General features: G+C 37.3%; 3 long non-coding RNA genes across 4 annotated transcripts; all 3 read left to right on the top strand.

Annotated features, from left to right (window-relative positions):
- The first annotated feature begins 41431 nt into the window (after positions 1–41431).
- LOC140506686 (uncharacterized) lies at positions 41432–89201 on the top strand. 2 transcript variants are annotated; one of them, XR_011968032.1, is made up of 4 exons: positions 41432–44038; positions 44554–51782; positions 62361–62844; positions 80248–89201. It is a non-coding gene; the product is annotated as an uncharacterized lncRNA (long non-coding RNA). The 2 variants fall into 2 exon arrangements; XR_011968031.1 differs by lacking the exon at positions 80248–89201 and having other exon boundaries at positions 62361–64608.
- Positions 89202–89370: 169 nt separating this feature from the next.
- On the top strand, positions 89371–109746 carry LOC140506685 (uncharacterized). Its single transcript, XR_011968030.1, has 3 exons — positions 89371–98384; positions 100276–102747; positions 104090–109746. It is a non-coding gene; the product is annotated as an uncharacterized lncRNA (long non-coding RNA).
- A 3583-nt stretch (positions 109747–113329) lies between these two features.
- On the top strand, positions 113330–129004 carry LOC140509277 (uncharacterized). Its single transcript, XR_011968623.1, has 3 exons — positions 113330–113514; positions 127621–127696; positions 127978–129004. It is a non-coding gene; the product is annotated as an uncharacterized lncRNA (long non-coding RNA).
- The last annotated feature ends 15175 nt before the right edge of the window (positions 129005–144179 follow it).

Below are 144179 nucleotides of genomic sequence, written 5' to 3'. Positions count from 1 at the left end.
ATGGTTGTTATAATGTCATAGATCAAGTCCTGACTGCCACTTATTGACTTTGTGACCTTGAGAAAGTTCTTTCTCCTCCCTGAGACAAAAATAATTTTAATTAGTTGTCTGCCTCTGTCTGTCTCAGTTTTCTCAACTGTAAAATGGAGACACCTCCCAGGGTTGTTGTGAGAATGAAATGAGAAAATTGTTATAAAAGGCTTAGCATAGTTCCTGGAACATAGAGGGTACCTAATAAATGCTTATGTCTCCTCTCTTGATTCTATATTTCCATTAATATCAATTTTCATGCTTCATTAAACTAATACAATCTATGGGTATACTTTTATTTGTTTAAAATAAAGGTTTTTAAACTTTAATTTTGCTTTTTTGTTGTTATTTAATTGATGCTCTTTTACTTTGTTTGTATCATTGTCATTTGCCAGTGACTTCCTTTCCAAAACATAGAGGTTGATCAAGTCTGAAAATGTATGAGAGTTCTAAAATCTGTCAGTATAGTTTTCTTTTACATAACTGTGGTCACTATGTACACTGGGCTTCTGATTTTGCTTACTTTGCTCTGCATCAAACTCATACAAATGAGTTTCTCTCATTTCTTCTTTCATGAAACAATAATACTGCACTATACTCATATACCACAATTTATTAAGCCATTCTTAACTGATGGGCACCTATTTTTCTTCTAATTCTTTGCTGCTAAAAAAATACTGTGATGTAAATATAGACATAGATATAGATCTATGTTACATAGAGTAGCTAGGTGGTACAGTGGATAGCGTGTGAGTCCTGGAGCTATCATCTTTCTGAGTTCAAATCTGGTCTCAGACACATACTAGCTATGTGATCCTGGGGGAGTGAACTGGAGAAGGAAATGGAAAATCAGTATCTTTACCAAGAAAACCCTAAATAGAATCTCAAAGAGATGGACATGAGTGAAAAAATGACTAAACACCTGAACAAATGTAATGTATATAATATGTGTGTATATGTGTATATATGTATATGTATATATATGTATATGTGTGTATATGTATATTACTCTATGGGACACTTACCTCTTTTACATTTTAACACTGGATTTAAATACATTTTACTAGCTTTTTAATCTTTTAATTATTTCCAATAAAAGCATGATTTTATTAAAGACACTACTTTAGTATGATATGAATTTAAATAATTATAAGATTAATAATAATAATGCAGTAAGCTTCCTGGCAGTTCTCTAAAACTTCAGACTAATCACTCAGACTAAGAAATTAAGATGATGTGTATGTCAGTTGCTTGTAATAATGATGCACAAGTACTCCAATAAAAGGCAGGGTATTTATTTCATGTCAAAATCATAGACTTTATTGACATTCCCTTTTATTTTCAAGGGAAATGTTTCTGAAGGAAAAAATTTTTAAAGAGTTTTTAAAAAATTAAGTCACTACAAATATTGGAAATTTGTAGTCAACTTTTTCATTTTTAAGGGAAGTATTTTTAAATACTTAATGGAATTTTGGTTTTTTCTTATTTATTTTTCAAGAAAGATAGCGAAGTAAAATGATCTCTTGGGACATCAAGCTCCTAAAAATTTAAACCTATTGGTGGGATGTTGTTTAAACTTTGTTACTTCTGAAAATTATTTATTTGGCTGATGACAGGCTTATGCATAGAATTTATATTTCTTCTTCTAACAGTAACATTCCAAACCACCTCTGGCAAGATTGTTAAAGGGGCATTGTTGATGTTTAGTACCTTGTGTCTTCACCGAGATATCTACATCTTCCTATCATAAAAGAGAGGTACTCTCTATGATCCAGTGCTATCATGCTCCTAACTTCTACATCCCAGTTAAATCCTGCCACAACAAAAATTTAGCTCCATTATTCTATTCTGAGTCATAACTAGTGTTTCTTGTATAAGGGCAAATATATTTGGGAAAGTGGGAAAAGAGAAGGCAGCAGTAGTATGAGTGGCTAAGTAAAAGTGTTGGTCCCTCCCCCAGAAATTCTGATCCTCATCCCAACTGGGTTTGGGTGAGAGAGGTGGACTCATTATCTTATAGATAGGAACCTACCTAATAGCTAGTTGATTCAGGTGATAGAGCACTGGACCTGGAGTCAGGATAGACCTGAGTTCAAATCCAGCCTCAGACCCTCACTAGCTCTGTGAACCTGGGCAAGTCACTTATTCTCCATTTGCCTTAATCCACTGGATAAGGAAATGGCAAACGACTCCCATTTCTTTTCAAAACAACTAAACAAACAAATCCTGGCCATCCCAAATAGTCAAACAGGACTGAACAACGACAGATAAGAGGCCAGGTGTGGGAACCCATAGGTTATTGGGCCACTGGGCAATACAGTCTCCTGCAGGGCCACAGAACAATGTATGAGAATGACAGTCACTACTGGGAGGAAACACAAACATAAATATACATAACTAGAAGGAAAACAGGCCCCTCCAAAGGTTGGGTTCAATTAACCTTCAATTAACCACAGCCCTGCTTATCCTTATATTCCAAACACTCCCAATTCACCTTTTGGAAATATCTTCAAGCTGTTTCTCATCATGGAAGCCACAATAAAAACTAACCAATCTGATAAACTATTCCATAGTAATGTGTTAACATTTGGCTTTATGAAAAAAATTCCTGCATTTTCAAATAGCTATTTGACCTTAGGTAAGTCACATATTCTAAGGTCTTTTCTAGCTCTTAAATTCCTTTTATTTTTTAATTTTATAAGCTACAATACTGATTTTCATCCACAGAATCATGGATATAGAACTAAAAGGGATCTTAAAAATCATTAAGTCCAACCTCACATTTTATAAATGAGGAGACCAAGGCCTAGTGACTAAGTGAAGAGTATTTTCACTGAAGTGAAACTGAGGAATGAGGAATTATCCTTTCCTCTTCATTCTTCCATTAAGAGAGCTTTACTGGAGCAGAGCCAATATAACCAAGAAAAGCCAGGAACTCACCTGAGCTCTCCCAACTATCCTTTCAAATACCTTTAAAATAATACCTCAAAATAAATTCTGGAGCAGAAGAGATCACAAAAAGATGAAGTGAAACAATTTATCAGCCTGAGACAACTTAGAAAGTCAGCAAGAAAGGCCTCTTTCCATCTTTTATCATTTTTGTCACAATTCAATAGAGAGTAAGGTCATGCCTGACTTGCTTTAAGTTGAATTTATTGAATCATTATTAACTTTGAACACTTTTGCTGTGGATTGTTGATGGTTTGTGCTTCTTATTTCAAAAACTTTTTCATTCTTTGATGATTAATCTTTTTGGGATAGTCTCCGAATTCAGCCTAAAAATTTATTTTCTACTATGTACCAGGCACTTACTAAGTACTGAGGATACAAAAACAAGGAAGAAATGCAGTCCTTGTCTTCAAGGATCTTCCAGTCTAATGAGGGAAGATGATACACAGTGGGAAACTGAAAGGGAAGAGGAGGCCAGCATGGAGGCAAGATGGAGAGAGACAAAGAAGTGCAACCAGGTAGGAAAGGAAGAGATAGCATGCCTGGGTCCCACTCCTAAAATGGAGGTTTAGAAAAAAAGAGCTCTTCACTCCACCTTCCAATTAGAGAGGCAAAGGGAACTGTTAGATCAAAAATAAAAAAATCTTGCAGATTATTGTCAAGATTTTTTTCTATACTATATTTTTATTAGAGATAAATGAAAACTTTCCTAGTCATATATATCTCCTTATTCTAGATGAATTTGATTTTCCTTATGGAAAAGCTTTTCATTTTTATATAAAAACAAAATACCTTATTATCAATATCACTTTTAATATCACAGTTGGTTAAGAATCAGAGAATCTCAAAATGAAAAGGCATTTCAAAGGTCATTTAGCTTGACCCACACCTGAACAAGAATAAAATTTATAACATGGCCAAGTTATCATCAAGTCTTTGTTAGAAGACCTCCAAAGCAAGGAAAAATCATGTACCTCTAAAGATAACCCATTCCACTTTTGATCAGCTTTCCTTAACAATGGGTATGAAACATACAGGTCTCTACTATCCACTAATATTTTGTGGTGTAATGTGTTGCATTTAGGTTGTTTTTCCATTTAGGATACATTATGGTATATGATATAAAATCTTAGTCTGAACCTATTTTCCACCAAACAGTATACCAAGCAATTTTGTTGGAAAAGAATTTCTTTCCTGAGTAGTCTGTGTTTTTGTCATGCTGACAAATCTTTATTGGGAAGATTTTATGATATAGTTTGAGGGAACAAGATAAGTATACATCAAAACACAAAATAATTTAGGGTATCATTCAATTCAATGTAGTTGTTAACAGAGGGAGAATTGAGCATGGACAGATTGTCTCTAGATGGAAGGCCAAGAAAGAAATTTAAACTTTTTCTGAGCAAAATACAGTACAAATATAGACTCAGGGTATAGCAGAAAGAGAACTGGATTGGAAGTAGGAAGACCTGAATTCAAATTTCATTTCTGTTATTTACTACTGGCTGTTTGATCTTGAATAAATCATTAAAATATTATAACCATGGCTTTCTCATCTGTAAAATGAGGAATGGAGAGGCTAGACAAGCTGATTTTCAAGTTCCCTTTCAGCTCTAAATCTAAGATCCTATAATTATTTTTATCATTATTAGTTATATCCTGTCCAGACTGTGATATCCAGTTAGGTCAGTTCATACAGTTGGTCCATTAGTAATATATTTTAGACATACCACAGAGATGAACAATGAAGTGGGCATAGCATTGAATAGATGAGCAGAGTAGTGCTTCTTAATGACCCTACACTTCTTTTTGATACAAAAATCCATCTTTTGAACACTAGTATTCATTCATTGATGCTCTAAGGCTATGAATCATAGACTACCACAATTACTAAAAAATTATAGTTACAGGTCACCCAAAGGGCAATGGAGAAAATACATGATAGAAAACAATGACGACCTGGACAGGAGAGACAGTATAAAGGGTATTATCAAAGAAATGTATAATCAGAAAGAGAAGTAGGATGACTGTGTAAAGAGCCCAGCATGTGGACTGCACACAGTGTCCAAAGATGTAAAGAAAGGCTCCCAGGACATTGAGTAGACCCCATTGGGAAACATACATAAAGACATGAATAAGGAGACACAGAATGAGAAGGTGTGCGTGAGTTATGAGATGCATCATCAATAGGAATATCCACATTGATGATAACATCAGTCAACTAAAGTAAAATTATTATTTTTAAATGGAATGGCTCTATCAGCATTTCTGCTATTATTAGTAAAATGAACCAAGAGAAGGGATATAGTTGAGGTAATGAAACCTCAGAGTAGAGGGGATCAGGATGAAAACAAGGAGAGAAGAATGGCAGAAATGTATATCCCTATGATTAAACCCACCCACATTGTCTTAGCCATGATTAGCCAATCAGGGACAGAAATGAGAGGGGAGGCATGATAGTTTCCATAGATGTCTGCTCTGAGTGGTTTTGGATAGTAACTGTACAGTTGTCACATTCAAAGTTCATCAAATTAGTACTATAAACTTTTCATTTGAAAAAAACAACAAGAACAAAGTCATAAGAACATCATTTCTGTGGATTCTGGAAAATGAAGTTGGGGATGCTGCGATTTATTTCTTTTGCACCTGAATGGCTTGCCACATGGCTTTTCCATAAGCCCCAGAGATATCACAATTAAAGTACACCAGAATGGACTGGGGCTAAGATCTTCAGTGGAAATTAGGTTAAGGAAGAAGAACATGGAGTACAGGTCCATTGACTTCCTGGATCTACAGATATACAAGTCATTAAACTATTTAATGTTAGCAGACTCAATTTCCTAATGTAAAATAATAATAATAACCTCTTCCCCCCCAAAAAAGAAAACACTTTCTACCACTAAATATCTTTTTATTACTGTATGAAAACATTTCTGAGATCAGTGTTGAATATAATGGGACCTATTTAATATCAGAGAATGAATCTGTTTAATAGGAATGTGTCAGTTTTCATCCTTTTGTTCCCCAAATGAAAATTTTTGTCTAATGAACAAATAAAGACAATACAGGAACAACTGAGCTACATCCAGAGAGTCATTCTTTCTAGGTATAAAACTAAAGAAGAAAGGATAAAGAAGGTTCGGGAACAGTTCACAGCCTCTCCTCAGTGAGGGGAATAAAAACTTTCAATGCCCTAACTAAACCTATATCCTAAAGAGAACAAAGAAAAAAGAAAAAGAATCATATGCACAACAATATTCCAAACAGCTCTTTCTGTAGTAGCAAAGAATTAGGAAAAAAGGAGGTGCCCTTCAATTGGCTAAACAAATTACGGTACAAGAATGTAGAAGAATACTACCATTCAGGAAGATATTATTAAAGTGATGCTTTATTCTGAGTCTTGGGTCTATGACCTCTCTGCTGGGAGGTAGGTAGCATGCTTTCTAATCCATCCTCTGGAATCTTGGTTGACCAATGCATTGATTAGAGTTCTGAAGTCTTTCACAATGGTTTGTTTTTACAACATTGTTTTTGTATATAAAATATTCTCCTGGTTCTGTTCATTTCATGCTACATCAGTACACACAAGTTTTCCAGTCTTCTCTAAACCATCACTTTAATACATATACACATGTATAATATAGATACAAGTATTTATTAAGTATGTACTGTGTAGGAAGCTCTGTGCTAGAGTACTTGCTAAGGCTGCAGAGACAAAAGCAAACAGCACTTCTCCAAAAGGAGTTTATACAACACAGAAGGACAGTGTGGTCTAAAACAAAAAGGTCAAACATCAAGCCAAGGGAGAGTAGTACCATATTAAAATTAGTTGGCAAATATGTAACAAAAGAAACAAAAAACAATAGAACACTGATAGTGTTAAGATGTGGTTTCTAAGGCAACATGTAGCCTCAGAGATCCTTATGTAAGATTTGGTGACCCCCCCATTTTCACCTGACTTTGACACCACTGGTCTGGGGGATACTGATCTAGAGCCAGCAGCTCTGGGGTAAAATGCAACCTCTTATACTTACTAGCAAGTCATGCAATCTCTCTGAGTGTCATTTTATCATCTATGAAATGAAGGTGTTGGCATTGATTCCATGAAACTTGAAAAGGGGAGATGGGTAATAAACGTGTGTGTGTATGTGTGTATATGTTTCAGGGCATAGAGTACTTGACCTGCCCTGGACTCAGGAAAACCTGAGTTCAAATGTGGCCTTAGATACTGGGCTATGTGACCCTGGGCAAGTCACTTAATATATCTGTTCTTCAGCTTCCTCAACTGTAAAATAGGGTTCACAATAGCATCTACCTTCTAGGGTTATTGTGAGAATCAAATGAGATAGTTGGAAAGTGTTTTGCAAACTTTAAAGTGCTTTATAAATAAATGCTACCTATACAAGGAGTGTCCTAAACATCTTAGCTTTAAGAATTTAAAACAGTTTTAAAAACAATTTAATGGCTTTAAAAGCTCTTAAAGCTTAAAACTGAACTAAGACTTTTGGGACGTATAAATGCTAGCTAAATTGATGTATGATTATTGATATAGATATATATATATTTATATGTGTATATATATATATAAAATAGATACAAGGTAATTGTGGGGAAGGAAGTACTAAAGAGCTGGGTGAATCAAAGGTTTGAAGAGGGTATGTATGTGTGTATATACACATGGAATTCATGCTTTTATACATTATTAGGTACATATAAACACAAATGTAGATATAAATTCACATAAAATATGCATTAATGGAAAACAATTATTTCTCTGCATGAGCTCTCCAACTTGAGGCAATGAGATACAGTAAAGTAGTGACTCTGGAGCAAAGACCTTCAGATACTAGCTGCAGTGGTCACAGCTGTCACTTAAACACTCAGTGTCAGCTTATCTCTAAAATGCGGGCAGTAATAGCTCCCGACTTCACAGAGCTGTTACGGAGCTCGAGTGAGATGTTTGTAAAGTGCCCTGGGAAACCTTGGAGTGCCATGATCTTAGCAAGTGCTCTTACGGTTTCACCATAAAAGCCGACAAGGGCTAGGCTCGCAGGGGCACAGAGGCGGCCCTCTTTCTCATGCCCGCTCAGCCCGAAGGCAATGCCGCCGCGGGGAGGGTGGATTCCTCTGCGCCGGGGAAAGCTTGCGCAGAGCCAGCAGCTGCCAGGTGTGGTCGGAAAGCTCCAGGGCCCTCCACTTTCAGAGCTAGTTATTCAGCAGGTGAGTTGCTACACACCATGCCCCACATTCTGACTTCCTTGGCCGAGGTCCTTCCATCTGTATGGACCGCCCGACACCCGCTTCAGGGATCTGATTAGCGCCAGCACCGCGGGCTCTGCGTAAAGCCCACCCAGCGCTGCGTTCGCTGGCTCTGCTCAAAAGCGGCCCACTGGACACTAGCACTCCTGGTCGGGAAGCGAGCTTTGTTCAAAGTTTGAGAATCAGTTGAAATCCTTTTGGGCCCACGACGTCTAACAATTAGCTGTACTCCATAAAACTGCTTAGCAGCGAGTGGGTGCTAGTGGAGAATGGGGTGCCAAGGGAGAGCGGGAGACTGCAGGGCTGAGAGATACAGGGCAGCAAGAGAAATGGGGATTTACATTGCCGTCTGGGAGCCAAGAACTGATGAGGGAAGGGGAAGTTTTGGGGGGAGGCATACTCCCCCGCACCTCCCTTCCTGCAATACCCGCCACACCCCTCAGTCAACAGTCCTTGGCACTACAGGCTGGCAGCGAACTGAACTGGGCCATCCGGGAACCGCCAGGAGCTCCTCCTCCTCCCTTTCCTTTCACTTAGCAATAGCACCAGCTAGCCTAAAGGAAACTTCAGAGGGAACTCGGAACTATTAAGTGCTCGATGTCTCTGTCCTGTATACCCAGCTGGGACAAGGAGCATGCGAGTCAGGACCATTTGAAAACTCCATCAAGAGCTGCCTAGGGGGAAAAAAGAGTTACCTAGTGCTTTGTCCTGCCCAGGCTTGGGGGCCTCCTAGTGTGGCGTGGGGGATAAACGTTAGAGTGGGGAACATCTGGGTTTAAAGACTTCCGCAGACGAATGTCTGGGGAACCAGCTAGCTGTGTGATGCTGGGCAAGTCCCTTAACGATGTTTCAGCCTCAGTTTCTGGTCTGAGTGAGGAGGGAGGGGGAGAATGAACTCAAAGATCATAGCCCAGATCTGTGACTTATTTAGTGCTTTGCATTTTCAGGTGCATTATTTTATTGGACCCTCATAAAATCCTATGGCATAGTACAGGTATTATCATCATACTCTTTATATAAAGGAAAAATAGTGGTTAAGAAAATATTCATTAAAACATGTAACATAGACTTTGAAGGTGAAAGTGACCTTAGAGATAACCGAGTCCAACCCCTGCCCTCATTTTACACACCCAGATAGGTGGAGGTCATGTAAGTGGCAAGGATTTAAACCCAGGACCACTGGTTCCAAATGCTACATGTTATCCACTATGCCAGGCTTGCTTTCATCCATTTATTAATTACCTTTCTCAAAACAGTATTTATTTCTATTCAGATACATTCAGTATGTGTGTATGTGTGCCAGAACAAATACAAGTCTAGCTAAATAGCTGAAGTCTTTTATTAGAAAGGATAAATGATAAATTAATTCAGAAATACACAATCTTAGTGCTTTCTGTATAGGATTCAAAGAAATTTAAGCATTTCTGGGGTTTTCACAATGTGAATTTTTTATATTAATTGTGTTTTCAGTGTTCTACAATCACTACCATATAACTTAGATTATTTTTCCCCTCCCTTCCCCCTTACTCCCCCCCTCCCTCCCTGAGATAGCATACAATTTTATATAGGTTCTATACATACATTCCTATTAAATATGTTTTCACTATAGTCATGTTGTGTAGAAGAATTAAAATGAATGGGAGAAATCATATAACATAATACAAAAGAAAATGATCTGCTACATTCTGCGATTGAATTCCAAAGTTCTTTCTCTAGGTATGGAAGGCATTTTCCCTTAAAAGACCATTGGGAATTTTTTTAAGTCCTTGCATTGCAATGAAGTTCCAAGTCTACCAGAAAAAAACTCTCGTACTGTAGTTGTGGCTGTGCACACTGTTCTCCTGGTTCCGCTCCTTTTGCTAAGCATCAGATCATATAAGTCTTTCTAGGCCTCTCTGAAGTCTTCCTGTTCATCATAGCACAACAGTATTCCATTACATTCATATACAATAATTTATTCAGCCATTCCCCAATTAATGAGCATCCTGTCGATTTCCAGATTTTGGCCACCACAAAGAGAGCTGCTATAAGTATTTTTGTACATGTGGGACCCTTTCCCATTTTTATGATCTCTTGGGGATTGAGTCCTAGAAGCACTATTGCTGGGTCAAAGGTTATGCATATTTTTGTAGCCCTTTGGGCGTAGTTCCAAATCACTCTCCAGAATGGTTGGATCAGCTCACAGCTCCACCAACAGTGAATTAGTGTTCCAACTCTCCCATATCTTCTCCAGCATTTATCATCTAACTGTTCTGTCATGTTAGCCAATCTGATAGGTGTGATGTGGTATCAGGGTTGTTTTGATTTGTATCTCTCTAATCAATTGTGATTTAGAGCATTTTTTCATATGATTATAGATATCTTTAATTTCTTCCTCTGAAAAGTGCCTGTTCATATCCTTTGACCATTTATCAATTGGGGAATGACTTGTATTCTTGTACATTTGACTTAGTTATCTATATGTTTTAGAAATGAGGTCTTTATCACAGACACTAGTAGCAAAAATTCTTTCCCAATTTTCTGCTTCCTTCCTAATCTTGGTTGCATTGGATTTGGTTGTGCAAAAACTTTTCAGTTTAATGTAATCAAAATTACCCCTTTTGCACTTCATAATGTTTTCTATCTCTTCTTTAGTTAAAAATTCTTCCCTTCTCCATAAATCTGATAAATACACTAATCCTTTCCCCACTAATTTGTTTATAGTATCAATCTTTATATGTAGATCATGTACCCATTTAGACTTTATTCTTATCTACAGTGTCAGGCATTGGTCTATGCCTAATTTCTGCCACATTTTTATCCAGTTTTCCCAGCAATATTTGTCAAACAGTGAGTTCTTATCCCAGAAGCTGAGGTCCTTGGGTTTATCAAATAATAGATTGCTGTATTCTTTGACTACTATGTCTTGAGTACCTAGTATATTCCACTTGTCTACACTTCTGTTTCTTAGCCAGTACCAAGTGGTTTTGATAATTGCTGCTTTATAATAAAATTTGAGATCTGGTAGGGGTAGGCCACCTTCCCTATCATTTCTTTTCATTAGTTCCCTTCCTATTCTGGGTCTTTTGTTCTTCCAGATGAATTTTGATATTTTTTCCAGCTCTTTCTAGCTCTTTCTAATTATTAGGTAATTTGATTGGTATGACACTAAATTAATTAATTAATTTAGGGAGAATTGTCATTTTTATTATATTAGCTCAGCCTACCTTTGAGCAGCTGATGTTTTTCCACTTACTTAGATCTGACTTCATTTGTGCGAAAAGTGCCTTGTAATTATGTTCATATAGGCCCTGGATTTGTTTTGGCAGGTATACTCCCAAATATTTTATTGTGTCTACCCTAGCTTTCAATGGGATTTCTCTTTCTATCTCTTGCTGTTGGGCTTTGTTAGTAATATATAGAAACACAGAAGATTTATGTGGGTTTATTTTGTACCCTGCAACTTTGCCAAAGTTGTTTATTATTTCAAGTAGTTTTTTACTTGAATCTCTGGGATTCTCTAAATATGTCATCATATATCTGCAAAGAGTGATAACTTAGTTTCTCCTTTGCCTATTCTAATTCCTTCAGTTTCCTTATCTTCTGTAATTGCTACAGCTAGCATTTCTAGTACCATATTGAATAATAGTGGTGATAATGGACATCTTTGTTTCACCCCTGATCTTATTGGAAATGCATCTAGCTTATCTCCATTGCATAGAATCCTTGCTGAGGGTTTTAGGTAGATACTGCTTATTATTTTATGGAAAGTTCCCTTTATTCCCATGCTTTCCAGTGTTTTTAATAGGAATGTGTATTGTATTTTGTCAAAAACTTTTTCTGCATCTATTGAGATAATCATGATGTGGTTTCTGTTAGTTTTGTTGATATGATCAATAATGCTAATAATTTTCCTAATATTGAACCAGCCCTGCCTTCCTGGTATGAATCCTACCTGATCATAATGTATTATTCTCATGAAAATTTGCTGTATTCTTTTTGCTAAAGTCCTATTTAAAATTTTAACATCTACATTTATTAGAGAAATTGGTCTATAATTTTCTTTCCCTGTTTTGTCTCTCCCTGGTTTAGGTATCAAAACCATATTTGTATCATAAAAGGAATTTGGGAGGACTCCTTTTCCAATTCTCCCAAATAATCTATATAGTATTGGAATTAACTGTTTTTTTAATGTTTGATAGAATTCACTTGTAAATCCATCTGGCCCAGGAGATTTATTTCCTAGGGAGTTCATTTTCTGAGATGGGATTGTTTAAGTATTCAACTTCCTCTTCTGTTAATCTGGGCAATTCATATTTTTTTAAAATAAACATCCATCTCATTTAGATTGTCAAATTTATGGGCGTAAAGTTAGGCAAAGTAATTTCTAATTATTGTTTTAATTTCCTCCTCCTTGGAGTTGAATTCACTCCTTTCATTTTTGATATTGGTAATTTGGTTTTCTTCTTTCTTTTTTTTAATCATATTGACCAGTGGTTTATCAATTTTATTGGTTTTTTCATAAAACTTACTTTTATTTATTAGTTCAATGGTTTTCTTAATTTCAATTTTATTAATCTCTCCTTTGGTTTTCAGTATTTCTAATTTGGTGTTTACTTGGGGATTTTCAATTTGTTCTTTTTCTGGCTTTTTCTGGCTTATTCAGCTGCATGCCCAATTGATCTCTTCTTTCTCTATTGTATTTATGTAGGCATTCAAAGATATAAAACTTCCCCTAAGAACTGCTTTTGCAGTATCCCATAAGATTTGGTAGGTTGTCTCATTATTGTCATTCTCTTGAATGAAGTTGTTGATTGTTTCTATGATTTCTTCTTCTACCCACTCCTTCTTTAGGATTAGATTATTTAGTTTCCAAATTGATTTTTGGTCTATCTTTCCATGGTCTTTTATTACATATGATTTTTGTTGCATTATTATCTGAGAAGGATGCATTGACTATCTCTGCCTTTCTGCACTGGATTGTGAGGTTTTTATGCCCTAGAACATGGTCAGATTTTATACATGTGCCATGTACCACTGAGGAAAAGGTATATTCCTTTCCATTCCCATTCAATTTTCTCCAGAGATCTACCATATCTATCTTATCCAGAGTTTTATTCACCTCCTTAACTTCTTTCTTGTTTATTTTGAGGTTAGATTTATCAAGTTCAGAGAGGGGGAGGTTGAAGTCCCCACTAGTATAGTTGTGCTGTCTATTTTTTTCTGTAACTCTCTTAACTTCTCCTCTAAGAATTTGGATGCTGTACCACTTGGAGCATATTTGTTTAGTAGTGATATTGCTTTATTTTCTGTGGTTCCTTATAGCAGGATATCGTTTCCTTCCTTATCTCTTTTGATTAGATCTATTTCTGCTTTTGCTTTGTCTGAGATTAGGATTGCTACCTCTGCTTTTCTGACATCAGCTGAAGCACAATATTTTCTGCTCCTACCTTTTACCTTTACCCTGTGTGTATCCCCCCATTTCAAATATGTTTCTCGTCAACAACATATTGTTGGATTATGGTTTTTAATTCATTCTGTTATCTGTCTCCGTTTTACAGGAGAATTCATCCCATTCACAATCACATTTATGATTACTATCTGTGTCTTTCCCTCCATCCTCTTTCCCACCATTTGTGCTTTTAGTTCTTCCTTCTCCCTTGCCCTCCACAATAGAGTTTTAATTTTTTACCAACACCTCTTGCCGTCTTCCCTTCCTTCTTTCAGCCCCCCTCCCTTTCCTGCCCTTTACCCTTACTACTTCTTCCCTCCCATTTAGCCTCCCCTCCTCTTTCTTTTCCCCTTCCCCTCCTACTGCCTATGGAGCTAGTTAGATTTATACACTTAATTAAGTTTGTTTTTCTCTCCTTGAACCAAATCAGATGAGAGTACCTCTCAAACAATGATCATCTCCCTCCTCTCTTTCCCGCTACTGTAATATAATTTTGTACTTCTTCCTGTGATGTAATTTACCATTTTCTGCTTCCTCCTTTTCACATCTCTTGTTATAATCCCTTCACATGCTTAAATCACATTTTTATCATCACACAATTTACTTTACACCCATTCCCTCTATCTGTGAATATCCCTTTTATGTTTCATATTACATATACAATTCTCTAGATTAACAAGTACCATCTTCCCTTTTAGGGAGGTGAACAGTTTGCCCAAATTGAGTAACAGTTTTTCTTTTCCCCTGTTTATCTTTTTATGCCTCTCTTGAGACCTCTGCTTGAAGATTGAATTTTCTATTGAGCTCTGGCCTTTTTATCAGGAAGGTCTGGAAATCCTTATTTCACTGAATGTACATCTCCTTGCCTGAAATGTTATGCTGAACTTAACTGGGTAATTGATCCTTGGTTGTAGTCCCAGGTCCTTTGCCTTGCAAAATATCATATTCCAATTCCTTCAGTCTTTTAATGTAGAAGCTGCAAGGTCCTGTGTGATTCTGACTGTAGCTTCTCGATATTTGAATAGTTTCTTTGTAGCTGCCTGTAGTGTTTTCTCCTTCACTTGATAGTTCTGGAATTTGGCAACAATATTTCTTGGTGTTTTTAGTTGGGGTCCTTTTTGGGAGGTGAACTGTGGATTCTTTTGATGACTATTTTGCCCTCTGGATCTAGCACTTCTGGACAGTTTTCCTTGATGATTTCTTAGAAGATATTTTTCAGACTTTTTTTTTCACCATGGCTTTCTGGTAGGCCAATAATTTTTAAATTTTCTCTCCTGGATCTATTTTCCAGGTCAGTTGTTTTTCCAATTAGATATTTTACATTTTCTTCTATCTTTTCATTCCTTAGATTTTGTTTGACTGATTCTTGATGTCTCATAGAGTCATTAGCTTCTACTTGTCCTATTCTAATTTTCATCAAATTGTTTTCTTTAGTTAACTTTTGCATCTTCTTTTCCATCTGTCCAATTATTCCTTTTAAGGAATTATTTTCTCCAGTTAGTTTTTGTACTTACTCTTCTATTTGTCCAATTTTCCCCATTAGGTTTTGTGCTTCCTTTTCCATTTGTCCAATTTTCCCAGTTGGGTTTTGTGCTTCCTTTTCCATTTGTTCAATTTTCCTTTTTAAAGAGCTGTTCTCTTAAGTGAATTCTTTCTTCATACCTTTAAAATCATTGACCATTTTTTCCTTTATTTCCTTCTTCAGCTGTTCCAGGAGTGCTCTCTGTGTATGCCAGCAATTCATAGTCTCTTCTGAAGTTTCAGATGGGAGTATAGTCTCAATATTGACCTCTTTGGTATTCATGTTTTGGTCCTTGTCCCCATAGAAAGATTCTAAGGTCTTTTCCTTCCTCCTTTGCTTCTTTCTCATAATGGTGGGGCTTTGTGTGTTGTAGCTTCTGATTCTATCAGCTAGACTCTAAAGAACTGGGTGCTGAACTGACTGGCGTCAGAAAGCAAAGGCAGGTGAAATCTTTTTGTGTTTCCCCGGATTAGCCCTGGAGCTAACTTGTGAAGTGTGGGGGAGGGGTGGTCTATTCACAGGAGATCTCCTCAGCTGAGCTAGAGCAAAGGCAAGCTCAGTGTTTGGTGATCCTGGCTGTCTTCCCATTTCCCCTAGAGCACTTAGGCACACCCGGGTCCTAGTGTGAGGCTCCACCCTTCTGGAGCTCTGGGTGTCTGGGACAGTTCTGTTCCTCAGCCACAGTAAGGGGAATATTCCTTTGCTATTTTCCTAGTCCCGCGTGCTATGAGACTGTTTGCACCTTCTGCTGATCCCACTGATCCAGGATTTTTCTGGGGAAATATTTTATGGTTCTTTCAAGGTCAACAAGGGAAGGGGGAGAAAGTATTTACTGATCACTCCACCATTTTGGCTCCTGAAAGTTCAAGTAGGTGACTTATAGACATTTAATCTGCAGCCTGAAAATCTCCACGCAGCTGCTGCAGATACCTGGGCCTCCTTCCACAGCTCTCACTTGTTTGGCTCCACTTGACTCTTGCCCTGAGCTGCTATCCTGCTGTGCTGCTGCTTCCCCAGACTGCTGGCTTTCATGTTTAGCCATGCCACAGCAGGGATCCTGTGCTTTGTGCTGTATGCTCCTCCACCCTCATGGAATAGATTCTTCCCGTTGATCTTCCAGTCTGTCCTGGACTATGAAGCTGCCACAGTCTGTCTCCTATTGGTTTCTGCATCTCCAAAATTTGGTCAGATTATCTTTTTAGAGGCATCTGAGGGAGTTTGTCTAAGAGCTTAGATGAGTAGTTGATCTCACTCCACCATCTTCTTGGCACTATGAATTTATTTTTATACAACTCTCCTACATATAGTTCTTAAAACAGAACAATAATAATGTGTGTTCATAAATATGTATTTGCATTCATCAAGAATATTCTGAGACAGAATAAGCCTATTAACATAAAAAACCCTAAGTACAAGCCAAATTTTTGAGCCTAAAGGTGATAGTTTTCAGGTGAATTACAGAAAATAATTCTCACTGTTAGATTCATTTTTGAAGTACTGAATCTGTTTTATTTTCTTGTGTAACCATCACAAAGATTTCATATTTCTTGGTATATTTTTTCATTTATCCTTCCCACTTAATTATATCAACACTTACTTATGTCTGTATACATACATGAATACATATATGTATTGTACATATAGATATATGTAATAGGAGATCAACCACTTAATTCAGTCCCTGTGAGCATAATCAGAGTGTCACTGATTCAGAACAGAGAAGAAACTGGGGAGCCTGCTCCTAGGAGAGTTGTGATACCCACCTAATGAGACTTTGGAGCACATGCAGGCATTCTATACATGGTTCTGGTGTGCTAATCATGTGGTAGACAGCAGCCTCTTTAACAGTAGTTGTGAAATCAGAAGGGAATAATGGGGTGACTTCAAAACGCATAAGTTGTCAACCCTTTTCTCTCTTGTTGGACCTCATCTCTTGGCTTGACTGCTTCTCTGGATGGCATCTTGTCAGAGACAATGCCATCCTCCCTTCCAAGGTCAATATATGGTCCCCAAATACAGTCCTTGGTTCTCTGCCTTGATGTTTGTCACTTTGTTTTAGGTGAAGTTGGAGGCTACTAACTTTTTTCTTTCTTATTGTTTATTATTTTTATTTTTCAAGTAACAAGAATTTTTGTTAATTTGTTCTTCCAAAAGAAACTGACATCAAATTCTCAACATATACTTTTTTGGCTGGCAAAACAAATCCCCACATTAGCTGTGTCTGAAAATGTATATCTCTTTCTTCATTTTAAGTTCATTACCCTATCAGAAGGTGAGTGGTATGTTTCACCTTCATTCTTTTGGCCTCATAATTTATATTATTGTTATTGATCAAAGTTCTGTCTTTCAAACTTGTTTTTCTCTAGAATGTTGTTACCATTATATAAATTGTTCCCCATGGTCTGCTCATTTTTCATTCTGCATTAATTCTTAGAGGTACTCCTAGTTTCCTCTGAAATTATCCCTAAATTCTTGGAATAAGCCCAACTTTGTCATAGCAAATAAACTTTTTAAAATATTGTGGTAGCCTATTGCTAATATTTTATTCAACTTTTCTTTCATTGATGTTCACTGGGGATATTGGTCTGTGGTTTTCTTTACCTGCTTTATCTCTCCTTGGTTAAAATTTCAAGACTATAGTTGTATCATAAAATTAATTTGTCTTTGAATTTTTGATACAATTAATGTGGGAATCCATCTAGTCCTGAAATTTTATTTTTTTCTTCTTTTAATTTAGGAGTTCATTTATGGATTGTTCAATTGCTTTTTTCTGATATTTTGTTATTTAGATACTTCTCTTGTTAGTCTAGGCATTTTATATTTTTTGTAATAGTCATCTATTTCTTCTAAGTTATCATTTTGTTAGCATATAATTGAACAATATAGTTTCTAAGAATTTTCTTTATTTCCTTAGCAATTAATATAAGTTCTCCTTTTTTACTTCTAATACAATTTGGTTTTATACTCCTTTTAAAATTTGATTATCTGTTTAATCAAATTTATTAATTTTTTTCTTTCTGAAAAATCAGTTCGAGCTATTTATCAATTCAATGGTCTTGTTGATTTAAATTTTGTTAATCTCTCCTTTTTCAAAGTTTCTATTTTATTGCTTAATATTTATTTTTATTTGTTGTTGATCAAGTTTTTTTTAATGTACACCCAGTTCATTGATTTGTTCTTTCTCTCTTTTGTTGATAAAGCATCTAGAGGTATATACTTTCCCCCAGAAATGATTTAGTATATTGTCTCATTATAGTTATTTTCTTTGATAAAATGTCCTATTGTTTCTCTAATTTGTTTTTTGACACCCCAGTACTTTAGAATTATGTTATTTGGTCTCCAATTATTTTCTAATTCTTACTTTAAAGGAATTTTATTGAAAATAATTTTATTGCACTATGATCATCAAATGATATATTTATAATATCTGCTTTTATACGTTTTTGGTTAGGTTATTATGCCTCAGTACATGGTCAATTTTCATAAGTGCCATAGAGAACTAAAAAAACATATTTTCTATTCCCAATCAATAATTGCCAGAGAACTGTCATCTCTAATTTTTCTTAAGTTCTAATTAGATTCTTAACTCATTTCTTGTTGTCTTTGGATTAAAAGTATTTAGGTCTGAAATGGTTGCATTAAGTAATCCCTACTATTAGGGTGTTATAATCCTAGCACCAGATTTCTTGCTTGGGGTCCTCCCTTCAGGGGAAAGGAAGTAATACAATTCCTTCAACTTCTCAATCTGTCTCTTCACTGCCTTTAAGGTCCACAATGAGACCAAAGCTCTAGGGAAGTTGGTAACCAATCTGAAATCATTCCTCAGTGATGAACAAACTCCTACCTGGTCACAGCTTCCCCATCCCAATGATTTTGAACCCCTAGCTGCCATCATTCAAACATTGTTCTCTGTCCCCACTATCTGATCCCTTATTACCACTCCCCTAAAAAGAATTTCTCTCACTGAGCCTACCAACCCCTTCCACTATGCTCTCTGGAATGTCTGCTCCATAGGTAACAAAAGCATTTATCTTACATCCTTTCCTTTCCCACTCCTTCCATATTCAGACTCTTATGGAGGCCTGGCTTAGTTTTGATGACACAGCTTCCTTAGCCTCCTTTTCCAGCACTGTTTGCACTTTGACTCAGTCCTCCCTACTCTCTTGTGAAGGTAGGGGAGATGATATATTCATTGTTCCCCATTGCCACTTCCAGGCTCTCTTTCTATTACTACTACTCAGTAACCTTTCCTTCTTTGAGATTCATGCAATTCATATCTGCTACACAATCAAAATTCTGGGAGTTGCTATCTACCAACCTCTATGAAGCTTCTCTGCCTTCCTCAATAAGGCCAGTGTCCAGCTTATAGTCTTTCCTCCCCAACTTCTGCCCTCTTCATCCTAGAGGGCTTCAACATACATCTTGAAACTTTCTTAAATACCCTAATCTCACAGTTCTTTAACTTACTCATGTCATACATGACTGCTCCATCCCATCTTAGCTACATACAAAATGGTCATATCCTTGCTCTTGCCATTACCCACAAATGGTCCTGAACTCTGAAATTCCCTTATCTGATCAGAAGCTTCACAAAACTATGCTGACTGGATCCACTTCAGATTTATGTTAAATAATCTCAACTGATCTCTCATTGTGTCAAAGCATTTTTTTCTTTGTCCCTTTGTCCCTAATTAACTCACAAAGGCCCAATCTTTTTATCCCTACTCAAACCTCCCATAGCAATTCCTCCCCCTAACCTTTCTTTTCAGTTGAAAACCAACTCTCTCTTCTTTACTCTTTCTCATCTTGCATCATTAAGATGTCTTCTGTCACTATCTCTTCCTTCATCCCTGTCTTACATTAAGAGGTGGGTCTTCTTACATGAGCAAACCCCCTACATGTACAACTGTAACATCAAGGACCTTGGCATACACAGGAGGGCCTGCTATACAGGTTCTTAGATCTGCTTTTATAAAAGGAAAGCGGGAGTGAAAGCAACGACTCACCTAAGCTCCTGGAAAAACTCCTCTGGATATATCTGGGGGGAGAGTCTGACCAGACTTTGGAGGTGTAGAATCCAGTGGGAGACAGACTTTGACAGATTCGGAGCCCAGGCTGGACTGGAAGGTCCACGGGAGGGATCTGTTCCGCGGGGGTAAGACCCCGGCGCACAGCACAGCGTGGTCGGCGCGGCAGGGCGGAGGCGACCCGAGGGGCCCGAGAGTGGCGGGCGAGACCAGCGGAGCAGGAGATAAGCCAGGCCGAGCCAACGATATCAGCGCAACAGCCTTTGAAATCTTCAGCCTAAAGACGGGACTTCAGTGGGTCACTACTTGAACATCCAGGAGCTGGGATGCCGGAGTGATCAGTAAGTGCTCTCCCCTCCCCCCCGATGACCGTGAGGGAACCATAAAATTCTTCCCCAGATTGATCCTGGATCAGTGGGAGCAGCAGAAGGGGGAGGGTGGTCTCATAACACCAGAGGCTGGAGAGGTGGCAAAGGGGGATTCTTCCTACCGTGGTGGAGGCTATCTGGAGGGACAGACGACCCAGGGCAGAGAAAAATTCGCACTGAGACCCAAGCAAGCCGCAGCAGCCCGGGAGACGAGCCCCAGGAGGGGCGGGAACACGCATTAGCCTCTAGGCGTGCCCCAGCCCTCCAGGGGAAAAGGGAAGACAATAGGGAAGCTGGGATCACCATCCCCCGGACCTTGCCTTTGCCTCAGGCCAGCTGAGGAGATATCCTGAGACCAGACCACACCTCCCACACACCTATCAAGCTAAACCCAGGGTTGATCTGGGAAACAACAACAAAAAAAAGCCTGCTTTTAGCCTAGACAAACATCAACTCAACTTAAAAGATCTGTATCTTCTGACTGAAAGAACCAAAAGCTACAACACTCAGCCAACATCATGAATCGGAAAAAGCAGACGAAAAGTGAAAAAACCATAGAATCTTTCTATGGGGATAAGGACCAAAACACAAACACCAAAGAGGTCAGAGCTGAGACTGTACTTCCATCTGAAACCTCAGATGGGACTATGAATTTCTCGCAAGCACAACTAGATTACCTGGAACGTCTGAAGAAGGATATAAAAGAAAAACTGGCCAATGATTTTAAAACCATAAAAAAAGAATTCACTGATGAGAACATCAATCTGAAAAAGAAAATTGAAGAAATGGAAAAGGAAGTTCAAAAATTAACTGGAGAGAATAATTCCCTAAAAGGAAGAGTTAATCAAACGGAAAAGGAAACTCAAAACCTAATAGGGAAAATTGATCAGATGGAAAAGGAAACCCAAAACCTAACTGGGAAAATTGGTCGAATGGAAAAAGAAGTACAAAAATTAAATGGAGAAAATAGCTCCTTAAAGGGAAAAATTGGCCAGATGGAAAAGGAGATGTGAAAGCTAACTGAAGAAAACAATACGATCAAGATTAGAATTGGGCAAGTAGAAACTAATGACTCAATGAGGCAACAAGAATCAGTCAAACAAAATCTAAAGAATGAAAAGATAGAAGAAAATCTAAAATATTTAATTGGAAAAACAACTGACCTGGAAAATAGATCCAGGAGAGAAAATCTAAGAATTATTGGCCTGCCAGAAACCCATGATGAAGAAAAGAGTCTGGACAATATCTTCCAGGAAATCATCAAGGAAAACTGCCCAGAAGTACTAGACTCAGAGGGCAAAATAGTCATCGAAAGAATCCACCGTTCCCCACCGGAAAGGGATCCCAAACTCAAAACCCCAAGAAATATAGTTGCCAAATTCCAGAGCTATCAAGTGAAGGAGAAAATACTACAAGCAGCCAGAAAGAAACAATTTAAATATCAAGGTCACACAGTCAGGATCACACAGGACCTTGCAGCTTCTACATTAAAAGATCGCAAGAATTGGAACCCAATATTCCGTAAGGCAAAGGAGTTGGGACTCCAACCGAGGATCAACTACCCAGCAAAGTTCAGCATAACATTTCAGGCAAGGAGAAAGTCATTCAACGAAATAAGGGATTTCCAGAGCTTCCTGACCAAAACACCAGAACTCAATAGACAATTTATCTTCAAATGCAGGTCTCCAGAGAATCATAAAAAGGTAAACAGAGGGGAAAAAACAAAAACAAAAACTTGCTACTCAATTAGGGCAAACTGTTTACCTCCCTATAAGGGAAGATGATACCTGTTAATCTTGAGAACTGTGCAGCTGTTATGATAAAAGGGATATATGTAGAGGGAACAGGCATAAAGTAAATGATGTCATGTCAAAAATATGATTTAAGTATGAGAAGGGAATGTAATAGGAGGTGTGGAAAGGGGGAAGCAGAAAATGGCAAATTATATCACAGGAAGAAGTACAAAACCATAGTAGAGGGAAGGAGGGGAGGGAGATGAGCATTGTTTGAGAGGTACTCTCACCTGATTTGTTCAAAGGAGGGAACAATAACCTTAAGCAGATAATCCTAACTAGCTCTATAGGTAGTAGGAGGGGAAGGGGGAAGAAAGGGGAGGGTGGCTAAAAGGGAGGAAAGAAGCAATAAGAGTAAAGGGGACTAAAAGGGAGGGGGGCTAAAAGAAGGAGGGGAAGGCTGCAGGAGGAGGGGGAGAAAAGTGAATACTATTGAGGAGGGGAAGGGAGACGGGAGAGTTAAAAGCACAAATGGTGGGAAAGAGGGTGGAGGGAAATACACAGATTGTAATCATAACTGTGAATGTGAATGGGATGAACTCTCCCATAAAACGGAGACGGATAGCAGAATGGATTAAAAGCCATAATCCAACAATATGCTGCTTACAAGAAACACATTTGAAATGGGGGGATACACATAGGATAAAGGTCAAAGGATGGAGCAGAATATATTGTGCTTCAGCTCATGTAAGAAAGGCAGGAGTAGCAATCCTAATCTCAGACAAAGCAAAAGCAGAAATAGATCTAATCAAAAGGGATAAGGATGGAAACTATATCCTACTAAAAGGCACCATAGACAATGAAGCAATATCATTACTAAACATGTATGCTCCAAGTGGTATAGCATCCAGATTCTTAGAGGAGAGGTTGGGGGAGTTGAAGGAAGAAATTGATAGCAAAACTATACTAGTGGGGGACCTCAACCTCCCCCTCTCTGAACTCGATAAATCCAACCTTAAAATAAACAAGAAAGAGGTTAAGGAGGTAAATAAAACTCTGGATAAGGTAGATATGATAGATCTTTGGAGAAAATTAAATGGGAATAGAAAGGAATATACCTTTTTCTCAGCGGTACATGGAACATTTACAAAAATTGACCATGTACTAGGACATAAAAATCTCACAATCCAGTGCAGAAAGGTAGAGATAATCAATGCATCCTTTTCAGATCATAATGCATTAAAAATTACATGTAATAAAAGGCCATGGAAAGAGAAACCAAAAATCAATTGGAAACTAAATAATCTAATTCTAAAGAAGGATTGGGTTAAAGAAGAAATCATAGAAACAATCAACAACTTCATTCAAGAGAATGACAATAGTGAGACAACGTACCAAAACTTATGGGACACTGCAAAAGCAGTTATTAGGGGAAGTTTTATATCTCTGAATGCTTACATAAATAAAATAGAGAAAGAGGAGATCAATGACTTAGGCTTGCAGTTGAAAAAGCTAGAAAAAGAACAAATTGAAAATCCCCAAGTAAATACCAAATTAGAAATACTGAAAACCAAAGGAGAGATTAATAAAATTGAAATAAAGAAAACTATTGAATTAATAAATAAAACCAATAGTTGGTTTTATGAAAAAACTAATAAAATTGATAAACCTTTGGTTAATCTGATCAAAAAAAAGAAAGAAGAAAACCAAATTACTAACATTAAAAATGAAAGGGGTGAACTCACCTCCAATGAGGAGGAAATTAAAACAATAATTAGAAACTACTTTGCCAAACTTTATGCCCACAAATTCGACAATCTAAACGAGATGGATGAATATTTTAAAAAATACAAATTGCCCAGATTAACAGAAGAGGAAGTTGAATACTTAAACAACCCCATCTCAGAAAAAGAAATTGAACAAGCCATCAATGAACTCCCTAGGAAAAAATCTCCAGGGCCAGATGGATTCACAAGTGAATTCTATCAAACATTTAAAGAACAGTTAATTCCAATACTACATACACTATTCTTGAAAATTGGGGAAGAAGGAGTCCTCCCAAATTCTTTCTATGATACAAATATGGTTTTGATACCCAAACCAGGAAGAGACAAAACAGAGAAAGAAAATTATAGACCAATTTCCCTAATGAATATAGATGCAAAAATTTTAAATAAGATTTTAGCAAAACGAATACAGCATCTTATCACGAGATTAATACATTATGATCAGGTAGGATTCATACCAGGACTACAGGGCTGGTTCAATATTAGCAAAACTATTAGCATTATCGACCACATCAACAACAAAGCTAACAAAAACCACATGATTATCTCAATAGATGCAGAAAAAGCTTTTGACAAAATACAACATCCATTCCTACTAAAAACATTGGAGAATGTAGGAATAAAGGGAACTTTCCATAAAATAATAAGCAGTATCTATCTAAAACCTTCAGCAAGCATTATATGCAATGGGGATAAGTTAGATGCATTCCCAATAAGATCAGGGGTGAAACAAGGTTGTCCATTATCACCACTATTATTCAATATGGTACTAGAAATGTTAGCTGTAGCAATTAGACAAGATAAAGATATTCAAGGAATTAGAATAGCCAAAGAAGAAACTAAGTTATCACTCTTTGCAGATGATATGATGATTTACCTAGAGAATCCCAGAGATTCAAGTAAAAAATTACTTGAATTAATAAACAACTTTGGCAAAGTTGCAGGGTACAAAATAAACCCACACAAATCCTCTGCATTCCTATATATTAGCAACAAAGTTCAACAGCAAGAGATAGAAAGAGAAATCCCATTTAAAGTTAGGGTAGACAGTATAAAATACTTAGGAGTCTACCTGCCAAAACAAACCCAGGGACTATATGAACACAATTACAAGACACTTTTTGCACAAATAAACTCAGATTTAAGTAAGTGGAAAAACATTAGTTGCTCATGGGTAGGCCGTGCTAATATAATAAAAATGACAATTCTACCCAAATTAATATACTTATTTAGTGCCATACCAATTAAACTATCAGACAATTACTTTCTAGAGCTGGATAAAATAATATCAAAATTCATTTGGAAAAACAAAAGGTCCAGAATATCAAAGGGACTAATGAAAAGAAATGCTTGGGAAGGTGGCCTAGCGCTACCAGACCTTAAACTGTACTATAAAGCAGCAATTATCAAAACCACTTGGTATTGGCTAAGAAACAGAGAGGTAGACAAGTGGAATAGACTTGGCACTCAAGATGCAGTAGGCAAGGAATATAGCAACCTTCTGTTTGATAAACCCAAGGACCCCAGCTTCTGGGATAAGAACCCATTGTTTGACAAAAATTGCTGGGAAAACTGGATAACAATGTGGCGGAAATTAGGCATAGACCCATACCTGACACCGTACACAAGAATAAAGTCCAAATGGGTACATGATTTAGGTATAAAGATTGATACCATGAACAAACTGGAGAAGCAAGGAATAGTGTATTTATCAGATCTATGGAGAAGGGAAGAATTCTTTACTAAAGGAGAGATAGAATGCATTATGAAATGCAAAATGGATAACTTTGAGTACATTAAACTGAGAAGTTTTTGCACAACCAAACCCAATGCAACCAAAATCCGGAGGGATGTAGTAAATTGGGAAAAAATTTTTACAGCTAAGCTCTGGGATAAAGGCCTCATTTCTAGAATATATAGAGAACTGACCCAAATGTATAATCATACAAGTCATTCCCCAATTGATAAATGGTCAAAGGATATGAACAGGCAATTTTCAGAGGAAGAAATTAAAGCTATCTATAATCATATGAAAAAATGCTCTAAATCACTATTGGTTAGAGAGATGCAAATCAAAACAACTCTGAGGTACCACATCACACCTATAAGATTGGCAAACATGACAGAACAAGAAAATGATAAATGCTGGAGAGGATGTGGGAGAGTTGGAACACTAATTCATTGTTGGTGGAGATGCGAGCGCATCCAACCATTCTGGAGAGCAATTTGGAACTATGCCCAAAGGGCTACAAAAATGTGCATACCCTTTGACCCAGCAATATCACTACTAGGACTATATCCCCAAGAGATCATAAAAATAGGAAAGGGTCCCACATGTACAAAAATATTTATAGCAGCACTCTATGTAGTTGCCAAAAACTGGAAGTCAAGGGGATGTCCATCAATTGGGGAATGGCTGAATAAATTATGGTATATGAATGTAATGGAGTACTATTGTGCCATAAGAAATGATGAACAAGAAGACTTCAGAGAGGCCTGGAAGGACTTATATGACCTGATGCTGAGTGAAAGGAGCAGAACCAGGAGAACTTTATGCACAGCAACAACCACAGTGTGTGAGAGTTTTTTCTGGTAGACTTAGATTTTTGTAATAACACAAGAACTTCTGAAAAAAAAAAAAATCCCAATGGTGGACCTCAAGGCAAAATGCCTTCCACACTCAGAGAGAGAAATATGGAAGTCACTCACATAATGTAGCAGATCATGTTTGTGTATGTGTATCTGTTTGTGTATCATGTTCTGATTTGTTATACGGATTCTTTCATTTATCTTAGTCTGACTACATAGCATGACTATAGTGAAAATATACTCAATAGGAAAGTATATGTAGAATCTATACAGAATTGTATGCAGTCGTGGGGAGGGAGGGAGGTAGTGGGGGGTGGGTGGGGAGGGATAAAATCGCAATTGTATGGCAGTGATTGTTAAACATTAAAAAAATAAAAAAATTAATAAAAAAAAAAAAAAAGGAAAGCAACTTTTGAGGGGTCAACAATCTACTTTAATCAATCACATATATCATTCACTTAGTTCAGGGGGAAAAGTCAGAATTCTGAACTTCAAGGAAAACACAAACAGAAGTTACAAACAGAAAGACCAATAGACAGCACTTCTAGCTGTCTGACCATAAGCAATACATACATCACAGATCAATACACAGATCCAACTGTCTGACTATAAGTACATAGTTACCAGAAAGAGAAAGACCAACATGTGGGTTTTCAAAGCCCGAGGGCTCCTTAGTAGCTACTCAGTCTCATCTGGCCAAACACTTATTTCCAATGAGAAAGCCCCAAAACAAAACCTTACCTCAGAGAATATATACACTTTTCACAGCCAGAGGGTGTCACAACAGTGCCTCATTAGAAATTAACAAAAAGTGTGGGCCTTTCTACAAAACAAATCTCCCTTAATCAACCTTCCCTTAATGGGCAGGCCCATTAATGAGTGGGGAAGATCTTTAACTCTCTAATTAACATTATAGCAGCTTATTATATTCTGAGATATGTACATGACTAACAATGTTAGGAAAAAAGTCTTCTCAACAGCCATACTTAGCCACTTTCCATTTAGTGACTGTGTTGTTGGAAATACAATATTGGTCTTGGACTCAGTAAAATTTGGATTTCAGTACTACCTCAGACACTTCCTAGCTGCGTGACCTTGGACAAATCACCTATTTTCTCTTGGCCTCAGTTTCCTCATCTGTAATGTTCTCTTTCTGAAATGATGGCTGTGTTATTGGTATGTCCCTTAACTTCCTAGTCAAGTCAACAAGCATTTGTTTATTTATGTGCCAGGCACTATGCTAAATACTAAGGATACAAAAATGGGAAAAACTGACTTTAAGGAACTACAACAGTAAGTACCTACAGTTCCTTTCCTCTCACTCCCTTCTTAATTCTGTATTGTAGCTTCTGTCCTCATCATTCAATGGAAACCATTCTCTCCAAAGGTACTTTTGACCTCATAATTGTCAAATTCAATGGCCATTTTTTCAGTCGTTATCCTTCATGACCTCTCTGCTGCTTTTGGCACCATTGATCACCTGATTCTTTTAAGGAGTTGTTTTTCTCAGTTAGCTTTTGTACTTCCTTTTTCATGTGGCCAAGTCTAACGTTTAAGCAGTTGTTTTCTTTTTCCAAGTTGTTGACTCCTTTTTCATAATTCTCTTTATCACTCTCATTTGTCCCCCAATTTTTCTTATAACTATCTTATATGATTTTTAAGCTCCATTTTAATCTCATCCTGACTTCTTTCTGGGCTTCAGATCACTTCCTGTTTCATTTTGGGGCTTTGCTCATAGGTATTTTAACATTGTTGTCCTCTTCTAAGTTTGTATGTTGATCTTCCCTGTCACCATAATTTTCTATGGTCAGATTCTTTTTTGTTTTTTACTTTTTTTTGCCTTTTTTCCTTTCTTTTAGCTTTGAGCTCTCTTCCTGGGGTGGAAGGTGCCCTGTCTCAAACTTCTTGTGCCAGAGGCTAAAGGCTCTGGCTATTTGCCTGGTGCTGCACTTATGTTGCCATGAGGCCCACAGGAGACCCATGTTTCTGGTGCTGTGCTGAGGGGATATATTAGCAACCACACTAGCACACAGGGTGGGCTGCTAACATGGGTTCTTTGACCAACTTTTCTTAAGGAAAAATAACTTTAAATGGGTCAATAATCTTATTTTAATTACAGATAACTAGAAAAAAGTGAGTATGGAAAATACAAGCAGAGATATTAGCACAGAGATTCAATAGACAGGGCTGTAATTGTCTGAACAAAGTAATACAACTGCCTACATACACCATTAGACAGGGAGAGCACCAATATCTGAGTAGTCAGTAGACTTTCAGTAAGCAGCTACTCAGAGTCCCTTCCAGGGAATCAAAAGATCCTTCTCATGAGTAAGCCCCCAAAGCAAAATGTCAACCTCCCAGAATATAGAACAAAGACATGGCCCCTGATTAACTCAGAGCCAGAAGGCATGAAAACCTATGTGACTCAGCACAGCTGTGAATTTTCAGGGTTCAAAGGAGATTAATCCTTTAGATGTTTATAATTTAGCCTGAGTCTGTGAAACTGAACTCCAAAAAGAAAACAAAAATATCACCTTGCTTATGTTTACAGGGGGTGAGGTGGAGAGGGACTAGGATTGCTGGAGGCAATAGGCAGCTTACCTGGTGCTGAGCCAGGATCCTAGTGCTGGTATCTGGTGTGTGCTGACGAAGATGAGATGTTTCTGCATTTCCCCAGGGCTACACTGAAGCATATGGAGATCTGGCTGCTTGAGGTTGCCTGTTTTCCAAGGGCTATGATGAAGCACATAGAGCTTCTCAGAGCTGGAATTCACCTATTCCCCTGGCTATGCTGAAGCATGTGGGGGGTCCTGGTGTTGGCATCTGCCTGTTCCACTGTACTAGGGCTCAGGATTTCTCACTGGTTTGCTGAAGTAGAGTTTGTTGGGATGCTTCCTGTCCTGGACTGTGCTCTGCTTTTAACTAAGTGAGAAAGACCTTTCCTGCCAATCTTCCGAATTTCTTGGGCTAAAAGATTGTTTTACCCCATTTTTTTTGCTGGTTTTGCTATTCCAGGATTTGTTTTAGAGTGATATTTTGTTTATTTGTTTGGAGGTGAATATAGGAGAGTTATGGAGATATACTGCTTACTCCACCATCTTGGCTCCTGAAAGTCTCAAGTCCTGTCAGTTTTACCATACAAACAATTCTCATATATGTCCCCTTGCCCTTCTCTGAAACTGTCATCACCTTCTTGCAGGACCCCATCACCTCATACCCTGACTACTGCCATAGCCTTTTGGTTGTTCATTGTGCCTCAAGTCTCTTAGCACTCCAGTCCATCTCAGCTGCCAAAGCAATCTTTCAAAACACAGGTCTGACACCCCTCCTCTCAATAAATTCTAACCATTCCTTATTACCTTCAGAATCAAATATGAACTTATCTGTTTTGTTTTCAAAGCCCTTGATAATCTCTTCTCTCCACTTTTCCAATCTTCTAGCACCTTATAGTGCCCCTTCCACCCCTACATATTCTGTGATCCAGTGACTCTGACCTCCTTTTTCTTTTTCATGTAAGACATTCTGTTTCCTAATATATGGTAGTTTCACTGACTGTCCCTCATACGTGGAGCGCCTTCCCTTCTTTCTTCACCTACTGCCTTCTCTGACTTCCTTCAAGTTCCAACTAAAATTCTACCTTCCATAGGAACCATTTCTCTATCCCCCTTAATTCCAGTGCCTTCTGTCTCTCTCTGTTCTTTATCTTCCAACTTATATGAAGCTTGTTTGTATGTCATATTCTCCATTCAGCTATGAGCTCCCTGGAAACAGGGGCTTTTCCCCTTTCTTTTTATCTCTAGTGCTGGGGATTTAGCACACAGCAAGCACTTAATAATTACTTTTTAATTGATTGATCCATTTATCCCTCTAATTAATTAATTTTTCCTCAATTTATATATCGTGTCATTAACTACTATCTTATTATCAAGTACTGACATTGTCTATAGTACCTTTGAACATAGTGTAATTTCCCTATTTATCTTTTTTTAATTATCTATATTCATTGTGGCTTTATCTGAAATTATGATTAGTACCCTTATTTTTTTTTAGTTCAGCTGAAGAATAATATAGTTCCTCATTTTAACTTTTTGTGAATTTTTTGTTTCACATTTCTTTTAAACAATATAGTCCAATTTTGCTTTCAAATTCATTCTGCTACCCTCTCCCTTTTTATGGGCAAATTCATTCCATTAATAATTCCATTTGTGGTTATTAATTGCGTATTCCTCTCCATCTTGACCTCTTGTACTTTTTCCTTTCTTTATAAATGAAAAGATAGAAGAGAGGAAATTTGCCTGATACTTATGATCTAACAGGTGAAAAACCTGCTTCCTCTTTGTTAAAGCTATTTTATTCTCCTAACTCTTCTCTCTATTATTCCAAGTTTTTGGTATTTGTTTATTTCTTTTAATCACCCTTTCATATTCCTCCTTTCAACATTTGAGTTTCTTTTACTTATGATTATTTCTTTACCTATTTTATCCTCTTACTTAGGCTCCTCTCTATTTATTTCTACTGGTTCCCTCTTATTTTCCTTTTGAGTTTAATGTATTTCTATACTGAAATCAGTGTGTGTGTGTGTGTGTGTGTGTGTGTGTGTGTGTGTAACTGTATTCAATCTTCCTTTATCCAATTCAGATGACAGAGAGATTCATGGCATGGCCTTTACCCCTCTGTCCATGGCTATATTCTCTTCATCTTACGCACCTCTGTTGTGCAATACTGATTTCCCTCCCTTTTTTCCTTCTTTCCTCCCCAGGATAGTTTCTTGTCTCTCCTATGTTTATTTTCTCCTAAAACAATTTTAAAAATCTTCTATTGCTTTAACATTTTCTATGAGCCTTAAAAGTGTTAGGTTCAATCTAAGTAAAATAAATGAATATTTACCAAAATATAAATTGCCCAAATTAACAGAAGAGGGAAAAGAATATTTAAATAACTCTATCTTCGAAAAAGAAATTAAAAAAGCCACAAATGAGCTCACTAAAAAAAATTCCCAAATGGATTTATAAGTGAGTTCTACCAAACATTTAAGAAACAATTAATTCCAGTACTATGTAAACTATTTTCAAAAAGGTAAAGAAGGAGTTGTAACAAATTCCTTTTATGATGCAAATATGATTTTGGTACTTAAACTAGAGAGAGAAAACCAGAGAAAGAAGACTATAGACCAGTTTCTCTAATGAATATTGATGTAAATTATATAAAATACTAGCAAGGAGATTACAGCAATATATCACAAAGATCATACACAGTCAGGCTGGATTTTTATCAGGAATGTAGTGCTAGGAAAACTAAAAGCATAATTGACCATATCAATAACAAAAAACAACAAAAATTAAATAATTATATCAATGGATTCAGAAAAAAAAAAAACTTTTGGCAAAATACAATTCCCATTCCTACTAAAACACCAGAAGGCATAGGAATAAATGGAGCTTTTCTTAAAATGAAAAGTAGTATATACATATCTTTCTGTATGGAGATAAATTAGAAATCTTCCCAATAAGATTGAGGTGAAGCATGAGCATCCATTATCACCACTATTATTCAATACTGTATTAGAAATGCTAGCTATAGCAATAAGACCAGAAAATGAAATTGAGGGAATGAGAACGGGTAACAAGGGAATAAAACTATAACTTTTTTCAAATAATGTGATGGTATAATTCGAGAATCCTAGAGAATCAACTAAAAAACTGGTTGAAACAATTATCAACTTTAGAAAAATTGCAGGATATAAAGTAAACCCACATCAATCATCACCATTTTTGTATGTTGCCAACAAAACCCAGCAGAAAGATAGAGAAATAGAAATTTTATTTAAAATAACGAGAGAAAGCATAAAATACTTGGGAATCTACCTGCCAAGACAGACCCAAGAACTGTATGAACAAAATTACAAAACACTCCACACAAATAGGAAAAATATTAATTGGTCATGAATAGGTTTGGTCAATATAATAAAAATGACATTCTATCTAGATTAATTTAGATATTTAGCACCATACCAATCAACTTACCAAAGAATTATTTTATAGAGCTGGAAAAAATAATAACAAAATTCATCTGAAAGAACAAAGTCAAGAATATCATGGAAATAGATGTTACAAAAGGGTGAAGGAAGGTGATTTCAAAATATATTATAAAGCAGTAATCATCAAAACAGTCTGTTACTAGCTAAAAAATGAGAGTGATGAATCAATGGAATAGATTGGGTACACAATATAAATAGAAAATGAGCACAATAATCTAGTGTTTGATAAACCTGAAAATCCAAGCTTTGGGGGCAAGAACTAACTATTAGACAAAAACTTGGAAAATTGGAAAGCAATCTGTCTGAAACTAGGCATAGACCAACATCTCAAACCATATACCAAGATAAGATCAAAATAGGTGCATAATTTAAACATAAAAGGTAATATCATAAGCCATTTGAGAGAGCATAGAAACATTTACCTATTAGATCTGCAAATAATAGGAGTTTATGACCAGACAAAAGATAGAAAAAAGCGCAGGAGGTAAAATGGATAATTTTAATTGTATGAAATTAATTTTTCTTTTGTACAAACAAAACCAGTGCAGCCAAAATCAGAAGGAAAGCTGGAAACTAGAAACAAAATTTATAAAAATTTCTCTTCTAAAGGCCTCAGTTCTCCAATGTGTGAAGAACTGAATCAAATTTTAAAAATAAGAGCCATGAACAGGAAGTTTTCAGAAGAAGAAATCAAAATTATCAATAATTATATGAAAAATATTCCAAATAAATAATAATTAGAGAAATTCAAATTTAAAAAAACTTTGAAATACCAACTCTTTCCTATCTGACTGCTAACATGACAGAAAAGGAAAATGACAAGAACTGGAGCAGGTGTGGAAAAATAGGGACACTATTTGGAGCCAAGATGGAGGTGTAGAAACAGGGACCTGCTTGAGCTTCTCAAAAACTCCTCAGAACAACTGTAAAAAATGACTCTAAACAAATTCTAGAGCAGAAAAAGCCACAAAAGGACAGACTGAAGCAAATTTCCAGCCCAAGACAATGTAGAGATTGACAGTAAAGGTCTATCTCACTAGGAGTAGAGTGCAGTTCGGCATGGGCCATGAAAGTATAGACAGAACAGGAACAGGCCTTAGGGAACTGAGTCACTGGTGGCTGCTATGGTTTCCAGGCTTCTCAACCCACAAACATCAAAGACAACATCAAAGGTCAGTGGTAAGGGCCTCTCACCTGGCTGAGAGAGGAGCATGGTCTGGCCTTAGCCCCAGCCCCAGCCTCAGCCTTGGCCCCAGCCCCAGTGTGGATGCAGCCGCTGTTGAAGTAGAGACTGATTCTGGAGCCTTCCACTTAAAAATGCTACAAAGTCAAGTAATTGTCTGGGAAAATGAGCAAATTGAGGGAAAAGAAACAGACTATACAGTTTTATTTTCTTGGTGAAGAGGTATTTTCTTACATAATTGGTGATGAGGACGATCAAAACATATAGCCAGAAGAAGACAACAAAGACAAAGCTCCTGCATCCAAATCCTCCAAGAAAAGTATAAATTGGTCTCAGGCCATGGAAGAGCTCAAAAAGGATTTAGAAAATTGAGTAAGAGAAGTAGAGGAAAAATTGAGAAGAGAAATGAGAGTGATGCAAGAAAATCATGAAAATGAGCCAATAGCTTGCTAAAGGAAGCACAAAAAGATGCTGAAGAAAATATCAGCTTTAAAATTAGACTAACCCAAATGTCAAAAGAGGTCCAAAAAGCCAATGAGAAGAAGAATGCCTTAAAAACTAAAATGGGCCAAATGGAAAAAGATGTCCAAAAGCTCACTGAAGAAAATAATTCCTTAAAAATTAGAATGGAGCAAATAGAAGCCAATGCCTTCATGAGAAATCAAGAAATTATAAAACAAAATCAAAAGAATGAAAAAATAGAAGACAATGTGAAGTATCTCATTGGGAAAACAACTTACCTGGAAAATAGCTCCAGGAGAAAAAATTTAAAAATTATTGGACTACCTGAAAGTCATGATATAAAACCAAAAGAGCCTAGACATCATCTTCCAAAAAATTATCCAGGAAAATTGCCCAGGTATTCCAGAACAGAGGGTAAAACTCCTGAAAGAGGAATAGTGTAGCCAAATTCTAGAGTTTCTAGATCAAGGTAAAAATATTACAAGCAGCCAGAAAGAAACAATTCAAGTATTGTGGAAACACAGTCAGGATAACACAAGATTTAGCAGCTTCTACACTAAGGGATCAGAGGGCTTGGTAATATGATATTCCAAAGATCAAAGGAGATAGGATTAAAATCAAGAATCTAATTAAAACCTACCCAGCAAAACCAAGCAAAATATTTCAGGGGAAACAAACGGAACTTCAGTGAAATAGAGGATTTCTAAGTATTCTTGTTGAAAAGACCCAAGCTGAACACAAACTTTGACTTTCAAATATAAGAATCAAGAGAAGCATGAAAAGTGAGGCAGATTACAATCTGTCTGTAACTGTCCATCAAGTGCAAGTTTCAACCAATTCTCATCAATTCACCATTGGGAGTACAAAAATCAAAGACCTTCTGCCTCTTACTTGAGGGAAGGAGCAAATGTTACACAGATAAGTTAGAGATGGGGACTGGATCTGTGATTTCATTGGTAAATATACTTCTGGATGGGGAAACTACCTTTACCAATCCAGATTGGCACCTTCTATGCAATTTAAGAGTGTTAGACTTGAACAGATCATTACTGGGGGTCTGTAATGCTAATGAGATTAAAGATCTTCCCTACTCATTAATAACCCTGCCTATTAAAGGGAGTTTGATTAGGGGAGATATATAGGAAGACTCACACCTTTTGTTAACGAGGCATGGGTTCTCAAGGGTTATTATGCCCTCTGGTTCTGAAAAGTGTATAAATACTCCGAGATGAGGTTGTACTTTGGGGCTTACTCATTGGAAGTGTTTGCTTGGCCAGATGAGACTCTCAGCTTTGAAAACTCAGATGTTGATGCTTCTCCTTCTGGTAACTATGTATATGTGTAATGGTCAGATAGTTGGATCTGTTTGTTGATCTGTGATATGTGTTCTCATGCTTATGGTCAGGCAACTGGAAGCCCTGTCTGTTGGTCTTTATTTCTCTGTATTGTCTCTGAAGTTCAGGGTGCTAACATTTTCCCCTGAACTAAATAAATGATATATATGCTTGATTAAAGTAATTGTTTATAAATATATAAAGTAATAAAGTCAGCAGTTGCTTTCATTTTAGAAAAGCAGGTCAAAGAATCTGTGGTAACAGGCCCTCCTATGTATTTCAGAGTTCTTGCTTTTACAGGGGGTTATACACATTGCTTCTTAAATTGTGGGTTGTGACCCTATAAATTTGGCAACAGTAAAAGGTTTCTGAAAGCATAACAACCAAAAATTAATTCAAAATCAAATGCATAATGAATCTGAGATGTTTCTGGTAGTCCTTGCCTGTGTTGCATCATGCAGTTGTCACTGTGCAATGCCAGCAAACACTGCCAAAATGCAAAGAGGTGTCAGGAGTGGAAAAAGTTTGAGAAGACATGTACAAGGGTAAGAATCAAAAAAAAAGAGGACAGTTACGAGAAATGTTATCTAGGAAGGGTCAGTGATTCTTGGGAATGGAATGAATATTTGAAACAATGGAGAAAAAAATTAAAAACAACAGCTAGGTGTTCAATTATGGGACCCTAGGGGGAGTACTGAAGTCAATAACCAACAACTACAGAACAGCACAAGCAGATTAAATCTACTTTTAGCGTATAATGTAGCCAATATGTCTGTAAATCACATTTCTCATGCAAAGCATTTTGTTCCTATTCTTAAAAGGTCACATAAACTGAAAAACTGTTCTATGTGACTTGTTTTTGGGAAAAAATCATAATATGTGATAATTACTTCTTGTTTTTAGCTATATATTTATGTGACTGACAAAAGTTGTTGAATATCCAAATGGCTGACACTTTTTTTTTTAAAGAGAAATACTACTGAAAAGGAATCTTCTATTAGATTTCTAAAATTATCCTGGATTACTCCTGTAATTGGTGTACCATGGAATTTTCAGTTAATCAACAAGCATTTGGTAAATTCTTCATTATGTCAGATACAATACTAAATGATGGGAATACAAATTAAAAGTGAAAATAGTAAACAAAAAATAAAGGGACATTGATGCATTGTTGGTGGAATTGTGAACTGGCCCAACCATTCTGGAGAACAATTTGGAACTATGCCCAAAAAACTATAAAACTGTGCATACCCTTTGACCCAGTAATACCACTACCAGATCTGGATCCCAAAGGGAATCAAAGAAAACAGTACAAACATATTTATAGCAGCTCTTGTTGTGATGTCAATGAATTGGAATTGAAGTGAATGCCCATCATTCGGCCATGGCTGAACAAGTTGTGGTCTATGATTATGATGGAATACTGTTGTGCTATAAGAAATGATGTGGGGGATGGTTCTGAAAAACCTGGGAATGCTTATATGAACTGAACTAATGCAAAGAAAAAATTTAAAAATTATTGGACTACCTGAAAGTCATGATATAAAACCAAAAGAGCCTAGACATCATCTTCCAAAAAATTATCCAGGAAAATTGCCCAGGTATTCCAGAACAGAGGGTAAAACTCCTGAAAGAGGAATAGTGTAGCCAAATTCTAGAGTTTCTAGATCAAGGTGAAAATATTACAAGAAGTAAAAAAATTTTTTTATTGTGAGCAGAACTGGGAGATATAGTAGGATAACCAACTGTGAAAGACTTAGCTACTTTGATGAATACATGATCCAAGACAATTCCAAAGGACTCGGTGAAAAATGCTATTCATCTTCAGGGAGAAAACTGATTAACCCTAAGTACAGATTAAGTCATATTGTTTTCATTTTCTTTCTTTCTTTTTTTTTTTTTTTTTGCAACATGGTTAACATAGAAATAGATTTTGCATGACTTTACATGTATAATTGATATCCTGCTGCTTATTGTCTGAAAGGGTAGAGGAGGAGCTGAAAGAAGAGAATTTGGAACTCAAAATTTTTAAATATGAAGTTAAAAATAAATGAATAAAATAAAAATTATTAGTGTTCTGAAGAGACATTTGTTTTTCATTTTAACCCATTCCTACATATTCCTTTTTAATTATGCAACTATGTTTACATTTCCATTTTTCTCTTGATGCCTTCTTTTCTATGTCCAAATGTCTACTTAGTGCTGATATTTTTCACAGGAATACTTGCAAATCCACTGTTCCATTAAAGATTCCTTTTGTTTTTCTCCCATAGGATTATATATACTTTTTGCCAGACAGGTTATCATGTAATATATTCCAGTTTCCTCTCTATTTTGGTAGCAGCTGCTAAGTTTTGTTCAATCTTTAGTGTGACTTCTGAACTCTAGTTATTTGGAATATTTCTTCTGGATTTTGACTATGATATTCTTGAGAGTTTCTATTGGGAAGGGGGCGGTCTTTATAGAGATGACTAGTGTATTCTTCCTATTTTGAATATGCCTCTTGGTTCTGAGAATTCTGGGCAGTTTTAATTTATCAATCACTACAATACAGTAGATAAACTTTTTCTGATAGTAATTTTCAGATATGCTGATAATTCTTAAATTATCTCTCCTTGACCTGTTTCCACACTTGTTATTTATAATATATTACTTAAATTTTCTTCTCTTTATAAACATTATTTGGCTCTTTGATACTTCTTTCATTAATTTTTGTATTTGGTTTGAATTTTTTATTTGAATTTGATTAATATTTGTATTTGGTTGAATCTGGTTGTGATGTCATTTTTCTGTCTGTTCCATTCTAATTTTCAAGACCTTTAGTTCTTGAGTAAGGTTTTCCATTGTCTGCTTGAAGGTGTCATTTTTCCTTGCAATTCTTTCCTCCCTAACTTTCCCATTCATTCTCTCTCAGTATTACTTCTGTTTCTCTGGCTAAGAAACTTCTCTTTTCTGAGGCTTTATCTGGACTTGTTATATGATTACTAACTTCATCTGGGTTTCTTTCTTGAGTATCTCTCAAACCACAGTATCTCCTTATAATCTTCAAAGTTTTCCTTGGTTTCCTTATGGAAGGAGAAGGATAGAGGGTAGTACTTGTGCTTGGGTCAGGGCTTTCCTGGTTCTGAGTATAGTGGTCCAGACTAAGCCCCTTCTTCAAGGAACTTCATGATGACTCTAGTGCTGGGTTTGGATTAAAGGATTCCTCTTGTTATAGGACTCTGGGACCTCTCCCAGCTGTAGGATCTGCCTGAGGTCATTCCTCTCGGCCATCTGGTCTTAGTGGTTATTACTGGGCTGGGCTACCACCATGGGCTTCAGGAACTGCTTGGGCTTGGTTTTTTCCCTAGGGTTTTTCTCCCACAGCATGACTCAGGCCACTGATAGCACCTTGGAATCCGCTTGGCATGCCTAGAAGTCCATGATGCAGCTAGGTTATGTACAATGGATAGGGTACTAGACCGAAAGTCAGGAAGGGTTGAATTCAAATATAGCCACTGACACTAGCCAAGAGGCAAATCACTTAAAATTCTATTTTCCTCAGTTTCCTCATCTATAATAGAGATAAATAATAGTATTTACCTCCTTGGGTTGTTTTGAGGACTATATGAGATGTGCTTAGCAGAGCACATGGCATATCATTGGTACTTTATAAATGCTTGTTTTCTGCTAAATTAAAGCTGAATTCAGATTATTGGAATTGGACCAGCCTTAGGCTCACTTTGCAGGACCACTTTCTGAACCTACTGGGAATGCCCTGAGGCTGCTCTCTCAAGTTTAGGCGGCCCAACAGCTATTTGGAAAGACTCACACTGGGTTCTGGTGCTGCCTGGATGGGACAGGGAATGTCAAATGCTGGACCCACTCAGAACTCTCCAAATCTCTGTCCTGTGACCCCAATCTCAGGGAAGACTCAAGCTAGGCTTAACATGGTCACTGTGAAGCTGAGGGAGTCTTAGAACTGCCCTGAAGCCTTTACCATTCCCACACCCCTACTAGACCTGTCCTGGTGGCTTAACAGGACTTCAGCAGTCCCTCTGTGGATTCCTGGGTTGGATGGGAATTTTTTTTTTCTGTTGCTAAATGAAGTGCTGCATCTGTAAGGCTTGATGGAGTGTTTGGGGGAACACTGTGATCCTCTGGGCCCTATCATGGTATCTTCTTTCCACCAACCATATGAGTTTCAAAAAATCAGGAAAATGAACCATTTTGGGAGACCAGGAATGAAGTCCCTGTCAGATGTTGCAGTATCACTTCTGCATTTGAATGTAAACTTGATGGAACCAAATGGAAACTGTGCTGAGTGCTACGTCTAAGCTCACCCTCCCCTGGGACCAAGGTGGTAGAGGGAGGAATGTATCCCTAAGGCAGCGAGGGAGGGAGGTTTGTATTTTTATTCCTGCTGTACTTTTGAAGTAAATGACCCTTTGTAAAACCCAATTTATATTAAATGTTAAAATAAAATTAGGTCACTAATCACCAGCAACTAACAAAATGAGGGGTTGAAAACAATAGCATTAGAGAAGAAACACCCTAACCCCTTAGAGAGGACCCAAAAACCCTGAGAGGACAATGAACCAACATGATTTGTTGCTAATTGACCCAGTGAATACTCACTATATGTGTGTGGGGGGGTGTGGGGGCTCTGTGTGTCTGTATACTGAGACTGAACCTTTGATTTCATTTTTATAGAGAAATACCAAGTGAGGAAACTCTTTACCCCTTCCAGGTCTACATTTTACATATGTGTGATGTGTATTTGTATGTATGCATATATGTATGTACAATATATGTATTTGTGTATATATGTACTTGTATGTGTTGTGTTCTCATGTTTGTTTCTTCCAGATACTCCTGCTATCTAGGACACATGTTTTGTGGTTTATATAAATGTGGATACATATATTGTGTAGATGTTATATACATATGCTTGTATACACACATGTGTGAATAAATCGATGTTGTAGAGAAGGTGTCAGCCTGGATTGGTAGGAAGAGTTTCATCACCTGGGATTTCCCTATACCATTGCAATCAAAGGCTCAGTCCCTATGTATCTACCTATCTATCTACACTTGTGTATGTATGCATATACATGTATCTGTTGTGTTTATACATATATATATATACACATAATACACATCATAGACATACATACATTGGGGAACTTTCTGAATAGTCATGGGATTTACTTCACTCCTTAAATCTAATTAAAACCAAATCTCCCAGTATACCTGAATCAATGGCTGATTTATTACTCTTATAAAAGGACATTTATATAAAAGTACACAAACTTATATGGTATTTTCCTTGATCTTGGAAAAGTCCATCTTGTGACTAAATTAATAACCAATATGAAACATTTATTTATAATTTCTTAAGAAGAGGCAAATAGGTCAAATATGTCATTGGACTGAAAAAAGTCCATTACTGTCTCACAGTAAAATTTATTCCCTTTCCTATTAGTGGAATTTAATGGTAAAAAATTATATATTTATTGCACTTCTCTGTACCAGTCAAGAAAATATGTCTCAGAACCTTCTCTTTATAATTGCTAGAAGAGGGGTGGGGGTGAGAGTAGGGGTTTGGGGGGTCAAGAAGTGCAGAGATAAAAAATAAAGTAAGAAGATCAGATGAAGCCAAGCCTAAGAACAGCTTTATTACCATGAAGAAATATGATAAAACTCATTGTAAAGTTATGTTTTAAGATATTTAAGGAAAATAACACACTATTCATGTAGGATCCTTAAACAGAACAGCATCAGCTGGAACTCTTTCTGTGGGATTTGCTTCTAGCTGGGCAGTTAATTTTTTGACTTGTCATTTGAGAAGCATGCAGCTACCAATCCTACAGTTCTTTGTGCCTGAACAGGGGGGTAGCCAAAGCACAAGGTGACTAAGGACCTTCCAGAAGAGACTTTGGAAACTGCAGGCTGTTTCTACAGGAGGATTTGTAATATGATGAATTAGTCACAGGGGGAAAAAAGGCTGTAACACAACAGGAGAAAGATTAGAAGGAGCTAAGTGGTGCTGTAGAATTCAGGGCTTCTTAAACTTTTTTCCATTCAGGGCCCTTTCTCTGTGCTTTGGCAGTGTTCGTTGGCATTTATGGCCTGAGAGCATGCACAGTGCAAAGTGTTCCCAACCAAGGTTTCAGTGAAGTTATATGATGCCATGGGGGCAAGCACTGCCAGAAACACCTTGCATTCATTATGCTTTTGATTTTTAATTAATTTTTTGGTCATTGTGTGATCAGAAATGTTTTGCTGTTGCCAAATTTTTCATGACCTCACATGGGGTTGAGACCCACAGTTTAAGAAGTGCTGCATGTAGATAGAGCTCTGGACCTGGAATCAAGCAGAACTGAGTTCAAATTCAACCTCCAACATTTAATAGCTGTGCTACGCTGGTATGTCATTTAACATCTGTCTGCGTTAGATTCCTCATCTGCAGAATGGGTGTGTGTGTTACTAGCACATACTTCCCCAAGGTTGTTGTGAGGATAAAAAATATTATTTGTAAAATGTTTTGCATAGTGCCTGGCACATAGTAAATACTTAATAAATGTTTGTTTCCTTCAGAAAGGGACTAATTGATGTATGACATGAATCCATCCACACATCATTTTTTTGTTTGACTATAAGTAAAAATAACATAGAGACAGTGTGACATAATGAATAGAAAACTGGCTTCAGAGTTAGAAAATCTTGGGGTTGAGTCTCACTTTTGACTTATGCTGTCTGTGTGACCTTGGGTAAGTCACTTATCCTCTCAGCACCCTAGGCCACTCTCTATAAATATCTGGGAAAGAAAATGATAGGAGGATTCGGGGATGGAGTGGAGTGGTAGAATTAGGTTTCCAAAAATTGTAAAGGAGTAAACAAATGGAACTAAAAGAAGCAAAAAAGACAACAGGTTGAATGGACACAAAGAGTACAAACATGGAGGGTGGTCTCTAAGCAACTATGTAAGGAATCTGTCCTTCCCTAATCCTATGGTGGTTAATACCTCAATCAATGATTTAGATGAAGGCATAGGAAACAATACACAGATGAATCAAATCTGGAAGGGCTAATACATTGGATCATAGAGTCAGAATCCCAAAGTATCTCAGCTGGTACCATGGGCAATAATAACAAGTAATAAAAGAGCATTTAATATGGATGCCTTTAAGAAACAGAAACCACAATCATTTTGAGACAGCTTGATGAACTAACAATGTAGAAATCCCTAAACACCTAGTGGCCTAATGGTGTAAAATCCCCAGCCCCCCAAGGAGGAATAAAATATAACAAACCATGCAAGGACTTCATAAAAAGAGATGGTTCCGTGCACTGTTGTAAGAACTATTTGTTGTCCTTGGATAAGAGACACCAGAAGTATTATCTAAAGTATTTTGTCACCTTCTCTTGTCTCATGCCCTTGAACAAGGCATATTTTCTCATTCTAGTAACAAACCCTACCAGCTGCCCCAGAAACTTACACCACATAAACACACACACACACACACACACAGAGGCACCGGCTGATTCTCCCTTCTACCCTTTCCTCTCCTGTAAAACACTACTTCTCTGTTCTAAGTTGCTGCAGAATACTGCTGAATGGTTATATGCTTTAAGCAGATCTGCAAAGGTATGAAAAAACCAAGATCTTTACCGTAAGTAGCTAAAACTGTTATCAGTGAGCAGTCTTCCATAGCATGCTAATAAATTTCTGTCCTCTTAGTTTGTTCTATTTTGACCTGCAGTCATCATCGGACGCCCTATGGCAGGGGGTCTACCTTGCCTAAGAGATCCTGTTCCTCTCTGGTTGAGTGATTTCCCCAGCATCCTACATTGGGGTTAAAAAGTTAGTTAATGAGCATGGGGGGAAGCAGGGCTCTGCATTAGTTCATGTGTGAAAAAGATCTGAGGTTTTTTTGTGGGTTGTAAGCTCAGTATGCCCCCAAAACAGATTTGATCTTTAAAAAAATAAACAAGAAGATCTGTGTTTAGGGAGCAATCAGTAAGGAATTTCCTCTACCACTTCAGCTGAGGACCTGTTCTACTAGTTTTCTAAATCTTAGAGAGTTGGGGGAGGACACTAAAAGATTAAATGAGTTGTCCAGTTACACAGGCAGAAGACATTGGGAGGCAGCTCTCCATTCACTTTGCTGTGCCTTCCAATGTGATCTTAAGTAAACATTGATAGAGACAAAGTGTTCTGAAATACGCAAGTGAGAGTCGCACTGTTCTCTGTCCTGGCCAGACTGTAATGTGCAGTCGTAATGCCACATTTTAGGAAAGGATTTGACAAACCAGAATACATGGAGAGAAGTGCACCTAGAATGGTAAGGGGACTGTAGTCCTTGTCCTATGAGGATCAGTTGAAGGAACTGGAATCCTTTAATCCAAAGGAAAAAAAAATGAAGTCAGGGTAGTGGAAGGGGGAATTAGCCACAGGAAGAAGGGAAAGGGAGTTCAGGGATAATACTTGCTATGTAGGGTAGAATTTGTTATTGGAAGGAGAAAATATTCTTTTTTTTTTGAAGAGCAAATTTTATTAAATTACTCCTACAGAAAATATTTTCAGTAGATATACTGGTACAGAAACAAAAAATGGATTCACAAGCTTTTGGAGTTTTAAGAACTTTTTAAAAATGATAATGATGAATATTGCAAATTTTCATTGTTGGGATCACTTCTATAGTCTCTAGAATTTTACCACCTGGGAGGTGATTCCTAGAAAAAGACCTAGGATAGGGGACCACGAACTTGTTTTTTAATATTTGGATGACCACATTTCAATATAATTAATTTCCTTTGTAATACTGTTTTGTTTTGTTTTATTTTATGCATTTCAAAGCATTATTCCCAGAAGAAGTCTGCAGGTTTCACCAGACTGTGAAAGGAGTCCATGACACACACAAAAATTTAAGGACCCCCACTTACTTAGGGAGTACGTGATAGCTGTCTTGAAGAACCTCTGACTTAGGGAGTGCATGTGAATTATATCTGAAGTATAGCCAAGTGGAAGAAAGCCTGGCCTGTCTACATGGCCACAAAGTGCAGAACTAGCAGCAATGGATGCAAGTTAAAAGCAAAGCAGGTTTAGCATTGATGCGAAGAAAAATCTTTCTAGCAATTAGAGTTATCCGGAAATGGAGTGGTCTGCTTCAGCAGGTCATGGCTTCCCCATCACTAGATATTTTCTAACAGTGTCTCAGCATGCAGTTGAGGAGATTCTTGGTCAAGTATAAATATGAACTGATGGCCTCTTCCAACTCTGGGATTCTGAGAATCAAACCATAGTTTTTGAGATCACACAAGGCCCTGTCAACTGATGATGAAAAAAGCTGCTTGTAGATTCATCACGTGCTGCCAAAGTCAATGATCTAAGGCACCGTTTGCAAAAGGATGTTTAACAATCAAGAGAGATTCCTGCTAGTACTGCTCTAGCTGATTCAAGCTTTTGTAATGACCCTGGACTGTCGGCTAAACTAAATGGAGCCAAGTCATCAAAAAATAGTTCTACCTGGTGTCCTCACTTTTGAAGAAATGGAGAAGCTTGCATCATTGTTAAACTACAAAAGTCCTCATGATGGCTAATACTTAAAACTGGTTGTCTTTCCTCCTAAATGCACCAAACTTTCCAGAACTTGACCTATGATCTCTCCAGGCTCCATGAATCTGCACAGGTTACTTATTCCTCATGCCTGAAATTCGATTTTTGGGGGAGGGTCTAATTTTCAAAATCTTTTTCTTCCCTTTCATAGTACCTCCCTGTCCAGCTCAAAATTCAGTTCTCTCTCTCTCTGTCTCTCTCTGTCTCTCTGTCTCTCTCTCTGTTTCTCCCCCCTCTCTCCACCTCCCCAGGTGTGTTACCTGATTTCTTCTTTGTCCCAATCACACATTACTTTACATTATATTACATGTAACATCCTCTTGCCCTCTACACCTTCACCCATATTGTAAAATGTGAACTTCTTGGGGAGGCAGGCCATATTGTTTTTGTAGCCTCCATACCTAGTACAATGCTTTGCTTTGCACATAGAAATTTGTTCCTACACTAGTCCCTGCAAAGTAGGCGGTACAAGTATTACTCCCATTTTTCAGACTGGGAAACTGAGACTCAGACCTGAGCCCAAAGTCTTACAGCTTATACTTGAGCCCTGCTTTGGCCCCAGGTCCCTTATTCCAAGTCCAACTTGCTTTCTCCTGTACTACAATACCTCTCACTGTTCCTCTCTGTCTAGGTACAGAGAAGGAAGTGTTGTAGAGGTAGAAGGATAATCAGGAGATGGATATGCCAAGTGAATTAACATATCTCTCAAAAGTATTCCACAGACATTTAATCTTATCTTCTTTTGTCCATTCACCCAAGACCCCATGGGACAAAATGAGAGCCAATGACAGGCCCCCAAAAAAGATTTCCTAGTGTTTAATTCTTTCTTCCCCTTTGACTCATTAAAGCTAGGTCCCATTTAGTGTAAATAATGAACTCATAAAGTGGTCAAATGTGTTTGAATTCTCTTTGAAGATAAAATTTGGTAAGATTATGTATAATGTGGTCATTAATTCCAGCCCAAGAGAAATATGCGTTTGAATTGACCATAGGATTCATTGTTTGCATTCCTCCGTACCTATTTTCTTCCTTGTTCTTCTTCTTCTTCTTCATCACCATCCTGGAATTTTATCATCCAGAAATTGGGAGTTGAGGTGTTGTTGGGTTTTTTTTTTGAATTGTGTTCCCAAGACTATATTTTAGGAACTTATGATCCTTCTCCATAAGGATCCACCAGAGTTATCTCTTTATAAGGCCCAAACTATTTCACTCCTGTAGAAGCTATGTCACTAAAGTCTCCATTATATTATGAAAATTAAGAATTTATAAATGTCCTTGGTCTAAACTTCTAAGTGTCCCTAGAATCAAAGATTTAATCAGTCTCTCTGAAATTGAAGGCTTAATCACTTTAGGGAGTGATCCTAATTCTCCAGAGATAAATAGATAACTAGATCAATGGACAGTGTTTTCCATGAACATGTTTCTTCATTTACCATCAGCTGCTCTGCTTAATTTCAACACCAAGATCATCCCAGATTATCCCAGGATAAGCTCTTCGTCACCTGATATCTCATCATCTTGGAGACTGATTAAGCTCAGTACATCTCAGCACCCTCAGTTGCCTCTCCCTTTTGATTGGAGAGCTGGAGAGTAGAGCAATGACCTTCCCAAGGCCTCCTTTTATGGAAGACTCATTACTTTTCCAGCTAACTTCATTTACCATCATTTGCTTTGGGTACCTAGCTTCCCTCCTTTCCCCTCACCTCTCTCTTTCCCTTTTCAGAATCCTTTTGTGCTTTGTTTCCCCCCATTAGATTGTAAGGTCAAGGAGGTTGTGGACTGTCTTTTCCCCCCTTTATTTGTATCCCCAGGGGATATAAGCAAAGCACCTAGTATGTGCTTAATAAATTGTTAAGACTTTGACCAGAGTGTGGTCATTGTGCATGTGACAGATTCTTGAAGTCACAGGTGAGAGTTGGGTGAAGGTGGACACCAAAAGTGGATAAGCAGCCACCCCCAAAAGGCTCAGTAAACCCTCATTCCAGAGGCACTAGTCTTCTCTGGATATCCCATGTACACCCCTGTCTCAGCAGATGGGCTAAACTAGGTTGAGGCAACAGACCTCAAACCTGTCAGGTAAGGGGGTGTTTACCCCAAGCATATGAAGACTTCCTCCAGCAGTATGGGTGGATGGGAACAATTTGTTCCAGCAGCCATGAAGGCAGCTGAAACAGGTCCTAATTTGGAGCTTGGTCAGACACAGAAGATGTCAAGGCCATCTGCTGTATCCTGGGCCATTGCCAGTCATCTTGACTTTTGTCCTGCCACTAGACTTTGATGAATCTGGAAGAGAGAATGAGGTGGATGACTTTGTGCATCTCTGCCTCACTCAAGAAGACATCACCCTATGATGTTATTGGTCATCTTTGAAAAGGAAGGACAAACAACCATTGACTATTTACTTTTCCATGGATAAGTCAAGAGGGGGGATGTCCTTTTGTTAACCAAATCAAGAGAAGTGCACCTTAGTTTACCTGGGGCCTAAATTGGGAAGAAATGTCCACACTATTATTATTTTATTTGGTAAATCATACACCCCTAATCTTAAAATTATGTATCTTTATTTTATGTTGCTGTTGAATTTTAGCTTCTCATTCCTAATTGCTATAACATGTGAGTTGGAAACTGCCTGAGGAAGGAAGGATTTTCTCATTTAGCAGAAGAAATAAAGTCAGATAGCTCTCCAAGTAGAATTCCTGAACAGTAATAAAAATGTGTCTCTAGTAGATTTGGCTAAAACTGGGGTCAATTCAGCAAAGAATTATTAAATTCCTACATCATTCTGGGTGCTAAAAATACATTGACAAAACATAGCAGCTCCTGCTGTCAGAAAGTTGATATTCTACTCAAAGTCACTCAAACTGTGAACTCTAAAAAATAAATGAAGTCTTTGTATCAAATTTCCCTTTTTCCTAGATACCCAGGCTCTTCCCCACTTCCCTTATTTGCCTATACTCTTGAAACCTCTTAATGTATTTTTCAACTAATTATCCATAATTTTCCACAACCTGCTTTTGTCATCTCAAATTGCCATTTTCTGAAGGACCAGGTTTCTTTTTCTTTTACAAGCTTTGAGCTTCTTCTTCTTCATCCTTTTTCTTCTTTGTCATCGTCGTCATCATCATCATTATTGTGGAAGCTTACCATCCAGAGTTTCTACCAGGGATGGGAAACCTGCAGTCTCAAGACCACATAAAGACCTCTTGGGTATAGCCTTTTGACTGAGTCCAAATTTTACAGAGCAAATCCTTTTATTAAAAGGATTTGTTCTGTGAAGCTTGGACTCAGTCAAAGGGCCACACCCAAGCACCTAGAGGTCCATGTATGGTTTTGACACCACAGGCTCTCCATCCCTGTTGCTAACCATCCCTTCTTTCTGGGTCTCAAACTTCCCTTCAGAGAGTCAGTCACTAATCAGAGTACATTATTTTTAAAGGCCTCACTTAGTTCCTGTGAATGTCCTAGTATTATTTTCTTGTTGATAGCACTGGACTATCCAAACACTTATTGTGCAGTCCTAGTACAGTCCTAGGTAGTCTAAGGACTCCACATATGTGTAGAGGAGGGGGTTTTGGTTTTCTTTTTTGTTATAAACCTCAAGGTATTCATTATTATAATCCTTATATCTTTTACAGATGGGAAAATTGATGGGGAAAACTGATGGGGAGCAGAGACCTTAAGTGCATAAATTACTCAACTAGTTGTAAAGGGAGTGAGGATTAGCACAGAGGTGCTTATACTCACCACTCATTGCTCTAACCAATTGACTATATTACCTCCTGTCCTTAATAGACTTATGCACAAAAAAGTGTATTATATTACCCATGATTATTCAATAAAACCCTGAGCCTAAAAGGCTTAGAACCAATGTGGAAAAAAAAACATCTTAGCTTTTGCCTGCTTGCCTCAATTACAATCGTTAACAGAGTGTGGGAAAATGGAAATTTCTCTAAGATAGAAATTACATTTAAAGGAGTCAACCCTCCTTTCAGAATTACACAAACTTCTAAAACATTAGAGACAGAAGGAACGCTAGAGAGTATCTACCACCATACAAATTAGAATTTGATAGATGAAAAAGAAAGAAGAAAGAACATAGTCAATTGGGATAAAACATAGCATACCAATTACACAGAAAGCTACTCTGGATTTTATGAGAATGTTTTTGTCCCACCTAAGGGCAGAGTGCATTGTGCTCCTTCCTTTTGCCCTGGCATTGTTTTTTCTTTTTTTTTAATTAATAAGTAAATTTCTCAAACCAAAATTTAGCATCAAACTGTCTCTTTGGAAAGATGAAGTTGATATTGAAGAAAGACTAACAAAGGAAGCACATACACCAAGGAATATATTGATATACACTCTAACCAACAAAGTAATCAATAAGAGGGATTAGTAGCAATTGTTGTCCTAACACTTGTACCAAACCATCTATGATATCCCTTAAATCATGTCTTACCCACAGGGAACACATAGTCTTGCGACCATTGTCATTTTAAAAGAGGAATCAGTAAGTCATGTACTCTTCTAACAGTGTGTCAACCCACAAAGACAAAATCACCTAAATTACAGATCCTTGGAGTATTGAGGTCTTCCTTCTATAAAGAATAAATCCCTTATTTAGGTCACATAGATAAGCAAAGATCTCTCCTCTTCCTCCCATCATATTCTCAGTACCTATAGCCAAGGGATGAGATTTAGGTTCCCCAGTTCTCTCCAGTCTACCTTTACACAGCTGAATTTACTTTAATTCATTAATTAATTTAATTTAACTTCATTGAAGAGGGATGGGAGGTAAAGGAGAGACCAAAGCTGCTCCCAGGGAGGAGGGAAGAGAAAATGAGAAATCATTTGAATCACTTAATGTGTGTGCAGGTTCTTTCTACTTCATTTCCTCAATTTGCTTCTAAGAAAAGGGATTATTTTTCTGAACGGCCACAAGAGGGCATACGATGACTTCTGTACCATTGTTCATTTTTGCCACTGAACAGAAACTACAGCCGAGCTTCTCTGGAAACAGAAAGCCAGGTTATCAAAGAAAGCGAGAGGTCCCTTCCATTAATCCAAAAGCTTACCTATGTGTCTTCATAGAGTTACAGCAAGAAACATGACATTTCTGCTTTTCATGTCAGGATTTCATTTAATTCTGATTAATTAGAGAGAACACAGTACTTATAAGGTTGGATGCTCTGGCTAGTTTTTGGAATTGTGCTCATCACGTTGGATTCTGAGAAAGGGTTTGCTTTTTCCAGTTATGTTTAGCTCATACAGAAAACACCTGGGTTCAAATCCTGTCTTGAACAAGTCACTCCACCTACATGGCCTTAAGTTTTCCCTCATTTGTTAAGAGAAGATGCTGAATCAGATCATGGGTTCTTAACTGTTTTTGCATCATGGACCCCTCTGACAGTCCAGCAAAGCTTATGGATCCCTTCTCAGAGTATTGTGCAGTTTTATTTTGCTTTTTGTTTTTTTAATCACAGTTGAAGAAAATGCTACATTTCAGTTAGATATTAGGAAAAAATACAGATGCGGGTTTTTTTCCCATTCAAGTTCACAGACCCACTGGAGGTCTGTGGAACCTAAGTTAGGAACCCCTAAACTAGATGAACTCAAATCCCTTCCATCTCTAGTTCAAAGTCAGCAAGGCTCAATTATTACTGATTTGGTGAAGAAAGTCATCATGTCTTCCGTCTATGTATCTAAGAACTAAAACACTATTCTACTTAGTCTTTATGTGTCTGTGTTGCAGGAACTAAAAACCATGTGTTAGGGCAGACAGATATAAGTGGAAATGATGTGATCCCTCTCCAACTCCCAGCCCAGTTGATATAGTCACAGAAGGCCCAAAATATATTCAAGATGTATTTATGAGGTGTAAAACTAACACTAAAGTTGGGTCTGTCCTGTTCCCTTTGCAAATTGTGAATACTTCTCTGAGTCAAGGAGGAAGCAACACCATTGACTAAATAAACAAATTATCCACACTTGTAGGGGTTTTGGATGGCCATTGTTGTTTATCCTTCATTTTTGAAGAGAACTGATGACATCATGGGGCCTGTCTTAACTTGTGGGTGAACTAGATGTAACTGAAGCAGAATTGCACAGAGTCATCATTCTTACTCTCTCTTCCAGTCATGAAAGTCCAGTGGCAAGACAAAAGTCAAGGCAACTGGTGATGTCCCAGGATGCAGTGAATGATCTTGGTGTCTGATGTCTGACTATACTCTCAGCACTCCAGAGCACCTGCTTCAGCCTCCTTCATGGCTGTTGAACAAATTGTTCTCATGCCCCCATTCTGCCAAGGGAAGCCTTCATATGTTTGAGCTAGACTGCTCCCTTTTTAGATCGCTAAGCTATAGATGAATTTCAGAGTTTGAGACTGGGAGACTGTTCCATACCAATGGGACCTTCATGAAGACTTTATGAAGAAAGGAAAAGTTACCAAGCACCTCAGTTCCAGGAGTTCAGAGGTATCATAGTCACTTAGTTGTTTCTTATCACCATTGTACTCCAAGTTTGATCTCACTCTTCCCATAGATACTGTGTATATTTGTGGGGAAGTATGCCCCAGGTTTATGGGGAAAATGTTTTATAACTACTGTTTTTGCTATGCCATCTGAGTAAATACTTAAGAATTAGACTGGCTGACTGATTCCACATTTGTGGGGTGCTCATGAAAACAACCATAGTTAATATTTATATAGCCTTACTATATGCCAGGCGCTATGCGACGCTCTGAAATTGTTACATCCTTTGAATCTCCAAACAGCCCTAGAAGGTAGGTGCAATTATCATTCCCTCTTTACAGATGAGGAAACTGAAGCAGCTTAATTGACTTGCCCAGGGTCACTCAGCTAGTAAATGTCTGAGGCTGGATTTTAACTCAGGTCTTCATTACTCCAGACTTGTTTTTCTACCCACTATGCTACCTAGCTCTCTCTCTATGAATTGTAGTAGTGCAGTAGGCACCAACAAGGTTACCCCTAATGTGAGGTAGTATGTCATCCAACGGGGACCCAGTCTTCTTATGGGTGTACAAGTTTTAAGAATAACACAAACCAGCAGACAATAGTGTCCTGCCTTATAAAAGAGTAAAATAGAACCTACAGGATGATTTGACACTTGTCTAAGGTCACATAACGACAAAGATGCAAAATGTAATCTAAGCTCCTCAATGATTATGAAACAATATAGTAAAAATATCATTATTATTACTGAGACAACATGGCATCCTGAATAGTGAGTTGCCCTTAATTCAATGAAACATGAGTCATAGATACATCAGTTGATAAGCTTTCCTTCAGTGACAAAACTATTTAGTGAATGTTATATATACACATATATATGTACATACATATGTATGTGTGTATTTATATGCATATAGGTGTATACACACACATATATGTGTATATATATACACACACATATTTGTACTGTATTTAGTGTATATGCTATTTGAAACCTGCGTTATATTAAAATGATATATAAATAAGTGCATAAAATTAAATACAAGTTAAATTTTTATGGGGAGTAGATTCTAGTAGTTGAGGAAATCTGGAAAGACTTCATGGAGAAAATGATATTTGAACTGAGTTGTAAATGAAAGAAAGGATTCTGAAAGTCAGAGCTGATGAGGAAAGGCATTCCATGGAAGGAAGTACAGCCACTGCAAAGGTAGGGAGATGGGCGATGGGAGGAGGGTCACGTGTGAGGAGCAGCAGGAAGGCTAATTTAACTGGATTGCAGGGCATGAGGACACGCAATGAGATTGAGACCAGATTGTAAACTTTAAAAGCCAAAATAGCGGATCTTATGTTTGATGCCAGGGGCCAAAGAGTCACTGGATTTCGTTGAGTAGAGGAATAGTATGCTCACACCGGGGCTTTAGGAAAATCACTTTGACAGCTATGTAGAGGATTAATCCAAGCAGTCAGAGGTCCAAAGCAGGAGACCAATTAGAAGACTGTTGCTTTATGAGAGGTAATTGGGCATAGTATTAAGATGGTGGCCATGCAATTAGTGAGAAAAGGATGGAAGATGCAAAGAAGGAAAAAAGCCTTTATTAATCACTCATTATATGTTAGACACTGCATTAAGCACTGAGGATACAGGTACAAGCAAAAAGAAAGACAGTCCTGGAACTCCAGGAACATACATTCTAAAGGAGGAAGAGGACAAACAAAAGGTAGCTGAAAAACAAGGGTCAGGAGGGGAGGAAGGGGAATAGAGGTACCAGATATGATTTTGATTTTGAAGTTCAGAAAGTCACGAAAAGGGCAAGCAAGAGAATTAAGACAGGCTGGCTTGAGCTCCTTCACAAAATGGAGGCTAGAGAAGGAACCCACCAACGGTAGAAGAAGAGAAGGAGCTAGCAGATGGATATTCCACTTGGAGCAGGTCACAACGATGATGAAATGTGTTAGGACCCTGACCTTAAGAGAAGCTTCAGGATGAGACAGAAGTAGAGGCATGATTTTGAAGTTCAGAAGGTCAAGGAGAGAACCAGGAGGGCAAAAAAAACGTAGAGATAAAAATGGCAATTTTAGCAACCAATTTGATGTCAAGGAGAGTTGAGGTGTCAAGGCTTCTTTGTAGTTAAGGAAAAATGCAGTTTATTGGAAACATTTATGCAACAAAACAAAGACAGAAGATTATATTATTGTATCTATGAAGAGACAAGGATTGGGAGGGGAAGTTGGAGAAAAATTCAATCTTTTTGTGGGACTTCTGTCAGCTAAGATCCTCCTTTCCAAATTTCCATAGAGCCAAGAACTCCCCCTGATATCTTCCTTCTCTGTCATAGCTCAGTCCTCTGTTTGCTCCAGGCTTGCTCCAACCTCTCAACTTCACAGGCTCAGAAACTTCCTAATTCTGAGTTTGCTTCTCCCTTTTATACAACTTACTCGGGGCATGACAAAAGTCTTTCACAAAATAGCGTTTATTGATTCAAGGAAGTGTAAAGATTCAATCCAAAAAGTGTTTGTAGCTAGTCCTGGCACCAGAGAAAAATGGACCACCTTGAGTGAATAAACCTTTTATTTAAGAAGAAAACATACATATGTATGTTTGTACTGTGAGAGGGTAAGGAGTTATCCTATTGGCTGCAGAGCCAGAAGAGCTTATGACTAAAAAGATATTCAAAAGGTTGTGCACCTCACATATCTCTTCCTTTCCAGCTCTGAATCATGAAGGACTATTTTGAGCTGAATCCCTAAACTGAGATAGGAGAGCAGCCCCTACCCCCATTACCTCACCCTGTCCTCCATGAAGCTGTGAATGTAGAACTTCTGAAGTATGTGTCCTGTACTGAAGTAAACCTGAATCTGGGTTTGGGTCTCCTCCTTTAGTTTCTCATCTTTCCTGATCATAAGCTAATGAGTGTCCTGTGGGTTATGTCTCCACACTTGAGGTGATGTTGTGAGTTTCTGAGGGAAAGAAAGGGAATTAACATTTATATAGTACCTGCTATGTGCCAGGCTAATGTAATATTTGTAACATTTTTATGGTTATTATTCTCATTTGATCTTCACAACTGTGAGGTGGCTACTATTATCTTCACTTTACAGTTGAGGCAAATAGAGGTTAAGTGACTTGTCTGAGTATCTGAATACAGGTTTTAATTTGGGTTCTCCTGATTCCATAACCAGTGCTCTATCAACTATACCACCAACTACCAGAGGTTAGGTTGTACTGGATTCAATGGAAAAAGTTGTGGAGGCCCTAGGACTTTAAGGGAGGCAAAAAAAAGTTCTGCATCAGAGCAAAGGAGAAAATGGCCATTAATAAGAGGATGAGCCCAAGGCTTGGGCTTTTGAGAACAGGCACGCACTGGGAATTGTTTGGACTGTGCCAAGCCAAACTGAAATGTAAAATGCCCGATTTTCAGAAGTCCTGCAAACTATATTCTGATGAAATGAGGATTTGATGGAGATCTCAGCAGCTCATGACAGCTGCTATAAGTTGTAACTGAAGTCTGTTTTAAGATTGTTTGGGGTTTTGTAGGGAGTTTTTGTTGTTGTTTCTTGTCAAATACATGCTTTTAAGTGTCCTTTTTCACATTCCTTTTGTATGTAGGAATAAATTACCTGCCCCATATGCGACTCGTATTAATATTGAGTACTTTTTTTACTCTCTTTTGTGGGGAAAAAGCTAAGACATATGCTCAGTATGACTAAATTTGTCTTCTGGGCAGTGAGGTGGGGCACTTACTGAACTAAAGAGTGTGAGAACAGAAAAACTAACCCTTTTCACTTGAATGGGGAGAGGGGAGGAAATAGTTCTTAACTTGAAGTCCACAGACCCACAAGGGATCCATTATTAGACTTCAGGAGGTCTATGAGCCTGGATGGGAAAAAGATAGGTAGACAGATAGAGAGACAGACAGACAGACAGACAGACAGACAGACAGACAGACAGACAGACAGACAGACAGACAGACAGATAGATAGATAGATAGATAGATAGATAGATAGATAGATAGATAGATAGATAGATAGATAGATAGAAATAGTATGAAAGATAGATATAGATAGATATCTTTATTTTCACTAACCACCAACTGGAATTTATTACTCCCTTCAAGTATTTTAAAACATTTTGAAAAATTGTCCACAGGCTCTACCAAACTGCCAAAGGAATCCATAATACAAAAAATGTTGAGAACTTTTGCATTAGAGGGAGACTGAACCTATTCCAAATCACATGTGTAGGGAAGGGAACACAGTAACCCCAACCCCACTGGTAACCTAGTGGCACTTCCTCAAGATTAAAGGAGTAATTTAAGATTTCATCTGGCAAGGTGTAAGTATGGATAGGCTAGCAGACACAAGGAAATTGAGAGCAGAGAACAGTGTATAGTTGAATTAGTTATCTTGACTTTATGGTGAAGATTTTAAAGCAAGGGTGATGACTTGTGAGAGTATTGAGGGATAGAAGAATTGGAAGTTCCAATGAGGACAAAGAATAAGTTTAGGAAGGAAAAACACATAGGGAAAGGTAGAATAATAGGAAGTTATGATCTGATGATGGGATTTCTGAACTTTTTATCTTTGAAGTGGAGCACTTTTGGGTGATGGAGAGATCTAGGATGAGATACATTTCTGTATATGATGGAGTTGTTTTTCCCATATGTGGCAAAGGTAGCTGGGTGGTACAATGGACAGAACATTGAACCTGGGGTCAGGAAGACCTGAGTTCAAATGTGATTTCAGACACTAATTGTATGACATTGAGCAAATGTGACATTATCACATTTACTGAAACTGAGAGAGAGGAAAACTCATTCAGCTGACCTTTAACTTTCTGGATAGAGCAGTGTGATGATAATCATTGCTAACATTCATACAGAGCTTTAAAGTTGGTGAAGCACTTTCCACATATTGTCTCATTTGACCTTCCCAATAGCCTTGCGAAGGGCACCCATTCTGTTTATCTCCATTTTACAGACAAAGAAACTGAAGCAGAAAGAGATTAAGTCATTTTTCCAGCATCACACAGCTAGTAACTATCTGAGTCAGCATTATAACTCAGGCCTTCTTGATTCCAAGTTCAGTATTCTAACTACTCTGTCATCTAGCTGTCTCTACACTCCCATTTATCCAAAAAAAATCAAATAACTGAAAAGTCCTGCTTTGTTATTATGATAAAACAACAGATGGCAAGTAAACAAGCTGACACTACCAAGGATTTTTCTTTAAAGCAAGTTCTAGAATATGACAGAAAGGTGAGTACAAATTCAGTCCAATCTGTTCCAACTTCTACATTTAGAGTATTGTCCAATTCAATAAGGATTGATTACGCAACTGCTTTATAGCACTTTCAGGCTGATAAGGTACTTTCCTCAGAACAGTTCATGCTATTGATATCTTGAAGATCTTCAAATTCCTCTTGAATCATCCGAGAAAGTTTTAAATTGTAGTATATTGAATCCTCTGAAATATGGTGGTCGATATGGCAATGGTCAATTCAGTAGAATATTCAGAATACTTCATTTCCCTTAACCATTTTGCATAAGCAATAGTTTACAGTATTCATTTTTAAAGTAAGAAAAAAATGGGAAATGAAATCATAAGATAATAAACACTATTTCTTTTTTTGTTCTTTATTCCTGATTAAGCTGAATGATCAAAGTACAACCACATCTTTCCATCCATCAGCTAGGTGGTACAATGAATCGAGTGCTGGTCCTGGATAATCAGGAAGACCTGAGTTCATCCCTAGACATTTAACTAGCTGTATGTCTTTGGGGAACTCACTTCACCTACGTCTGACTCAGTTTCCTCATAGGTTAAATAGGAATATTAATAGGACCTACATCCCAGGGTTGTTGTGAGGATTGGGTGAAATAACACAGTATCTGGCTCATTAGTAGGTACTATATAAATACCAGCTATTATTGTTGTTGTTATCTCTACTGCTCTCTCCTACATGCCACAATTCCTCTTCTAATCTAGAGCTTTCAGAGTATAGTTTGTAATAATGTGCCCCACTTCTCTGTGCCAGTGCAGAAGCTTCTTTTCCTGACCCCCATCACTAAATATCCAAAATCTGAGATCCCGTGAGAGCCTGGTCAGTTTAAATGCTACCCATATTCCTTTTCTATCCAAGCCCCATTAAGCCCTCAGCCATACCAGGCAAATCAAAGTCATCCCCAAAACCCATGCAATCTTTAAGAAACTAGTTTGCAAAAACACATATAAATCAAATCAATTCAACTATATCCCTGAGCCCTAGATTAATATTTAATACTTGGCTCTTAATTGATGGAGAGAATCAAAGTTATGTCCAAAGAAAGCTGGGCTTCCTGGAAAAATCAGAAGCACAAACTAAGTTGATGCTGATTCTTGAAAAGTATGAGTTCATTTCTTTGCTATCATAGAATTCTTTAATTCAGCCTAAGACTTTTCCATCTTTATCACCCAACCTGGACCTTCGTTGCCACTGATACATTGCCCAATACACAGAGAAATCAGCTAATTTGAGGCGTGGTTGAATTCCTATTTTAAAGGATCCACAAACTTGAACCAGAGCAAAGTTGTACAAAGTAGATGAGATAGTTCTTCTTTACCTTTTCTTGCCTATAGTGACTTTCTATGTCTGTCCTGGTAAGGGAAAATGCCATATATATTGCCAGGTACTGTGCTAAGCACTTTGCAAATATCATCTCCCCTGATTCTCCCAACAACCATTCAGAGTAAGTGCTATTATTATCCCAATTGTCTAGTTCTGAGACAAGCAGCATTTAAGTGACTTGTCCAAGGTCACGTGGCTAGTAAGTACTTGATGTAATATTTGAACTCGAGTCTTCCTGACTCCAGACCCAGAATTCTACCCACTCTGCCACCTCACTGCCTAGTAAGGTTTCTCGTCATGAGTCACCATAATAGATCAAGATTTAGCCACATGGGAATATCAAACTCTTGCAGGTGCTCTGAGGGTTTCCTGTCCTTTGGAATTCGAAATAAGTCTAACAAGTGGATTCACAGAATCATACCCCCTTACTGCCAAAAGAACTAAACTCAATTAAATCATAGAGTATTTAGCCTAGTCCCTTCCTCCTTTGACAGATAAAGATGAGATTCCCAGCTACTTGAGGACAAGGACTATTTTTGATTTTATGTTTGTATCTTCAATACCTCAACACAGTACCTAGCATACAGTAGGTGATTAATAAATGTTACTTAATGAATAAAGAAGTCTCAGGGTAAAATGACTTACCCAAAGTCACACAGAAAGTTAAGGGCAAAGCTGTGATGAGAACCTTGGCCTCTTAACTCCTAATCTCTCAGCAAAATGTCTAACATACAGTAGGAGCTTCATAAATGCCTATTGATTGATGATTGCTAGATATTCCATGGAATTAACATCATCTATGTTCTGCTGACCTACATTTTGACATCTTATCTCTTAGTCACTGAAAAAAGTCTCAGGAATTGAGACTGAATAATCCTGTCATCTCTTGATGATGATGGAAGGGAATGATGTGAGTGAAGACTATGCCAGCACTACCAGGGTTACTCATAATCAGTGGCCTAATCAGAAACATGAGTCTTTAACATCGCCAATCTCATATCTTCCACAAGCACTAGAAATTGGGTAATTCAAAAGGCCAGGAATAAGTCACACATGCTTTGTTCAGCTGCTGTTAAGGATTTTTTAAAGGTTGTTATTACCGTTTAAAAACAAAGTACCTAATGTTTCAAAAAATGATTCTGGATGATTTGGGAAAGGTAATGCTCATCTTATATTATGTGCTGCCCACGTGCACTTCTTAGACTGATTCATTTGAACAGTGTTTTAGAGTGAAAGAACATTTTATTCTAGAATGGAAAAAAAAAATGCTGAGAATGCCCTCCAGCACTGTGGGTTTGCCATTGCTAAGGAATGACAGACAGCTTAATCGAAACCAAAATAAACTCTGTCATAATCTTACAGTATATCAAAGCTGCTGAGTGAATTCTCATGTACAGTATTTTGGTTTACATGACCATCATTTCCAGTGAAGTCACATGATGATGAGTCATGTTGCCGGGGCTCTCTGGTAACCAAGATGTGTGTGTGTGTGTGTGTGTGTGTGTGTGTGTGTGTGTGTGTGTGTGTGTGTGTGTGAAAAGACATTAGACTTGGCTTTACTTTTCTCTTGGAAGGAAGCCCTGCTTACTGTCTTCATGTTCACTGCCTGTTGCTGCTGCTGCCAGAAACTGTAACCTTGGTATATTACTTGGCTTTCAAAATTATAAGAGGAAGGCTTGAAACTTTGAGGGAGGAGAGTTAGGAAGGTCCAGATCTGTGATTTTCATTGGTGTGGATAAATCTTGGTATGGTAATTCCACCCTCCAAAACACATCAGCAGTTTGTCTGTAACAGGGTTTCTTAAACTACGCTCCACAAACTTTTTAATTTTGTTTTGGTAACTCTTAATTTCAATATAATTGACTTCCTTAGTAGTCTAATTTCTTCTATTTTATGATTTTAAAAATATTATTCTGAGAAGGAGTCCATGGGCTTCACTCTATAGTCAGGGGTCCATGACACAAAGAAAGGTGAAAAATCTCTGATCTGTAATTTAAAACTCTTTGAGAATTGTCTGGAGGCTGGTGAGAGGTAAAGGAACTTGCCCAGTCAGTGTGTCTCAGTAGTAGGACTTGAACCAAGGTCTATCTGACTCCAAGTCTGGGTCTTTATCTTCCAACACAGGTTGCCTCTAAACATAAATTAGAGTGTTAAATGTAAAATCAGTTAACAAATAATTGATTAAAAAGCAAGATGAATCTAAAAGAAAGACTTCTTAGCAGGAGAAACAATGCTTTTGTGTCTTCCTTATCCTGGGGAGATGCAACATCAAATAGTATTTATTCCTTGTCCTTGACAGCAACTCTTACGTTGGACTGAGAAAAGAATAGGAACAGTTTCATCCCTTCCCAAGTTGTCCTAGGGTTTTACCTCAACCAGTCAGTGGGGACAGATCCAGCTAAAAAAAAATCATAGCTATAATTGGTTACAGAACATGGAGTCCTAGAAATTTAGAGTTAGAAGGAGAGTTAGAATTTATCTAATACACAGGTTCTTAGTTGAAGGTCCATGGACAGATTTCAGAGGGTGTGTGAATTTGCAAGGGGAATAAAATCACATCTTTATCTTATTATTATTGATTTTCTTTGTCATTTCCTATTTTGTTTTATGCATTTATGAACAAACTACTCTATCCACAGATTTCACCAGAGTGCCAAAGAGGTCAATGACTCAAAAAAGCTGAAGAATTCCAGCATAATATAATCCTTTCATCTCATAGTTAAGTAAATTGGCTCAGAGATGCTCAAGGTGATACAATGAGTTAGTGGTAGAGGTGGGACAGTTCCCTATTACATGCATGTTAATAATTTAAAAGAGAGTGAATCTACCCTAATACAGTTCATATTCTGAGAAAAGACAGTGTAAAGAAGCACAGCAGATGGTATTAACCTCATCACAGTACCTATGATATTAAAGATAATCTGATCCAAAATCTTAGCAAAAAGCAGGCATCCCTCTCTATAACTTCTAGGATAAAACCCCCCCATTCTTCCTTGAGAATGATACTCCACCACTGAAGCTACCTGGGCTTTGACAGGTTACTTTGGGCCGTATATTGTTCCATTCCAGACCTTTGCCCATACTTCCTGAACATCATACATTAAATTATGCATTTGGATAGAAACTTGGCAAGACCAGTGCTGTGCAGGAATTGAGCTAAATCTGATCTCATTCTCCCCAGAGACTAAGATGAGATAGGGAAGAATATGCCTCAAAATGTGGGGAGAAAATATTTGTACTTCTACTCTTCTATATCTTCCAAGTAAATGTGCCTTTAAAAATTTTTTATTGACATTTTCTATTTCTTACATCTCCATAGTATCTCATGTATCACTCCTTTCCCCTCCAGAGAGCTTCTCTAATGATGCATATACGTTCCTTTCCTTTTCACCTCCCTTTTCAGATTCAAGTGAGTTGTGTTCCTCCATTAGAACGTGTGTAAGCTCTGCTATGAATTGGTCTAACCATTCTGGAAAACAATTTGGAACGATGCACCCCAAAGCAGTAAACTGTATATATCCTTTGATGGAAGGATAGCCCTACAAGTCATATACCCCAAAGAGATCAAAGAGGAAAAGGACCCACGTGTACAAAAATATTTAGAGTTACTAGAAACTAAGAAGAAGAGAAACTAGAAACTAAGAGGATACCTAGCTATTGGAGAATGACTAGCAAATTATGGTGTAAATATAGTGGAATATTATTGTACCATAAGAAATGATCAAATGGACAGTTTCCAAGGAAACTGGCAAGCCCTCAGTTACAAGCTTATGCAGAGTACATCAGGGAGCTCAGCTGGTGCAAATTTCCCATGTAGAAGAGCCTGGTAAATTGTAGGAAAGAATTGTAATGACTTAAAGAAATGTAAATATTCTGTGGTTCTGGTTGGCTAACTGTGGTGAATAGAAGGCTGATTGGCTTCCAAGGCATTCAGAAAGGACTAGCTGACCCAAAGCCTTGTTTATTTTTCTCTTCAGCTTTTCACCTTTGGTTTGGTTCCTTCCCTGATGACATCCAGTGAGAGACATTGCTGTAAAGGAAGAGGCATTGGGCTGAGGCTGACAATTGGCCCCATAAAAACAAGGTCCAGTTCTTTTGCTTTCCTTCCCATTTCTTCTTTTCACTCTGAGTAAAGGAGATTGAAAACTAAGACCTGGTGAGTTTCAAAAGGTCAGGAGTCCTGGTGTCTCATCATCCCTGTGTCCTGTCATCCTAAATGTACTAGCACCCAAGTTTTGTAGTCAGTCCATCATTGACACCCCAAGGGGCAAGAAGTCATCTTCAAGAATAACCTTTAAGACCTATCTTAGCAATAGGTGAAATGAGGACTCATAAACATTTAATTCTACATTTGGATATAAACTTCGGAGGACTATTGAGCTAAATGTGAGACCATTCTCCCAAGAGACAAAGGCAGGATAGTAAAGAGCATGTCCCAAGGTATTCTTCTATATCTTCAAAGTAAATATGCCTTAAAATACCTTCCACATCCAGAGAAAGAACTTTGGAAGTGGATCACAGAATGAAACAGAGATCATTTTCTCTTGTGTTATGTTTTGTTTTGTGGTTTCTCCCATTCATTTTAACTCTTCTATGCAGCATGACTAAGGTGAAAATGTATTTAATAAGAATGTGTAGAACCTATGTAAGATTGCATGACATCTCGGGGAGGGGGTGGGGAGAGCAAGGGGGAGGAGGGAGAGGAAGGGAAAAAAATCTAAGATATATGGAAGTGTTTGAGAAAGCTTAAAACAAATAAAATAATTTTAAAAAGAAAATTAAAAGAAAATCTGGAAAGACTTACATGAACTAATGCTGAGTGAAGTGAGCAGGACCAGGAAAACATTGTACACAGTAACAGTGCCTTTGTTGTTCAATGATCAACTATGATGGACTTAGCTCTTCTCAACAATGCAAGGATCTAAGACAACTCCAAAAGACTCATAATGGAAAATGTTATCCACATGTAGAGTAAGAACTATAGAATGCAGATCAAAGCATACTATTTTCACATTTTTTTCTTTTTTGTGGTTTTTCCCTTTTGTTCTGATTCTTCTTTCACAATGTGACTAATATGGAAATATGATTGATACGATTATACACATATAACCCATATCAGACTGCTTGTTGTCCTGAGGAAGGAGGAGAGGAAAGAATGAGAAAAATTTGAAACTCAAAGTCTTATAAAAGTGATTGTTGAAAACAATTTTTATATGCAATTGAAAAAACACAGTACTATTAAGCGGAAAAGGAAAAAAAATCATAATGTTTTTCTGGTGTTGCTACTTTCAAAGTAGGATTCTATGTCAAACTTACTGAAGTATTATAGGAAATCTGATCTCCCAAAGAAGGTCAAATATTTATTAAGCACCTACTATGTATATAACATCTAAAACTAACTTCATATATATTTTGCCTTCCATAAAAACTAATCAACAATACTTTTCCTACTTTTCTGAAAAATAAATATGCATCTCATTTTTCTACCAAAAAAGTAAATATGCTTCTTAAAGATGTTTTTATTGATATTTTCTGTTTCATACATCTTCACAGTACCCCACATATCCCTCCTTCCCCATCCCATAGAGCCATCGCATATGACAAAAAGTATTTTTTTTTTTTTGTAGAGGGAAAAGGGAGGGGGGAAAGGTCAGCACAACAGATCAGTTCCTTGAAAAAGTTAAAAAATATGTGAAATGTGTAACACCTATAACTTCTCATCACCATGAAGAGTAAGTTGGGGGTTTTTCTGTCTCTTCATTTAAGTCCCACTTATCTTTATAATTTTCAGATGTTTACTTTTGATTTTTTGGTGTGTTGCTGTTCTTTCCATTTATTGTTGTAGTTATTGTGTGTATCTTTTCTTGTCTCTGCTATGTCATTCTACATTAGTTAATATAGATTTTCTCAGGCTTCTCTATTTTTATCACACCCATTACAAAAATATTCCATTGCATTCAATTTGTTTAACCATTCCCCCAAATGATGGGCATCTACTTTGTTTCTAATTTTTAGCTATCACAAAAACTGCTGTTATAAATGTTTTGTAGTACATATGGATTTTTCCTTATCCGATGGATTCTTTGGGGTATAAATTCAGTTATAGAGTTCCCTAGTTCAAAGAGTATGGGCATTTTCATCACTTAATATGTGTAATTCCAAATTGCTTTCCAAAATCAGCTTTACCATTTCACAGTTCCCTTCCACAATCCCTCCAGCATTGAGTGTGACCATTTTTTGTCACCTTTGCCAATTTGCAGAGTGTAATGTGAAGCCTCCAGGTTATTTTGGGGTTTGTTTATTGGTTAAATATATAAAGTAAAGCAACTGAAGAAGCTCTGTATGTGTGTGTATCTGCTATCTATATCTATGTCTATATCTACATCTATATCTATATGTCTTTGATACCAAGAGAAATTTGATACAGGTTTTGTTTTTGTTTTTTTTTTACCATTTGACCAATTCCTTTCTTTTCCTAGATGCGTTAATGTTATTTGAGATGCATTAATTATATTTGTGCAGAAACTTTTCAGTTTCAAGTTCCCACTTCTGTTATAACACAGTTTTATATTCCTTCAGTTGTTTTATTTTATTCATTTTTTAAGGAGGCACTGTTCCCCTTGGCTTTTTTCCCCTCACCCCTGATTCCTTCTTCTTGGTTGATAATCCCTTTTCCTCTCTTCCTTTCAATTAGTCCTGTTCCTCAGTCTCTAAATTTCACTTTATTTTTTGCTCTTTCCAAAAAAAGATTTTCTTCACTATCTTCATTATACCTCTTCTTCCTGTTTATTCTAGACCTGCAATATCTGATTCATGATCCCTATAGTTATTTGATCTCTGTCTTTTCTCTGTATTCCTCATACTATCAAAACTTCCAAGGTATCTACTCTAGGGTCTTGTCTCTAGGTATGGCTCACCCTATGGATTCTTCCTTTCCATTATGCCTCATTTATAGAGCAATGCCAAATAATAATAATAACAATCATAGTTATTATTTATATAATGCTTACCATGTGCCAGCACTCAGAATTATTATCTCACTTGATCCTTACAACAGCCTTAAGAGGTAGGTGTTAGCATTATCTCCATTCTACAGATAAGGAAACTGAGGCAAACAGGTAAATTGACTTACCCAAGCTCTCACAGCTAGTAAATATCTGAGGCCAGATTTGAACTCAGGTCTTCTTTACTCTAGACCTGGTGCTCTATCCACTGTACCACCTAGAACTGCCCTAGGGTAAGACCCCTTGCCCACTAAATCCCTGGTTATGTAGCCCACAAACGGTCTATATCCTCTCTTGTTGACCTTTTTCCCTCCTACATTTGCTAAAAATGTCTTTCCTGTGCCTATGCTTTCCCACTCCTCTAAGTGCCAATTGGTGCCAGGGACTCCAACGCCCTCCCCCAGAACAAGTAAACTTTTGAAACAAACAATACTCCAGAACTCATCTAGTTTAAGGTTTTCATCTCCCTTCACTTCCCATCTCTCTTCACTCTTAGGAACTTTCATCAATGGAACCTCTTCCTACCTCTAAAGTAAGGCCTCCTTCCTTTCCTCCTCCTTTTCAATCTTTCCCCTTTCCTCATTCATACCCCTCTAGACTCTTCTCTTTCTGAGACTACAAAAGTCAACTTCTCTTCATTGCTAGCCCTTGATTTGTCCCTGGTACATCACTCTTCTCTGTTCCCCTACTCCTGTCCCCTTTTTTATATGCCCTTCCATATTGTAATGTACTTCCACAAAAGATATATTCACTTGTAGGTAGGATATTGCCTGGTTCTGTCCATAATACTTCCTGTATAACTTCACTGTTAGTGCTACCAGATTCTCACTCACTCCTGCCTCTGGGTATACATTTAGAAAGAAGTCTCTTACTGATCTTTACTGTCACTGTCCTTGCCTACTGTATTTATTATCTCCTCCTTTATGTCTATTGTTTGGGGTGTTCAAGAGGTAAATAATCTCTTCAGTTCTGGTTTTCTTTCTGAAATATTTCAAATTCTTCTTTATTATTGAATATCCATCTTGTGTTGGATGTGGTCAAGCTTAGATTTGCAGGATAGGTTACCCTGGGCTGCATTCTGAGCTCCAGTACACTTTGGAACATATTCCATTCCTGGTTCTTTTTCTAATAGGTGAATACTGTTACATTATTATTCAAAGGTATTTTCTTTGTATTTGAAGATTTTTCTCCTGATGACTTTTAAAACTTATTATTTCTGAATTTACTTGGTCAATTTAACCACTATGTGTTTTGGAATTTGCAGCCTTGGATTTTTTTTTCTGGAAATGATCTGTGGATTCTTTCTATTGGAGTTTCATTTTCTATCTTCAGAAGTTCTGGACAGATCTTTTCTATTATTTCCTTCATTGTGGTATTAAGATCTTTTTTTGTCCTGAAACATTCTGAGAGAATTAGAACTGCAAATGGTAGTGGAAAGTGAGTGAACCACACTGACTCTGCCTTGTGACTCTATTCTGAATCTAGCTCAGTTCTCATTCTGTTCAATTATGGTTCTAGTCCAATTTGTCTTGTGAGAAAATTTTATTCAGTTGTGGGATTGAGAAAACCATATTGCCTTGTTTGAATCTAACCTTGCGAGGCTGGAAAACTGGACCACCTTTACCTGCTACTTAGAGACTCTTAAGTATGGGTCTCAATTTAGGACCTGGATCCTAAAGTTAACTTAGGACTTAACTAAAAATCTAGGTTTTGCTGACCAGAAACTCAATCTGATTGATTGCAATCAATTGATGCTAGGAGTTTTCCTAAAATTCTACACCTCAAGCAACTCATACGTCTTATCTAAAAACTGAAACAATCAGTTATTATTTCCATATTCTTTTAACTGAATACAGATGCTTTGAGGGATTGGGAAACCTTTTTTTAATTTCAGGAAATTGTACCCTTTTACTCTTCTTCCAACTTGGAAAGTTCCTAATCTTTCCTTCAATTAGAAAACATATTTCCTAATTTTGTATCCTAGTTAATTGTTTTCTTTTAATTAATTGGTTTTGATTGTTTTTATTTTTTAAAGTCTTTTAAAAATTTGAATCATTTATTTATTTATTTTAAGTTCTCTACATTCATTTCCACAAAATTTTGAGTTCAAATTTTCTCCCCATCTCTCCCCTCTCTCCACCCCAAAACACCTTACATTCTGATTGGCCCTTCCACCAATGTGCCCTCCCTACTAACATCCCTCCCTTCCCTTATCCTCATCTTCTCTCTTGTCCTGTAGGACAAGATACATTTCTACACCCCATTACCTGCATTTATTTCCAAGTTATACGCAAAAAAACAATTTTCAACATTTGTTCCTAAAACTTTGAGTTCCAACTTCTCTTCCTTCCTCCCTCCTCACCTATCCCCACTGAGAAGGCAAGCAATTCAATATAAGCTATATATGTGTAGTTTTGCAAATGATTTCCATAATAGTCATGTTATGTAAGACTAACTACATTGTCTTCTATCCCATCCTGACCCTTATTTCTTCTATTCTCTCTTTTGACCTTGTCCCTCCCCAAGAGTGTTTACTTCTAATTGCCCCCCCTCCCATTTGCCCTCTCTTCCATCATCACCCCCTCCCTGCTTATCTCCTTCTCCCCTACTTTCCTGTAGTATAAGATAGGTTTCATACCAAATTGAGTGTGCATGTTATTCCTTCCTTGAGCCAAATGTGATGAAAGTAAGCCTTATTTTTCCCTCTCTCCTCCCCCTTTCTCCCCCCATTGGAAAGCTTTTTCTTGCCTCTTCTGAGAGATAGTTTGACCCATTCCATTTCTCCCTTTATCCTCCCAATATATTCCTCTCTCACCCCTTAATTTTATTTTTTTAGATATGATCCCTTCCTATTCAACTCACCCTCTGCTCTCTGTCTGTGTCTGTGTGTGTGTGTGTGCGTGTGTGTGTGTAATCCCTCCAACTACCCAGATACTGAGAAAAGTTTCAAGAATTACAAATATTATATTTCCGTGTAGGAATGTAAACAGTTCAACTTTAGTAAGTCCCTTGTGATTTCTCTTTCCTGTTTACTTTTTCATGTTTCTCTTCATTCTTGTGTTTAAAAGTCAGATTTTCTTTTCAGTTCAGGTCTTTTCATCAAAAATGCTTGAAAGTCCTCTATTTCATTGAATGATCATTTTTCCCCTGAAGTATTATACTCAGTTTTGCTGGGTAGGTGATTCTTGGTTTTAATTCTAGTTCCTTTGACTTCTGGAATATCATATTCCACCCCCTTCAATCCCTTAATGTAGAAGGTGCTAGATCTTGTGTTATCCTGATTGTATTTCTACAATACTTGAATTGCTTCTTTCTAGCTGCTTGCAATATTTTCTCCTTGACCTGGGAACTTTGGAATTTGGCTACAATATTCCTAGGAGTTTCTCTTTACAGATCTCATTCAGGAGGTAATCTGTGGATTCTTTCAGTATTTATTTTGCCCTCTGGTTCTAGAATCTCAGGGCAGTTTTCCTTGATAATTTCATGAAATATGATGTCTAGGCTCTTTTTTTGATCATGGCTTTCAGGTAGTCCCATAATTTTTAAATTGTCTCTCCTAGATCTATTTTCCAGGTCAGTTGTTTTTCCAATGAGATATTTCACATTATCTTCCATTTTTTCATTCTTTTCATTTTGTTTTGTAATTTCCTGTTTTCTCATAAAGTCATTAGCTTCCATCTGTTCCATTCTAATTTTTAAAGAACTATTTTCTTCAGTGAGCTTTTGAACCTCCTTTTCCATTTGGCTAATTCTGCTTTTTAAAACATTCTTCTCCTCATTGACTTTTTGGACCTCTTTTGCCAATTGAATTAGCCTACTTTTGAAGGTGTTATTTTCTTCAGCATTTTTTTGGGTCTCCTTTAGCAAGCTCTTCATGATTTTCTTGCATTGCTTTCATTTGTCTTCCCAATTTTTCCTCCACCTCTCCTACTTGATTTTAAATGTCCTTTTTGAGCTTGTCCATGGCCTGGGACCATTGCATATCTATTTTGGAGGTTTTGGATGCAGAAGCCTTGACTTTTATGTCTTCCCCAATGGTAAACATTGTTATTCATCATCTGAAAGGATGGGAGAGAATACCTGTTCACCAAGAAAGTAACCTTCTGTAGTCTTATTTTTTTTTCCCTTTTTTGGGTATTTTCCCAACCAGTTACTTGACTTTGGGGTCCTTTGTCAAGGCTAGGGTATACTCTGGGAACCTGTAAGTTCTCAGTTCCTCCAAGGTGGCACAATTCAGGGAAAGGAGTTTACTCCCCGGCCTGGCTCATGGCTGAGATTCACATCAGCTGCTCAATTACCCCAGGGGCTTTAGGAGGGGACAGGGCCACCACTCAGGGTTGAGGTTCAGATCAGTTGCTTAATTCTCCCAAGGGTTTTAAGCTGAGCCACTCCAACAGTGGACCCTGGCTGCTGCCACTACCACAGCTGCCCACCACCTGCTGCTGCTGCCATCTCTGCCACCTGAGGCCATGGCTGGGGAGGACCCTGCTCCCTTCTCACTCTGGTTGAAAAAGCTATCTCACTGACCTTTGGTGCCTGTTGGTTAAAGGATCTGTGAACCACCACTGCTGAAGGAGATTCTGTCCCTGAAGCCTGCTCCCACCCTGCTCTTTCCACACAGCCAAGGCTGGGCTGCATTCTGCTCTGCATCCAGAGCAACAGACCTTTCCTGTCAGCCTTCCAGGTCACCCTGGGCTGGAAATCTCCTCCACTCTGTTGTTCTGTGGCTTCTGCTGTTCTAGAATTTGTTGAGAGCCTTTGGGGGAAGAGCTAGAGTATGTGTACCTTTCTACTTTGCCATCTTGGCTCTGCCTCCCATGGTCTTGATTGTTTTTAATGTGTAAACATCTGTCTCCCCGAGTATTCAGGGTCCAGTGACTAAGCTGAGGGCACCTGGTCTTGATTTGTTAAGCAACTGGAATGTACTGCTTAATAAACTGATATGCTTGGAAACTTGAATCTTTCTTTCCTCAGTCATTTCATCTTTTACCAGCAATAATTCTTCCGGGAGTCCTGTGATTCTTAGGTTATCTCTGCACATCCTGTCTTTGAGATCTATATGTTTTGCTTGCAGAGTGTGTGTATTTTCTTTAAATGTTATTGTTTTTTGCTTCTCTCCTTCCAAGTTGTCTTTCATTTCTTTATATTTGCATTCCGAATCTATTGTTGTCTCTTTTATTTGTCTGGTGAAACTTGCCTTTGTAGATTCAACTTTTTCTATTCTGCTCATTATTTTTGATATTCAGGACATAAATTCTACACTCAAATTCTCATTTCTTTTTTAAATCACTCAGGGACAGCATGCTGTAGTTCCATGTTCTCTTCAAATTCCAGAGTCCTCTATCTAATTAAGTGTTGGATCATTTTTTCTTTATTTTAAAGTATTTAATCATAGATGCCAAAATTCATTTACTAGATCTAGACATGCTCTTTTTATCTGTTACTACCATTTTTCTTGTTTATCTATTTATGTTCAAGGTTTTTGAGTTTTCTTCTTCCTGAAATCTTTGGTACTTTCCACCTTCCCCTCCTCCACCCTCTTATTTTCTTTTATCTCTTACTCCTTGACTCTCTGCCTTCTGATTGTGGTTTTCTTGAGGATTGCATCTCGACATGTCTCAGCCCCCTTCCACACTGGGCAACTCACATATATCAGCCTAGGTCTCTGTCCCAATTGATTTGTCAGTGGTCAGAACTAGTCCCAACTGGATGCTGTGCTTTTTTCCTCAGGCTTGGTACAGCCTTCCAGGTGCATATTGTCCTGTCCTGGGGACTTGTCCCATTCCTCTGTGTTCCTCTGACTTCTGTCCCAACATTGATTTCTGTAGTACCTGCTTCTGTGGTACCAATAGAGCCAGCATTCACAGGCTTTTGCTCCTAACAGGCTATAGCCAAGCTGGCTGTGAAGGCTAGAAAATTTTAGCAAACTAGAGCCCAGGTTTCTATAGCCTTGGAAAAATAAATGGGTGTAAGGGCAGGTTTTGATGTAAGCCTGGATTGTGTCCTTGGGCCTGCTATTTCTACTTCCCCGCCAGTACAGTGGGAGGGGTGCTAAGTAAACTCAGAGTCAGTGAGCATCAACTCTAGGACTTGAAGGGATTTTTGTTAACCTTCTTTTGGATTCTGACAGTCCTAGACCTTGGAGATGGCAGAAGTAACTTTATCTTTGGTGCAAACTTTCTGGAGGTTTTAGAGGTTGTAGTCATAGGGGAAGAGTCACCCCTGCTTCATAATATGCCTTTTAAAAAGAAAGTTGATGTTAAATGTGCAAAAGTCATCCTGGTGCTCTCCATTGATACCTAATATTGAGAGGAGCACTTCACCTAGTGGAGAGGGGCTTTGGCAAGATGTGGTAGAGTTACCTCAAATCTTGTAGAATCCTGAGCAGGGAAATATATCAGCCTTGCTCTAGAGTAATAAGCCAAAATATTACTTGCTGTACCTCTATGAAATGATGCAAAATAAAGCAAGAAGAACTGGGAAAATTATTTCTACAATGACAACTTCATAAACAAAATCAACTTTGAAAGACTCTAGAACTCTGATCAATACAATGATAAACCACAGTTTCAGAGACCAAAGATGTAGTAAGCTACATATTTCCAATGAGACAAGTAAGGAACTTAAAATATAGAATGAGATAATCATTTTTTGATATGCCCAGGGTGGAATTTTGGTTTGCTTTACTATATATATTTATTATGAGTGTTTTTTCACCTTCCTTTTTTTGATATTTGTCTATTAGTAAAATAAATTAAATAAGTACTTTCTAATTGGAAAAATGAAAGTTTAAAACAAAACAAAAAGAATGCAAATTTCTTTTTTAAGAAATCAACTTTATTTTATTTTCAGGTCCACATTGTCTCCTTCCCGTTCCCTATGCTTCTCCTCAACACTGAATTTCTGAGGTCTAGCTTTCATCAAACCTATTGCAGTGTGGCACAGTTGAAAGGGTATTTGTCCTCAATTCAGAAAACCTGAACTTGAGTACTATCTCAAATGACCAGATCCTCAATTTCATTATTTACAAAATGTAAAAATACATGCAGTACCTACTTCATGGGTCACTGTGAGAAAGTATCTTTGGAACACTATTATAAATGTGAGTTAGTATTTATTTTTCCTAAGAATCCCTAATCTATGTGATTTCCTATTCCCATAAGTAATTTTCCCCACCCTCATCCAGTGTCCTTAAAAACTATGCCTTTCAGAAAGTATTGATAGTAATTAACTTACATACAGTTTATCTCCCAAGGCTAATGGTGCTATAGGGCTTCCCTGTAATTATGAAATGAAAGAGATTGTCCTCTGTTTAAAGATATTTTCAATATGGTTTGGGGTAATCTGAGGTGAAGTCAAATGACAGCCTTTCTTTAGACTCCTGAGATCAGGTCATGGAGGCAAGCCTTTATATGTGTTTAAAATAGGGCTTACTATTTATCCCAAATTTTTTTTTAACATATGTAACACTATCCCTTTACTTATAAAATTCATGTTGGATAATATGAAAAGACTGTCTTACATTTTAAAGATATCACAACTTTATTGGTTAGAACCCTATGCAAAGTCTGGGGAAGCATTTCCATGGGACAATCTCAAGCTAACTCCGTTACTCAAAAGCACCCTGGTCAAAAAAATAATTTTTGTAATCACAAAATGTTAGAACTGGATAAAACCATACAGATCAGGTCACCAATAAGCACATATTCTTGTAAAGTTTTATTGATGCATATTGTTTTTATACTGGTTCTTTCCAGGTGAATCCCTCCTCACTGACAACTTGTAACATTGAAAGACAGGCAATTAAAACAAATAACCCACAAATGGTGTCTGTCTGTGAAAAGACATTAATTAAGTGCCTTTCTATGTGCCAGACACTGTGCAAAGTACTAAAGATAGGAATATGAAAAATAAAGTCAATCCTTGTCCTCAAGAAGCTTATACTCTAACAGAGAAAGACAACACACAAAAGGAAGATGAAAGCAGGCAAGTATAGTGAAATATTTCTTTCCTCATTAACCATTTCCATTTTTTGTCTTCTTTGCTACTTTGTTAAGCATTAGGTAAAAATTCAATTGTTTTAATTTGTATTTCTCTCACTATTAATAATTTGGAACAATAGTTCCTTTGGTTATTAGTAGTTTACAATTCTTTTGAAAACTGCTCATATTATTTAACCATTTATCTACCAAGTAATGGTTCTCAGTTATATATTTTCTTACTGTAATTTATTATGTATCCTGGATTTCAGACTTGTATCAAAACTAAGAAGAAATAGGTTTTTTTTAAAAGAAAACCAAGAACTATTACATAAAATGCGGCCAGCAATTCACAGTAGTTCAAAACTCCAAAATGCCTTCTGCTTCCTCTGCCCCCATGAGTGTTTTTTAGTGTTATCAAGTTTGGGGCAGGACTTATTCCCAGGGGAGTGCCTTTCTTGTTTAGAGAGAGGCCATCCTCACTTTTCTCTAATTAACTCACACTAGGCACTAGGCCAATAAACGCAGACTATCCCCAGATTTTCAGAGAAATAAAAGGAAGAGATCCAACATCCTCCTTTTTTCCCAGGTACAGATGAGTGCTAAACATAGTCCCAGGTCTGAAAGCACTGCACTAAGCATGTGGGTATTTCATATATCTAAGCTCAGAACTGTGCTCCAGCTAAAGAAGGATTGATTACTCTTGATTACGTAATGAACACAAGTTAGTATATAGTTAATATATAGCATTTGGTTATCTATGTTAGTATATAAGTTGATATGAGTATATAAGTTGATATATAGGGAAGTATATATTAAAGATAATTTAAAATTTTTTTTTAATTATGGTGGTGATGACAATGATGAATGTGATTATGTTTTAGATGAAATCAAAACAAAACAGCTTGATGTAGAGGATGGTGTTGCAAAAGAAAATGGTGGTGATGTCATGTTCCTAATTAAGCGAGGGGGCAGCATGGCATAGTGGATATTGCTCTCAATTTGGAGTTGAACTTGAACTTATATCCTACGTAAAACATTGCATAATCACAAATTGGTTGTTTAATCTCATTTAGTTTCAAATTTTCATGTGTAAAATGGGAATTATTATAACTGTAGTACTATATTAGTTTCTTTGGAACTAGGAGGATTTGACAAAGAATCAAGATAGGTCAGTAAGGCTAAGGCAAATTGATCTTTATTTAATTCACATGGAGGAACATTTATGGACTAAAATGAACATGAAGAGGAACTAAAACTAAGGTGAACAGGATAACAAGGGAAGAGGGGAGATTAGTGAACAGTTCTCAGTCCCCAGGTGCAGGTGAACTTGGTGTCACTCACTAGTTAAAGCAAGGTGCATCAGGGTGATAGCCTATCGGCCACAAAAGAAGATAGGAATTGGGAGTGGTATCAGTGGTGATATGGAGAAGCCCCATTGGACATGGTACATCCACTTTCACCAAGTTTTCCATTACTCCTCCCAATCAATGTCATCAGCCTCCACCACAGGACAATTGATTGCTCTGTACTGACAATGGTTTTTATAGAATTGGGGAAGCATTTCCTAGCTCTTGTTTCAGTTGCTATAAAAAGGGAGTAATTAATGAGAGACTAAAAAGCATTTAGTCCCGCTCTTCAATTCATAAACAAAGAACATTTTCTAATGGGATGATACAAATTGCTAAATGGGCTTACAAGTCACTTACATAAGGTTGAGGAATTGAGTTGGGAAAGGAGAATTTGCAGGGGATTCATTGCCTTGCAAAATTCTGTCTTGAAAGAACCAGTGTCTAACTTCCAAGGTTGTTGTGAGGAACTCTCTTTGCAAACCTGCAAGTACTATACAAATGTGATCATTTGATTTTATAACTTAATTGAAACTCATTTGTAATCAAACTCAATAACAGTTTCGGATATCTAAAGGTGAGTCATGCTGGAACCATTTTGATTTCTAACTTTAATTCTAAACAACGTAATTGTCTATATTGAATATGGGTTAATATGTAATGGAGAAACTACCTTCCAACCACAGGAATAATAATTCTCACTTACAATCTACAATAGGATGGTTAGAAAAAAGCTGAATATTAGGAAGCAGTAAAAATTTTGTATGCCTTTATATATTTTGCATCAAGTTGACAGATATCTAGAGCACAGATTTGTAAATGGGATTAGTTTGTTTCATTTTGAATTGGCATTTGTTCTTTATGTTCAAGATAGCAGTATGCTTTTCATTGTACAGTTGTATTCCCATGTAACCAATATTTAAATCAAAGTAAATATTTTGTTGGTGTTGAGATTTTGGACTTTGTGCGGTTGTAGGAATATTTAAGAAGTGAAAGGGGTGGCATTTCAGTTTCCTTTTTCATCAGTTGCCTTTTTTTTTCAGTCCATATGTAATGTTGCAATCCACAGTACAAAGTGTTGAGAGAAAATTGTCTCAGACTCGTGCATATGTTTATGGTGTCTTGAGCATGTTTTATAAACCTGCGGTTGAAATCAGAAACAGGCATCTGTCGGTTGGGAAACAGATGAAACTTACTATTAATGAGAACTGGGTGAAAAACCAGAAAATTTATGCTGTGTCTATACACTGTGTATGAATCCCTTCATTACATAACTACGCCAAATCATTTCAGCCATTTTAGCAATCAAAACTTATGAATGGTAATAAATTGATCATGTAGCAATCCACAAAAATGATAGCTAAATGAATATAATATTGATGTCACAGGTCATTCATTTCATGTGTTAGAGGTTGTCTCAACTTCAACAGATTAAAAAAAGGCTTTCTTTTTTGAAATGCCTTTGGATGCCTTCTTTCCTGATTTTACCTGAAGTGATTCATTAATAATGTTTATATGATATGTCAGTTATTCAGTTGACAAGTACTTATTAAGTGCTTCTATATGTGAGGCACTATGCTAAGAGTTAGAGATACAAGGAAAGACAAAAACAGTCCCTTCCCTCAAGGAACTTACATTCTAATGGGAGTGACAACATGTAAATAGCCAGGTCCATAAGAGATATATGCAGGGTAGATGGAAAGTATCCTCAGAGGAAAAGGACTAGCAGCTGGCAGGGTGGGGAAGAGAAGGGGGAATGTCTCCTCTAGAAGATGGAATTTGAGAAGATAGAAGATGAGTTTTGGAACAAGCTGGAGAAGCTAAGAGGCAGAGGTGAGAAGGAAGGGCATCCAAAGCATGGGAGACAGGCAATGGAAAGGAAGAGGGCTGGGAGATGGAGTGTAGTGTTGTAGGAATAGCAAATAGACCAGTAGAGTTGAATTGTAAAGTATGTAGAAGAGAGTAAAATGTAAGAAGATCAGAAAGGTAGCAGAGGGCAAAGTGGCAAAGGGATTCAAATGACTAATATAGACATTATATTAGATCCTAGAGGGAATAGGAATCTCTTAGGTTTATTGAATAGAAGAGAGACATGATCCAATATACAATTTAGGAATCATCATTGAGGAGTGACAAGTCAGGGAAATGGATCAGGTTATTAATGATGATTATTATGATTATTGACTCCAGGAAAGATGTGATCTGAGCCTATACTAGGGTGATGGCTATGGGACTGGAAAGAAGGTAAGATATATGAGATGTTGTAAAGGTAAAAATGACAACATTTCACAAAAGGTTGGATATGTTGGGTGAGTCTGAGTTAGTGTTTGTCCATTGTTCTCAAACAGGACCATAACATCAAGATGATGAAATGACTGGAGATGGCCCAGGATGCAATGCATGACCCTGGCCATTTTCAGCTAAGGTCTTATCAGATTCTTGCTTTGAGGGAGATACACCCATTCAATGAATAGGCCTCTTTAAGTAGTTACTCATGGGATGGCCCCTTTTAAAAAAGAAAAAAGTAGCAAAAATATCAAACTGAATCTGAGTAAGGAGTTGAGGATGACACCAAGGTCATTGGTCTGGGTGCCTGAGAGGAATTTAGTAACTTCTATAGTAATTGCAAAGTTGAAAAAAGAGTCGGGTTTGGAATGTGGAACATGGGAGATACCAGTGTAGCTTATGAATATACTTTATTTGTACTCAGAATCCCTAGATTTTTTATGCTTATAAATATAAGCATATGCACAAATGTATGACCTTTCGATGCATACTACAGACTGCTCTCAGATTCACCTTTCTAAAATGTTGCATTGATCATGCCACTGCCATTTCAAAGTTGCCCATTGGCTACCATAGCCTCATAAGATCATAGATTTTGATCTGGAAGGGACCTTGGAAGTCATTCTATAGATGAAGAAACTGATGCTGAGAGAGGTTAAATTGTCCAAGGTAACACAGGTAGCACATGACAGAGGCAAGATTTTAGCTCAGGTGCTGCTACTCTAAAGTCATTTGTCTAGTCCCATGCTAGGTAAAATATCATTTTTTCTGGTATTCAAGCCCTTGGTAGCCTGGCCCCAAACTGCCATTCTTGTCTTATCTGCTATTACTTTTCTATACAAACCTCCCACTATGATCACAGTGGTCTCATCTTCTTAACAGACCTTGAAATTTCATGCCTCCACACTTTTGCTCACCCCTTTTCTTCTGTCTGAAATATTTTTCCTTAATTATTCTCCTTCCAAGTCTCATACATTCTTCATGTCCCAGCTTAAAGCTCATTTCCTTATCTCTAAAGGCTTCTCTAATCACCCCCACGTGGAAAAAACTCTCATATCTCTTAACTCCTCTGGCAAGTATTTGCTATATATTTAATTCAGTAATTAAATAGCATCTGGTAATGTACCTTCTGTTTTCTTGAACTGTTATTTAAATATTTGACTGTCAATTAATTAACATTTCATATGTTTATGCTTTATCTCCTTGAGAGCAAGAGCCATATCTTCTGTTTTCTATAGGACATGAAATTTCACTATACACACAATAGGTGCTTAATAAATGTTTCTTAGACTGAATTCCTACATATGCACCTTGTACTGATTGTAGTCAGTTTCATTTCAATGATAATAGCTTTCCATTCTATGACTTGCACATTACTGATTCTGTCTTCCTGTTTTATGAAGTCATCATCATCATAAATGAAATTCCTTGACAAACAGAATACATGAACATAATAGGTGTCTGGAAAATGGTTTGTTTGTTTTTAATTTCATCTCAAAATGTCACATTAACTTTTAAAGGGACCCCAAAATAGCTTAGTGTTAAGGGGGAATCAACTAGTGAAAGGCAGTTAGTTTGACAATGGCTGGACTTAAAATCAGTCCAACTTGGAGTCAAGTCCCACATATAATGACTGTATATGAGCTGGTGTTCAGTCTTTCCATGAGTGCCCTCAGCATTTCTCTAAGACTCTAAGTTGATGATCTCCCTTAATAGAGGGATTTTCTTCATTGAAAATTCCCTACATGAATGAAATCAAATGTCTAGAAGAAATTAGAAATTCTTCATTTATTAAGATATGTAAGATACTAAACTTAATACTGAATGCATTTGACATGATATCGTTCAATATACATGTTATCTTCCTTATCTATTCTCTCAAATCTGTACCTCACTTTTCTCATCTGTTCAAAAGGAACAATGATATTTGTACCGCCAACCCCAAAAGGTTGTTTTGAGGATAGCACTTAATAAAACTTAAACACTAATAAATGTGGGCTTGTCTTCATCAATAATAATGCACAATAAGCATAGCAATATTAATCATAACATTGACTTCTAAAAAAATGTAGAGATAGAAGGATTTAATATTTGAGAAGGGACAAGTGACCCTTGAAAACAGTCCAAAAGAGTACCTTGCTTTGTCTTGAAGAGCATCATGTTCCATATAGTCTTGAGGCAGATGAGTCTTGAGAGTGGCGAGTAATCAGAAGTCTAGATATGAACAGCACCAAATTAATAATAATTAATAATCCTTTTCTGGGAGCTTCCTCCACCAATTTGTCCCCAGGGGGCAACTGCCATGAATTCAAAGTACTCTGTGAGGTGCACTCCTAACATCTTAGTTCACTAGTCCCCATTGTTATGTTTACCTTTACTAATCAGCTGGGGAGTATGGGTGTTCAGGAGGACTAGCACTTCTGGTGTAAGGACGGCCTGAGCCCTTTTCAGGACAGCTCATCCACCTTTAGTGTCCATCTGATTTACCCAGCTCTCACCTATGGCTCAAAGAAGCTGCAGCATGCACGGCCACACCCTGGCAAAACTGTCTTTGCAGATGCACTAAACCACAGTGGTAGTAATCAATAAGCCTCAAACCTATAGATGAGGACTTGGGAAGACTTCACTCAGCAGAATGGATGAATGGGAACAATTCTCCAAAGGCCATGAAGATGCCTGAAACAGGCCCCAGTGCTTAGAGATTGGTCAGACATCAAAGACACCAAAGACTATCCCAAGCCATTGCCAGCTGTCTTGACTTTTGTCCTACCACTAAACTTTGATGACTTTGGAAGACAGAATAAGGCTGACAACTTAGTGCAACTCTGCCTCACTCAAATCCAATTCACGTACAAGTCTAGGTATCGCCGTGTGATGTCATTTGTCCTTTATAAAAACCAAGGACAAACAACAACTAATCAGCCAGTAGAGAAGGCTAACTCAAGGCAAATTAGCTCATGGCATCATAATAACAAGATAACAAAACATTGCCCCCATAAACCTAAGGTGCACTCTCATATAGCTATACAAAGTGTCAGTGAAAAGACCAGGCATACATTTAAATGACAACAATAGTGAAACATGTGTGCAGGGAACACATGGGGCCATGCCAATCCATGCCTCTAGCACTATAGAGACCCAATATCCTTCCTTTTCTGGTTTCTTCATTGTTCCTCCTTGGGTACAGTGTCTCTCACTACCAAGCCTAATCTGTTGAATCCATATTTGTTGTTTCTCTACTGCCAGGGGTCAAACTCTTTGGAGTCACCTCCATTGACTTTCTCTTCCTGTTCCTTGCTGGGTAAAATATCTCCTATCCAGGTAAGTAGCTTCATTGCCAGATGCCTTGGCTAATGGGAGAAAAAAGGAAAATCACCACCACTTCCAGGTAAGAAGTGATTCCTTCTCAGGAGCCAAGTTCATCCATAACTAGTTTTCCTTTGGTCTATGAAAGGTCAACTTCATGTAACCTTCCTATCTTGGCTATGTCCAAGAGCTGGCTGTTTGCTTTGGAATGGCCACCAGGGGATGCACATTTTTCAACTGCCAATGGCAAGTACCCTCAAATTCTGTCACCAAAGGCTTCTTGCATTTTTTTTTTTGTTTTCGTATTCATTTAGCATTTTGTTTTTCCCCATTTACATGAAAAGCAACTTTCAACATTTGTTTTTAAAACTTTGAGTTCTGAATTCTCTCCCTTCCTCCCTTCCTCCCTTCTCACCCTCACCCCTCCCCCATTGAGAAGGCAAGCAATTTGACATAGGTTTTACATGTATAGTCCTGCAAAGCTTATCTATACTAGCCATGGTGTGAAAGAAAACATACTTCTTGAATTTCTTAAAGGGTTAACAGGCTCTAATCTTGGCACTGTTACCTGTACCTTCTATGATTTAACCAACTCCACCCATTTATATGCTGTTAAATGCTTCACAACCTTAATTAAGACATGCTTTTTGGTTTGATCTGCATCAGTAACATTCTCTCCATCACTTTCTTAAATCTCGATAATCAATAAAAACAACCAAACAAGATCTCATTTTTAACATTTGCCATTGCCAGTTTAAATTCTCATACAGAAATTTTAACCATCTGCTGGGATCTCTGACTCCTGTGACTCCACCCTACTTCACCAGCAGTCAACAAATGAAACATTTATTAAGTACCTACTACACATGAGTCATTGTGTATAGCATGAGCTGCTATACATACAAGGACAAAAAATTTAAACCAGTCCTTGTCATCAGGGAGGTAACATTTTACTAGATGCCTCCATGACATTTTTGTATGGCTTTATTAGATAGTTATTTAATTCATATAAATATTTAACCTAGTCTTTCTGTCACCCAATTTGCCTAGTATATTGTTTGTAATAAATGCGTGAGGGTTGCTTAAAGGATTAACAAGATGCTGATCGTTTTGTTTTGGTAACTTGCTGGTGTTCCCATTCCCATTCCAAGAGCAAAGGAGAAGCCAATATTTATGGAGCAGCAAATTGATTATATGTACATTTAAGATAATGCCACACGGAAGTAGTTTAAATACAGACACATATCCTTTTAGTTTACTGACTTTGGGAGCAAAAGAAGAAGAAAAAATGGAAGAAAATATTGGCCAAGTTAACATTGGAAAGGCTTCACAGCTTCCAAAAATCATTCGCCAATATGGCTTCAATCATCTTAAAGGAAAACATCTATTTGGGGTTGTTGTTTTCAAAGGAAAGAAATCAGGAGAAAAAAATTCAGCAACTCAAGAAAAACCACAGCCACTAAAAAAAAAACTCAACAACTGGAGATTTTGTTTTGTTTTGTTATTTTTATTAACTTAGATCATTTGTATAAATATTTATCTATTCAAATAATTCTCTTCCTCTTCATCATAAACATTTTATTTCTGCTACCTGTCAAGGAATAGGATGCTATTTTTATTATTTCTACCATCATTTGGGATTGTATAGAAAACTACTGACAAAATCAGGGACTCCATGTGCCTTCAAGAATGGAATATGAAGACTGGGCTAGATCTTAAGAAAATGCATTTGGCAGGATATTAAAATTAATAATGTAATAATACTAATATATTCTTTCCATAGCACCTTTCCTCTGGGATCTCAAAATATCTAACACTTAGGACACACTCTTAGGGCACATTGATACTATGTCCAAAGTACTCTACTTTTAAGATTAATCCATCTTCCATTCCTTCTCATCTCGCATGATTGAGGGGTTCACTTGAAATTTTCAGAGGACTTTTCTGTTTATGTTTTAATTTTGGGACACTATATAAACTCTGTTTCTTGCTTCTACAAAGAGAACAGACTTGAGTTTTGCCCTCAAAATTGTGTTGTGCAGGTGCCTGCCTAGAAGCCAGAGCCAGAAGCAGGAAGTGATAGGGGAGCATTAGTGATGGCTCAATGAATGGTGAGAGAACTAGGCTTTTAGCATCCATTTCTCTGACTTTCTACATTTACTTGTCCCAAACAATACCATGTAAGCCCAGCTGCACTACATAAAAACTGAAGCCAGGAACAGGAGTCAGGGATAGTTACATGATGGATTAAAAAATGGAATGTTTGTACTCAGTGGGGCCCGTGTGTTTCTAAAGTATAATGCTGATGATCAGAAGGCTGGTTTGGAGGGTTATCCAGGATGCTCCAATGCCAGGACACAGAACTCGTAAAAAGTTCAGCCTTGAAGAGCTTTGGGAGCTCATAGAAGATGCACTGGACTTGGTTCAGAGGCTTGGCGTTATCTTCTTAGGTTTGCCACTAACTAGCTATAGGATCTTCATTCAATTTAGTTCAACAAAAATTATTATCCACCTACACTAGGCAAGGAGATGTGTGACTCTGGGTAAGTTACTTCACCTTCAGTGCTCTGGGAAACTCTCCAAGATTATAAGCTGCAGAAAATGTGTTGAACTGCATTGGTTTAGGGAATTCTCTTATTAAGGAACAACCTATACCTATGACATCACAGGTCCAGTCCCCAATCCTGTCCCTACTTGCAAGGCAGCAGATCTTCAAGCAGGGCACGAAGAAAGGCAGAAAAAAGGCATTTATTAAGCTCCTACTTTGTGCCAGACTCTGTGCTAAGCCATTTAAAATCTCATTGAATCTTCACATTATCTCATTGAATCTTCACAACAAAGTGCTAGGAGGTAGGTATTATTATCTCCATTTTACAGATGAAGAAACTGAAACAAACAGGTTAAGTGACTTGCCCAGGGTCGTATATCTATGTACTTAGCTACTAAGTAGCTAAGTTTAAATTTGAACTCAGGTCTTATGGATTCCAGGTCCAGCAATCTATCTACTGCCCCACACAAGGTTTGGAGACTTGTCTTCAAATCTGGCTTCTGGCACTTTAAGATAAAATGATCAGAGAAGTTGGAAGGAACCTTAACAACCAGCGGATCCATTTCCCTTCATTTTACAAATGAGGAAACTGAGGTCAAGAGAGTTATTGTTGTTTGAGCTTCATTTTCAAAAAGGACTAATGACATCATGGGTGTGATGTCTTGAGTCCTATGTGAATTAGATTTAAGTGAGGCAGAGCTGTGCAAAGTCATCCGCCTCACTCTCTCTTCCAGAGTCATTGAAGTCCTGTGGCAAGACAACAGTCATAGCCCAAGTTGCAGTGGATGACCTTGGTGTCTTCAGCGTATGACCAAGCTCTAAGTACTCCACATTGCCTTCAGCCACCTTCATGGCCTTTGGAACAAACTGTTCTTATCTGCCTGTTCTTCTGAAGAGAAGTCTTCTCATACTTGGAGCAGACACCCCCCTAACTTACCTGAGTTGAGGCCTATTGTTTAGCCTCAACCTGAAAAGATTAAATGACTTGCCCAATGACAAAAGTAGCACATGGCAAAGCTGGGATTCAGTCCAGGGCTGAGAGCTGAATCAAGGTCCTATGATTCCAAAAGTGCTTTCATTCCCCAGTATTTCACTAGCTGCATGACCTTTAATCCATGATCAGTCACTTAAATCTCTTCTCTATGAGCCATCAACCTTCTGAGCTCCGCATCTGCTTGGATGAAGGGAGTTCCTGGCAATGACAAAATCACATATCCTTCCTGTATTCAAGTACTTTCAAGGAACCAATAACTTTCCCTCTCTGGGCCACTGTTTCTTCCTCCCTCAAACAGCAGCTGACCAAGAAAATTCTAAACGTGTTCCAATTCTTGCATTGTATTAGATAAAGCTATTTCGCTTCCGACCTTCCACCTGTTAGAAAGCTTTGCTCAGACTACAGAGTGATGAAGTGTCATTTGCATGACTCCCATCTGATCTTATTCCTCAGGACAGGTGGAGCTTTCCTTCCTGGCAAAGCTCTGAAGGTGATTGCTTCTGACAGGCATTTCAGCAAAGGGTGCATTTAAACTGAGCCTCCCATTCTTTCCTCTCTCATACACACTTAAGGACCAGTGTTTATACACAGCTATGTAATTACCTGCTAAGCAAGTGGGAAAAAAGCACAGCAGCTCAAGTGTTGTGGAAGGGAGGGTGAGTGTATGGTAATTTTATGAAAGCACACTTGACGTTGACAGGTGCAGCAGGCCTACACATTTGAATGGGCCTTGAAAGCCATTGGGAGGCCTGAACCTTTCTAGTAAAGCCCTTTCAGGGAGCCACTGCAGCATAAAAGTCTTAGCCCAGGTGATCTTAAAGCCTTAGAACTGCTTGTTAACAACCATCCTTAAAAATTATAAATGCTGTGTCACTCTGGGAAGGGAGTTTGTGTTCAGCATGGAAATGATGTGTTAGACAGCTAGGTTGTGCAGTGGGATAGAGTGCCAGGCCGCCAGTCAGGCTGACTCATCTTCCCGAGTTCAAATCCGGGCTCAGACACTTACTAGCTGTGTGACCCTGAGTAAATCGTTTAACCTTGTTTCCCTCAGTTTCCTCAGTCTATAAAATGATCTGGAGAAGAAACTGGTAAACCACTTTAGTACCTTTGCCAAAAAACTCCAAATGGGGTCCCAAAGAGTTGGACATGACTCAACAACCACCACATGGAGATGTGTTAGTTTGATTCACAGGTGATCTATAATTTGAACTCTTTCCTGTTTGTTTTGCAACAAGGTGTTTAGAAAATTTAAGGTGGGAAATGTCAGCAGTTAGGATGGAATAGATTCAGCTTCTGTTTAAACAAATAATTGTAGCTGGTAAGACTTTCCAAGACATTTGTTATCTTTGGGGGAAATTTATTTGGAGAACTCTTTCAAAACAAAATTAAAGGCTCGACAACTCCAAGAAATGCCCACTAAAACAATCACAGTTGGCCATACTGTTTATAGATACTGGTCTGCGAGTTTGTACTGAGAATGAATTGAGCTCTTTAATTCTGTTTGAATAAATAAGTACTTCATAAGTGTCCCTGGGTTAGCCTGACTGTAATCCGGGTTTAGTGACAGGAAGATCTAGAATCAAATCCTGCCCTAGATAGTTACTGTGAAATTATGGGCAAGTCACCAAACCCTTCTGAGTCCCAGGTAATTCTTTTAGAACTTTAAATTATAATTGGTTTATAATCTTTCCAGCCACCAAGCAGAAAACCAGGGTTTAACTGGGCATCTTCGCATCTGTCCAATCACTGCTTTTCCTCACTTGGAATGGCTACTTTCTGGTTTGACCTTCGGAGGCCACTCCCTCCTCCACCTATCCACTCAGCATCAAGGCATCTGCCTGCCCTGGAACTGAGAAGACCTAAGTAGTGGCTGAGTACAAACTCACCTAATCTAAATCCTGTCTAGCCACCTCAGGCCATGGCTGTGTGCAGACATCTACCAGGAAATCTGGGCTAGCCTGGGCCTCTTGGCATTTGCTCTGATACCACAGAGTACAAATTTAACCCCATACTTTCTTTTTAGTTCTCATTCTGAGAACAGTCATTAAATTGTTGCTGCCATTAAGACAGTAAAGACATAACAATTTTATATATGCATACATATAAGCATTAAAGACATTACAGTCCACACTAAACAATGGCTCCACTCACAATCCCTGTGATTAATCAGACCAAAACTTCCTTCCCTAACCACTACTCTCTATATGTGTTTTCTCTCCCTATTAAAAGGTCAGCTCTTTGAAGGCATGAATTCTTTCCACTTTTGTATTTCTATCCCCAGTGGCTACTATATAGTACCTGGCACATAGAAGCTGCTTGATAAATGTTTATCCATTCATTTATTCAGTCATTTATGTCCATTACTTGGCTGAAGAAGTTCCTACATTGGGAATGTCCATACAAAAGTAATCGTAAGTGCCTGATTTATTGATGTAATAAGTTTCTACTATGTGCAAGGCACTGTGCTCAGTTGCTTTTAAAGATGAAAATGTGACACTTTCTGTTCTAAAAGAACTTGGGAGAAACTGGCTAATATAATACAAGGTAGAGTGTGATGGGGGAAAAGAGCTCTAGATAATGCATTCTAGAAAACCAGGATAGCATATATAATGACTATGAGAATGCAAATAAGTGTAAACTAAAAGGCAATTAATTCATGTTAAACAAAATGGTGGATGCTGATTCCAGATAACTAACGTTAAAACACACATTTCATTTTTAGAAATGATAAATTTGAAAGGTTTTTTTTAAGCATGCTAATAACATTTGAGGAGGGAGAGAACACTTGGAAGGGGAAGGGATTAGGGAAGGTTTAACAAAGGAAATAGCATTTGAGCTGAGACTTGAAGAAAGAGAATATAAATACAAGGAGGTAGGAAAAGGTATGCCATATTTGACAGACACTTAGTAATCCACATTTGCTGCAATTAAAGTATGTAAAAGGAGCGGATGGGAAACAAAGCTGGCAAAGTAGATTGGATTCAGATTGTGGAGAATCTTAAAATCCAGGCTAAATGATTCACATTTTATTCTTCTTAAAATTAAATTAAATTTAAAAATTCTTTTATTTTTAAATTTCTAATTTATGGGGTAAAACAAGTACTTCTATAACATAGTATAATTTTAAAAAAAGATTGCACATGAAACTGAAAATCTATTATATACAACTTGCTACTCCTTTTAAATATATGATAAATTTATTATGTAGTTTTTTTCTTTTTTTTCTTCCCTCCCCCACACCCTAGAGATGGCTACCATTAGACACAAATATGTGAATATATATGTACACACATATGTAAAATGGTTCTATACATACTTTTATAAGTTCTTTTTCTGGAGGCAGATAGCATCTTCCTTCATATGTCCTTTATAATTAATGCTTGAATTTATAATAGTCAAAATTATTTATTTACTCAAAGTTGCTCTTAAAACAATATTGTTGTTGCTATGTAGTGTTCCCTTGGTTCTGCTCATTTTGTTGTTCATTATTTTGTGCAAGTCTTTCCATATTTTTCTGAAATTATTGAGCTCATCATTTCTTATAGGACAGTAGTATTCCATCACAATAATATACCACAACTTGTTCAGCCATTCCCCAAATGAGGGACATTCTTCTAATTTCCAGTTCTTTGCCACCACAAAGAGAGCTACAATAAACATTTTAGAACATACAGGTTCTTTTCCGTTTTTTTCCCTAATCACCTTTGGAAATAGATCAAGTCAAAGGAATTTTATCCTATAGACAATGAGTCATTGAGTACGACAGAGACATGATAAGATTGTGCATTAGAAAATTATCTGGGCAACTGTTTGAAATATTGGAAAGGAAGAGAGATTGGAGACATATCTAACTAAAATTTTCACTTAGTAAATTATTGACAAATAAATGCATTCATATTCCTTGCCACCCTGGAGAAGCCTCTGTGGTAATTGGTGACTTTCTGCCTGGGAGTGCCATATCAGGAAAGAACCCAGCCATATTTTACCCCACCCACATCTGGATTCACTCTCTGGACCCCATGATACCTTTCCCTCCATATCCTAAATGTGTCATCTTACCCTAATTATTATGTAAGCTCTTTGAGGTCAGAGACTGTTTGGGGATTTTTGTATTTGTATCCCCAAGGCTTAGCATAATACCTGGTAAATAAAATGAGATTAATAAGTGCTCTGTCATCTATCTTCTGCCTGCCTGTCTACTTAGAAAACAATGTCCTCAACGATGTCCAACTTTCTACTACTTCAGAGTAATCTTCTCATTGGCAAGGTCTATTCAAATGTTTCATATATATGCATATATATGTGTATATATATATATGTGTGTGTGTGTGTGTGTGTGTGTGTGTGTGTGTGTGTGTGTGTATGTGTGTATAGTTAGTTAGTTAGTTAGTTAGTTAGTTACCTGTTGTCCTTCATCTTTTAAGAGGACCAAAATGACATCACCATTGTAAAGTGAAATTTCAGTGTGTCCGACTGAGGCGGATCAGACCAATATGAGCCCAGGAATGCTCTACCACAGGTTGGGCACAGATAGTACATATGAATATTTGGGGTGGATATCCCAAATTTGCGCATCCTGCATTTACTTTATGCTGTCTCAATTCTGCTTTGCTCAAAGAGCACAGCACTTTTTCTTATGTGGGCATGCCATGCTGAAAGGTCCTGTGCCAATGTCTCCCATGTTACACAGTCAAATCCAAAGTTCTTGAGAAAGACCTTGAGAGTGTCCTTGTATCGTATGTCATCTCCTGCCCCATGCAAGTTCTCCATAAAATGGTCTTTTTTGGCAAGCATACATTTTGCATTTGAACAGCGTGGCCAGTCCATCAGAGTTGCACTCTCTGAAGCATAGTTTGAATACTTGGCAGTTCAGCTCGAGCAAGGACTTCAGTGTCTGGTACCTTATCCTGCCAGGTGATCCTCAGAATCTTCCTAAGACAGTTCACATGGAAGCGATTCAGTTTCCTGGCATGGTGCTGGCAGACTGTCCACATTTCACAAGCATATAACAGTGAGGTCAACACAACGGCTCTGTAGACCTCCAATTTGGTAGTCTAATACCTCTTCTCTCCCAAACCTTTCTTTGTAGCCTCCCAAACACTGAGCTACCTCTGGCAATGTGTGCATCAAAGTTATTGTCAATGTGTACGTCCCTGGAAAGTATACTATCAAGGTGTAAGTGAACTTATCCACAACATTCAAAACTTCTCCATTTGTTTTCACTGATGGTTCCACATATGGATGGTGTGGTGGTGGCTGATGGAGATTTTTTTTGGTGTTAATCATTAGGCCAAAATTAGCACAGGCAACAGAAAAGTGATCCATACTTTGTTGTATACTCACACACACACACACACATAAATATATATACACACATATGTATATATATATATATATATGTATATATATATATATATAAAATTTAGTAACAAAATGAATCAACATTTGTTCCAAGAGTTGAACTCTATTTTTATCTTTTATAAGAGTTTTTGTTTTATTTCAAAATGCTGTTGCAGTAAAGTTTCCAGGCATCTGCTTTAGCTGACATAACTGAAAATGAGTTTGGCCTATTCTGGGTCATTTGGCTGTTTAATTCATTCTTTATTATCTAACTTAGAAACGGAGCATTGGCCTGAAGCCTTAGGAGTGGGAAGTGTTAAATCAATGTTTTTTAAACATCCATCAATTTCACTGGTCAAAAGGGATTTGTCTTGTAGGTTAAATTAATAGACACAGTACAGTTTCATGTAAAATTCTTTAGGCAGTTGAAGATTGTTAGGACAACTGTGGTTGTGTTATTTGTGCAAGTCCATAATGCGCTGTATGCAGTAGGCATAAAATGTTTGCCAAGTTTGTTGTATAGAAAGTCTCAATTTTTGCTACAAAAACTATGCAATTTTTTCTTGTCATCAATATATTTTCTTTCTTTCTTCTTTGCATGGGGAAGGCGAAAAAATCAGGATTAAGTGACTTGCCTGAGGTCATACAGCTAGTAAATGTCAAGTATCTGAAACCAGATTGGAACTTGGATCCTCCTGACCCTGGGGCTGGTGCTCTATTCACTGGGTCATCTAGCTGCCCCACTATATTTGCTTAACTCACACTTTTCACTTATTTTAAAAAAAGTTTACACATATTTTAAATTGAGAATTTATTTTGAAAATGTGTAAAAATCAATCTTGTAGGAATCCAAATGTTCATTTTTTTATTCTTTTTAAGGAAAGGGGTTTGACCTATGGTTTCATTGATTAAACAGAACTCCAGATAAGAAAACTCTGGCTACCGATCAGAACAAGTTCTTTGCAATTTAATAGAGTTGCTTTAGTCCAAAGATTGTTCATCTTTTTTTCTTTCCATAGACAGTCTGGTGAAGTCTATGGACCCCTTCTCAGAATAATGTTTTTAAGTGTATTTTTTTAATGCTTATTTGTTTATTTTTAATTTTCAACATTCATTTCCACAAAATTTTGAGTTCTAAATTTTCTCTCCATTAATCTCCTCTCCCTGTCCCATAACACCTTGCATTCTGATTACTTTTTCCCTCAATATACCCTCCCTTCTATCACACCCTCCCTTCCTTTATCCCCATCTTCTCTCTTTTCTTGTAGGGCAAGATAGATTTCTATACCCCATTACCTGTATTTATTATTTCCCAGTTGTGTACAAAAACAATTCTCAACATTCGTTCCTAAAACTTTGAGTTCCAACTTCTCTCCTTTCCTCCCTCCCCACCCATCCTCACTGAGAAGGCAAGCAATTCAATATATACTATATATGTGTAGTTTTGCAAAAGACTTCCATTATAGCCATATTGTGTAAGACTATATTTCCCTCCATTCTATCCTGCCCCCCATTTAGTCTATTCTCTCTTTTGATCTTGTCCCTCCCCAAAAGTGTTTACTTCTAATTACTCCTTCCTCCCTTTTGTTCTCCCTTCTACCATGCCCCCAAAGCTCACTTATCCCCTTCTCCCCTACTTTCCTGTAGTGTAAGATAGATTTTCATACCAAATTGAGTATGCATGTTATTCCCTCCTTAAGCCAAATGTGAAGAGAGTAAGCTTGCCTTTTTCCCTCTCAACTCCTCGTTTTTCTCCTCCATTGAAAAAGTTTTTCTTGCCTTTTATGAGAGATAATTTGCCCCTTTCCATTTCTCCCTTTCTCCTCTTAATACATTTCTCTCTCACCGCTCAATTTGATTTTTTTATATATCATCCCTTCTTATTAAACTCACCCTGTGCTCTCTGTTTGTGTGTGTGTGTATGTGTGTGTGTATATATGTGTGTGTGATCTCTCCAACCATCCAAATACTGAGAAAAGTCTCAAGAGTTACAAATATTATCTTTCCATGTAGGTATGCAAACAGTTCAACTTTAGTAAGTCCCTTATGACTTCTCTTTGCTGTTTACCTTTTCATGCTTCTCTTCATTCTTGTGTTTGAAAGTCAAATTTTCTTTTCAGCTCTGGTCTTTTCATCAAGAATGCTTGAAAGTCCTCTATTTCATTGAAAGACCATTTTTTCCCCTGAAGCATTATACTCAGTTTTGCTGGGTAGGTGATTCTTGGTTTTAATCCCAGTTCCTTTGACTTCTGCAATATCATATTCCAAACCCTTTGATCCCTTAGTGTAGAAGTTGCTAGATCTTGTGTTATCCTAATTGTGTTTTCACAATACTTGAAATGTTTCTTTCTAGCTGTTTGCAATATTTTCTCCTTGACCTGGGAATTCTGGAATTTGGCCACAATGTTCCTAGGAGTTTCTCTTTTTGGATCTCTTTCAGGAGGTCATTGGTGGATTCTTTCAAAATTTATTTTGCCTCCTGATTCTAAAATATCAGGGCAGTTTTCCTTGATAATTTCATGAAAGATGATATCTAGGCTTTTTTTTTTTGATCATGGCTTTCAGGTAGTCCCATAATTTTTAAGTTGTCTCTCCTGGATCTGTTTTCCAGGTCAGTTGTTTTTCCAATGAGATATTTCACATTGTCTTCTCTTTTTTCATTCTTTTGGTTTTGTTTTGTAATTTCTTGGTTTCTCATAAAGTCATTAGCTCCCATCTGCTCCTTTCTAATTTTTAAAGAACTATTTTCTTCAGTGAACTTTTGAACCTCTTTTTCCATTTGGCTAATTCTGCTTTTTAAAGTATTCTTCTCCTCATTAGCTTTTTGGACTTTTTTTGTCAAGAGGTAGTTTATTTTTAAAGGTGTTATTTTCTTCAGCATTTTTTGGGTCTCCTTTAGCAAGCTGTTGACTTGCTTTTCATGATTTTCTTATATTACTCTCATTTCTCTTCCCAATTTTTTCTCCAACTCTCTTACTTGACTTTCAAAATCCTTTTTGAGCTCTTCCATGGCCTGAGACCACTGCATATTTATTTTGGAGGTTTTGGATGCAGAAGCTTTGACTTCCTCTGACTGTTATACCTTGTTCTTCCTCATCTGAAAGAATGGAAGAAAAACCTGTTCACAAAGAAAGTAACCTTCTATAGTCTTATTTTTTTTTCCCTTTTTTGAGCATTTTCTCAGCCAGTTACTTGACTTTTGACTCCTTTGTCAAGAAAAGGGTATACTCTGGGGACCTGTAAGTTCTCAATTCCTCCAACATGGCACAATCAAGGGAGAGGAATTTACTCTTCTCCTGGCCTACCCAGTCATCTGGGAGCAACCAAAAACTTTCCTGCCCAGAATCTGCCAAGTAGAATTCCCTCTCCACGTCTGCCTCCAGTTCCACCATGCCAGTGCTTTTCCTCACCCCAGGACTAGGCTTAGGGCTGAGATTCAGATCAGTGGCTCAGTTCCCCCAGGCTCAATTCCAGGTTTTAGATGGAGGGCTCCAAAAAATGCATGCTGCTGCAGTGGCTGCTGCTGGAGGTTCAGACTGCATTCCCTTCTCCTGAGTGAAGGAGCTTTATCACTGACCTTTGAAGCTGTCTTTGGCGTTTATAGTTTGAGCAATCTGGGAACTGCTGCTGCAGGTGGCTCCCTGAAGCCTGTTCTAGGTCTTGTCCTGGCTGTGCCATGCGACCCAATCTGGGATATGCTCTGCTCCACGTTGTGTTAGACCTTTCCTGTGGGCCTTCCAGGCTGTCTTGGGCTGGAAATCTCTTTCACTCTGTTGGTTTGTGCTGCTGCTCTAAAATTTGTTTAGTGTCGTTTTTTACAGGTGTTTCTTGGGCTTTGTAGGGGATCTTCTACAGATCTATCTTTCTACTCCACCATCTTGGCTCTACCCCTTGTTTTTAAGTGTATTAAATAAAATACATAGGATTGCAAAGGAAATCAATTATATTGAAATGAAATTGTATGTATACACACACACACACACACACACACACACACACACACATACAGACAGACATTGAAAAGCAAACGCACAGACCACAGGTTAAGAGCCCCTGCCTTAGAGATTTGGGCCTAAAGCAATGTGTGATTAAATGATTTGTCCAGGATCATAGAGCCAATATGCATCAGAGCATGACTTGAACCCAGGTCTTTTTGCATTGAGGCCAGCACACCACCCACTGCATGATGTGACTCTCACATTCTCTTAACCAGTTAAAAATTATGAAACCCATGGGACATGAACCTCCTCAGGTAAAATAGCTTAGACTGGTCACTTGGGGCATGTTTTATCCATCATACTAGAATAAAAAATACCACTAAAACAAAATATGTTTAAATCATTTCACTTTTAAAAATCAATCATTTGTTGCTTAAAATTTGGCTTTTGAAATATTTAAATTTTGAAAATGAGAAAAAACCTTTAAAAACTTTTTCACCTTAGCATGAAAAATATCCTTCATAAATATTTTTTTAACTGAATTAAACTCATTCTTCACTTTTTCTCTTCCAATTCTTAGTGGACCAGAGGGGAAAGAGACAAATTTTCCTGATTTTTCAGATCTCAAAGGATTTTTAAATTCATACTGAATAACTAAAGAAAAAAGACATTATTTCTACATACTCTTAAAAAAAGATACACATTTTAATAAGTCAGAGTCACTGCCTTGATGGAATTTAAAAAATTAGTAGGATGGATATGAATATGGATGCATATGGACATGGTGTATGTATATTTGTACGTATATGTACTCATGTATGTATGTGTATGCATGTGCACTTGCATTATGCATATATGTATATGACATACCCAGATAACTATATTACAAACTAATATATAAGAGGATTATACCAAAATTCTCTCAGGGTTGTTGGGAGAAGCATGTTTTGTGCACACTTAAACTTTTTGTATATATGTGAAATATTATTATTAGAAAAGTACAAAGCAAAGTGTCATATGAGATCTCCAAAAAGGAACTCATTATTTTCCCCCTAAATCTCCCCCTCATAAGTCCCCCATTCCCCTACCTCACCTCAACTCCTACCTTCCCTATTTCTATAGAGAACAGCTCCATCCTCCTAGTCCCTCAGGCTTCCAATCTAGGTGTCATCCAGGATTCCTCACCCAGTATATCCAAGCTGTTGCCAAGGTGTTGATTTCACCTCTGCACCATCTTTCATATATGCCCCCTTATCTCCTGTGACACTGATATCTCTCTAGCATAGCCCCTTATTACCTTAGATATGGATTATTACAGGAACTTGATGGTGAATCAGCCTGCCTCAAGTTTCTCTCCACTCATTTCAGACACCAAAATGATTTTCCTAAAGCTTAGGTCTGACCATGTCACCTTCCCCCACAGTCCATTTAATTCATTCCACTGGCTCCCTATTGCCTCCAGGATCAAATCCAAAATTCTCTGATGCCCAAAGCCCTTCAAAACCTAGTCCCCTCCTACCTTTCCAGTCTTACACTTTACTCCCTACAGCCAATTCTTGCATCCTGTGACCCTGGCCTCTTCATTTCCATCTACTGGCTTCCCTGACTCCTCTAAGTCACAACAAAAATCCCTTCTTATTCATTAAGTCTTCCCCAATCCCTCTTAATTCTGGTGCCTTCCTTCTCTTGCTGATTTCTTATTTATCATGAATAAAGCTTATTTGTGCATATGTGTTTGTTTGTATGTTGTGTCCCTCATTAAATAATAAAACTCTTTGAGAGCCTGGCACATAGTAGGCATTTAATAAATATCTGTTGATTGACTGAGTCTCACGTGGGGCAGACAAGGATCATTACTGTGGAAGGGATCGGGAAAGGTTTCCTGGAGGAAATGACATTTGCATTGGGCTTTAAACAATGGGTAAGAAATTTAATGGAAAAGAGAGGGAGAAAACATTTCTTGGCAGAGGGAACAGTAAAAGCAATAGCATAGAAGTGGGAAAGTACATCATGTTTTCAGGGAGATGGGAGCAAAGAATTGGCCAGAGCACAGAGTACATGCTGGAGAGTTATGTGAAGTAATTTTGAATAGGTAGGGTTTTACCAGACTGTGGAGAGCCTTGAGTGTTTCCATAAAGTTTTATTGTTGTTCAGTCATTTCAATCATGTCTGATTCTTCATGACCCCATCTGGGAATTTCTTGGCGGAGATACTGGAGTGATTTGCCGTTTCCTTCTCAAGTTCATTTTACAAATGAGGAAATTGGGGTAAACAGGGTTAAGTGACTTGCCCGGGGTCACACAGCTAACAAGTGTCTGAAGCCAGATTTGAACTCCTGAAGGTGGGTCTTCTTGACTTCAGACTCAGTACTCTATCCACTGTATCACTTAACTGCCCATCCATAAGCTAGACTTACATTATACACTTATATAACCAGGTATGTTTTCTATTTATTACCAGCATAAGAAGACTTGCCAGAGCTTGTGCTTTGCTGGCATATCTTTAAAAAGCTCAAGGTCAAATCCATGCCCATGGGAGTAAGAATTCAATGGAAAAATCCCACATTAAAAAAAAAGTAAAGAAAAAAACAAGCAAACAAACAAGCCCTTCTCAGTTTACTCATCTGGAAAATGGACAGAATGCTATTATTCCTACATCACACCTGGATGATGTGAAGCTAGTTCATTGACATAAGTAAAATGCATTGTGCACGTTTTATGCGAACACCATTGACATGTGTTGCAATGCTTTCAGTTTCTGGCAATGAGACTGACATATTTCAGTTGAAAGTGTATGCGTGTGCAAATATTATTTTCAAATACGACAAGTCCAGAAGTGATCATTGCTACAATCCAGTATTGTGTTACTCATGGTGACAAACTGCTGTGCCTGAGAAACTGTTGCCTTTTAATTGATGATTCAATATGAAATTATGCATAGCAACAGTGAAAAAATAAAGGCATTGCACCATTGCCTGACAAAATGTTCAAGTGTGTGGAGACAGGTTTCTGCATGTTTCAGGAATTGAACTATTTCACTGTTTGTATTTGTTAAAGTTAGAACCCAATTAGATTCTTTTGACAAAGTATGGCAATGGTATTTTTCTCAATAGCAACCCAATAAGCAAATAATTAAATTAATTTTAACGATACATTTCCTTCATAGGGCTCAGTGCCTTCATTTATAGGCATGCCTTGTTTTATTGCCATGCATTTTATTGCACTTGGCAAATATTGCATTTTTTTCACATATATTGAAGATTTATAGCAACACTGTGTTGAATAAGTGTATTGGCACACAGAATGTGCTCACATCATTTCTCTGCATTACGTTTTGGTCATTTTTACAATATTTCAAACTTTTTTCATTATTATTATATCTGTTATAGTGATCTGTGATCAGTGATCTTTGATGTTAGCCTTGTAATTGTTTTGGGGTACCATGAACCATGACCATACAAGACAGTGAACTTAATCAATTAATATTGCATGTATTCTGACTGCTCCACTTACCAGCTGTTCCCCCATCATTCTCCTTCTCCTTGGGCCTCCCTATTCCCTGAGACACAACAATATTGAAGAAATTACATAAACTTAGTTGATAAAACAGCAGTAGGGTTTGAGAGAACTGACTCCATTTCTGAAAGTTCTATTGTGGGTGAAATGCTATCAAATAGCATCCCACACTACAGAGAAATATTTCATGAAAAGAAGAGTCAATCGATATGGCGAACTTCAGTTGTCTTATTTTAAGAAATTGTCACAACCACTCCACCCTTCAGCAACCACGACACCCTGATCAGTCAGCAGCCATCGACACCAAGGCAAGACACTCCACCCACAAAAAGAGTATGACTTGCTTAAGGCTCAGATAACAGCACTTTTTAGCAACACAGTATTTTTAAATAACATATATAATTTTTTAGACATAATACTATTGTACTCTTGATGACTACAGAATAGTGTAAACATAACTTTTACATCCACTGGGAAACCAAAACATTTGTCTGACTCCTTTTATTGCAATATTCACTTTAGTGTGGCAGTCTGGGACCAAACTTACAACATCTCCAAAGTATGCCTGTATGTATTTGTTCATTCTCTCATAATAAAGAGGAGAAGGATGGAACAGAGAGGGAAAGAATGTAAATAGAGAGGATGTTCTGTGTTCTACAATGTAGACAAGTAAACAGCTATGGCTCTGGGGAAGAACTGCATTTGAGTCTTGATTCTGAGAATTATGTGACCTAAAGCTATATGACCTTAGACAAGTCACTTCATCTCTTCTGGGCCTCATTTTCCTTTTCTATAAAATTGAGTTTGGACTAGATACTCTCTATGATCCCTTCTAACTTTAATTATCTTCCAGGCTTTACCTTGATTGTCCAATAAATAGCTTTGCTAAGTTTGAAGAGATGTAGATGAAGACTGACCATGAGATAATGAATTATGTTGTCCACAAAAATTCGTGAAACTATCTGTAAGGCATGGATAGGGCTGCAGCCTGTATCAATTGGGGGAATACCCACAGAGATGAAAGTATGATCTTTGAAATTAAGAAATTAGATCTTTGAATATTGGCGTATTGTCTGGAATAATAAACCATACATCTGAAGGGTGTTGCAAAGGCTTACATTTGGTATAAGTAAGCGCCAAGATATTGTCAACAATTACTTGTAAACCATAATTTGTTTTAAAGACCTCACTGAGAACACATAAAACACAGCAAAGGAGGTGGATTGATCACCAAGCAAAAATGAGAAACAACAGATAGCCCAAATGTTACAATGGTGCAACAGACATATGAAATGAAAATGAGGAAGGCACAAAGTGCATTGGACATATCCTCTATGAAGAATTCATGAAAATAAATGGGCTAAAATAGCACAGATTCATAGAAGTGGAAAGAATACCAGTGCTAACAAAATCATACATCCTTCAAAGCATTAAATTATGTTTTTCTGAATTAGTTAATTTGAACCATTGAGGACACAAGATATGATCCCAGTCTCTAATTTAAAAACACTCTATCTCTCATCTCCTATTAGGTATGATTTTGAGTAAGCCTCTACTTCTCAGCTCCTCAATTTCCCTATTTAAAAAAAATTTTAAAAAAGATAAACCAGACCTCTGCTGCTGTCTCATAATGGAACTTTCTTCAAAGTCTAGGGCATTCTGAGAACATCCAACCACTTCCTTGCAGTCTTCTCAAGCTGGAATATCCCTCCACGCCAGCTGCACCCCTGCTTTTTCCATTGGTGAGTTCCTCCTAAGGCTCCATTTTGTGGTGGACCCAACTTAAATCCCATCTCTGCTCTGTTCCTAATTTCTGAAATTCAAAATTATGCCCCTGCCCCAGGTACCTGCATCCCTGTTGCCATCTCCTTCTTAGCTGTTTTCAGGTGTTATCTATCTTCATTAGAATTTAAATTTAATGAGGGGGCAGGACTTATATTTTTGCTTATCCTCAGCTCTTAGCACAGAGCCTGGCACATAGCAAGCATTTAATAAACGTCATTTCCTTCCTTCCTTCCTTCCTTCCTTCCTTCCTTCCTTCCTTCCTTCCTTCCTTCCTTCCTTCTTTCCTTCTCTTTCTGTCTTAAGTTGCTATGCAGATATATTAGATAATACTCTCATGGAAACATTTTAAATCTCTCTTTTAAAACCAAGTTAACATTTCTATTGTTTTTGTTTGCAAAACTTATCATTAGGGATCTAAGCTGTTATTGACATTAGTTCTGAGAAACCTCCTGAAATTTTAATACTGAAGAGTAAATTAATTCTTTCCAGTAGATCCTTACCAACCCTGCAAATTTTGTCCAGGTTAGACAGCAGTCTGGGAAGCTGAACAATCTGAATCAGGCTTAGCCTTGGAGTGACAGTGGACTTCTCAGGGTCCTCTGTAAGAATTCAGTAGCCCTAGCACCACTTCATACTAGAATAAACTTCCTTTAATGTTCACAGGTTTCAAAAGCAAGTCACTGACATTCACCTTCCAGATGAGAAACCTCATTTTGGATGTTCCACCATTGCCTATCAACTAGAGAAATATAAACCATATATTCAAATATAGATATAAATCATATTTCCAAAACCTAAAGCAATGCTTGCCAGCTTTCTTTCTAAAAATGTATTTTAATTTTGTTTGGTTTTATATCACCTAAATTTCTCCTTTTATCTTTCCCCATCCTCCCCACACTGTGAGAGCTATCGCTTTCAACAAAAATGAGACAGAAAAAAATGAAAAAGAGAAAAAAATTAGAGAAAACTATTAATGCATCCAAAAATCTAACATTATATGCATATATAATGTCATACACACACACACACACACACACACACACACATATATATATATATATATATATATATATATATATATATATATATATATTCCATACATATGGACTCCCTACCTCCTCAAAGGAGTGGGGACAAAGGTCTTCTTGTATCCCTTCTTTGAACCAAGCTTGTTCTTTGTAATTTAGCAACATTCTTTTTTTATTGTTTTGTAGTTATTCTTTCCATTTACACTGGTGTAGTCATTTTGAATACTGTTTTGTTGGATCTACTTGCTTCATTCTGCATCAGTTCCTGTAAGCCTATGTTCTCTTGTGTTTATCATAGTTAGCTTATTCTTTAAGAACTGGCACAATTTGTTATTGTAATATTCTCCTTTGGATAGAAAAAGAGTATTTTTATCCCATTTATATATTTAAAGACATTGAATCTCAAAATGCTGTATATGCACATTAAATGAAAAGTAGAAAGGGGAGTAGAATTGTCTTCATGTCTGGTCTAACAAATAGAATTCATCATTGTGTATGGTTTTAAGGAATTAGAAGTGCAAAATTAGAGTGATTATTGTTTTTCTTCAGAGACCTGATTTTAGGGAAAGCCAAACTTTCCTTAGCTAGGGTTTTAGAACTCAGAGACTCAATAAACAAATTCTTGTTTAAGTATAAATACATATATATGTGTGTGTATGTATACAAATATATACATATGTACATGCACATACAAATGAAGTACAATGTGTGTTTACATCTATATAATACTGATCTCTTATGACAGATTCTTTCGTTCCAATGACAAGTCTATAAGCCGCTTGAGAGGAAGGATTGTCATTATAGTGTCTTCTTTTTTTAGAGGAAAGAAACCGGAATCTCAGCTCATTGCACTCTGCATGCTGGTTTCAACTCCACAGAACAAGAAGTCCCTCCCAGGATAAGCTCATCACTTCTAAATTCACCACCATGCTGCTAACTCGGGCCTTGATTACCACCTTCTCCTTCAGTTTCCTCTCTACTTTGATAGGACGGATGGAGGGTGGAGCACCAAACCCCTCCCAAGACCTTTACAGAGGGCAGAAACTGGACTCAGTTCACACTATTTTGCATCTGCTGCTTAGCCTGGTTTTAACTCCACAGAACAAGGTGCCACTGTGGGAACACCCACATACACACACACACACACACACGCATACACACAAATACACAAATACACACACCACCCCCTGCCCACCTCTTCAGTTTTCTTATCTCCTTTGGTGTGTTATATTCCCCCTTTAGATTATAAACTCTTTGAGGCCAGAGATAGTCTTTCGTTTATTAATTATATTCTCAGTCCTTAGTATGGTGCCTGGTACATAATAGTCACCTAATAAATATTTATTGGATTGCATTTTGCCTTTCTATGTATCCCTAGTGCTTAGCACGGTGCCTAGAACATGTTAAGCACTCCAGAAATGCTATTTGATTGACTGACTTCTAGAGTGTTAGACCTCCTATTCCGGACTGAAGCTCTTGGACCAGTCAGGAATGCATTAGAGATTTTCTGTCTGTCTGTCTGTCTGTCTGTCTGTCTGTCTCTGTCTCTCAATTTTTATGTATAATTTCTTAATATAGGGAACTCCATCTGTAGAAATTCCCTCCACCTGAACAGATAGGTGGCAACTCTTCTGCAATTAAGGGGACGCTGAGAGATTAAGTGACTTGTTTGTAGTCAAACCACTATATGTGTTAGAAGTAAGATATAGACATTGTGAACCAAGGTCTTCCTGACTCTAAAGTAAAGTTATTCACTGTACCCCACTGTTTGTTTTTCTTTTTGACTCTTTCTCTGACTTTCTGACCCTGACCTTCTCTGTGGTTCACACGCGCACACACACACACACACACACACACACACACACACACCTGCATTGGGCCAATGAAACATATTAAAAACATATCCAACGTTCTAGAAAATAGCAGCTATAAACTGTTAATATATATACCTCTTATTCTTGATCATGGTCTTCCTTCAGCTGTCCTCTACAGAGAATAGGGAAATATTTAATCTTTATTTCTAGGTTAATATCACTGTCATCTAGTAACTATTTTCTTTCTCAATTGAGTTTATCATTATTCCAGATAATATTTGTCCCAAAGGTGATTTTAGCATTTAAAACTCATCTTAAGGACTTAATTTAGGATGATTAAGATCCCTGACTCTTCTTTCAAAGTCTCTGCTAAACTAATATTTGAAAACTTCAGGATTGTGGCCTTCTATTGTAATTAGTGTTCAATGACTTTAAAACACCCTTCAACTGCCTTTTCTATTCAGTTATTTCATTTATACTAATCAACTAGGATAGTAATTAACCAAGATAGTCTTAAGGTATTGAGATTATTATTGTTGTTGATATCAATAAAAACAATAACAGATAGGTTCTAGTTTTCAAAAACCCTTTTATATGCATAATTTTTAATATAAATAATCTTATTTACTCTCATCCAAGAAAGTAAATGTTAAATTTGGGGCACTCACCCCAAGGTGGAAAAGTAAAGCTGTTGGGTTTTTGTGGTTTTTGGTAGCTTTAAAGTACATATAAACTCTATGAAGTTCAGTTTTGTTGCACAACAGGCACAGAAGGCAAGGCCTTCTAGTGCTACTTTAGGGTTTAGAAAATTAGATCAAGTTAAGTGGATTATCAAACTTCAAGTTTTTAAAACTATTAAGGTATAATATTGGATAAACTTGTCTCACCTAATTGGGCACAGCTCATGATGAAACCATATTTCAGGCAGAGGTTTTGACCTGGTGTAATTATGGGCTGTCAAATAATCTTAGCTCAAAAAGTAGTAAAAAGGCTTAATTATATACACGTAAGCTTTTGAATAAGAATAATCTTGCCTGTCTGGACCAAACCTCTTACAGATATGCCTCTTCCTAACACAAATAAGCATAACAGTGGAATTTTGGTTCCTTGGGAGAATATGTAGATTTGGCCAAAGAATGGCATGAAACTGAGTAGTTAAACTGCTATTTCCCAAGGCAGGTGGAAAGGCAAAGGTGCATGTCATACAAACACCCTAAGGGAAATTGAGATTAGTATTTAATTCTCTCTATGTATATGTTGAGATGCTCTTGTAGGGCATCATAATTACAAAGTGTACTTAGTTTTTACATATTCAAGATCTGTAGCTTCATTTTATTTATTTTAAGACTATATCTTAACTAAGCACACAATATCTTTAATTTTTCAGTCTTCATGATACAATTGAAGAAAACATCAGATTTGAAGTCAGAGAACTGGGCTTTGAATAAATCCGTCTCACTAACTCCTCTGTGACCTTGGTAAAGTAACAACTGCTTTGGGCCTCAGTTTCTTCATTTAGGCAACTAGGTGGCACAAAGCGTCAAGACTGGAGTCAGGAAAACTTGAGTTCAAACCCAGCCTCAGTTACTTGCTAGCTCTATGAATCTGGGCAAATCACTTAACCTCTGTTTTCCTCAGTTTTCTCAACTGTTAAATGGGATAATAATAGCACCTACCTCCCAGAGTTGTTGTGAAGATCAAATGAGATAATAGTTGTAAAGAGTTGGGATTACATAAAGATTAGCTATTATTATTATTATCATTAAAGGGGTGGATTTTTTAGTTCCACATTTTAGTTGCTCTAGCAATAATTCTGTGGTACTATAATGCCTTAAATCTTCAATTAATATTCTTTGTATTACTCATACAAGTGGATCTTAATGGCATTATTGTATTCTATAATATAGAATTCTATATTACATTAGTGCAACACAGTTCATTCAACCACTGATCTATTTGGGGGCCATTTAGGTTACTTCAAATGTTTTTGCAGATAGAAAATAGTTGAGATATATCTATATCCATATCCATATCTATATCTGTATCTATACATATATGTATATATATATATATATATATATATATATATATAGAGAGAGAGAGAGAGAGAGAGAGAGAGAGAGAGAGAGAGATTATAGATTGGTTGTCCTTCGTTGTCAAAGAGTACTAAAATGACATCACTATGTTGGAGTCAAGGTACAGTGTATCCAACTGTGGCTGATCAAGCTAATACAAGCTTGGAATGCTCTACCACAAGTTGGGCACAAATAGTCCATATAACATTTGGAGTGATGTCTCTAAATTTGTGTGCTTTGCATTTCCTTTGTGCTCCTGTGATTCTGCTTCATTCATAAAGCACAATGCCTTCTTGGACTTGGGCACACCATGCTGGTGGTCCTCTGTTGGCATATTCCATGTCATGCAATCAATTCCAAAGTTCTTCAGAGAAATCTTGTATCACTTCTTTTGATCACCATGTGTTTATCTTCCTTGTTTGAATTCTCTATAAAATACTCTTTTAGGCAAAATGTACAACTGGCATTTGAATATGGCCAACCCAGCAGAGTTGCACTCTCTTCAGTAGAGTTTGAATGCTTGGCAGTTTAGCTTGAGAAAGGACCTCAGTGTCTGGTACCTTACTCTGCCAGATGATCTTCAGAATCTTCCTAAGATAATTCAAATGGAAGCAATTCAGTTTCCTGGGACTGGCATACTGTCTCGGTTTCACAGGCATACAACAATGAGGTCAGCACAACAGCTCTGTACAACTTCATTTTGATAGGTAGAATAATACCTCTTCTCTCTCACACTTTCCTTAAGAGTCTCCCAAACACTGAGCTAGCCCTGGCAATAAGTTTGTCAACCTCGTTGTCAAGCATACTGGAAAGTATGCTGCCAAGGTAAGTGAACTTATTTACAGTATTCAAAACTTCTCTTATTTGTTGTAACCGACATAATAGGTAGACAGAATATATAGGCAGTACTTACCATGTGCCACTTTTTTTTTTGTAAATATGATTCTCATATAATAATGTAAAAATATTTATGTAGTTCTTTTTGTTTGTTTTTAATAATATCTCCATGGTATAGTCCAACAATGAATTATCCAGTCAAAGAGCTTACTATTTATAATGCTTACTGTATATTGTTAGGTTGATGTCCAAAAAGAGTCAATAAGTTTGCAACCCTACCATCAATTGCTATTTTATTTCAAGAAGGAACAAGATTTGATCAAATTTATGGATAGCCTAGGAGCCTGTTAGGAATGGGTTGGAGGTCATACCAGGTTCAATACTGGGAAGAAATGAGGCATTTTTAAGTCTTTGCATAGTTTACAAAGTGAAGTTTGTTTACTTAGAGCATAGAAAGATTCCACTCCAAATACATTAGTTCTGGTAGATGTGGTCCACCTTGACTCTTTATGGAAGCCCTTTTGGTCAGCACAATAGGGTATCTCCAGTAATCTAGAAACATCCACCAGGTTTAAGAAATCCACATGAGTGGGTCATTTTATGCCTTCAGATGAAAAGGAAGCCACATCAATACAGCCTGAGGCTACTGAGCTTCAGTCTAGGGAGGCACAGCTTGAGCTTTGTCCCACTCCAAGGCCTATGGAGTATGATCATTGTTTCCTTTTATTGAAAATCTAGCCTAATTCATAGGGTTAGGATATTTGATAGATACTGACCCTCTCACAAGACTGCTGAATAAAAATGGGTAGTTGATCCAAAATGCTTCTGATTCTCATGAAGTAGGAAAATTTTCAAGGTTAATACAACTCCTTATTGTTTTCTCACCCTGTAGAACAGTTCGTTTTTTAAAAAACTAATTAATTTAGACAAATTTGGAGTAACCACCCCAAATGTTCACATGTACTATCTGTGCCCAATCTGTGGTAGAGCATTTCAAGCTTGTATTGGTCTGTTCAGCCACAGTTGGACATGTTGAAATTTCACTTTATCATGGTGATGTCATTTTGGTCCTCTTCGAGAATGAAGGACCAACAACCAGAACAGTTGGTCTTTCATTCCTCTTAGTGTTGAGTGAGAGCGAGAGTAAGTTTCCCACAACTGCTACTTTATCTTGGACAGATCTGGAATCTTCTATCATATCTACATATGTAAACATGCCTGTAAGTCAGTACTGTTTCAGTTTCAAAGATTAAAACATTTTAGATGAAACATTTGCTTCTGGAAGGATTGAAAATGGGAAATTAAAATATGCTGGGGATGGAAGCTCAGTTCTATGTGTACAGTCTCGGGCGGGTAAAGGTGGGAACTTCTAAATCTTGGAGTTCTCATGAGGCCCCCCATAAACACCAGGGAATCGAGGAGTGAGACCGAGCAATCTCGTGTATTTCCGCCTCTTCCCGTGAGAAACGTGATGGGAGGAGCATCCCCCTTGAGACTGTCCCGGATCTGGGCACACCTATTGTTATCTAACAGGCACGGTATTCAGGTGCAAACTACAGGCCGCGGCCGGAGAGCTTAAGTAGGGTCAGGAAAGCCTGAAGGCTCTCTTAGCTCGGGAGGGGCCCTTACAGGACAGAGGCCTCCGTTTTTCCTCTCTTCGCTCTCCCCTCCCCCTCTCTCCCCACTTACACTTCTGCTTCCAATCTCTTACCGTAAGATCTTTGCCTCCTTGGGAGATTTCTCTCTCCCTCCTAAGGAAGAGCTCCCCCTGCACATGTAACCAGGACCCTGAATAAAGCCTAACCCTTGTTCGACTCTGGAAAGTCTCTTCTCTCATACGTTTATCCAGTTTGGCCAGCCGAAGACCTGCGATAGAGGTAAGGTAAGACTCGGGTAGCCCTCAGGCCTCTAGGCCTGGCAAAAATATATAGAGAACTGAATCAAATTTAGAAGAATATAAGCCAATCGCCAATTGACAAATGGTCAAAGGATATGAACAGGCAGTTTTCAGACGAAAAAGTCAAGCTGTCTATAGGCACATGAAGAAATGCTCTAAATCACTTTTTTTTAGAGAAATGCAAATTAAAACAATTCTGAGGTACCACCTCACACCTATCAGATTGGCTAGTATGACAAAAAAAAAACAGGAAAACAATAAATATTGGAGAGGATATGGAAAAACTGAGACATTAATGCATTGTTGGTAGAGTTGTAAATTGATCCAACAATTCTGGAAAGCAATTTGGGCAACCAACTGGGCATACCCTTTGATCCAGGAACACCACTAGTCTGTAGCCCAAAGAGATCATAAAAAGGGGTAAAGGATCTACATGTGCAAAAATATTTGTAGCAGCCTTTTTTTATGGTGATAAAATATCAGAAATTGAGGGGATGTCCATCAATTGAAGAATGACTAAACAAGCCATGGTATATGAATGTAATGGAAAGCTATTATGCAGTAGTAAGAAATGAGGAACAGGCAGATTTCAGAAAACCCTGGGAAGATTTGTATGAGTTGATACAAAGTAAAATGAGCAGAACAGGGAAAAACATTGCACACAGTATCAGCAACATTGCGTCATGATCCACTATGAATGACTGAGCTCTTCTCAGCCACACAATGATCCAAGACAAGTACAAAGGACTCACTAAGAAGAATGCTGCTCACATCCAGATAAAGAACTGATGGACTCTAAATGCAATCAAAGCTTACTTTTTTTTGCTTACTTTATTCTTTATTGTGTTTTTTCTTTCCATCTGCTTCTTCTTTCACAACTGCAACTACTATGGAAATATGCTTTACCTGATAGCACATGTATAATAACCCATATCAAACTGCCTACCATTTTAGGAAGAGGGGGAAGGAAGGAGAAAAATTTGGAACTCAAAACCTTGTAAAAAGAAATGCTAAAAATTTCCTTGACGTAATTGGGAAAGAAATGCTATTTTTAAAAAAGAAAGTAGGAAAATAGACATTCAGAGGTGACATGGCGTACTAATGTTCAGAACAGGATAAAATAGACATATTAGACTTGCCATTATATTTATTATCTGCAGTGCACGTTTTGGCACTCACTGTCTTGCTGTCTTGTATTGTTAACTGATACACAGACTCAATGAATTACCAACAGGAATTGGAAGCTGATCATGTCCTGTTTGGAGAGACAGAATAGAGTGGTGCTAGACTTAGAGTTGGGTGACCAGATTTGAACCTCACCTGTATTTTATGACCATAGATGAATCACTTAAACTCTGAAGTCATTTTACTCATCTGTAAAATGGAAACAAAAACACTTCTATTTATGTTTTAGAGTTGTATAAAAGGTACATTGTAAACTGTAAAGTATTATAGAAATATGATCTTGTTTTTTAAATTTATAATCTGAAATCATCTCCCTGAGAAGTCACAAGTCTAAGGTTGAAGGCAGTGTCTTATGGTGCTTCTACTATAATTCACACACACACACACACAATATGATAGGCATGTAGGAGATAATAAATATTTGTAGAAATTAATATGAAATCTATATCTATGTAGGATGACTCAATTACTGAAACAATTAGGAAGTTCAGTATTATAATATGGACTAATTATAACATAGCTATTCTGTGTAACAAAGCTTAGAGTTAGCAATACACACACACTCACATGGACAAAATGTCTAAGCATCTCAGACTTGGTGGATTTTTGAAGCCCACAAGTGTCACCTTACCCTGTCCTTCTAGCTGGAGGAAGATACAGATGGGGATGTATGCAGAGAAGCTAAGAGTCACTGAATCCCTGGTACATAGTCTTACTGTGTTAGGACAAAGTAAATCTCCCTATGTTAAATATTCAATGACTTTCTAGTATTTTATTTTATTTCATCCCAAAACTGAACCGGAACTTCATGGGTGCTAGCATTAAAGCAGCACTACATGTATATACTATACATATATCTATCTATGTTTACATAAAATCCATATACATATAGTCACAAATATATAGATATACATATACATATATCATGAGAGCTTTGGAGCATGCCTAGATCACCTGACATGGAGGCATTCTGCATCCCTATGTCCCCTATCACGTGAGTGAGTATAGCCTCCTTTTATTGGCTGTACTGCCAGGAAAGACTGCATCTTTAAAACTAATCCCACGGAAACTATCTCTCTCTACACTGTGTCAGAGGTTGAAGATGGTAGTTCACTCACAACGTGGACATCATGAACTAAACTAGCAGGGGTGGGGTACTTGCCACCCTCATTCTCCCCTCCCCCTTTCTTTTACTCCAGATCTGTAAAATGTTTTTGGAGGTGTTTGTTTCTGTTTTGTTTGTCTTTCTCAGTTTCATGTGCCCAGCGCAGACCCATCTACCCGCTAGACTAGAACCGGGAGTTCATGACAGCCTCAGAGTCAGGATTCCAGGAGGGATATTGCAGTCAGCCCAGCAGAGAAACCCAGTGAAGCCAGGGTGCCTGACACTCAAGCCCCAGGCAAGTTTAGGACTTGGAAATGGGGCCGTGTTTTATAGACACTGAGTTAACCTGTGACCCTTTGCCTTCCCAGAGGCCGAGGGGTCAGGGGTGGAGAGTAGCTTTATGCCTGTCACATGTTGGAGGAATAATTTTGCATATTTGTGATTAAATTTTTGAAGTAAATTTTTTTTTGTAAAAAGTCATTTGATTGTGAAATGATTAAATAAAACTAGAATTCAGGGGACCTATCCTCTTCAATTGAGTGAACACTACTGGAGTGAGCTAGAGCAAATGGCTAAGAACCTAACACCCCCCAAAACCCTTTAAAGGTATCAGAGAGCTCTGGGGAGGGGTGAGATATAACATGCTTGACCCTCAGGCAAGAAAAACAGCCAGAATAGACAGAACACTTTTACTTCTCTGTTCTACCTTGTAGAATTCCTAGCTTTCTTTAAAACACAACTCGGGAGCCTCTCTATGGAAAGTATTTCTTTATTTTCCCAGTTGTTTGTGTTCCCTTCAAAAATTCCTTTGTATTTATTTGGTTTATGTTTCACGTATACTTTTATAACTTAATTCAGCCTAAGCCTGGGACACTTTTTCTCAGGACTGCTTTTTTATACTGCATCTGTTGTTGTTCAGTTGTGTCTGACTCTTCATGAACCCATTTGGGATTCTCTTGGCAAAGATGCTGGACTGGTTTGCCATTTCCTTCTCCAAGTCATTTCACAGACAAGGGAACTGAAGCAAACAGGGTTAAGTGACTTGCCCAGGATCACATAGCTAGTAAGTATCTGAGGTCAGATTTCAACTCAGGTCCTCTTGACTCCAGACCCAGTACTCTATTCACTATGCCACCTGATGCCATACTGGGTACTCAAAGAGAGATATGGCTCCTGATTGAGTCTTCTGCATATGCAATGCTATGTACTGGCATAGCTTGAAAAGAGACTTCTTTGGATTCAAGAATATCACTGGGAGAAGTAGAGAGGGAATTCAAGAGAGAAGTCAAGGATTTAAGAGGTCAAGAGATTCCCCTGAAGTCACAGTCACAAGAGGAAGATAGCTCCCAACATGTCCCTTTACTTCTGGTCTCTGTAACTTGAGAGATTGCCAAGAAGAGATTCTACTTTGGTGAGGGCTTTCTTGCCACCAAAGAGTTTGCTTACTCTTGGATATATGTCATCTTCTCTAATTTGTATAAATTCTCTAATTTGTGCTTGCTATTTACTTTTATAAACAAGTAGATCATCTATTTATGGTTTTTATCATTTTTATTTTTTTATCAGCTATTAATGGTTTTTGGCTAACCAAAAGGGGCAGTGAGGTGGTGCAGTGGGTAAAGTGCTGGACCTGGAGTCAAGAAGACTCCTCTTTCTAAGTTCAAGCCCAGCCTCAGAAACTTACTAATTGTGTGACTCTGGGCAAGTCACTTGATCCTATTTGCCTCAGTTACTAATCTATATTACATTTGGATTTGGAGAATAAGTTGCAGGGTCTACACTTACTATGTATGTGTTGTTGTGGGGGAAGGGGCTGTTTCCTCCAAGTAGAAGGGTAAGCTCTTTGAGGGCAGTCTTTTTTTTTTTTCTTATCACCAGACTGAATGAAATGAAATTGCCATAGAACCCCATTCCTCTACAAATCTAGATTTCCTTCTACCATACCATGCTGCTTTTAGATGTACTGTGTGAGAAAAACAAATTGTTCCCAGACTCACTTCAATGAATCCCAGAATGGTTTTAGATGTTTTGTTGGTGATAAAGAAACCTCTATAGAGGACATGTTTACTAAGCTTCAGAGCCTAACATTAAAATATGCCAAGAGGGAATCCAGGAGGCAATTAAGACAGCTACTTGTCTGGAAGTTTAAGCTGGGGCCCATGGACTCTAAAGAAAGGTTGGCAACAATATAGGCATCCAATGCCCCTATTCATCAACTGAGTTGCCTGGGCAATTGACTCAACATCAGCAGGAGTTTTCATTGGGTATATTATGAATATGAAAGCATGTTGGCTTAAATTCAGGTTCCAGGAAGAAGGATGATTTTTTTCCTCTGTAGTTTTACTGAAAACTGGAAGGGTATTTTTTGTTTGTTTCTCCTTGGAATGAAAAATGTTACCAGGACTGGGCTATGCTAGAAGGAAATAGGGAGAAAAAGCCTAAAAAACCTTCAGTGGTCTATTCAAGTCTCAGCTGATGTTGCTTTCCCAGCCCTGACTTATCCCTCAGTTTTTCATCAGGGAGTAGCATTTACATGCAATAAAAGGGAAAATAGTGACATCTTCCTCTCTGCCTCCTTCTCTGGCTTGGTACAAAGTAAAAATGCTTTTTTCAGAGTTGACCCATCTTCACCAAGGCAGGCTGATCACTCAGCAGTAAGATCATAGAATTGCAAGGGACTTTAGAAGCCATCTAGTCTAGCCTCTTCATTCTACAGATAAGGAAACTAAGGCACAGGGAAATGAGAAGACTAACCCAAGGTCAGAGAATTGGTCCCTGGACTCCAACCTGACAAAGAATTGATTAACCTATTCCTTTGCACTACCTGAACAAAGTCTGAATAGTCAACATTAGAAAAAAAAGAAATGAAGTGTTTAAAAAAAGCTTTTTAAAAAGATTATCTATGGTATTTTTAGAAAACAACTACAAAATTTGTTTTTAAAAATGCCCAACTTTAAACCTGACAGTATAGGGGTTGAAAAATTAATTTGTTATGCCAGAGGAAATAGGTGATGAGTTTGAAAAGAAAAAGAGAAAAACTGCCAAGAAGTCACTAAATGCTTTGGGGGATGAGATGAGGACAGGAGGGAGGTACGACATGAAAAGTAGGTCTCGGAGAAATTAATACAGCAGAATTAGTTGAGTTTCCAAGGATAAGAACTTCAAAATTATGACAATCTCTTAAAGATGTGTTATATGAAATAATACAGGGCAGAGGTCCCCCAAAATTTGCTGATTAACAGAATTTGCAAATTGACCAAGGGTACCAACTACCTCTCCTTAGATAATTGCATCCTAGGGACATATATTAAAATGGAATTGTAATTTCTTGTAAGTCAGGGGCTTATTCTGTCACCCAAAATGGTACTATTTCTTGAATTTAATAAAAACCTTGGAAAGAAAAGAAATGTGGGTGCATGAAGGACAATATGAACATTTCACAAATTCAGAGAGGAAGAGCATTGTAAGGGACCCCTGGAGATCATTGAGTCTGAGTATGCATTCAGGTTTGCTACACAATCCAGCCTAATGGGCATTTGTCCATTTGGTCAATTGTTATAGATCACCAGATAACTCTTTTTTGTGCTCTGCAGTGCTCAGTATCAGGACATTCTTTATTTCTTACCTAAATTCCTTTAAACATTGATGCCCTTGATATTTTCTCAAAAGAGATGAAATATACCTGCCATTCATTATCCTTCAGATAATTGATTCAGCTAAGCCGTTTAAGCAGTTATTGAGTTCCTCCTACTCTGTGTCCACCATTGTGCTAAGCACCATGATATGCATTAGGAAAGATAAGAGAAAATCTAGGACCTTGGGAATCTTAAGATAGAGTTGGAAAGATGATATATAATCATAATATTTAGAGCAGAAAAGGAAAGTCCCTCATTTTTATAGATGCATGTTACATTAAGGATATAACCAAAGGAATGTATGACTAGAAAAAAAATGGTGGTGTGGTCATTCAGGAAGAATGAAAGATGGCCAATGAACAGTCCACTCACTACATTGGTAACCATGAAATCTCTATTTATTTTGAAGATTTACTTATTTTTATTCTGAACTTACCAAGTACCAAGTAAGATGAACATTTCCATACAAAAAGTAGAACAGAAAAAAAGATGATTGTACATGAAACATTCAAAGCTTTCAAAACTGTCCCACTAGTCTGTATTTTCTTACACCTTTCCTTCTGTTCATACCTGTGCATTTAAAAATGTTTCAATAATTCTCTTTTTCTTTCTTTTCTTTTCCTTTCTTTTTGGGGGAGGTGGGGCACCCTATCACTGGTCTTCCCTTCTTCCTCCCTCTCCCACTGAAAAAAATACAATTAAATTAAAGCCTGGAAACAAATTTGCATAGTCATCAAAACAGATTTCCTTACAGACCATGTTAAAAAACACCCATCTCATTCTACATCAGGAGTTCATCGCCTTTCTGTCAGGAGGTTCGTGTCATGTTTCAACACTGGTCCTTTGGAATTATGGGTTGTTATGTAGCCATACAATCTTACCAACACTTTGGGTGGATACAGATAAGAATTAAACAATATGGATTATGAATTGGACACACATCAATGGGATAATAAATTCATGACAGTATTGGAAACTGTATGAAAAGTTACATACAACACAAAGGATGTCCTATAGTATCTCATTCCATGTAGGAGTGAATACAGATAGTTAAGGAATTTAGAATTTAGAGAAAGGTTTCATGCCTGTGGAGTATAGTGAATAGGTCTCCTGGAAGAGGTAGTTTTACTCAGAATATTTTTGTAATTTTTATTTTTATAATATTTTATTATAATTAGGAGTATTTTTATAAATTTTATTTTTACAATATTTTATTATAATGTATTATATTTTAGTTAATATATAATTATTAATATGAATAATAACGGATATATTGTAGTATATTATGATATGTTTATTTATATTTATTATATAATTATTCTTTATTGTAAATTTTTTCTGCCCAACCCATTCATCATTTGTGCTGGTTCTCTGTAGATCCTTCTGCAGGTTTTCCACTGCTGTCTACCTCCCAAGAAGGAAGGGCAGCTGACCTGTCCATCAGCAAGGCTATGGCCATCTCCAGTCACTCCAGTGGGGGGACCAGCCTATGTCCTACTCTCTATCCCCTGGTACGTAACAGAAAAAAAAAATAAAAGAGCCACGTCTCTTGGTAGGTGTTTCTATTGGTCAGTTGCATGTGATGGTCACAAATTTTAGAGGTGGAAAGGACCTCTAAAGCCATCCAGTCTGACTTGCTCATTTTATAGATGAGAAAACTGAGGCCCAGAAAGGTGGTTCCTTGTCTAGAATCATATAGCTATTAAGCATGAGATGAAGAATTTGTTCTTTCTCACTCAAGGTCTAGTCATCTATACACTATTATTATGCTAAAAACCTTTTTATTATTGTTAGAAAATGTAATCTAGGAACTGTAACTACCTGAGTGGCTTTCCTGTTGTTCCTGGGTTTCCTCTATTTTGTGTTAAGTTGCTAAAGGTCACAGGATTATAGATTGAGACCCTAAAGGGACATCAGAGGCCAGCTAGTCCAACACCTTCATTGTATAGGTGAGGATTCTGAGAGAGGTTAAGACTTGTTCAAGGTCACAGATGACCATGCACACAGGTGCTGGAATACAAATTCAGCACATTTTCTACTAAAACATAATGCCTCTTTTTGGCACAGAATACACCAAATATCTAGGGACTGATGGCTCTGTATCAAAAAATTAGTGACAGTGGCTACTTTGACAGCACCATCTGATGCCTTCTTCATCTTCCGGGCATGGACCTTGTGTCAGAAGTCATTTGGTGCATAGTTAGCACTTGATCAGTGGTTTTATTTTATTCATTCATCATCACAGAGATGATAATTAAACTCATGTGAGCTGATGAAGTTACTATAAGTGAATGTTGAGAGAAAATAGAAGAGGATATAGGATGGAAATCCTGACAAAGAGGAGGAAAGGAGACTGAGAAAGAATAGTCACACTGCTAAGAGGAGAAAAGAGTTATTTCAAAAACTCAGACAGGAGAGAATAATTTGGAGGGAAGGGTGATCAACAGTGTCAAATGCTACAGAGAGAGGGGCAGGTAGGTGGAACAATGGCTAGAGTGCTAGCCCTTGAACCAGGAGAACCTGAGTTCAAATATGGCCTTAAACATTTACTAGCTGTGTGACCCTGGGCAAAGTCACTTAATCCAGATTTCCTCAAAGTGGGGAGGGTGGAAAGGAGCAAATGTTACAGAGAGATTGATGAAGCTTGAGAAAAGCCCTTGTTTTGGCACTAAAGAGAAATGACTTCAGAGAGAGCAGGTTTTTTTTTAGAATGGGGGAGACTTGGATGTCTCTGTTTTCTCATTAAAGTTTGAGGTTAGGAAAATCACGAAGAAATGGGATTGGATTGAGGGTACAAGTAGGGTTGACCTTAGCAAGGAGAGACTGATTGACATCAGACTCTGGTGTAGTAGAAAGAATAAAAATGAAAGCAAAGCAAAATTTCCCAAATGCAACCCAGCTGCTTCTCTCTCCTACTTAATTCTAGGCAATAGCAATATTTGGTTATCTTCGTGTCTTTGAAAATATCTTGTAAATTAATTGCTAAATGTCTTCAGAATTGTGATTAAAAAACAATACAACACAGCACAACACAAACACACACACGCACACACACAAATTCCAAGAATTGAGGATTAAGCAAGCTAAGAAACTGTAATAACGCTTGAAGGATAGCCCAATAATTCTATTAATTTAAGGACAAACTACAAAAAAGCCCACCCCATGTCTATTAAAAATACACAATGCATAGTATTTACATACAATACCTCCCTGCAGGCAGAGGGACTACAAAGGGCTCTGGAAGTTGCAGAGAAAATGAATGTAGTTCCAATTAAAGCATTTAAATAAACTCTGATTTCCCAAACTGAAATTATTATATAATAAGTTATTTTTATTTGAAATGTTCCTAAAACACAGATTTGACCATGTCACCCTGTACTCAGTTAACTCCAGTGACTTCCTGTCACCTGTAAAACCAAATTTAAACCCCTCTGTTTGGTATTTAAAGTTCTTCCCAATCTTCCCTCTTTTTTCTTGTCTTTGCACTTCTCTTACTCATTTGTCCTTTCCTCATAGTCCACAGTTCAGCCACATTGGCTGATTTCATATGTGCTTTATTTAATTACCTTTGCTCTGGATACTTTCTGTGTTCTCCTTGGCATCTCCACATCTTCAAAGTAGTGAATGGAACTCTGGACTTAAGAGTGAGGAAGTACTGGATTCAAATCTTGCCTGAGATACTTACTGGTTGGGTGACCTTGAACAAGTTTGGCCCTCAATTTCCTCATCTGAAAAGTGAGCAACTCATTTTTAAACTCAATGTGTCTCCCCTCCCACCACCACCCTACACACATACTCTTGATAAACTCTAGTAGCTCCCTATCTCTTCCAGAATCAAATACAAAATCCTCTGTTTGGCATTCAAAGTCCTACATAACCTAGTCCCCTTTTACCTTTCCAGTCTTCTTACAACCTGCTCCCTGTCACATACTCTTAGATTCAGTGACACTAGCCTCCTAGCCATTCCATGAACAAGATGCTCCATCTCTCAGCTCCAGACATTTTCTCTGACTGTCTTCCCATGCCTGGAATTCTTTTCCTCTGCCTATTGCCTTCCCTGGCTTTCTTTAAGTCTTAATGAAATTTTCACCTCCTACAGGAAATCTTCCCCAACCCCTCTTAGTTTTATTGTTTGTCTAGACTTAAGCAAGTGAGGGGAAAACAGTAATGTAGATTAAACTGAAAAGTATGTCCAGAGCACTTCATTTTTTTCCTGAGATGATGGTTAAATAATCCACATACCTTTTTAAACCTTATTTTTTAAAAACAATCCACAAACTTTTTAAAACAAAAGCACATCTCTACTGCTATTCCAAAATGACCCATTAGATCCAAAATGATCAATTAGAATTCCTGGCAGTGGTCAGCCATGCTCAAGACATCCAATATGACAGACTGAGAGGGAGCTGGAGAAGTGAGTCCAGAGGGGATGCTACACATAAATTGATTCATTCACACAACAGTTAATGACTAATTGCTTCCTAAGTACAAGACTATTTTAGTGTTGGAGATACAAGACAGAAAGGAAATCATCTTTGCCCTCAAGAAGTTCACTATCTAGGGTAAATCAGTAAGATAGCACAGGAGCATAGCATGTAATAAGTAAATAAAACACTATCTATCTATCTATCGATGGTAAATACGATGTAATTTTTTTAGGGGGAGAACTGTGACCACTGGGGCAACCAAAATAGCCTCATGTAGCAGATGGTATATGAGATAAGCCTTAAAAGGAGGTAGGGAAGGAAATCTAAGTGAAGAAAAAGAGAAAGTGCTGCCTGCATGGACAGGCTTGTTCAAAAGCAGGAAACCAGCAGAATACAAAGTCCAACTGGACTAAGAGAGTTTGTGCAGTGAAATGATCAAAACACCTTCTTCAGTGGGAAAAAAAGTCTTTGCATCTAAGGACAGTACCAACATCCTAACTAGGCCACAAGGGAAAATTTGTATATATGGGAAAAGATGTATGCCCCTTTGAGCCAACTACTAGGTTTAATACCATCTGTGATCACAGAAAGAGAAAATGAGCCCATATGTACAAAAATATTGGTAGTAGGTCTCTTTGTATTAACTCCAAACTGGAAACTAAGAGGATGACAATTATGGAGGAAGTAGACTGAGTTTTAGGAAAATATCTTCTTTCTAGAAAAAATACTTTTAGAAATCAGAATTATTTGTTGTTATTGTTCAGTTGTTTCAATCATGTCCAGCTCTTCATGACTCCATTTGGGGTTTTCTTGCCATAGATATTGGACTGGTTTGCCATTTCCTTCTCCAGCTTATTTTATGGATGAGGAAACTGAGACACAAAGAGTTAAGTGACTTGCCCTAGGTCACATAGCTAATATGTGTCTGAGGTCAGATTTGAACTCAAGAACATGAGTTTTCCTGACTCCCATGCCTGGTACTCTATCCATTATGCCACCTTGCTACCTCCTAAAATTACTAAAAAAAATAATTTTAGAAATCAAGGAAATAGAGGTATAGCTGAGACCCACTGGCTGGCAAGGACAGGATTAACCTTACTGATTTCTATCTTTAAGCAGGACTCCACTATTTTAGAGATTTCCTAGCAGGATATGATAAGATTAACTATAGAGAAAACATCCCACTGGAACAAATCTTATCTTTGACAACTCCTGAAAATTCCCAAAGTTAACATGTTTGCCCCCAAATCACCTAACATCCTGTCCCTATTTCTCATTATTCCAAATAAGGAAAAGGACTGTGCAACTCACCTCAGTCTCTTTTTGCCACATGTAATATCAGGTTTAGACTGTGTAAAACTCTCTCTCTTTCTCTCTCCCCATATATATGTATGTGTATATACATAACATATACATATATGTATACATATTTTATATCTATATATATATATATACACACATGTATGTGTATATACGTACCTCCCTTTTTTCTACATTTTGCTATTTACCTGGCAACTTCCAGTCAGTTGGTGCTAATTAAACTTTTTATCTCCTAGTCTTAATTCCTGATTTATTGACCTGAAGTCAAATATGCCAAGGAGAGAAGAATTACTTTCTGGAGTATATTAGGACCTCTGGGTTGAGAAATTCCCCAATACCAGCTATTAAGGGAACAGCTAACCAAATTGTGTCATATGAATGAAATGGCATATTATTGTGCCTTAAAAAATGACAAAATCGGCATTTTCAAAGGAAACTAGGAAGATCTCTATTATCTGAGCTAAAGTAAAGTGAACAGAAAAACTAGAAGAATGATTTACATAGTAACAGCAACAATATAGAGAAGAAAAACAACCTTGAAAGACATTAGAACTCTGATAAATGGCATCATGAGTCTAGACGACTGAAAATGAAGCACAACTCACCTCCTGCCAGAGAAGTAATAGACTTGAAATCTAGAATGAGATATGAATTTTTGGACATGGCCAATATAGGAATTTGTTTTGCCGGACTATGCATGTTTGTGGTCGAGGTTTTATTCATTTAAATTTACTTTTATTGTTCAGTTTTGATGTGGGGGAAATGAGAAGGAAGGATAATAAAAAGTTTGAGAAAGAAGGGAAAAAAGAGAAGTCAATGCAAGAGAGACAGAAAGAGGGAAGTAAAGAAAGAGCCAAGAGAAAAGGAAAAGAGAAAAAAGGGAAGAGAGAAAGGAGGGGGAGAGAAGGGAAGAAAGTAAAGAACAGAATAGAGAAGGGAAGAAAGAAGAGAAGAGAGTAGGAAAGAAAGGAGGGAAGAGAGAAGGGAAGAAAGAAGGAGAGAAGAAAGAAGGAAGGAAGGGTTAATGTATGTAAAAGAGACAGCAGATTTTGTACTAACTCTCCTTAAGATACCTTGGTCCAGTCACTTCCTCATCTTTTTTTCCATAGTTTTCTTATCTGTTATATGAAAGGATAGAACTAGAGGAAATGCGGGCTCTGGCATATGGGTGCGTCTGTGATCATATAGGTCAATGTTTGTTAGTGTCATATTCTCATTCAAGTTGTAGGTGATTTGAGAATTCCATTAAAAGCTTGGTATGGGATAGGGTACAAAGCAAAAGTTCTGGGAAACTGGTGAAGCCAAAGTTATTGTTATGTAATTTTCAGTATTACAAGTTATATAGTGACTTTAGCTGTGAATTTTAACCAGGGGAAAGTGCCAGATTGCTCACCTGTATATATTACCTAGGTTTTAATTATTTAGAATTATAACTGCCCTCTCCCCACCCCCAAGCCCAAGATACAAAGGCTCTGTGTATACCAGAATTTTCATAGCTTCATTTTTATGGTAGAAAAAAGGGGAGGGATCAAAAAAAAATGGTTGCCTATCCATGGGGGAATGGCTAAAGCAGATTAAGCTGTATGAATATAATGGAATGGTTCTTCACATATGATGAATATGAGGAATTTGAATAAACTAGCAAGACTTGTATGACATGATGCAGAATGAAGTAAACAGAACCAGGAGACAATATACACAATGGTCACAATTATAGAAACACCATCCCTTCATCCCCATCAAAAAACCCCACAAAACATAAAAGGACGTCAAATTCAGCTTGATCAGTCATGGTTCTAGAGGTGGTAAAATACATACACCTCCCTCCTCTCAGTAGAGAGACTAGGGTTACTGATGCACAATGTTGCATATGCCAGGAGTCTCCAAACTGTTTTTGGCTGCTCCCTCAGGCTGTCTCCACTGAGGTCTTAATGGAAGTGAGGATAAGCTCATATTTCTAGCAAGAGGAGGAAAACCTCATTGGAAAAGACAACCCACAGGAAAACCTTCCAGCATCACTGAAGAGATCCAGCCTAATTAGAGTGGTCTTACAAACTCTAGATATGCACTTAGGTCTTGAGATGAATGAAAAGCCTGAGAAACATAGTTTCTAGGTAATTAATTAATTATGACTAGCAGATAAATCAATAAATTGAGATCAGTGGTTTCTTTCATAACCAAAGACAAGCCAAAGGCTTGGAAAAGGTTTTGTCCCTGGTTAACAATTAATGAGAGTGAATATTATAATGAGAGGTGGGTTTATTTTAATGAGAGGCTAGGTGGACATGACATTGATTGTGTCACTCTTGGTCAAAGAGACTCGTCTTTACCCAGACCACCCCTGTCTCAGCAATCTATACTAAAGAAATTCTCCACCTAGTCCTGCCTGAGTAGAACACAATGTGCCAGAATTCACCTAGATTAGATTCTCTTTACCTTTTCATCAGAAATAAGCTCTCCTGGTTGAGTGAGGTCCGGCCCAAGACTGAGGAGAAAGTCTCATTGTGAGTTCTTGTGAAGGACTGGGATTTGAATGAGGAAATAGAAAGGGGAAAGAAAGAAATCTAGCCAGTGTATCCCAAGTTAACTGGGCAGTTTCTGGTCATCAAAATTTACCTTCTTTTGGAGAGGAGAAGGAAGGATAGAGGGCTAGGTTGAGAGAGAGGATGAACTGAGTTGCCTAGCTAGCTGGGTCCCCATTCAGGCAGCTCTATCTACTCACAGGTTGTGTTCATCTTTTGTTTTCAAAGAGGACCATGACATCAGAGAAATGATGACATGACTTGCATTAGATTGTGTTTAAAGTGAGGGAAGGCTGTGCAAGGTCACCAGGCTCACTTTCTCCTCCTGACCCATCTAGACACAGTGACTAGATTTTCATCAGGATGACTGGAGATGGCCCAGGATACAATGGGAGACCTTGGTACTCACCTAAAGTGAGGTAATACCCATTCAGTGAATAGGCCTGTTTAAAAAGTAGTCAGGGGGATGGCCCTTTTAATAGAAAAGAAATAATAAATAAATCACACTGGGAGGAGCAGGAGCCTCAGGGTTGTTTCACAGAGAAACTTACAATTGTCATTCACTCTAAGCCAGGAGGGTCCAAAAACAGATATTGAGTGGAGCTTGGGCAGGGACTCATTGCTGTGGGTCTTAGGTTTTAGACAAAGAAAAGGGAGGAAGGGAGGAAGGAAGGAAGGAAGGAAGGAAGGAAGGAAGGAAGGAAGGAAGGAAGGAAGGAAGGAAGGAAGAAAAAGGAAGAAAAAAAAGAAAGATATTACCTCACTTTAAGTGAGTATCTGAAAAGGCCTTAGCCTAAAAGACCAAGGTCTTCCAGTGCATCCTGGGCCATCTCCAGTCATCCTGATGAAAATCTAGTCACTGTGTCCAGATGGGTCAGGAGGAGAAAGTGAGCCTGGTGACCTTGTACAGTCCTCCCTCACTGAAAACAGTCAAGTGCAAGTTATGTCAACATTTTTCTGATGTTGTGGTCCTCTTTGAAAACAAAGGACGAACACAAGAAAGGGTAAAAAACCTGGATTTCACACACACGTACATATACACACACACATCCATATCAGTAATTGGTTATTAATCATCATTTCTCTCAGTCTCTAGGAAGTTGCAGAGACTAGGTTCACAACCTGAATGACCAGATGTCTCATATTCAGCTATCTATAGAATGATCATTACTATAGCAGAAACCTAGAGAGGATATTTGTTCACCTATCTTTCTGTAAAGTGTCCTGCAATTTCCCTGTTTCCTATTACCTTTAATGTCTGTTTATTCATCCATTCATTTATTATTTATATGTATTACCTCACTAATATATTATACACATTATAAAGATACACAAATTAGGTATTACGAAGGATAAGATAAAGATGAAATGAAAAAAATTTAAATACTTTCTTTATGAATGGCATAAAATCTCTTTCCTTTCACTCAAAATATTAATAACAGTATTTATTTGTAAAAGCAATGTGATTGAATGTGTTTTTTAATCTTGGGGTAATAGATTTTGATGCAAACATTTGAAGTTCTAAGTTGTGTTTGCTTTCACACTTGGTTTTCATGGCTGTCACAGCTGAAAATGATGCCTAGAAACAAATATACATAGACCTCAATGGAGGAAGTGCGTCAATGGCTGCACTTAATAAATCATGAAACTTATTTTTCAGTCTCATCCAAACCAGTCTCTCCCCCAAAACCTGTCAGTTACACAGAGGTTTTTGGTGAAATACAGCTAGTAAATTTCCATCTTCCTAGATGTCAACCAGTATCTTTTATTAATTGCTAGCACCTACTATGTGCCAGGTACATTATAAATATAATCTCATTTGATCCTCACAATAACTCTGCAAAGTAGGTGCTATTTTTATCCCTATTTTACAGGTGAGGAAATTGAAGTTAAATGACTTTACCTAAGTATATAAGGCTGGATTTGAACTCAGGTCTTCCTGACTTGAGGTTCAGCGCTCTATCCACTGTGTCACCTAGCTGCCTAGCTGATGTTCAGGACTGAACATCAGACTTTACTTTGGAGGAGGGCCATAAATTTAAATATGCTGCTTCCTTATCGTTTATGATGGACACAATAGCAAGCATTTATTTCCTGGCTTTCCCCAAGACCTGCAAAAGGAGATCGTACCAAATTAACCTGTTGGAAAAGTCATGTCTGAGGAGAAAAGTCAGTAGTTAGGAGGTACAGTGGTTAGAGTGTTAGATTTGAAATCAGGAATACTTGAATTCAAATTCTACCTCACTAGCTCAGAAAAGTCATTTCCCCTCTCTTAGTCTATTTCTCCAGCTTGGAAATGGAAATAGTAAATAAATGGAATATCCATATCAGAGAACTATTGGAAGGTCAAATGAAATAAGAGATGCGCAATGCTTTGCAAACCTTAAAGCATGATACAGATGTAGTTAATTCTTAGAGGAGATGTTCTTCTTGGTACTACCAGATATTTGGAGTTGATTCAGCTTTTCATTTGGGAAAGTCTTTCACTGGGGTTTTAGTGTATATATTGAGATAACAGAGAACACAAAAAGCTTCAAGGAAATTAATTAGCTTTCTATTTTGTTAGAATGTTAAATTATTTATCATCATACTTTGACCATATTGTATAGTGGATAGAGGACCAGTCTTCACGTTAGAAAGATATGAGTTCAAATGTTGCCTTTCCATATGCTTGGCTATATGACTGTGGGCAAGTCATTTATCCTCATAATGTCCTAAGAAGCTCTATAAGACTCCAAATTCTACTGGAATCGCTGATATGCACTGGCAGAGGAAATCTCTACATCCTGAAATTGGAGCTGACTAGCAGCAACTGGGGGGACTATAGTGTTTTTTAGAAGAGAAGCTGACCACTAACAGGAGAACAAGTTCAAACCTTGACCTGGATTGCTATAAGGCATGGAAGACATCAAGGAGGTGGTTGGGACAGTGCAGAGCCAAGCTGAAGTGAAATCATTGTTGAGCAGTCCTACAAAATATCTTATGTTTTGATGTTTCAAATATCAATCTCCTGGGAGAATATAACAGAAGTTACTGCTTCATGTTTTGAGTTGCTTTCCATGTGCACTGATGAGTTTTTGTATTTTAGCATTTCTTGTGTCTGGAAAATAAATCATTCAACTAGTAAACATTTATTAATCACCTACTATGCATCAGCCACTACGCCAAGAGATGGGGGATACAAAAAGAGGCAAAAACACTGCCAGCCCTCAAAGATCTCACAATCTAATGGATAAAACATTAAATAAGCAACTAAGTATAAACAAGCTATATGCAGGATAAAAACAATAAATCATGAGAGGAAAGGTATAAGAATCAATTAAGGGGGGTTGGGAAAGAATTCCTGTAAAAGATAGGATTTTAGTTAGGAAGATTTAAAATTTTAAATAATAATATTTTAATTTTAATAATAATAATTTAAAATAAAAATAATTTAAAATATATATATATTTTTTAAATTTAAATTAAATTTTAAAGGAAGACAGGGAGGGAAATAGGTGGAGATGAGAACATTACAGGCTTAAGGGATAGCCAGAGAAAATATGCCTAGCAAAGAGACAGTGTCTCATTCATAGAATAGCAATAAGACCAGTGTCACTAGATTAAAGAACATGTTTCAGGGAGTAAGGTTTAAGAAGACTGAAAAAGTAGCAGGGGGCTAAGTTATGAAGGACTCTGAATGTCAACCACAGAATTTTGTATTTGATCTTTTTTATTGTTCATCCTTCATCTTTCATCTCAAATAGGACCAATGATATCAGAAGGGTAATGTCTTGACTTGCAAGTGAATTGGATTTAAGTGAGGCAGAGAACTATGCACAGTGATCAGTCTCACTCTATCCTCCACAGTCATCAGAGTCCAGTGTCAGGACATAGATCAGGATGATTGGGATGGCTCAGGATGTAGTGGGAGACCTTGACCTTTCCCAGGTTTGTCTGAGGCAACACCCATTCAGTGATCAAAGGCTAGGTAAGGATTGAGGCAAAAGATGGCCTAGTTTACCTTCACAAAAGAATCTATCTGGGAGGGGAAGAGGCTAGGAGTTTCTGACCAGAACAGAAACAATTGTTATTTCCATTCACTCTGAATCACTCAGAATCCAAATAATAAGCAAGTGAGGCTTGGATCTATTATTAGCCAATCAGTGAGAGACAGAGTGATTTGAGTTTAAAGACTTCGTCAAATAGCTCCATTTGAATCTCAATAAGCTTAAACAAAGCCTGGTTTTCCAGAGCTATATCTCAAGAAATCATAAATGAAAGCTACATTGGACAAAAGAGTTAATTGGCCCAGTTTTAAAAAAAACAATGATAAAATAAATAAGTAGGGAAAAATAATCTAGCCTCCCAAACCAAGATACCTTGCAAAATATAATCAAAATTTATATTTCTTTGGACAGAGCACCCACATGTAAGGATATGATTTCCCACATGTACAGAGCGGGAAAAGGAGAAGAGGATGAGGAGGTGGTGGTGGTGATTGGTACCCAATGGAGTTTATTGAGATGAAAGGTGGGGGTGACATAGTCAGACATGCTATAGGAAAATCACTTTTATTGCTGAATGGAGGGTAGATTGAAGTGGAAAGAAGCTTGAGGCAGGCAGGTCCACCAGCAGGCTGTTGCAATAATCCACATATGAAGTGATAAGGGCCTGCACTGGACTGGCAGCAGTGTCAGAGCATAGAAAAGGGCACATGTGAGATGTTGCAAAGGTGAAATCAACAAGGCCTTACCAACAGATTGGATATAAAATTCTGTCCAGATCTGTTCTATATTATACACTAACTATCTTTCCAATCCCTTTTAAGAAGACCCTAGGCATGAGCCAGACCTAAACTTTTAATGATTTTCCCTGAGGCTCCAGGGTAGGAATAATATAAGATCCAGGGACAATGAAAAATGAGAGCTACTCCTACCTTGAGAGGGTCAGGTCCTACTGGAACTGGGGCTCCTTAGTGGGAAAGAGTTCCTTAGGGCACCTCACCAGCACCATGCACAGAACTGCTGTGTTACTACACTAAAAAGAAGTGCTCATGTTTTCATTGCTTATCCTAATGAATCTTCCTGCATACTGCTTGGAGTGCACATGCTCCCACTATGGTGACAACTGACATATACTATCAGACAGGGTCATTGGGTGAGTTTTTTGTTATAACAGAAGGTTCAGTGGTGGTGGATATATACATTTCAGGGCCTCATTACTTCTATCGCTGGACTATTGTAATAATCTCCTAACTAGTCTCCTGGGGCTTGATCTCTCCAGTCTCCAGTCTCTTCACAGACTGCTATATCAAGAAATAATTCTAGTGTGAAAACAAAAGACATCAACAAAAGTTAAAAGTAACTCGTCTCTAAGATTTCATAGCTTACAGATTTGAAGAGCTAAGTATGATCTAGTAGCCTTTGGGGATCAACTTGATTCTGAGCACAGTAAAAAAATAGTGGGCCATTCTCCAATTAACAAATAATCTTTGGATACAGACAGGCAGTTCTCAAGGGAAGATATCTAGGCTATCTATAGCTATGTGAAAAATAATGTTCCAAATTACTATTAATTAGAGAAATGCAAATTAAAGCAATTCTGAGATTTCACTTCACATCCATCAGATTGGTAAAGATGACAAAAAGAGGTAAACAATAAATGTTGGATGGGCCATAACAAAGTAGGCACCTTGATGTCCTGTTGTTGGACCTGTAAATGGATATGACTATTCTGGAAAGCAATATGAAATTATGCACAAGGTTACTAAGCAATGAATGCTTTTTAACCCAGCTTTACCATTGCGAGCTCTGTCACTCCCTCCTTCCCTCCCCCTTCCCCCTACAAGGATAAAAGAAATAGAAAAAATTCCTATATGTGCATGTGCTTGTAAAAGATCTTTCTGTGGTAACAAAAAAACTAGAAACTAAGGGGATGTCCATCAGTCGAGAAATAACTGAATAAGTTGTGGCTGTATAAATTCAAACATATATACACACATACAAACACACCTACATATACATAAATAATATGTGTGTGTATGATGGAAAACTATTTTGTCATAAAAATAGGAAACAAGTGATTTCAAATAGACGTGGAAAAATTTATATGAACTAATACAGAATGAAGTGAGCAGAACCAGGAAAACAATTTATATTATGACATCGATATTATAAAAATCAATAGTTTAGGAGACTTTCATAAACTGATGAAGAATGAAATGAACAGAACCAGGAGAATAATTTACATAATAAACAATTTTGAAAGCTTTAAGAATTATGATCAATGCAATGATCATCTATGCATGATTTTTGAAGACCAATGATGAAACATACTATCTACCTCCTGACAGAAAAGTGACCGATTTATAATGCAGAGACAGACAGACATTATACGTACATATGCATTTATGTATATGTGTGTTCATCCTTCATTGCCAAAGATGACCACGCCATCAGAGAAATGATGACATGACTTGCACTTTGACTTTGTTTTGAGTGAGGGAGGACTGTGCAGGTCACCAGCCTCCCTTCTCCTCCTGAGCCATCTATTCATGTGACTAGATATTCATCAGAATGACTGGAGACGACCCAGGATGAGGCAATTGGGGCTAAGTGACTTGCCCAAGGTCACACAGCTAGTGAGTGTCAAGTGTCTGAGGTGAGATTTGAACTCCTGCACTGGTGCTCTATTCACTGCACCACCTAGCTGCCCCCATTTATGTATATGTGTGTGATAGATACCATATATACTTTTGGAATTACATATCTAGATATATATGTATGTATGTATGTTATATGAATGCTTATGTGTGTATGTGTATATATATATTTATATACCTATGTGTCTGTTTATATAAAGCCAATGAAGGAATTTGCTTGCTTGACTATGCAGACTTGTTATAAGGAACTTATCTTTCTTTTTTTAATTGAGAAGGACAGAAAATAGATTTTTGATAATTAAAAAAATTCCTTTTAAATAAGGAAGAGGGAGTACTAAAGATGTTAAATGTCCTGTCAAAAAAAGTCACAACATTGTCAGTTTCGCTTAATTTTTTACTTTGTTTTAAGAGATTTCTCATGAGTAGTGAGAAATTACTGTGCAAATATTTGTAATGCAAAATTTTAAATATAAACATATTATTTAGATATTACAAGTAATAAATATTATATAAATAATAGACTATATCTAAAATAACAATTTTAAAATATAATAAAAATAAAACTTTAAAAAATAGGCCAATATAATTTGTAAGCATTGGATGGCAACATTTATATTACAACAAATATTGATATCCATCTTACTGTAAAAACAACTATGAGAAGTGCCTTGCTCAAGATCATATTAAGAATTTTTTTTTTAATAGAACCTAACAATAGAATGGATGAGATGTGACTCCTAATCCTAGAATCTAACTTTCCAGATTCAACTCCCCATTAAGGGTAAGAGATGAAGGAGGGCAAGGGAAAGAGAGGGGAGGAGGGAGGGAGGGAGAGAGTGAGTGAATACATTTTCTTTTATTTTATTAATCCTCTCTTGTCTCCTTATTTTTATTCACTCACAGATCCTAGTTACCTAGTTCAGAAGGAAGGAGACAAAAGATATAAGAGTTAGTCATTAAGCTTTTGACTTCTCTCTGTCTATGTTTAAGTACATTAGAATTTTAATTCAAGAAGTTAGTCATCTAACCCAGTCTTTTCCTTATCTTTTCTTCCCTCTCCAGCTCCAGTCTACTGGATGCACTTATGCTCTCTAGCTGCATTGGTTGAAATGAAATGAATCAGCATGGGAGTACAGTGACTCAGCACATGGCATCCCGTTGTTTCACAGAGAATAGCTGTTTAGTAATTGGTTCCTGAGTCATTCTTAAGCATTCTTTCTTTCCACTCCCACCCAGTTCCCTCCCTTTATTACAAATTCAATTTATGTGTCAATATGCCTATTCATATGTATCTTTATGGAAAGTACACACACAAGAGTAATACCAGTAAGAATTAAGGTTTTCTCTGTCCTCATTCTAGCAACCCAGTCTGTATGTTGTAGATAAACCAGAATGTGGCCCAGATAATAAATTCAACTCGCTTCATGACACATTCTGATTCGTTCAAGATAAATTGGCTCTCTGGTTACCTGCATGAAGCATCCTGGTGTTCAAAATGAACAAGCTTTAATAGGTCTTACCAAGCTGGAAAGGTTTTGAACAACAGTTTAAGTAAATCTGAGTGTCTGCCTGTGGAGGGGAAACAAGACTTCCACCCAGTTGCTTGTAGTAGTCAGCAACGTGTATGTATTCACATATACAAATATGCATGCACACACATACATATGCATATATATGTATATGCATGAGCATATACATACATAACAAATGTATATGTGTACATATGTGTGCATGTGTGTATATGTAGTATGTGTGTGACAGAGAAAGAGAGAAAGAGAGATGACTGACTTGAGTACAACACTAGAAAGGATATTTCTGAATAATGGTGTGCTAGTAAATGTTTAACAACCAACTCTACTAACATACTTTTAAGTTTAATCTGTATTATTACCATTTTCTCTGTCACTTTAAATCTGGACAATTAACAAAACAATAAAACAAGCTCTGATTTGTATTTGCTGATTTTTGAAGTATAATTACTTCAAATCAAAATTTAACAGTGAGTTCTCAGAATCTTGCTTGTTTCAGCTGTTTGCAAACCACCACCATTTATAACCCATCACTGAGCTCCAAGGTAAAGAGCTAAGAATGTTGTTTGGTACACACAGCCCTTCTGCAGCCTATGATTGGGGAAGCATGTCAGGAAGAGGCGTCTGCTCCCTCAGTGTATTCTGTTGGAAGTCTGTCCTCTATAAAGTGGTCTCTGGTAGGATGATGTAGTAGACAGAGGATTGTGTGTGGTGAGCACACCAGGTTCTACTCTAGGCTCTGCTATTAAATATAAAAATTAGGTGGGTATCAATAAGTCACTTAACCTCTCTCCTGCTTTGGTTTCCTCCTCTGTAAAAAAGAGGGGATAACATGAAAAACACTTTAAGGTCATTTCAACTCCAATACTTTACATATTGAGCTAGAGTTCACATAAGACTTTAAGATTTGCCAAGTTTTACATATATTATCTCATTTGACCCTCACAGCAACCTTATGAGGTGGGTGCTATTATTTTTTTAATATCTATTTTTATTGTTCTTTTTTTAAAGTTTGAGTTCCAAATTTTCTCCTTCCTTCTGCCCCCTGCCCCACCCATTAAGAAGGCAAGAAATGTATCAATTATACATGTGTAAAAGCAGGCATCCTGACATACACAGAAAGGCCTGCTATCACAGGTTCTTAGATCTGCATTTCTAAAAGGAAAGCAACTTTTGAGGGGTCAGCAATCACTTTGATCAAGCTCATGCATCAGTCACTTAGTTCAGAGGAAAAAGTCAGCACCCTAAACTTCAGAGAAAATACAGAGAAATCAAAATCAACAGGACATGCTTCCAAATGTCTGACATAAGCAACACATACATCATAGATCAACAGACAGATCCAACTGTCTGACCATTGCATACACACATAGTTACCAGAGAGGGAAGCACCAACATCTGGGCTTTCAAAGCCTGGGGGCTCCTTAGCAGCTGCCCAGAGTCTCGTCTGACCAAACAAACACTTCCAAAGAGTAAGCCCCAAAGTGTTGACTGTGGCTGATCAGACCAGTAGGAGCTCTGAATGTTCTACCACAGGTTGGGCCCAAATACTCCATGTGAACATTTGGGATAGATTCTCTAACTTTTGCCATCTCATGTTTCTTTTGAGAATTTGAACATCTCACTTTTCTTTTGAGAAATTTGCACCCCTGGTGTTTCTTTTAAGAAATGTGTGGTGTGTGTGTGTGTGTGTGTGTCTGTGTGTGTGTATGTATACATACATATATACTCAGTGAAAACTGCACTAAGACTTTGGGGACATCCTGAAAATGCAAAATAAATACAAAGATACAGAATGAATACAGCACAGAGCCTGACACGTAGTAGGTGCTGTATAAATGTTTACTTCTTTTCCTGATACAACTAAGGGTAGAAGCAGCTAGGTGGTACAGTGAATAGTGCACTAGACCTAGAGTCAAGAGGACTCACCAGGGATTCAAATCCAGCCTCAAACACTTACAAGCCACTTGACCTTTATTGCCTCCAAAACAAAAGAACTAAAAGTGAGGAGGAAGCCAAGAAAAGTTTCATGTATAAGGGGACACTTGACCTGAGTCTTAAAAGGAGACAGGGACTCCTAGAGGTAGATAGTGAATTTAAGACATGAGGGGAATTGATCATGCAAAAATATGGAGGTGGGAGATAGAATGTCATTTAATGAAAATAACGAGAAAGTCAGTATGGCTGAAATAAAGGGGGAAGGGTATATGAGACAGATTGATGTAAGATAAACAAAGATAAGCAAAGATAAAGACAGATGGGAGTCAACAATGAACTTGGCATCATAATACCTGAATTTGATTCCTAACTTGGGGTACGTGATTACATGAGGTTGGGCAAGTCTCTTAACCTTCCTGTATCTCACTTTTCTTACCTGAAAAATGATATGATAATCCATACCTTACCTACCTGATAGAATTATTCTGAGATTCAAGAGATAATGTATGTAAAGCACTTTTGTAAACCATAAAATGTTAAATAAAGTCAGCTGTTATTAGGATAATTCTATGATTGATGAGTCACAAGCCCAGGCTCATTAATTCGTAGATACCTCCATTTCAAAACTAGAATCCCAATTGTAGTAAATGTTAATTATTCTGTTATACACAAAGTTCTCAGTGTAAACACATTGTGTTAAATGATGATTAAGCCTTGAGCATTTTAACAGTCCATTTGATTGTTATCTGATGTCTATCATTTGCAGTTTAAATTAAATATTTCCCTATGTAATTGAGAACTAGTATGTAGGGAAAAAAAAAGTTGAAACATTTTGTGAAATCTGTTATAATCCTCAGAAAAAAGATACCAATTAACTGATCGTAGGAAAATTTCAAGGTCATATAAGACATTCATTTATTCTTTCAGAGTTGAATTAGAGTCCAGAGTTTATATTGTTATAAACAATCCATAGCTCTGGTGACTCCCTTAATATGGGCATTCTCCAATTCTCTGTCCTTGTCCATCTTTATTTTAATTTGTTTTTTATTATGAACTTAAGAAATATTAGCAACCAGGAATAATTCAATAAACAATAAAAAAACCCAGAACTGCACGAGACTAGCTTCTGTTATGTATTATTTTTTTAAAGTATCTACTAAAGAATGATAGATAGAGAAATGATCATGGAGTCAGTTAAGTTCTGCCTCTGACACATGCTGGCTGTGTGAACTTTGCCAAGTCACAGAACCTCTCTGTGCTCTAGAGAAACCTCTAAGACTAGAGGTTTCAGAGAAAGTTTATGGAAAGTTTATGGTTAACTTATAGGTTATGGTTCCTCATCCAAAAATTCCCTATAGCAGTGAACTCACAGATACAGTATGAATCCCTTAACCCTTTATTAAATTTAACACAACTTCCTTGATTTTTTTATGTTCCCTTCTGAATTTCCTTCTGTTCTTTTATGTGTATTTTTAATGCTCAACTGATAGTTTTTCTTTCTTTTATTCCTCCTCTTCCTCCTTCTTCTTCTCCAGGGGATTGTCATCATCCAGTGAAAATATTCACCAATAGAGGAGTGACTGGAATCTAAGTCAGGGTAGGGAAAGAAGTTGCTTTGGTCTAGGGCTGTGAGCAAACTCAGCACTCAGTGAAGTAAAAGCCATTGCAAGAGGCTGGGTGAGAAGGAACAGGAGGTAGCCATCAGGGCCCAGGGAGCTGGAGAAAAGAGCAGAAGAGACTACCTGGGAAACAGGACTGGTTATGGAGCTTGGGCCATCAGGAGGAGTGGTTATAGTTATAGTAAAAGGAATGTTGGGGGAAATAGGGAACTTGATCATGGTGTTTCCTCATGCCTTTGGAGGCTTCTTACTCTGCCCCATGCCATGGAAGGGGTCAATACAGCTTTCTATCTCCCTTGGCTCCAACAGGTGATTAGGGTGATGGTGCAGTTTGTCAGGCATCTCCTGGTGGTTTCCAGAGCAAACTCAGCTTTGATGTGCCAATTAATGAAGACTGCCTCAGTGCAGTCAGAAAACTGTTCGAGGTTCTCTGTAGCAGAGCATTCTCTTGCCTCCTCCCTGACCCTTCTCCCAGTCCCTGTTTCATTAACATCTCAAACTCAGCATATCCAAACAAAACATTATCTTTCCTCCCCACTCTGCTCCTTTTTCATTGTTTTGTGTTTCAGTTAACACCTTTGCTGTTTGTCCAGTCACAGATATTTGAAAGCTACCCATGCCAGCCAGTCAACGTGTCACCCTGATTTGAATCCAGGTCTTCTTGTCTTCTCAGGCCCCATATTCTATCCATTGCATCACCTAGCTCTACTATCCTTCTACCATAAGCATCCACTTTAAGTATGCTTTTCCCTCCCCTGGTTTTTATTTTTAATCTGAATTTATTATTTCACTGCTAAAAGGAGCTATATAATGATGCTAGGTAATCTTTCTATTATACAAATGAGTCAATTTAATTCAACTCTTGTTTGAGTTTATCTTTTTCTATCAAGACTGATCTTTATACCAGAAGAGACAAAAAAGGTTGGGGAGAGAATAGGAAATTTGTATCTAAAGAATGTTGAGAATTATTTTTTTTTTAATAAAGCTCTTGCTCTTGATCAGTTCAGTCATAAATTATAGCCCAGGTTACTAAAAACAAGAAAACAAAATAAGACTTGCAGATGTGATCAGAAACCACTGTCAATGATTTTTCAAAGAATGAAGGGAAGTCAGAGTCAAAATGGAGGAGTAGCAGAAGAAGTATAGCAAGATCCTCACAAAACACCTCCAAGCAAATTGAGAAAAGGCAAGAAAAAAATCTAGAAAAATCTAAGGAGGGCTTTATCAGGAATTTTTTAAAACATCATAGTAAGTCATGTTTCTAGCCCAGGTCAACACTAGGAGACAGAAGGGTCTGTGGTCACTGGGGACATAGCACACTGAACCAAGCATTGTAAATGTTTAAGGACTAAAACAGGCCTAAGACACACATCACAGTAAGACAAGGTCCCAGACCCATACCAGAGCATTATGATATCAAGCAGGATGCAAGCTGTTGCCAACTGATAGCATTGTTGATCACAATCTGTGGCTCACAGATACACGGAAGACTGAGGAGGGTTCCGAGGAACAGTATTCTAGGGCTAGCACAATACTATTGTACTGTAAGAAATGATGAAGGGGATGGTTTTAGAGAAATTTGAGAAGATTGAATTGATACAATGTGAAGTGACTAGAACCAGAAGAACAACTTATACAGTGATAGTACTATTGCAAAGTCAAACAAATTTGAAAGACTTAGAAACACTCAGCATAATAACTAACCACGATACTAATGATGAAACACGCTACTCACCTCCTGATAAAGAGATGAAGGGCTCAGAATGCAAAATGAGCCTTGTCTTTGTTAACATGGCCAATAGGGAAATTTATTTTGTTTGACAATATATGTTTCTAAGAGAGGTGTTGTCTTTCTTTCTCAGTTGGGGGTGAGGGTGGGGTAGGAGGGAGTAAAGGTGGATTTTTGTTGCAACCATAAACCAAGCCCCGAAGTCCAGTGGTATGATTCTGTCTTTTCACTGGTAGAAATTAATGCCCCTGTGTGAGATACAGAGTTGGCTGCAGTAGGAGAAAAGAGAAATTCAGGATCTTTAGTTTCTTCAGTAATTCTAACTTCTAGTTTTGAGAAAAGAGATCTGCAATGCGAGGACCAAATGGAAAGAAAGACTCTAAGATGAAGCCAACATGAGAGAAAGTGTCATAACTTGTCCATATCCACAACTCATTATATTAGAGAGTTCAGGAAATTTCCCCTTGGTTGAGATTTGGAACTCTCTTGGATGAACTGAAATACCTTACCTCCAATGGAGACTTCCTTCAATCTATATTGCATGGTATATATTTCAAATGTATACTTTCTCTGATTTCTGTTTTGCTAATGACTTGGATAAACAGGTTTCTTTGGAACTGACATATGGTAGAAAAGGGGTTAAGAGCTTGGGATATTCCTTTTAGGATGAAACGTGCTATCTGCCTCTAGAGAAAGAACTAATATTGTCTGAATACAGACAGAAGCATACTACTTTTCTTTCTTCCTTCCTTCTTTCCTTTTTTTCTTTTTGTTTTCTTTGTTTTTCATTTGAGTCTTTGTGTACAAGATGACTAATATGGAAATGTTTTACATAACTATGCATGTACAACCTATATCTGATTGCTTACTATCTCAGGGAGCAGGGAGGGAAGGGATAGAATTTGGAATATAAAACTTTTTTAAAATTTTGAAAAGTTGTGTTAACACCTAATTGGGGAAAAAATAAAATATTAAAACAAGAAATAGCAAGCAGGAGTTTAATTTAAACCTAAAAATTGTATCCCCAAGCCTAAGAATATTTAAGGGACCATATATAATTCTAGCCCAGTATCCAACTGTCCTGAGGGGAACAGCCTTTGGCTTCAACTTCCTGCTTCCCCTTCTTGAGAAATTGGTCTCCCTCTTAGAAGTAGGGGAGGAGGGAAAGGAATGGATATCTAATCTTGCCTTCCTGTGAGTCACATCAAGATAGTCACATCCTTCCCCCCCCCCAAAAAAAGATCTTAGTTTAAAAAAAGTGAGAAAAGCTTGAGGAGAATGGGAAAGCTACCAGAGTAACAGAGATGAACAAATATACCTGTTTTCAAAAAAGGGAAGATGATTGAGTCCGTTAAGTATAGGCCAGTAATCTTAACTGTGATTTCTGGAAATCTTCTACATTATATTATTAAAGGGATAATTAATGAGCATTTAGACAAGAAAACAATAATCACAAAAGGTAGCCATTCCTCATCAAAACAGGTCCATTCAGAGTTAGTGCATTTCCTTTTTGACAAAGTTATTAGATTAATAGTTTGGAGGAATGCTATAGATCTCATTTACCTAAATTTTAGGAAGTCATTTGACAAAATCCCTCATGCTTATTCTTGTGTGCAATATTGGAGAGAAGTATACTTGACAGCTAAGTGAATTTGGAACTGGTTGAACGTTTGTATCCAAAAAAGTAGTCATGACTGGTTTCCTGTCAAATTGGAAGTAGGTCTCTTGTGGAATGCCCCAGGGAACCTGTGCTTGACCCTGTGCTGTTTACCTTTTTTTTTTTTAAATCAATGACTTGATAAAGGTTTGTTTGGCATGTCTATCAAGTATGTTGTAGAAGAAATTCTTGTTCAGGTATGAGTTGGGCCAGATGACTTCTGAAGTCTCTTTTAACTTTGAAATTCTATAATATATATATATATATACATATATATATATTTTCCAGTATTTCTATGAACCTGTGATTTTATCAATAGGGGCATTTGTTCCATCAATGTAAAACACACTATGTCTTCCTATCACATGTAATTAGCATTAGTTGTCTCAAGCATGTTATCTTTTTTAATACTTCAGGGGTGCTATTTAAATAGATGGACCATCTACCTTATTTCTTTCTCTTACCAAATTACTGGTCTACCCCACTTTCTAATCATGTATTTCCATTTTGTTATACTTTATATGACTTCTTAAACACTGATCATCATTGAAAACATGCTGCAGCCTATTTACACTCTCTAGGTTTTTCCCCATTGTCTCTCAGGATACATGCTACTTTGATTCCTTGAGAAGACTATAGTATTCCAAGATTCACAAACACACAGAATGACCAGAAAAAAACTATCTATATTAAAAGGATGGGTTTTTTGCATAGGTAACATCTTGAAAGAGTTTGAAACACTGAAAATTTTCCAAATGCAATCTAGTCCACTCTCCTCCTTCCATTTCATTTTGGAGTTAACTCATGATCCATTTGGAGCACCTACCCCAGTTTTATATGTTGTCCAGTTGCATGGTCATGTCCAATGCTTTGTGACCCCCATGATCCATATCATACCAGGACCTTTTATCCTCCATTATCTCCCAAAGTCTGTCCAAACTCGTGTTGAGTGCTTCTATGACACTATCTATCCATCTCACCCTCTGCTGTTCCCTTTTCTTTCTGCCTACAATCTGTCCCAACATCAGAGTTTTCCAATGACTCCTGTCTTCCAGGATGTGGCCAAAGTATTTAAACTTCAGCTGCAGTATTTGACCTTCCAGTGAATAGTTTGAGTTAATTTCTTTATATACACTTATCCATGAATTTGATGGACTGGCCACTAAACGATATAGCTACTTTAACTTCTAGTGGGAGTAATGTGTTCCTGATTCAATAATTTGAAATATACAAATCACAGTCAGCATTATTCACAGTATTTGTTGAATTGTTATGGCTTGGTAAAAGTTTTCAATAAGAAAATGCTAGTCTATATCTTTAACTGAAGGAATCTAGTCTTTAATTGATTCTAAATGAAACTATTTGAATATTAATGATTGTCCCCAACACTCTCTTCTGAAAGATAAATAACTCTAGTGACTTGATTTCAATAAAATATAATGGGCATATTCTCTCATGACTCCTACATGCTACAGTGCTACTTAAGCATCCCATTATTATATCTGCTTGTTAAGTTAATGGTGATGGACTGTCATCTAATGACTAACCTAATCAAATCAAGATTCATTGCTGAAAAACTGATCAGCATGTGATAAAAATTTTGGTGGCAACACATGAAGCTATCTAACATACAGAAGCACAGTAAAGAATACACATGTCAGTGAAATTGCAAATTGTTTGATATGTTAGAATAGTATTTTTAACATATCCAGCTTATTATTCTATGAGTCATAAAATTTTCAGTCAAAATATATTCTATAAGGATCACTCTCACATTTTATGTATGAAAAACCTGAGACTCAAATAGGTTTCAAGAAATAACTTGCTTAAAATATACAACTAGTATGCAGCAAATCCAGCACTTAAAAGTTTTTTTTTTTTGCTTTTCTGATTTAATAACAATAATGGTCAGTATTTATGTGTCCTTTTAAGATTTGGGTACTCATATATGCTGAAATGTTTATAGCAGCATTGTTTGTGGGAGCAAAGAATTAGAAACAAAGTAGATGCCCATCAATTAAGGAATGGCTAAACACATTGGAGTACAATGTAATGAAATATTACTGTGCTTTAAGAAATGGTAAATATGATTACCATGGAAAAGTACAGAAAGACCTACATGAACTGAAACACAGTCAAATAAGCAAAGCAAGAAAACAACCTACACAATGAGTATAACAAAAAGAACACAGTGTAAAAAACAATAACTACAGGGAAATCAAAAGTGAATGTTGCACAGAACAAGCATGGCCCCAAACACTGTAGGAGAGACACTGCTCACTCCTTTCCAGAGGTGAGAGGTCCACCAGAATGTAGCATTGCAATATTTATATGTATATCTGTATCTGTATCCATATATATGTGTGTGTGTGTGTGTGTGTGTGTGTGTTTGTATGTATGTATATGAATGTGTGTATATATACATACATGTATATATTCAGACTCCCAAGACCTTGATAAATTTTGCTGATTTTTTCACATATTCTTCTTTATCTTTAAAAAAAATTCTTTGTTATATGTAATGGCTCTCTGAGAGGAGGAAGGGGAAGGAGAGGGATAATGGGGAAAATGGCGGTGTAAAAGCAAAAGATAACAATAAAATTTATTTTTTTTAAAAAATGTTGAGGGAGGGGAAGATTTGCAATGTGTTTACATATGTTATCTGTTTGGATCCTCACAACAGCCTTGTGAGGGAAGAGCTATAATCATCTCCTTTTTACAGATGAAGAAACTGGGGCTAAAAGAGGTTAGGGGACTTGCCCAGGGTCATGTAACAACTAAGTGTGTGAGTCTGGATTCAAACTCAGGGCTTCCTAACTCTGTTCAGTGCTAACGTGATCTCTGTGTAGCCACAGAAATAAATGTAGGAAAGAGGTTGCCAGTTCTACTTGGTCCCTTCAACGTTGCTAGGAGAAGCTACAGAGTTTGATAAGCCTAATCCTGGCACTAACTGTCAAGAACATGATGGAATTTGAAAGTCTGGAGAGGTTTGAGATTTCATTGGTGCAGAGAATTCCCTGTGAAGCAACTGGCTGGTACAGCGGATATATGCTAGACATGATTTCAGGAAACTCTAAGTTCATATTCTGCCTCAAAGGTTTACTAGTTCTTTATTAATAGACAAATCACTTAATCACTCTTAGCCTGTTTCTTTTTTTGTAAAATGGGGATAATAACAGCATCTACTTTGTAGGACTATTCTGAGGATTAAAGTAATTTTCATATATATATATATATATATATATATATATATATAGAGAGAGAGAGAGAGAGAGAGAGAGAGAGAGAGAGAGAGAGAGAGACAGAGAGAGAGAGACAGAGAGAGAGAGACAGAGAGAGAGATATAGACATATAAACGTTAGCCATTATTATCTATCAAGTAATATAAACAATTGTTCTTTAGAATGTTGGGAAATTGTCTGGGGTAGCACTGCTGCATAAGTGTTATGTGGCTGAGACAGGACTTGAACTCAGGGTTTCATTACCCTAACACCTGCTTGCTGTACACAATATCATATTATGGCTGCCATTGGAAGAATGTAATCACTGTAAACCAAATATCGAGTGAGCCTGGGTAAATTTTCTCTGAGAGCTTGTAGCTCATGAAAAAGAAAGGCTTTGATCTAAAGAGTTCCCTTGCTGTGCTTTCTAGACTTGGCTAAAGTTTTGACAAACAAAAGAGTAGGAAGTGGGGAGATTAGCCTTCTTGTGAGGGCTCTCCCCCAGCATGTAGCTTGGGGGTGTCACTATATGGCTCAAAGGGAGACAGAAGGGACATCTCTAGCCTCTTCTTCCCCAGTGCTTCTACAAGGGAGACTTTCACTCACCTCAGGAAGGGAAGCAGGAAGTTGAAACAACTTAGCTGCCCACATGGCTCTACTCTCTTTACTGAGACAGAGGGTACCAGGCTACAGTTATATTTATTTGTTACCTTAAATATGACTAGTCTAGAGGATCTAGTATTTCAGGTTTAGTATAACTTTTTAATCACTGTTTCGTTAATGGGGGGGGGGGGGAGCAAGATAGGACCCTAAGAAACAGAAGAGAACTCCAGAGAACTGAAGATACTGCACCACCACCCCCAATCAACTCTGCCCTGTGTCTCAGGCTAGCACAGGGTATTCATCTCCACCAATAAACAGAGTCCCATTCAAATGGGCTTTGGAACTCAGGTTACAGCCTGAAGCAAGTTTCGGCTTGTTTTGCATAAAAGAGCAATAAGTGTTGTTGAAGAGGAAAAGTCCCCAGCAGTTGAAGATATCTACTGTAGATGGCAGGAACTCAGAAGAGAAAAAGCAATAGATGGCAGTAGAATTTCTGTCGAAAAAGAAATGGCAGGTAGCAGTTGAGGTGAAGTGGGGCAGTCATGGGGCACCATAACGCTGGGAGCCTGGATACAATACTAAGAGCATTAATTGATTGGGGAGTGTTCCCTACCCCACTAGCAGCATGGAAATCTATGGAAGATCAAACTTTTCTTTAAACCTAAGGGGAATTTCCTGTTGTTTACCTTGGTAATCTGTTAAATTAAATACATTTTGCTTTGAGCTAAGAATGCTATTTGATTTGATCTAGAAAAGAGATTCGTTGGAAAATGAGACAGAGGTTGGAACAGATGAACCAAACAGTACTCCAAACTTGAGAAGCAATAAAGGAACTCAGAGTTATGTGGGGAACTAAGTTGGCCTATGATAAAATGAAATTGCATGACAGCCTTTTGGGAAAAATTGTAGTACTTTCATTGATTCTAGATTGTTTACTGTTTTAAAAAGCAATCTCTTTATCTTTTACATCAATATAAGACAGTAAAATGGCACAGTAGATAGGGTGATGGGTCTGGAGTTCAGAGGATCTGAATTCAAATCTGGTCTCACAGACATTTACTAGCTGTGTGGTTCTGCATAAGTCACAAACATTGTCTGCTTCAATTTCTTCAGCTGTAAAATGGGGATAATAACAATGCCTACCTCCCAGGATTATTTTTTATAAGTTAATTTATTTAATTTTAGATTTCAACATTCACTTCCATAAGTTTTAAACTTGAATTGGAATACCCAAGATGGCATCCAATCTGATATAGGCTCAACGTATACATTCCTATTAAACATATTTTCATATTAGTCATGTTGTATAGAAGAATTAGAATGAATGGAAGGAACCATAAGAAACAAAACAAAACAAAGAAAATAGTACTCTTTGCTCTGTATTCAGACTCCATAGTTCTTTCCATGAATGTGGATAGCATTTTCCATCATACTTGAGTATTTTGGAATTGTTTTTGGTCCTTGCATTACTGAGAAGGGTTAAATCTATCAAAGGCAGTAATGGCACACTGTGGCTGTTACTATGTACAGTGTTCTGGTTCTGCTCACTTCACTCAGCATCAATTTATATAAGTCTTTCCAGGTTTTACTGAAGTCTACCTATTCATCACTTCTTACAGCACAACAATATTCCATTGCATTCATATGCCACAACTTGTTCAGCCATTCCCCAATTGATTGGCATCCCCTTAATTTCCAGTTCTTGGCCAACACAAAAAGAGCTGCTAGAAATACTTTTGTACACATGGGTCCTTTTCCCATTTTTATGATCTCTTTGGGATACAGCCCTAAAAGCAATATTGCTGAGTTAGAGGGTATGAACATTTTTATAGCCCTTTGGCCATAGTTCCAAATTGCTCCATCAATATGAGTTAGTGTTCCAATTTTTCCACATCTTCAACATTTATCATTTTCTTGTTTTGTCATATTAGCCAATCTGATAAGTAGGATGTGGTACCTAGAGTTGTTTTGATTTGCATTTCTCTAATCAATTTAGAGCATTTTTTCACATGACTATCGATTGTTTTAATTTCTTTTTCTGAAAACTACAAGTTCATATTCTTTGACCATTTATCAACTGGGGAATGATTTGCATTCTTATAAATTTGACTCAATTCTCTATATATTTTAGAAATGAGGCCTTTAGCAGAGATACTGGTTATAAAAATTCTTTCCCCATTTTCTGCTTCTCTCCTAATCTTGGCTGTATTGGCTTTCTTTGCATAAAAACTTTTCAATTTATTGTAACCACAACTATCCATTTTTCATTTTCATAATGTTCTCTATCTCTTGTTTGGTCATAAATTCCTCCATTCTCCATAAATCTGACAGATAAACTATTCCTCGCTCCCCTAATTTGCTTATAGTATCAGCCTTTATATCTAAATTGTGTACCCATTTGGACTTTTTTTTGGTATATGGTGTCAGATGTTAGCCTATGCCCAGTTTCTGCCATACTGTTTTGCAGTTTTTGTCAAATAGTGAATTCTTATCCCAGAAGCTGTTCCCAGGGTTACTGTAAGGATTAACTGAGATAACATTTATCATATTCCTAATTTATAAAAGATGTTCATTAAATGCTTTTTCCTTCTTTCCAATATTTTCCAATGATGCTCAGTCATTGTGAATCACAGCACATTACTTCGAAAGAGTCATTGAATTGCTTGCATTCCTATATAGGAAGATGATAACATGTAACAAGTAAAAAAGTAAGTAAGAATTTTATCATCATTAAGGCAGTTAAAAGAAGTCTATTTAGACAGAAGGCATCGTCATGAGTCAATTGGGAAGATCTCAAAAGAAGAATGGTAGAGAGATGCACTGGGAGACAGGGAAAGAGAGAAGAAAAACACCCAGAATTCAAATAAAGGGTTGGAGCAAAATCTATTATATTTCAGCTAAAGTACAAAAACATAGAGATAGCAAATGTGTGTGTTCGTCCTTTGTTGCCAAAGAAGACCATGACATTAGAGAAATGATAACATGACTTGCACTTAACTTGGTTTTGAGTGAGGGAGGGCTGTGCAGGTCACCAGCCTCACTTCTCCTCCAGAGCCATCTGAATCCAGTGACCAGATATTCATCAGAATGACTGGAGATGACCCAGGATGAGGCAATTGGAGTTAAGTGACTTGCCCAAGGTCACACAGCTAGTGAGTGTCAAATGTCTGAGGTGAGATTTGAACTCAGGTCCTCCTAACTCCTGCACTGGTGCTCTATCTACTATACCACCTAGCTGTCCCAGAGGTAGCAAATAGGATCTCAGGCAAAGCAAAAACAGACCTAATTTAAAGAAATAATCAGGGAAACTACATTTTACTAAAAGGTACCATAGACAATGGTTTGATTTCAATACTGAACATATACACATTAATATAGCAACCTAATTCTTGGATGAGAAGTTAAAGAAGTTTCAGGAGGAAACAGATAGTAAAATAGTACTAGTGGGGGACTTCAATTTACCCCTCTCACATCTAGATTAAGATTATGATAAAATAAACAAGAGAGAAGTTAAGGAGATGAAAAGAATTTTAGAAAAGTTAGACATGACAGATTTCTGTTCAATATTGAATGGAAACCACAAGTTGTCTCAGTTCTGCATGGCAAAAATTTACCATGTATTAAGGCATAAAATTTTTAAAACAAAAGCAGAAAAGCAGAAATGTTAAATGGACTATTTTGGTACAATAATGCATTAAAAATTACATTCAATGAAAGGCTCTGGAAGCATATATAAAAGATTAATTGTAAACTAAATAGTCTAATCCCAAAGAGTGAATGGTCAAAAAAGAGATCATAGAAACAATGAATAATTTCACTAAACATAATGACAACAATGAGACAACATACCAAAATTTGTGAAATGCAGTCAAGGCAGTACTTAGGGGAAAATATATAACTTTAAATACTAAAATCAATAAAAGAGAAAAAGAGCAGATCAATGAATTGGACTTGGAACTAAAAAAAACACAAATTAAAAATCCACAATTAACAACCAATATAGAAAACCCAAAACTCAAAGAGAAATTTATAAAATTGAAAGTAAAAAATGAACAAATATTGAACTAATTAAATAAAATTAGGAGCTGGTTTTATTTTTCAAAATGATAAAACAGATAAACCATTGGCTAATTTAACTTTTTAAAAAAGAAAGAAGAAAACTAAATTATGAGGAACAAAAATGAAAAGGACAATGAACAGGCAATGAAGATGACATTAAAAAATTAGCTATTTTGCCCAACTATATGCCAATAAAATCAACCATCTAAAGGAAATGAATGTTTACAAAAATACAATATGCCCAGATTAACAGGAGAAGAAATAGAATACTTAAATAACACAGTATACTTAAAAAGCTCTAGCCTAGAAAAATAGAAATTGAACAAGTCATGAATGAACTTCCTAAGAAAAAACTCCAGGATAAATTGGATTAACAAGCAAATTCTGCAAGACATTTAATGAGCAATTAATTCCATTGCTATATGAACTATTTGAAAAGTTAAAGGAAGAGTCCTACCAAATTCCTTCTATGACGCATATATGATTTTCATATCTAAACAAGGGAAAGCAAAACCAGAGGAAGGAAACTAGAGATAAATTTCCCTAATGAATATTCATGCAAAAGTTTTAAGTGAAATGCTAGCAAGGAAAGTATAACAATATCACAAATGTCATACACTATGACCAGGCTGGATTTATGCCAGGAATTCAGAGATGGTTCAATATTAGAAAAACAAAAAGAATAATTAATCATATTAATAACAAAGTAATAAAAATCATATGATTATGTCAAAAGTTGCAGAAAAGGCTTTTTAAAGAGTATTAAAATATTAATATCACTTAACATCAAAAATATTAGAAAGCATAGAAACATGTATAGCCTTTCTTAAAATGATAAATACTATTTATCTAAAACTAAAAGCAAGCATTACCTGTAACAGGGATAAACTAGAAGCATTTCTGATAAGA

The sequence above is a fragment of the Notamacropus eugenii genome, chromosome 5 (genome assembly GCF_028372415.1).
Source record: "Notamacropus eugenii isolate mMacEug1 chromosome 5, mMacEug1.pri_v2, whole genome shotgun sequence".
Taxonomy (NCBI): Eukaryota; Metazoa; Chordata; class Mammalia; order Diprotodontia; family Macropodidae; genus Notamacropus; species Notamacropus eugenii.
The sequence above is the reverse complement of the archived record's forward strand: the minus strand, read 5'-3'. Positions and strand labels throughout refer to the sequence as shown.